The sequence below is a fragment of the Rhipicephalus microplus genome, chromosome X (assembly GCF_043290135.1).
Source record: "Rhipicephalus microplus isolate Deutch F79 chromosome X, USDA_Rmic, whole genome shotgun sequence".
Lineage (NCBI taxonomy): Eukaryota > Metazoa > Arthropoda > Arachnida > Ixodida > Ixodidae > Rhipicephalus > Rhipicephalus microplus.
The window spans coordinates 222,213,078-222,357,256 of NC_134710.1; the positions used below are offsets into that span (position 1 = coordinate 222,213,078).

At 45.8% G+C, this 144,179-nt stretch overlaps 1 protein-coding gene and 1 long non-coding RNA gene across 4 annotated transcripts; one reads left to right on the top strand and one right to left on the bottom strand.

Moving 5' to 3' along the window:
* Positions 1 to 7,619: 7,619 nt before the first annotated feature.
* On the bottom strand, positions 7,620 to 28,808 carry LOC119187541 (uncharacterized). Its single transcript, XR_005111870.2, has 2 exons — positions 28,315 to 28,808; positions 7,620 to 7,944 (listed from the first exon to the last, which is right to left on the bottom strand). It is a non-coding gene; the product is annotated as an uncharacterized LOC119187541 (long non-coding RNA).
* Positions 22,317 to 113,629, top strand: LOC119187540 (paired mesoderm homeobox protein 2). Of its 3 annotated transcripts, XR_012887221.1 has the most exons (4): positions 60,442 to 61,084; positions 63,644 to 63,837; positions 106,494 to 106,883; positions 113,532 to 113,629. XR_012887221.1 is itself a non-coding variant. In XM_037435681.2 (3 exons), exons 1-3 carry the CDS (start codon positions 22,644 to 22,646, stop codon positions 106,716 to 106,718), a joined length of 627 nt encoding a protein of 208 aa, XP_037291578.2. In that variant the 5' UTR covers positions 22,317 to 22,643; the 3' UTR covers positions 106,719 to 107,162. The 3 variants fall into 3 exon arrangements, 2 of the variants coding, with proteins under 2 accessions (XP_037291578.2, XP_075734804.1); XM_037435681.2 differs by lacking the exons at positions 60,442 to 61,084; positions 113,532 to 113,629 and adding an exon at positions 22,317 to 22,851 and having other exon boundaries at positions 106,494 to 107,162; XM_075878689.1 differs by lacking the exon at positions 113,532 to 113,629 and having other exon boundaries at positions 106,494 to 107,162.
* Positions 113,630 to 144,179: the final 30,550 nt, after the last annotated feature.

A 144,179-nucleotide genomic window follows, 5' to 3' on the forward strand; every position in this document is an offset into this window, starting at 1 on the left:
CCCTCCCCGCCAAGCACTCGCTTCACGGCTTTCGCTCACCTAAAGTATTTTTGCACCGTGGTCCGAGCTTGTCTGTGAATGACATCGATACAAGAAGGAGAGAAATATTTCTGGCTCCTAAGAGTACACGACATGAAATTAGGGGAATGTATCATTTCGTCAAACTGATAGACTGCCACTATACCTCAAGAGAAAGGTACATAACAGCTGCATCTTGCTGGTACTTATACCTACAGAGCAGGAACATAGAGGCTTACAAAGAGGGTTCACTGAGGACGACGCAGCGAGTGATGGAAAGGAAAATGGCAGGTGTAATCTTAAAAGACAAGAAGAGAGCGGAGTGAATCAGGGAACTAACCGGGCTAAGGATAATTGATCTGATTCATTGATATGTGATGTGTAACGTCCCAAAATCATCATATGACTATGAGAGACGCCGTAGTGGAGAGCGGAAACTGACCACCTGGTGTTTTTTAGCGTGCACTGAAATCTGAGCACATGGTGGTGGGGGGGGGGGGGGTTAGGATTCCGTAGTTAAAATCATGAAGATGAAATGAACATGGGCCGGGCACGTAGCGTGCAGGCAGGATAACCGTTGGTCATTAAGGATAACTGACTGGATTGCCAGAGAAGGCAAGCAGGTAAGGGGGGCATAGTTAGGTGGTCAGATGAGATTAGGAAGTTTGCGGGTATAAAGTGACAGAAGCAAGCACAGAACCTAGTTGACTGGCAGAACATGGGAGAAGCATTTGTCCTGCAAGGAGCGTAGTCAGGCTGATGAGAATGATAATCATCATCATTATCATCATTTTTGTTTCAGCTGGGAACTTGAAGCTTACTTCGTAGCGCCGTCTTTTGTGAGGGCTATCATGTAGAGAAGGAATAAATGAAGTGAACTTTATTTCGACCAGGCTCTTTGTACTTCAGCCCTAATGTGTGTGCCCTCCTACTTCCAGGTAGCCATGGCTCGCTGCCACCGCTCGAGCCCGATTCACCAATCGCAACTGGTTGTCAGGGTATTGCTTCACAAGCAAAGCCTGCCACTGAACTTCGAATGCTTCCTCTTTATCCGTTTCTTTCTCTTCGTTTGCGTTTGCACTTGGTGGTGACGACGGGGGTATAACCGGATTGTTGCGACACTCCAGCATCATGTGGCGCAGAGTGTTGCGCGTGTCTGGAGGGCAAGACTTGCAGTCCTGCCTGAATGTTCCTGGATATATAGCGTGCAGTCCCGGCTTGTAGGCTTCTCTGTGTCGCCACTTGTTCTCTACTCAGACTCTTGTGTGCTGACGGGTACCACTTCCTCTGCTTCCTGTAGTGTGCCAAAATATCTTCGTACTTCTTCGGTATGCGTTCATGCTCGTCGTGAAAGCCGTCGGTACGGGATGCCAGCGTGATGGAGATGGCTCCGCGAGCATGATCTCGAGCCATGGCGTGCACCGCCTGGTTCCACGCGAGCGACTCATGTCCCGGTGTGCAAAGGATGGTTATTTCGTCCACCTTGGTGATTTTTTAAGACATGTAGTGCGGCCTCTCCAATCTTTCCGTTCCGTTCAGCATTTGCCATAAAATAGTCTTACTTTCGGTGGCGGTGCTAACCGCCCACCACCGAGCCCACAGAAAGGACGTTTGTAGGCTGCGGAGAACTGCAGATGTCAGCTGTACACCACCACTACACTACACCATACCACTAGAACCTACGACTGGTTATGATACACGAGGTTAACCGTTGCCACGAGGAAATATGTAAAGTAAACGGGAGAGAATACAAGAAACATAACAACTGAAACAGAAAGACGAAGATGTATAGGAGATAGATATGGAAGAAAATGCCACTGATGGGAGGGTTAACCCAAGGGTGCCGTAAAACTGAAGGCGGGGCCAAAAAAATGTGTTACCTCTGACTTAAAGATGTAATCACCCGGCATCAGCTCATTCCCAGGTTACTATTGTCCCGGACATGGCTCAACCACGTAGAGTGAAGCGTGGGAGGGAGCTAAACCCCGTTTGGCCCTGGTCCGAGGCGACGCCACTCACCAAACGCTTGCTTGCGCAGACGCCTCTGCGGGGTAGCATCATCTTTTGTATGTATGTATGTATGTATGTATGTATGTATGTATGTATGTATGTATGTATGTATGTATGTATGTATGTATGTATGTATGTATGTATGTATGTATGTATGTAATTACGTATGTATGCATGCATGCATGCACGCACGCATGTATGTATCGTTAAATTATGTATCTATCATTAATGTACGTCTTGTTAGAGAACCTGAAGTCTATTATATTTCGGTCCCCTGCGTGAGATAGGGAACTTCTGGGGAGGAGTATTACCGGGAAAGGCACTCTGATACAACTGCCTTTGCCGCGCAATCGTTAAACCACTCGTGCTCGACAGAACCTTTAGAGCATTACCGATAGGCCGGTATGAAATCCTAGCCCTCTCTCCGATTTCTCACTCCCCAAAAAAAGAAGAAAGAGAGAAAGCAGTACACCACGTTACTAGCTGATTTCTCTACTGAGTAGCGAACGCTTAACCGTCGACGAGTTTAAAGGTTTAGGCAAGAAGAGGAGAAAGTGAGTTACGCTAAACGAACACAGCCGAGACCGATGAAGCGGCGAGCCTGGAGGTGGTCGGTGACAGCAGCCACAGCTGAGGCACGACACCAGTTGCTCAGCATGTCAGCCAAACTGTCAACTATGCTACGCTGACGAAAACGGTCGAGGCACAAGCCGTAACGTGGAGACGCGAAACTGTCACACCCGTTGTCAGTGATCTCAGAGTGAGTTCCATGCGTGCCAGTTTTTGTTTATTTAGCGAGACAGTGCACACAGCAGCTGGCAGCTTTTTGACAACAGGAAGAGCGGCAAGCTAGAGCGAGAGCAAAAAAAGAAAAAGAACGAAACAGGGGCTCGGCAGCAAAGCGAGGTGGCGCACTGCCAAAATCAGAGGGCGTCCACCCAGCATTCCACTTTCTTTTCACGCAATGGAAAAATGAAACATGCCTGATGCGGTCGCGGTCGTCAGCTGCTGGCTCGTCTTGAAAGTGACCTGGCTGGATCCACGGTATGACTGAGACAGTGCATTCTCGGCTAGCACGCTAGCACATCCAGACGGCTTGTGAATCGAGATATTGCTGACATTAAGAGAGAGCAAATTGTAGACAATTAACGGCGCCGCTTGCGTAGGGACGGCTTATCAGGAAAACGCAAGAGAGAAAAATGTTCATCGAATCTCTATTACCGCACAAAGAGCCCTTCTCCCGGTCTTCCGAACACAAGTCGCAACATGGTGGACAACTGCAGCGGTGGCGCTGGAGGCCCACTGGCCCTCTCAGAAAATCGGACCTTGCAGTTAACCCTGTAGCCATGCTAGATACCCTGTAGCCGGATTAGTTGTCACACGGCTGTCATTCCACACAGCTGATCATTGATACATAGTTTATTGACCCATCATGTTAGCGTAGCGGGTTAGGTGTCGTGTGTCATACTGCTAAGCTAGAAGGCACGGATGACATCCCCGGCCACTACGGCCGCGTCTCGATGAGAACGATATGCAAGAAAACTCGTGTGCTTAGATTTAGCTGCATGTTAAAGAACTGCAGGAAGACAAGATTAATCCGTAGTCTTGCACTACGGCCTGCTACAGACTCGCATACTGGTCGGGACAGGTAAAATTCGTAAATAAGTGAATGCTATAAGCATTTCTTAGCGAACTTCGGTGACTTTGGCCGTAACCATCCATATATACATCCATCCATCCGTCGGTTCATCCATCCGTCTGTCCGTCTGCTCATCCATCCATCCATTCATTCATCCATCCGTCCATCCGTCCGTCCATCAGTTTCAATGATGGGATCTATACCAAAATATTTATGACAAAACATGACTCCATGGCGAGCATTAGTGACTAGTCACAAGACTGATAACATGAAAATCATGACTTGTGTCATGAATGTCATAATTCACATGTCATGGCCATGCTGCTCCTGCGGTGGTTTCCTTCACATGATATATTGCAAAACTGGTATGGTATGACATGACGGCATGACGAACATAAGTGACAGGCCTTCACGGGGAAAACATGACATGCGTGTCATGTAAGAACGTGACTACACGCCACGCTCATAATGCTCTCGTGGTCATTTCACGAGTTTAGCATTAGCAAATTTGATGTGCGGGATGTGAATTGATGATGAAGGTATATGACTGGTGCAAACATGATTATCGTGACATGCGTGTCATGTAAGAATATGATTACAAGCCATGCTCATGATGCGCTCACGGTCATTTTTCTAGCTTCACATTACCAAATTTAGCATGCGTGACGGGAATAGATAACGAAGGTATATGGCGGGTGCAAACATGATAAACATGACACGCCATGCTCATGATGCGCTCGCGGTAATTTCACTAGCTTCACATTACTAAATTTGGTATGCGTGACAATAATGGATGATGAAGATATGTGACTGGCGCAAACATGATAATCATAACATGCGTGTCATGTAAGAACATGATTACAAGCCACGCTCAATATGCCCTCGCGGTCATTTCACTAGCTTCACATCCCCAAATTTGGCCTTACGTGGCGGGAATGAATGGCGATGGTGTATGACCGGTATAAACATGATAATCGTGACATGCGTTTGTGGTAAGAGCATGACTACAGACCACACTCATGATGCGCTTGCAGCCGTTTTGCTGGCTTCACATATACCAAATATAGTTATACGTGACGTTAATAGACGACGAAAGTAAATAACAGGTACAAACATGATAATCATACTATGCGTGTCCTGCAAAACAGGACTACATGCTATACGCTTATAGCGTGCTCGCGGCCGTGCGTTAGCTTCCCATATACCAAATTTAGAATCACGTGAGGTAAATTGACGACGAATACAAATTTCAGGCGCGAACATAATAATCATGACATGGAAGTCATGTTTATCATGATTTCTTTCCGCCTTGTGTTGTTGTGCTGATTTTAATGTGACAAATCAACATTATCCATTCGTGCTTCAAATATCATCTATGCCCACTGTACATGGGATCTGCCTTTTTTCGACGATGTTAACCGCCTTCCCAAGTAGCATTTTCTCCCCTTCGAGTTTTGCTAAACAGAGGGAGAGAAAGAGGAACGCACATTATTTAGGGTGCGACGCGCCCTTAGAATTTAGCTTGCCGGTAATTCGAAGGGTTATGGCCAATAGCTTGTCATGATCATTTCGGCCTAGTTGATAGCTTCTGCTTGAATACAAGAATCAGTTGATGACAGGAGGGACTGCCGTGCCACATTGAAGGGAGCTGGTAGCATTGCTTTTGGTCGATGAGAGTTACAAAGTGGGCTTGTTGGTGATGCACGACATAATCACGCATTTATCTGAATGATCCCACGTGCTTATCCGTCCGCCTGACGATGGCTTAAAAGGGGCCTGAGTTCGAAAATAAACTTGTAATTGCTAGAGCACTCTATTTTCTCCGTCCATCCCTTCGTATGTTTCTGTCTTTCGCCTCGCGCTGCAGAAAATTCGTATGCATCACCAACAAGACCAGATCGCAACTCTCGTCGACTACATTTCTCGTACAACGGGCCACTTTCTGTTTATTCTTAAAGACCCAGGCTGTATTGCAGCCTTTAACGCCAACGCGACATGCAGGGCACGTTCTGTCAATTTCTGCATCCGCAATGGTATTATTCCGGATGAAGTCCTCGCGCTTTGCGCGAGCTTTGTGTCCTCCTTCGGTCATGCCAGTAGGATACTGAAGATTTTACGCGCTGAATTGCATCGCCAAGTTCACCTGCACAGAATTCGTCTTTGCGCACAGCTTCAGACTTCCTTCGAGTTGTCTGTCACTGGATTTCAGCTGAAGATATACCTCCAACTGGCTGGGCAAGTTACCAAAGCGCTTTAGATGGCCCAGCTGCACTATCTTCATGAGCGAGTGACCAGTATTTGATGGAAAGCCTAGGGCAAAGTTCACGTTCCTGAAGGCCTCCAGCTACCCGATAACGTCATTCATGTGCTAAAGCTAGAGCGAAAGTTCACTCTTGAAAGACAGAGGACAAGTCCAGAACTCCTGAATGTCCTTCGTCAGGTGTCACGACGGGCTACTGAAGGGGAGAAAGAAGGAAATACATCTGAAGGAGTAGACACCCTATCACGTTGTACCTGTTTGTTCTCGCATTTCTGTAAAGCGTGTTTTGTCTTACCTGGATAATAATTCGTTGTGTTTTGTACGGAAATCGGGAAAGGGGCTTCGTGGTTTTCTCGCATTCATGTTCCTTAGAAAAAGGTGTTGACGCTATTTCTGGGGTGTTTTAATGTAAAAGATGGCGTATCATTGAACAAAGTAAAACCATAGGCTTTTCGGTTGTGCAAAAAAAAAAGGGAGCATTGCTGGAACTCTTGAAAGTATCAAAAGAGTAGGAAGAATAGCCTGGATGTGCTTTTTAATGCAAAAGCTCACAAAGTTAACTCTCCTTTCAAAGTCACAGTCTCGGAAATAGGTACCTGGCAAACGGAACTCACTGCTTTTTTGTTATGCTGAGACCCGTTTTTAGCCAAGAGCTCCGATAGTATTTCAGACTTCATGGAAGCTCTTGAAAATGAAGGGCTAAAAGCTTCCCAATTGATGTGACTGACCTTCACTAATCCCTCCCCAACCACAATTGCTAAAAGGTGTTGGAAGTAGCATTGACGAATTTGGTGCAATCAAGTTTTCTTCCGAGTCGGGTGCGTCCCTTGATAATTTTATTACCTTGTTGGAATTTTATCTCCAGTTCTCGTTCATCAAATTGATTTGTGGGGTTGAACGTGTTCATCAAATTGAACAATTATGTTCTCTTGCAAAACAAGGTAGCTGCATCGGTTCTTGTACCGTGCCTGTCTTGCGCAATCTTTTTCTGGCAGAACTGCATAGAACTATGGCATAGTGTGTAGAAGGAACGACGGTTAAGAAAGTGTCTCGGTATGTGGATGATTTTATTATTTTTATTGACAGCTCGCGGGAGAACTTCGAAAGTAAGAGTACCAATGTGCTGATTGTGTTTCGCGATGGTTTTAAGCCCCTTGAAGTGACAGTGGAACGGCCTAGTGAAAGACAATTAGGTATTTAGATTTAAGTCTTCCTTATTCTGACAACAGGCTCTGCTGGTGCTATGATCCACGTACTCAGAAAACTGTACTCTCATTTCATTCAGGTCATTCCAAACTAACCAAGAGAGCCATCGTGACGACATGCTTCAAAAACACATTAGCAAGTCATGTGTGCACCTAATTAATGAAGCAGAACTTCCATAATCAGATCTCACGATTGCAATGATCTGGCTATCTGGACCATGTTTTAGTTCCCGTTGCCAAAAAAGAGTTGAAAAGAATTCGTGGAAGTTTAAGCCAATCTAACTTTCATGACGATATATCGGAAGAAACGAGCCACACGGCCTTAAGTCCATATATGTTCACCAGCTGTCACATAACCTAAATAAGGTGGAATTTCAAGAATATATTAAGGTTGTATTTTCTGGGGCGCAAACTTGAAAAATTGTGCGTCATGGCAAATTCATCTCGAGGGGAAAGTGTGATGTGTACAAAAAGGTATGCACACAAATTTGTTTACTGTAAATCATTTGTTATTTATTGTATTTCGTTCTCGCGTGCGAAACAATTTGCGTGCCAAACCATGTATGTGTGAGTGAGTGACTGAGATAGCATTGGTTACAATTCGAATAAACCATCACCAGAAGGTTTTCTCGCTCCTCACGTTCATGCATGTGGTTCCCGAATTTGGTCCAGAATGCAATCAATATTGGTCGGCAACTCGGCATAAAGATGAGTTGACTCGTTCCATCGTGGAAGACAAAGTTATTGACGCTCTTGGCGATGTATGTTTGATCAAGCCTTCGATTGCATCGTCACCCAAAGAACTTGGCTTCCTGCGTATACACGGTGATACTTGGTTTTATCTGTGAAGTTTTCTTTAAATCACATGACACAGTCACCCATTTATCTGAGTAATCCCACGTGTTCACCGGACGATTATGGCTTAAAGGCGGTCAGAGTTCGAAAATGAACATGTTGCAATAGTAGCCCTCTATCATCTCTGCCTTCCTCTTGCTGTTTTCGTATTTCGCATCGCACTACAAAAAATTATTTTATTGCTTTTGGTGGCTGCGCGGCCTTGCATTCCCAAAGAGTGTCATTTTGGAGCTTTCATTGATGATTGATATGTGTGGTTTAACGTCCCAAAACCACCGTATGATTACGAGACCCGCTGTAGTGGAGGGCTCCGGAAATTTCGACCACCTGGGGTTCTTTATCGTGCACCCAAATCTGAGCACACGGGCCTACTTTTCCGCCTACATCGGAAATGCCGCCGCCGCAGCCGGGATTCGATACCGCGACCTGCAGGTCAGCAGCCGAGTAGCTTGGCCACTATACCACCATGGCGGGGCATTTTAAAGCTTTCAGGCAACGACAATGTCAGCTGCTGGTCTATTTGCTTCCGGGTAAATATTAGATGACCGATAAAGTCTGGGAAAAGAATATGTTTGGATTTGCCTGTTCCCTTGGACCCTTGTTGAGCGTTCACGCGGGATCGTGCATGTTTCGCGGTTCTGCCTATAATATGCTGTCATTTGATTTTATATGCTTACTCCTTCCTCGTGAAGTTAAGGGCTGAGAGGTCCGCCTCCCGGGCTACTCGGTGGGTCGCTTCATTCCCCGTATTCCACGCGTGAGTGGGCATCCATACAAATGTCATCATCGTTTTTCAATGGTGAGGTTTTTGGACGCGGTTGGCCTAACAAAACAAGTATGAAGTTCGTTAGCGTCCTTTTAGAATCACTGAAGATTCTATAAGTTGCCTGTACTGAAGATAAGACTGTTTTTAAGGTGGCTACAGTAATAGGTGTACTCCGTGGCCGGTCACCACGCGAATGGTGTAGAAGGTTCCGCTTTCGAAATGTATCAGCGGGATAACCGCAATTTACACACCCGGTGTTGTAGCTCACTCGTATCATGATATCACTAAACAAAACTATGAGCTCTAGGGAAGTGATAACTTTTTTGTGAATAATTTTAATTAACGAGCAATATAATATTGCATCATTCAATAACATATTAACTTGAACTTGTTAGGTAACTTGAATATTCAACTTGAGACGTGTGCTACCGCGTCCATTTCCAATTTGGCGGGTTTGCCCAGCATTTGGCACAGAATTTAAAGAGGCAGGATGACTGGGGAGCTCCGAAGATGATTCGGGTATTCATGCCTGGTGATGTTATGAACCTTCTTCACTGCAGCCAAAATTGCACTTCGTACAAGTTACTGCAACAAATATTCTACAGAAACCTTTGTAGTTATGGTTTCGTGAATAAGATCGTTTCTCTCTGTCCTTTTTTTTTTCATGTTAGCTGCACGGGTCCACACGTACACCAGCATGACCATACAAGACAGACTTTCCTCTTGCGGCGCCATTTGGGCAGTGGCGTAAATCTAGAAAAATCCCAATAAGGGACACAAGCAGACCATGACAGTCACTTTGTTTTTTATATAGATTGTATTTTTATTTATATGTGAATTGAATCATGCTTTGAAGTAAACTTTAAAAATAAACGAGCATGGGGTTCAAGATCGAGTAATTGCATTGTTCATTCTATTAGGTCTTCTCTGGACAGGTCTAGCAGCTTTTTCGATTTCTATAGTTTCACACATTTGAGTGGTATAGAACACAAATACACTAAAAAACAATCAGTCTTTAAGACAAGCTAAATGTGCTACACTTGGCTGTGGAGTAATTCAAGTACACTATGTTATAAAGCTAAAACTCAAAGGGGGACACTCCCAGCCTAAACACAAGAGAAATTGGGCCCCTTCCCCTGCTGATTTACGCCAATAATTGTGAGCTATTTGCAAACACTTTTGGGGACGTTAAAAATTACTTGGGGAAGTGAAGTGCATTTGCTGGAGACCTAAACTGTTTGTTTGGAGTACTGTAGCGTTCAAGCTCGCCACACAGCACTCCAGTGCATGGCGATATATGATTGTTTCGCGTGAACTCTGGGTATTATTCAGAAAGTGGTGGTCTCAACTGCTCTTGAAGTTTTTAATTGATACAGACCTTGCCTGTGGTTGGTAATGTGTGAAGCTCATTTTATGCTGTTGGACCGTGGGGAAAGGGGGCCTGGCGTATACCGCAGTGCTTGGGATGCCTCACGGGCCGGCATGTGGACAGTTGATCGCGCTCAGCGCGCCTATACTTATTCGCCGCCACGCGTTGCACTCATCAAGAATGACAATGTTTTCCTTCTATTTTGAAACTGGTCATTGCACGTCCAGAACCGTCTGCGATAAGAATATCCTACTCCAACAGTTATAACCACAGAGTGGACACCAATGTATGGTATGCTCAGCCGAAGACGGCATAAAGTGAGGTGACGAAAATAGAATAATTGTAGACATATTACATGGAAACAGCTGGTCCAACATTAGATGAAGTAGAGATCATGTAAAAGTATTTTTCGTCATGCAGGGCACATAAAGAGACGACGACTACAATAATTTGCTAACACAATATTGATAATCTGGCCAAAAATACCACCAGATTTATTATTTTCGAAATACTCTCGCTGTCAGCGCTTCTTGCGGGAGGCAAGAACTCGGCCTGCCGTCCCTACTTACTAGAGTTTGCTTGCTTAGCCTTTGCCTGTTTCATGAAATGCATTGCGCTAATGAGAAATTTGCGATGTCCTTTTCTTCACCTTCAAGCCACTTATTTCGCACTGCTCATCAGATGAAGGTTGGAGTACCATAGTGCTAGAAAAATATACATTTCGAAGGCACCCTTTTTGAAACAAGCCAAGGCTTGAACCGCCTTACCGTGTCCGTTGTCACCATCACTAACCGCTATACGTATTGGCATTCGGCCTGTGCCAATATGCGATTTTAACCGCCTTGCTAGAACCTGTTATTGGGCTAGTTGGTTCATTCTGAAGGACGGTGAAGAACGAAACCCACGTAGACAAAAAAAAAAAAAAAGGAAGAGGACAGGATAGGGTGTCAACTTGAACTTTAACAGGTACCAGTCTCTTGTTCAAGTATTACGTAACGTACCACACACAGGATGTCGTATCGGAGCTTACTTTACTGATAGCAACAATTGCTTTGACACGCTACGCGCGGTACTCGATGTATTTCTTGAACAAGAGAGACTGTAGAAGTTCAAGTTGACGCTATATCTTGTCCCTTTTTTTTTTCGTCAACATGAGTTGCGTCTTTCATCTGTCTTTAAAAGCCTTAATTTGTTGACTTTTTTTATTTCTCTTTGTATTGCCTGTATGGCCCTGAGCATAAATAAAAATTGAAATTAAAATTAAAATTGAAATTCGTCTGTTTAGCAGCGAAACGCCGCATCTAAACCACCGTGGCGAGTCTATAGACGGCACACAACACGATATATAAAAAGAACAGGCACATTAGCGTCTTTTCTTTATGTCATGTAATGTTTGGAGAAGCATTGATTTGTTTCTCCTTTCGAAGTTTTTCCCTTTCTCTTCATTCAGTGATGGGCAGCCAACCGGGCTCAGCCTTGGTAACCTCCCCGCCTTTCTTATTCTCTTTTTAGTGCTGCAACATATCACAGAAGTTAAACAGCCAACTCGCACTTTCTGCCTCTACTAAACCATCATGTTGCTTTGATGAGGCGGGTGAGAATCATTGTAGATTTCTATTTGAAGTGATTATTTTACGTAAAACTAAGAGGGCAGCTCTAAGCGACGAGCATGCCAATAATTCAGTTTCTTCCGAGGTATCAACATGGAGAGTAGTAACCAACGTAAGCTGCGTATTGCAGCGGGTACATAAGAAAGCACTTAGCTATGTTCTCTTCGCGAAGAACGCAGTGCAAATGAAGGAGTTAATTGATATGTCGGGTTTAACGTCCGAAAACCACCATATGATTATGAGAGGCGCTGTAGTGGAGGGCTCCGGAAGTTTAGACTCCTGGGGTTCTTTAACGTGCACCTAAATCTGAGAACGCGGGCCTACAGCATTTCCGCCTCCACCAGAAATGCAGCCGCCGCAGCCGAAATTCGATCCCGCGACCTGCACGTCAGCAGCCAAGCCAATAGACCTAACGAGGCATTTTTTTTTTAAATAGCCAAATGCACTTTAAATGAAACTTAGAAAAACGGACTTTTTTTCTACTGACAATATGGTTGGGTCTGCTCAATCAACTTTTTGCCAGTATGTTCATCTTTCTCAAATACCACAAATATATATTGTGGCTAAAATCTACATAACCAATCAACATCAGTATTATTGAGTAAAGTTTGTATTTGGCTCATATAGACTGAAACGTTTCATTTGGACATGAATTAGCTAGTAGAATAAGTGTAAAACAGTTTGAATGTACGGCGTAGCAATATTTTGCAATAGAATTGACGTCATACTTGTGCGTCCGTCAGTGCCATGCTTTGACGTGTGGGCGTAATAGCGATTACTAGACTTGAACAGTGAGTGGTCTTTTCTGGCAAAATGCGCACCATTATTTACTGTCATCAGTGTTTTCTTGTTCCTGGCATCTATTGAAGGCCTCGAAAAGTGTCCCAGTTACTTTTATGCCATGCCATTTCTCACCACTTCTTCAGTGAATTGATAGACGCCCAACATCTTTAACTCATGCCTATTTTATTTAAAATACACGGCGTTGGAGTGAACGGATGACAAGATAGTGTTGCGCTGAAGTCGAAACAAATCACTAATATACAAAAAGAAGTAGGCAAGTCAGCCTCTTACTCTTTAGAATCGAGTTTTGTCAATGAACATTATGTCCTTCAGTAAGAGCCAACTCGGGCTACAAAACCTAATTGTGGAACGTAAACACGATAACAAAACACTAAGACACAATTGAAACATTTTGGGTGGGACCATGTTGGTTGTTTCGAATATGCTTTTTAGCCGAGAGCTCATTTTATGAATGTGGCTCATTTTGGTTAGAAATGTTGGAGCCCTTGGCTCATATTTTATTAGAAACTGCCTTTCTGACCTCATGTTACAAAAAAACGTTGCATCATTTTGATTATAACTGTTCATCATCATCATTTGTTTTCCCTTAAGGGCCCCTGATGGGGTATTACATAAGGGGGGGGGGGGTTGAACAAGGATACAGAAAGGCAATTCCAGACCGAGAACATAAAGTAGCTTAAAATTCAAGAATTGGAATTACAAGGCAATAATAAAAACAGAACTCGTTATACAACTAATAGCATGATTAAAAATGAGAGAAAGGCAACTGTCTACACAGAAACTACGGTGATACGGTTGTAAAATGAGTTTCTAGTAAGGTTTTTAACTTCACAGTATTTCGTTAGTTGGCTATTGCGTTCTAGAAATTGTAGATACTTAGGCATGCTGTACGTTCCAGGGAAATTTAGCCTAGTTTCGTTTTCTGCATTTGGCTCTCTTAGGGAAAAAAAAGCCTCAATTCAAGGAGTTATGAAGCTTTTTTTTTTTCTTGATCTGCACCGGCTCAAAAGCGGGGCGCAGGAAGAGGCGAGGAACTGAGAAAACCTGACCACGCCAGCACTGCATGCCACTCCTTAAATAATGTCGGTACAGATAACAGCGCTATGCGTTTGTCGTCCTTGGAGGTTCAGTCGAACTATATTGCGAAAACTTGTGCGTCACTTGATAATACGTGTGCCGGAAGTATTAATGACCCACAACCGTTCCTATAACAACGCTTATTGGGAGATTGTGAGCAGCCGAGGCTCATTTCAGCCGAGAGTACTCTTGACCAACCTAAGCCGAGCTGCTCACTTCACTGATGTGCATTGTTAAAGACCTGTCTAACATGACCCTTTTTTTTAAGCGTGGAACTCCAAGCATTTTTTCGAGCCGAGTAGGGCTAACAAAAATTATCATCATCATGAACTGGTAATTAAGGAATCGATTCGTCCGCTTCATGTTACGCTTCGCTTCTACAACATATGCGCTGGTTTGTCCGGCGTGGAATACAAAAACTGTGACAAGAAAACTCGTTACGTGACTAAAAATCGCGTAACATGCCATAGCTATATACTAGTCATGGGACTGAAAAACCGTAAAATCACGTGACTAGCCACGTGACTAAGTACTCAACATTGCACATTTATTCACGTGCCTAAACATTTCTCAACGTGTAGTCACGCGACGAAAATCCCTCAAAATCACGTCACTGCTAGTCGCGAAGACATGTTCCCACAATAAGGCACGTAACAGCTGGTTACGTTACCGAAAAAATCACATCACGTAACAGGTTGTCGCGTGGCTTGTCTAACCAAATACATTTGTAGGTACCTATTACTGCTCGCAAAAGCTTCGCATCTCTAGTAGAAGCTTGTCTTTATCAGTGAAAACTCAGCTAGGCTGATCGCTGGTGGTTTCAGCCTTGAGCCACAAGTGCAAACTGCACACTTTTTTTTTTCAGTGGATAATGTGACTGGCAGAACGGTTGCTGGTTAACACTATGAAGTTGATAGACATATTTATTTGTCGTAGTAGGCACAAGGGCTTCTTAAAGTCGAGCAATACGATAGTATTATATACTCAAGCCTTGTGTAAAATGCATTTTTTTCCCTTTCGAGCCATGTTTGCGGTGACGTTCACAAACCGGGCTCAACTCAATGCCCTTCATCGGGGAAGTGCGAATAGCGAACTTTTCAAATTTAGTTGGAGGAGCCTGTAAAATAGTGAACAGATGCTTCAAAATTTGTGGCACATCATGTCGACTGCAAAACTGAAACAAGAGAGTAGCGATACTCAATGCACGTTGAATATTCAGTTCGCCTAAAAGAAAGAAATACGGCGCGAAAGCACAGTACATTGTTTTAAAAACAGTGTATTATGAACGCGCATAAATGGTGGCAACGTCCAAATAATAAATGAGAAGCGAGCCACTTGGTTGAATACTTGGAAAATATTGAACGGATGTTAGCTGCCTCGCGTGTTTGCCAAAACACGCCCAGTGCAAAGAGTGCAGCTGGCCAGTGACAACACCATTCGGATTTATCCTCAACAACATTGCTTTGTAATGTAACAATAATATAACGATTAGGATTTAACGTCTCGAAACTACCATATATTTATAAGGGCTGCCATAGTGGAGGGCTGCGGTAATTTTGACCCCCTGGGTTTTTTTTAATGTGCAACTAAATGTGAGTACACAGGCCTCAAGCAATTTCGCCTCCTCAACCACCGCGGCCGATACACTGCTTTGGCTCTACTTCGAATTTCCAATAAATGTCTCTGTTGCTAGATATTTCAAAGAAATATTTGAAAAGTAACTTGTAGAATATATAATAAGAATGAAACAGCACACAATGTTAGATTGGTGTTTGAAATAATAATCGAGCAGCACTACTCCCGATGGTCTTTCTTTCCATTCATCTGCGAATGTAAACGCAGGAACACTACCAGCGGATGTGTATAGGCACCGCCACCCTTCGAATGAAGGGTTCCTCAACAGGATGCTTCTCCGTGACCCTCACGATGAAGTGTTGTTGGCCAAACGAGCCTTTACTGCGGTGCATTCTAGCAGCATTCGCAGCGAGTGTCTTGATAAGACGTTGTCGCTCCAGCGCCGGTGTTTACTTCCACTTAAATGCCCGTATACTCTGGTCGAGAGACGCCGCCGCCATCCAGTTTCTTGAGTCGATGCAGAACCTTTCTTCGCAGTGGAGACGGCTGTTCTTTTTAACGTCTACTCGACTTCAAGGACAACAATATAAGACAACAAGGAATGCAAGCCACACGTTTAGGAAAGTAAGCATGAACTACACGTAAGACTGGACGTAGTTCGAGAGGGGTAAGCGTATTTACCTTCCGAGATACAAAGCAAGTACAATGCCTCTCTCTTGATCATCTGGAGATGACAGCCCGGAATGGAAAAATATAACAGCCTTCATAAGAGGCCCTCGCTTCTTTATTATTGTCTTGACGACTATAAGGTGGAATACTATGAACTTGTTCGCGAGTGGGGGTAAGCCTAGGCCTCCCTCATATATATATATATATATATATATATATATATATATATATATATATATATATATATATATATATATATATATATATATATATATATATATATATATATATATATATATATATATATATATATGTTACGAAAAATGTTATATATATATGTTACATAATGTTACGAAAAAGTGCTAAGATTATATATATATATATATATATATATATATATATATATATATATATATATATATATATATATATATATATATATATATAATCTTAGCACTTTTTCGTAACATTATGGTATTAAAAGCACCGTCAGTTTTACGCAACATACACTGGGTCATTATGAACGTCATAGTATTACAAGAGCAATATTTCTTATACGTTAGCCCATACCTTTATGCATAATTTCAATTTGATAGATACGACTCTTGACGATTGCTTGTTCTCAGGAGGATGTGCTCCTAGGCGTGACCAGGCTCAGAGAGCCCTTTTAACTTCTTAAGAAAAACGGACTTGGCGCCGCCGGTTTATAGACATTTTTCATGTGACACTTTATTTGTGTTTGCACGTGTGATTTTTCTGTTTTTTTTTTACTTTTCTCTTCCTTCACCTTTTTCTTCCCTCCTGTCTTCCCTTCCCGAATGAGTAGGTAGGTGTTGCGCTCCCATAGGTGGCAGTTGTCAGTCGGTTCCATCCCTGTTTCCTCTGTGTCTTCGTGCTTTTTGTGTACACAAAGCAAATGAATACAACAATAAATACTAGATCATGGCCGTCCCAGTAGTAAATATTTGTAACATGGAATAAAATTTCGTTAATTTCTGAAAGGTGGTCATTAATATTGGGTGTTTTTCAAAGCAGGTAGCAATGACTACACCTTTCTTCCCGTAATCAGTACTACACTTTCATGGACATATTCTGGTTTGCTCCTGGAGGAAACAGTGTTGCTGGGGTGTTTTATAATCATTATTATTATTATTAGTATCATTATAATTCATTATAATTCATTATTATTATTATTATTATTATTATTATTATTATTATTATTATTATTATTATTATTATATTATTATTATATTATTATTATATTATTATTATTATTATTATTATTATTATTATTATTATTATTATTATTATTATTATTATTATTATTATTATTATTATTATTATTATTATTATTATTATTATTATTATTATTATTATTATTATTGTGCCTACCAAACTTTAAAAAGTAAGAATCAAGAAGAATAAAAAGCAAGAATGTGATGCCAGGGACGCAGTACATACTTTATTCTTGTTGTATTTGCAATATTTCTTGAAGGCCCTCCGCACTTCCAAATTCACACCGCTATACAAACAGTCTAAGCGCAACCTTTGCTTGGATAAATGTGGGTGATTGTAGCGTTAAACTACTCGACATTTCTGGATGCGAAGCATCTTATGCCGAGGGCTGTCCCCATCAGCCCTGCGGTGTCTCCTGCGCAACGCCGCGATGAGCACACGCGTCAACGCCGCCATCAGTGTCAGCACAAGCTCTCAATAAAGTACACCGTCTCCCGCTGAAGCGAACCATCTCGCCGCTGCTTCGCATCCACACATGGTTCCTTTTTTAGTGGGAGATGGTGTAATTTTTTTTCCGTATTGTCTATTAGCTTTTTACAATTGATCGAGACTTTTCTAAGTCATGCACACAGCATCTGTTCGAACCGTGATTCAACAAATAAAGTAAAAAATATTATTCGCCTAACGACCATTTACGCACAACTACACACAAAGTACGATAATACTCTATTTTCAATGCGCCGTATTTTTTTTGGCCATTGGTTATTCGCCATTTGATAAAATTTTTTGGTGTGTCATAAAATCGCATGCTTCTTAGGTGCCATCACAAATCAGTAAGAACTTGTTGCGTTACAAGTACCAAAGCACACAGAGTAGCGCATTTATATATGCTGAACAATAGCAAAACTTTTGAGGGGATAGCCGGACAGTGTCACATTCTGAACGTAATTCAAGGTGGTTGCCCAGTGATCACATTGACAGCGGTTCTTTTAGCAGCTGTTGAAATAGATCAGAGTATAGTAAATATTTTCAGTTGTAGTATAACGATTTTGAGCTGGTCATGCGTGTATACACCACTTTGAATTAATCCCTGCTGAGAGAAAGGAACAGTGCTGCGCGTGTGCTTCTTTGCCGTGTGAGATGTATTTTGGGCTGTACAAGTCACTTCAAGATTAGTAGCTTAACCAACGATTCCGGATTAACAACCTATCTCAGCTATCAAAGCAGTCTCTTTTGTCCAGAAAGCCGTGGACCTTGACCACTTCCCGGGTTCGGCAATATAGTATCGGGGCCAACTTGAAAGCTGGGCTGCTTGATTCGCTCGAGTATACCGCCTTATTCGTCGTCATGTCGCAAACCACTGTGATAACTGCAAGCTACAATATTATAAACAAGGCGAAGCACGTTAATCAGAGATTCATGTGGAACGTTTTGCAGTTCTCGCAGTTTGGCCGAACTAAATTACTCGAAACTTCACACTCGTTGACTCGAAGCACCTTGGATATACTATGATATGGAGCAACGCTAGGGTTATATTCTTTTTCCTTTAAATAAAACGCATTCCTCAGAACAGGAAGATTTGATAAGTTCATAAAACGTTCACTGGCTACCTCTAGTATTTGCGTCATCGATTATGCACATTTCAACCCAGACATAGCAGAACAAAAGCGCGACAGAGGACTCGAAACTTAGAGCCCCTGCATAGCGGCAGCCTCCTCTGCAATGCTGCAGGGCAAGGTGTGAAAGCATCGCTTTAGGGGCCTGCACCGCGAGAGCTTACAGTTGCGCGCGGTCGTGAGACACGGAGGACAATGTTCCCATCAGAAGCGTAGGACGAATTTCATTATATAATTACGTGATCGCTGTATTGACGGAAAATCTCGCCTTCATTCTTGATTTTCCAGCGCGTAGCTGATCATGACCAGTTTTGAAAGTAGTAGGATGAGGGGGTGGTCGGACTTATGAACTCTTCTCAGTGGGTAAGCTAGCGCTTCCCTTGTAACCCCACTCACTCGCACTAGATAAGCATATGCCTATGACTGCTCTTCCCGACCACGTAATTGACGTTTTGCTGATTGTGTGCTACAGTTTTCGGAATCGCTGCACGCTTTGTGGTGGACATATCTCTCTTCAGCGTTTTATTGTACGTGGCACGTCATCGTCATGATGTTTTGTTGTTTTAATTGGAGTCGTATTCGTTGATGCACGAAAAAATTATTTGATGCGTATCACGGCTGTCAAGTCATTCCACACAACGTTGAACGTGGAGTATAAAGATATTTTGAAATATTTCACATTGAACTAAATTGACTAGCGCACAGTGTCCAACACGACGCTATTTATGCTGAATTGCGTTCATTTTACAACGAAGCGGTCACACCCTGTTTGATTGGAATTTTGGGGGGGCTTTCAGATGACATCGAGATTATCATCGTTAAGAAAGATCTGGGACTTAAAATGAAGAAAAATAGTGACAGATGGTCACCCGGATAGAGCTCGAACGGAATCTGGTGAAGTGGGCATATCGGTTGACGACGACGATGACGACGACTACAACAACAAGTGAAAACTTTCAGGAGCTTCAACAGTTTAAAACGCGATAGCGTAATAGGGCCCGTTCGCATCGCCTTCTCAATCGCTAGCCCAGGTTTTGGTTCTCTCCTAAGCCATGCTGTTAAGAATTAGTCTGCGCGTAACATTACCCGCTTCGAGCTATCCTCGAATGCCTAGTGCAAGGACAGTTATGTGCTCACTACGCCATGATTCATCCTTTTGCGAATCAGCAAAAGGCCCACTACGCGTCCGTGTAAGGTAAGAAGCGAACCTATGTAGCAGCTAGTTTGGTTGATGGGTTCGCAGCTGCTGATAATAAAATATATCTGAGTGCTTTGTAATGGGTGGGCCTTTATTACAGCCGCTCGTTGCGCGATTCACATGTTTTGACACCTGGCGCGATTCTACGCATCTACCACGCAATACTACATGTGTTGAGGAGGCGCCGCGTACGACATGGCATTCGTGTAGCCGAAATGGTTGGGGGGATTCATAATGATTTGAAATACGAGCGCGATACGCAGACAGGTCCGTGTTTTTCCTGTCGTTATTTACGTATGACGCTCGTATTTCAAACCAAGTTTAGTACAGTGTTTTTTTTTTTCAAATACGTTTTTACAAATATTGTGGCTCTGTCGATGAAGACCTGCTTGCTACGCAGAGGACATTCAACTCTCACTACCAAGATTTTTCGCTCACAACGACACCCACGCCGACACTGACGCCAGAACTTCTGTGAAACGAGCTCTTTAACGCTGTCGCGTTAATACGTCGAATATAAGCTTTATTCGTGCTGACATTCCAAACTACTGGTGTTGTTTAAGTTGCTCCCCGAAGTTATACTGCAGCAGAAGAACAAAGCTGAGCACCCGCAATGTGTCCCTGACGACAAATTGTACACTCTAAACGTGGTAACCAATAAATCTGGTTTTGTGCACTGATAATAAAGGTTACCACGTTTTAAATGTGTGCATTTTGTTTTCTTTTTATTTTAAGCATGCACTCTAAACGTGTTAACAAAAAATATGATTTTGCACACTGATAGTAAGGGTTACCAAGATTATAATGAATGCTATCGAAGCTAATGTAATCCTTACTGTGTAGGGGCTCAATAATTTTGCCCTGCACAGTAAGCGTGCAATAACAGTAAGGGTTACATTACCTTCGAAAGCATCCATTCTAAACTTAATAAGCCTTGCTATCAGTGGGCAAAATCATAATTATTTGTTACCACGTTTAGAGTGCATGCCCAAATTAAAAAGAAAACAAAATTATAAGTGGTTCGCTTGGGTAAGCTGTAACACACAGTAAGATGCTCAGAGAAAAAGCGTCATAAAGATGAATGTCTGAACATAGGCGAAATCTATAGCAAAGTAAAGAGCTGATATTCAACACGTCTCTCTGAGCAACAAAGAATATTAAAATTCATCTTACAGAGATGCTGTCTGAAGTGTCAAATTGTCAAGTCTGTGCATCACGTTGGGATTGCTGCCGAGCCATCATCGTTGTCGAAGCGCCGCCTTGATTATTGTCGGGGTCGTCATACCTCATAGTAGTCCAAGGGATAAATGTAGGCGCAAGCAAGACAAATAGTTAAGAAAGAAGGAGTATACACAGCAAAAGGTCAGTCTGTCAACTGTCCCCGGCTGGTGCAACTCCTGTTGTCAAGCGGAATGCTATGAAACTTGACCGGCACATTGGCGGCGAAATATGACCAGAATGCTAGACGTAGCTTGAAGCAGACCCGTTGAACAAGAGTTCCAATATACTAGAAATGTATGTAAGTCCACAGAATTTGTTGCTGGGCTACTTGCCGCCCAGCAGCAGTCCTTCTCATATTGTCATTGGTTGATTGATATGTGGGGTTTAACGTCCCAAAACCAGCATATGATGGTGAGAGACGCCGTAGTGGAGGGCTCCAGAAATTTCGACCACGTGGGGTTCTTTAACGTGCACCCGAATCAGAGCACACGGGCCTACAACATTTCCGCCTCCATCGGAAATGCAGCCGCCGCAGCCGGGATTCGATCCCGCGACTTGCGGGTAAGCAGCCGAGCACCTTAGCCACTAGACCACCACGGCGGGTCATTGGTCATGTGCCACAATCTTCGCCCCATCACCGGTGTCGTCGTCAGACTGTTGACTATTTGCACGGCAGATTGCTGTGTCTCCTTTGTCGCAACATTGATTGATGAATAATATGTGGGGTTTAACACCCCAAAACCACCATATGATTATGATAGACGCCGTAAGGAAGGCTCGAAAAATTTTGACCACCTGGAGTTTGTCGCCCCATTACATAAAAAAATTTCGAACAATTTTTTTAGTATCGACAATGCTACTTGACTTCGGCAGTCACCTTCAGACCCAGTTTTAATGCACGAACTACGACACTTCGATATAGTCATCATTTGCTTGAAATACCTGGGCTTGCAAGTTTCCGGAGCATCTACAGCGGCTACGGGCACGAATTTAAACAGCTGAGCAGTTCTTATCAATGTCGCGACTGTATGCAGCGAAATATGTTCAGGAAATAAATGTTCGTGCATCGCCAGCAAACTTGATGGGAGGAGACTGTTGGCATTAGCATGGGCAACTTATAACAACTCCCAGCAGTGCTATAAATGTGACCACACGCCGGTTTATAAGCTCAATGGGTGCTCCTGAGTCACGTTAAGGCGTATATCTCTTCCCAAACGAAGCAGAACCGCATGGCTAGCGATTCTGAGAAGCAAGGAGACCCGCTGAAGTGCGCCGTTAAAACAGCGACAGTTTAGAGCTGCTAAATTTACTGCGCACCCCAAAGCCGAGACACATGAAGCGGCACGGTCAAGGGACGGCCCTAGAGCACCCGCTTCGCGAGGATACCACGGGGTGCGGAGGGGCTTTGGCGCCGCAGAAGCTTTCCTTCAGGGGCTGCGTCACGGGGGCCCATGGAAGGGGGAGGCGCGGTGCCACAGCGCCCCGAGCCCACAGCCTGGCCATGGGGGCGCCGTGATGCCGGTGGCGCCCGAACAGGCCCCTCCTTCGTGGCCGGCCGTGAGGCGGAAGCGGGCGGGGCTGCCTTGGCGCTGGGCCGCCACCGTGGGCCAGAGCGCCTCCATGGGACCCGAGCACCAGGCCGCCTCGGCGCAGGGCTTCTCCGTGCAGCGCCTGCTCGACCAGGCGCCCCCCGCCGCACAGCGCGCCCGGCAGCCGTCCACAGGTGAGCGCTCACACCGGGCGTCAATTGGCGGCTTTGTTGACCGGGCAGCACTCGCTGTGCGGTGTACATTACTCGCTTGCTTGTCCGAGGTCAGTCAACGGTGGTCTCGCTGACGTTGTCAACCCGTTTTTCCTCCACCGGCGCCTTGGCAGCGCTCACTTATGGCGAGGACGATAATACATTCTGTGAAAGGCACGGTCTGCGCATGTTCGCCCGTCCACATCAAACAATAAAACAAGGAGAAATAGCAGGCAGCTCGTTGATGAACGTCCACTGTCCTCGCAGCCCCCCCCCCCCTTTCCTTATTTCCACAGAACACATATATAAGACTTCAGATGGTATAAAGAAGACTGCCAAGCTCTTTGAACCGCTGTAACATGAAGTTGCGCATGAATCTAAATTTCGATTAGATCACGTGGCTTTCTAATGACTATTACCCTTAGTTCTAACGAAGAACAGTTCTAATAAATTTTCCTGTGACGCTACTAATCAAAGCCTTCGCTTCGCACTTGTTACCCAACTTCTTTCGTCAGACTGTCGCCATTCCAATACGATTCTGAAACCTCATTCTACAAGCCCATCTACTTCAACCTAATTAACGTGCCGCGATAATGCATACAGTGTACGGAGTGTGCTGTAGCGTCCCCATCCTTGCTATATTTTTTATGCGTGTATGCATCTCGAGTTATTCCTGACCACTCCATGTCACATGTGCACCTTCCGTGTACAGCCTTTGCAAATCGTGTGTGGACGTTTATGTCTTACCTCTGGCAAAGGTACTTAATGCAATGGCGTATGACGTCATAACTACTAAACTACTAAAGTACGACATTTGAATCACAAATCCTTGTCCGATTTGAATCAGTACATACGATGGGCAAAGACCATTGACGTCGAACGCGCAACCCGACAATTTATATATATATATATATATATATATATATATATATATATATATATATATATATATATATATATATAGAATGTACAGGCTGTGTGTGGGTATGTGTGGGCGTGTTTTATGATAACTTCTGAATACCGTATTCAATTTTCGTAATTCATAAATTTTAAACAAAATACATGTTTATTTCTTACAGCAGCGGTTAGTGGAATTGTCCCCTCAAAAAATCTAGAGAAATCAAATGAACCGGCATAAATGAAAACTCTCTTGGGAGGCTAATGCAATAAATAAATAAATAGTACGAGTGCAGTGCTATATAGCTGCCCCCTAGAATTGCCCACATTCCGTTTCACAGTACGTATAGCGCCTACTGTTTAGGTTCATATCATTACAACAGCGCCCCACACTGACGTGGTGAGAGATATTAATTATGGCCACGTATTGCGCACGCTGACGCATGACCATTTGATGTAGGTGGAGCAGCACCAAAGAATGAACACAGTCAAGGGAGTTCTTGAATGTTTGGAGGATCAAACAAGTTGGTACTACGCCTTGTTGGCAACGTAAGACCATTAAAAAGCTTTCATTGTCAGAGCGTGTACCGAATGTTAAAAAACAGTCTTTAGAAATAGAGGCGACCACATATGTGCGACAAACAGCGGTGGGACAATCGTTTCGACCGCACGTGCTATCGAGCTTCAGTATCGTTATATAATTGGGTGCCGTAAACACAATGTTAAAGCCATGCGTGCTTATAAGTCTGCCTTGTTTTTTTTGTTTGTTTTTTCAACCATGTCACAACTGTAAAAAATTGCTTTTTTTTTTGGCGCTCAAAGCTAACTGGTCTTGCAACGTCATGATTAACGTATTTCTTCATTTAAATAATTGATACGTGGGGTTTAATGTTACATAACCACTATATGATTATGAAAGGCGCCGTAGCGGAGGGCTCCGGAAATTTCGACCACCTGTGGTTCTCTAACGTGCACACATCCGAGCACTCGGGCTTTCGCCTCCACCGAAAATGCCGCTGCTGCAGCCGGGATTCGATCCCATGACCTGCGGGTCAGCAGCTGAGTACCTTGGCTACTAGACCACCGTGGCAGGGAGTATTTATGGTTAGCGCGAAGCTTGCTTCTTAAAGCCGATGATCACTTTTTTCGCACACAATTTGGTGAGATAGAACTTAAGAAAAGATACGGCTGCTCTATGTTTCGTGTATTGGCGTGCTCGGAAGAAAAGTTCAGCGACGGTTTTGGTGATTTCGGAGAGTATTGTAAACACTTTTTCGTTCTATCGAATCACTAAACGTATGCTTAAAAACTGTTGCATTCTGCTCAGATATGATTTAATGAACCTCAATCTCCAATAATTTACTTTAGTTGATGAGATAGATAGGTAATGACGGAGTCTAATTCGCCCGCATAAAAAATGTTCAAGCAATTGAGTTAGTCACCCAAGGAGCCGCAGAACTAATTATCAACCTTAGTTTCGCATAGTTTTTTAAGGAGAAGGTCAACGTGTGAACAAGTTCAAATTCCTGGCAAGGGCACGAACATTTTCTCCATCGTAATAAACGTCTGTTTTACGTAGATGGACAGCACTTTACGAAACGCCAATGCTGAAGCAACGCAATTCTGAATGAACTACGGTTCCTAAACTTGTTAGCTGATACGCTCCTTTACTCATTTCAGCAAACCTTAATGCCGCCGAATAAGTAAAGATTTTCAATACCCATATTGATAGCTGGAACATCTACAAGAATTTGCCGTTCGTTTTTCTGAAACAATTATTTCAGAAATAATGTTAACAATGCGCGTTTTCAGCGAAAAAAAAACAGTTCGGAGGTGAACGATTTCGCCTTCTTGACATTAGGAACAATAACATCTAGCTTAAGTTTTATTAGAAGATGAGCAGTGCATTGCTTAGGTATATCAACATATTAATTTTCAATCTCAGGATTTATCTGAATCGCTGAAAAAGATTCGTAAGAAAACATGCGCTGTTACAAAATGTTAAAACAATCTTCGTTATCAGGCATTGTGTCTGTAAGTTCGCTCTAATAAGGTGAAATTTTCCGAATGTTGGATAGGTTCTGAACCATTCGCTTGAACACGGGATACTTTCCAGATGCTGGCGATATAATGTGCGATACAATGTCATTCTTCGGGAACAAATGTAATGATGTCGCGTGGTAGACAAAATGCATCTCCTCCTTTCATGTCATACAGTAATTAAGGCCTAGCTTCAAGGTTCTGCTATGCTTATATAGGGCGTTTTTTTTTTCTGACAGCCAAGCCCACTTTACGTGAAACTGAAGAAAGAAAAAAAAAAACGTTTTTTTTTTGTACTCAGACAGTTTCTTGCCAATGTGCTGTTGTCGCCAGAATTCTTCGAATTTATATTGCGACTAAAATCTATATTGCACACTATAGATAGCTTGCACGTGACATCATGGTCGCAGCTCGGTAACGCACTGGTTCAGCAACATGGCGGCCTTGATGACGTAAAGCCGCATTATTGATTGATTGATTGATATGTGGGGTTTAACGTCCCAAAACCACTATATGATCATGAGAGACGCCGTAGTGAAGGGCTCCGAAAATTTAGACCACCTGCGGTTCTTTAACGTGCACCCAAATCTGAACACATGGGCCTACAACATTTCCGCCTCCATCGGAAATGCAGCCGCTGCAGCCGGGATTTGAACCCGCGACCTGCGAGTCAGCAGCCGAGTACCTTAGCCACTAGACCACCACGGTGGGGCAGGCCGCATTATCACATCGCATTGGACCTGTTTCAATATGATAGCGAAGTGGCCAGAATTTAGTTGGCTTCTTTGCGTCAATAACAAGAGAACGTACAAGCGATGTAACGATAACATTAACATGACGTCACAAAAATTGCGCGCACGACGTGGTGCAACAATGCAACGGTTTCAGTTGTGCCATTACAAGCCATATATAGTCGTTCTTCGGGAGTAAAATTTGTAATTGGTTCATATAAATGGGAACATGCCATTTAGGCTTGACCTGGCGGCGCACAAGTAGTCAAATGGCAGCGAATGAACGATGGAGGAATATTCTGCGACAAAATTAACGCCATCTTCTGCTTTCGTGGGCGCTCTCCTTTGTTTCAATGGTGGAGCTTCAATAGACTTCAAGAGCGAGTGGTCCTTCCTGGAAACAGGCACACTGTCCTGGAGCGGTTTCTTGTTCTTGGCATCGATCGAATGCCCCTTAAAAATGCATCTGTTCTTATATAGCTTCTTAGTTGGTTTTAGGCCACCCAGTTTAGGATTCTGCTTTCATAGTCAAGGAATAGGCCTGTGCTCAATAATTTCATCTTCGCATCTTCGTTGGCTTCCATTTCAAATATACTGTCTTGGGAGGAAACAAGGATATGATAATGTACCATGAAACTCGAGAAGAAACGCTGACAGACCGGTACGACTATAGGAAGGTCAGCATCTTACAATATATTTGGGTTTGGCGCAAAAATATGCCATTCAGCAAGTACCAAGTCACCCAAAAAAAGCAATTGTGTATCTGAAGCGGGATTACAAAACAACTGTAGGCCTCAAATCATACGCGTAGCCAGAAATTTTTATGGACGGGGGGGGGGGGGGGTGAGTGGACGCACCTGCTGATTTTAGAAGGGGCACCCCTTGAAGTGGTAGTTTTTTGCTCTCTATGCCATGGCGGAAAAAATTTGGGGAGGAGGGGCATGTGCTCGATGTGCCACCCCCTGAATACACCCCTGCCACAAATTAAACAGATTAATGCGTCATTGTTAAACAGATTAATGCGTCATAATATTGTTAGCTCCAATTGAATTCTGAATTATGATGAATACTATTGCACCTCTTCATTCTATAAATCTATTCACAACTTTATTCTGATGGACATATCAACATGAAATGGTGTTTTTAAGTTTTTGTATCTCTATAGCGATATTGCTTGAAATTCCATGACTTCTCTACAGTGATGCTGATGAATTGTGCTATACTGGATGTTTTTCGCTTTCCTAACCACTGTCCTTGTTTTTGTTTGTTTTTGTTTTTGTTTTTTTTGTGTTCACGAAACTGTTTACACGAGTATATGTCTCACTCTTTTTTTTTTTGTTTACGAGCCGGAATGTAGGCCTAGTCAGGAAACAGTTTCGTCTGTTCCCTTTTGCCTCATCTCGGTGGCATGTAACTGTTGTGTACACATGCCAGAATAAAGTATTAAAGTTGGTTGTTTCAGTAGCGATTATTGACGCAACACTGGTTTAATGTGTATGACGAAGCTTGATTTAAACAGGTGCAGGATTAGGCTCATTTTCGAATTAAAACTGCTTTTGCGAGTTCCAGTTATAATCAGGAATGGTGTCGTTTTTAATTGCAGACGATTTAAATATTAAATACACTTAGGCGTGCCTTGCTTTCGCGTGAAATCGAGCCTAGTTTCAGTTTATAGAGCTTGCTCTTTTAGAAAAGAAAACGCCACATATGAAGGCGTTTATGAGGCCCTGTAAGTTATTTTGTGTGGAAATTCATCACAGAAAAATTGTACTCTTACTTGGCGGCCACTCTCGCAACTTCGTCATTCGTAGAAATTCTGCTGGTGGTCCGCTGTCCCGCGCAAATCGGCGCTTAAGTGATTCCGGTGGCGATCGTCTTCCTTAGCTGGATATCAAACGCTTATGCTCTTTTCGTAAATTACAACCTGACGCGGTCGTCCAACCAATAGTTTGGTACAGGCACCATGTTCAGCCGATAGTTGCAGGAAGGACACGCGAACTGAAGTCCTCAAACGCGGAAAGAACTTTGCAAACGAATCCAGGTGAACCAACACAGTCCAGTCTCCTCGCACGCAGCCATGAATTACGGTAGTTGCGGGATTGCGGAGACCATTGGAGGCTGAAGAATAGGTGCTCAGCGTACTCTAAATGAAGGCAGAAACGGGCTACATGGAAAGATTGAGATGCTAGGCATCGCCGAAATAAGTCGGGTGTGTAGAGGCGCACACAAGGGAAAGGAAATGGACGACACCCGAATACTGACTACCAAATGAAACACCGCAGTGCAATGGAAAAGCGGTAGACACAAAAACTCATGTGCGCATGAACTACAAACGCAATTGCGCTACCTTTCGCTCAGTTATACGCGAAGGCCTATGTGAAAGATAACCGTTGAAGCATGGCATTTCGCATTTATTCAAGATAAGAGGATTCCGGCGTGCATGCGCTCATATGTACATTTACTGATATGCCGATTTTCAACCCCAAGACACACTTCTTCGTTCTTATGTGTGGTGATGACTACAGTCACGCTAGTTCAATGATGAGCCCCAAGATGAACCAGCTGCGCCCACTGCGGTGAACACGCGATCCATGGCACCAGACACGGAACTGCAGAATCAACGCGAAAAGATCGTGTGTTTCGCTTTGATTTTGCTTATACTTCGAAAAATTACAGAAGACGAGTGCTGCTTAGATAAACAGCCACGCTCAAACGTGTTTGCTCTACGACGAAGACGACATAATTCATTTTGAAATTCGTCGCCATTACTTAATTGGCTCTGCGCATAGCAGCTTTTGTTTGGCTCTATGGCTGTCCTAAATATCGCGTTTAAAAAGCAATAGTGGTGTCAATTTGCTCGAATTCTTCAGTGGGCCTTTCGGTACAATAATTACGTGGATAGGAAGCTAAAGAAGCTTTGGGGAAGTAATGAAGGTGCAAAATTTACGTGCTCACTGGCGAGATATGCGTTTCATAAAAGAGAACAGCAGCCTCACGCACCCGACTTCACAGGATATCCGGCCAAGCTTTGCAGGCTGTGAACACCCAGTTTTTCGCACAACTCCCGAACTCGGTTTTAGTATGTTTACTCGAAGCACCATCGAATACTAGTGCGTCTCTAATAACGTTTCATCCATATTGTACAAAGTATGCATGCGTGTCACTATTTTGGCGTCCTATGACCGACTGCAGTCAACATAGGATACACAAATTAGCCGGATACACGTGACGTATATCGTTTCAAAAAGAGCTGGGACTCGGCGGTGGTGTTTCCAGATAATTACATGACTCTTGCACCTCTAGTGACTATGAGAACCAGACCTACTCAACTTAGCAAGCATCATTCTAAACTAAAGCTATAGTACCGTGTACATGTAAGGTAGTTCCAGGATAAAAAGAAGGTACCATGACCATTTAATGTGTCTAGTACAAGTTTCAAAGCTTTCGTCACTAACACCAATAAGTCCATTAAATTAGCGCGTAAACAATCTTTCTAACTTGGCTGTACAGGCGGATTATTGGTAACACAAATAGCCATGGATTATAGCAACGCTGTACAAATCTGCCCTATTCCGTTTTGAGTTATTTTCCAGTACAAGAGCCGTGTGCATGACAACCGCAAGGCTAGCTAATTTCAACATGCGAGAGTAACGAGAGGTGTGGCACTTTTCAACTTGAGAGTACAATCGAGATAAAAGGCAAGAATAATATTGTGAGGAAAGTTTGTGGCATTCATTTGTACTATCAAATCACGCGAGCACTATTACTCGCATGAGTTCCGGCGACGACGAAAATCCTGCCTCCAATTCAGATAGTGGATTGCCAATAATAATAATAATAATAATAATAATAATAATAATAATAATAATAATAATAATAATAATAATAATAATAATAATAATAATAATAATAATAATAATAATAATTCATATTATATTGTTGTTGTTGTTGTTGTTGTTGTTGTCTGGGGTTTAACGTTCGGAAACCACTATAGGATTGTGAAGAACGCCGTATATAGTGGAGGACTCCTGAAGTTTCGACCATCTCAGTGGTGTTCTTTAATGTGCATTTGCATCTCACAGCAGGCAAGCTTCTCTTTCGCCACCACCTAAACTCGACCACCTTGAAAAGGACCGAAACCGCGGCTTTCCGCTCAGCAGCCGAGAGCCGTAACAACTGATCCACCATGGCGGTCGATGACCTTGCATAATGCTTCCACGCTAAAACACACCACAAAAAGAAAGGGGAAAAAAGAATATACGCATTTTAAATGAGACGGACATCAAAGAAGCTCGAATAAAGTTATCGTTGTGGTGAGGCGATGATGGCGATAAAAACGTTGCAGGAAGCCATGCAAGAGAGAAAACAAGATCAAATGTCCTCGACTTCGACAACGCCGTACAAACTGGTATAGACGGCTAGCAAGGAAATTCAGCCGCATACCTTTTTACTTTTCGAAATCCTCTTAGCTAAATATTCGCTGAGCGAGCAATGACGTAAGCAGCACTGTCGATTTCGACACCAAGTTGTTAGGCGACTGAGCAGGCGACAAGGCCATGAAGTTAAGTAGCGTGGCGTGATATATAACACGAAGACGGCCATAAAACGATTCCGCGACAATTACACACGAACAAACAACCGTGACGCAGGCGATCGTGTGCGAACTGTATTAATAAATGCGAAGCATTTCGTAGCGATCTATCTATCTATCTATCTATCTATCTATCTATCTATCTATCTATCTATCTATCTATCTATCTATCTATCTATCTATCTATCTATCTATCTATCTATCTATCTAGCCACCTACGACTTTTAGCTCTCCTGGCCGTTTCGATAATGGTATCGATACCAAAGTTGTAATGGCGTAATATGACTACATGGCGAGCATAAGTGACTAGTCATAACATGAAAATCATAACATGCATGTCATGAATGTGATGAGTTACATTTCATGGTCCTGCTGCTCTTGCGGTTGTTTCGTTTGCATGGCATATTTCAAAATTGGTATGGCGTGACATGACTCCATGGCAAGCATAAATGACAAGCCCTCACGTGGAAATCATGACATACGTGTCATGCAAGAACATGACTACATGCCACGCTCATTGTGGACTGCCGGTCGTTTTGCTAGCTTCACATATACCAATGAATGACGAAGGTATATGACTGCCTCAAACATGATAATCGTGAGATGCGTGTCATGTAAGAACATTACATGCCACGCTTATGATGCACTCGCGGCCGTTTCGCTAGCTACCAAATTGGGTATCACGTGACGAGAACGGACGACGAAAGTAAATGACTCGTCCAAACATGATAATCATAACATGCGTGTCATGTAAAACATGACTACATGCTATGCTCATAGTGCGCTCACAGCCGCATTGCTAGACTCACATACACCGAATTCGGTGTTACGTACGTGACGTGAATGGATGACGAAGGTATATGACAAGTGCCAACATGATAATCATGACATACGTTTTATGTAAGAACATGAGTACATACCACGCTCATGATGCGCTCACGCTCGTTTCAGTTGCGTGACATCTACTAAATTTGTTATTACATGACGTGAATGGACTCCGAACACAAGTGCCAGGAAAAAACATGATGATTATGATGGAGAAGTCATGTGCGGCATAATTTACATGCCTACCACTGCTGGTGCTGGTATTGCCGATGTTAGTGGTCCCGTCGTTACATGACTATAAACAACATACGTTCATATTACCGAGATACGTGAGTGCGCATAACATTTCTATACTTGTGTTCAGTGTGTACTACGACCGTCCGCCTCGTAATGTTGTGCTGATTAGAAAGTGGCATATCAACCTTCCTCATTCGTATGAATGAGGAAGGTTGATATGCCACTACCAAATGAACTACCAAATTCGGTATTCTGTCACGCGAACGGACAGCGAAAGTAAATGACGCGTAGAAACATGATAATCATGACATGAGTGTCATGTAAAACATGACTACATGCTATGCCCATAGTGGGCTCGCGGTCGTTTTGCTAGCTTCACATATACAAATTTTGGTATCGCGTGACGTGGATAGAGGATGAAGGTAAATGGCATGTCCAAAAATGATATTCATGACATGGAAGTCGTGTGCGGCATAATTTGAGTGACATATCAACCTTCCTCATTCGTTGTTCGCGTGTCATCGATTCCCACTATACGTAGGATCTGACAATTTTTTTTCTTAAATGTATCCGTTTTAAATAAATGAACTTTTCTTATTGCCGTTCTGAATGATGTCTTCAACCCTATCAGATGTTTCCGCTACGGAAAATGCAACTGTGAAGACAGCGAGAAAATAGCTACTTTTGGTGAATTTTAATTTTAGAGAATATGGACACATTTCTTGAAACACCCTGTATAATATATATATATATATATATATATATATATATATATGAAAAGATGTGTATACCTAAGAGATTGCTTTTCATGTTTTTGACACAATAATATTGAAATCTCAAGGACAGTAATCAAGGAATGTAGGGGAAGTTATTAGACCAATTGTACTGTAAATGTGAAGAAAGAAAAGTGGTGAAAAGCTCTCAGCAAGTTATCTTTTTCCACATTTACATTACAATTAGTCTAATAACTTCCCCTATACATTCCTTGGCATTATTGTCACTTATATATATATATATATATATATATATATATATATATATATATATATATATATATATATATATATATATATATATATATATATATATATATGTGTGTGTGTGTGTGTGTGTGTGTATGTGTGTGTGGTGTGGGTGTGTGTGCGCGGGGTGCCCCCCGCTGTCTTTAGCTAGACGCGATCGAATTGATCGTATCGTCATTGGATGGTGTGTGTTTTGTGGGGGGGGGGGGGGGGGATTCAGCCACGGCTTGGCTGGATCGGGAAGGATTCTCTCCTTCGCCACGACGTAGCCTAATAGGTGTTCTGTGGCCCAATTTCGTCAACTGCCGGGCTGCAGATCGTTACTCCAGATTCAGTGGAAAGCCGGAGTTGCAGACGTTGGAGAGGCTTGAAGTCCGGAGTGAAAGCTACACCATCGTTCAGGTAGTGCAAGCACGTGTGTCATGCACGGTATTCACGACGCGCTCGAAGGTCCTGGGCGCATTGCACAGTTGAAATGACATGACGTTGAACTCGTACAAACTGTCGGGCGTGAGAAAGGCTCTTTTTGGTCAAGCGTCACCACCGATGGGTATAGTTGCCAGTACCTCGAGCGCAAATCGTGAAATCAAAATAATTCTGCTCCTTGCAGCCTGTCAACCGTGCTGTAGATTTGCTGCAGCGGATAAGCATCTTTGCGAGTGATATTGTTCAGCCGTCAGTATAGTATACATAGAACCGCACAGAACCGAGCTTTTTCGCAACGAGAACAACAGGCGACGTCCATGGGCTGTCCGAGAGTTGAATAACATCGCATCGAGTCGTTTAATCGATTTGCTCGTTAATTACCCGACGTTCTGCGGGATATACGTGATATGGGCGTTACTGCAGCAATGGTTAGGCGCTAGTATCGGTGCGATGTGTAATAGTAGTGTACGTGGGGCCGAGAAAAGTTTGCCCGAGATCGAAAGAAGAATGAACTTTTTCCAGCAGGCCCAGCAGTTCAGAATGCTGGACCGACGTGAGGTTATCAGCAACGGAGGAACCAAATATATTAGCAAACGACGAATGGGACGTGGCAACAGCATTGAGTGTATACTGGATCTGAAACAGTGGGTGTAATCATGTGCGTCCACAGATTGTGCGTCCTCGAGGGTTTCCACTTTGTATAACCATTTTTTTTTCTATTAGAGAGAAAGGCTGACTAAAATTTGTTAATTAGGACCAGTTAGATTTACAGACCCTCGTCAGAGTACATGTTTAATGGCACAATATATCATGGGTACACCTACTAATCAATGTACTAAGGACCAGCAGCATTGCAAACTGCTAAGTCGTGCCCCTGTCAAAACAGACGTGTTATCTTGTTTCTCTTTGCAAATTTTCACTGGGGTAATGGCCTCAGCCAGGTGAAAAAAGGCTTCCCGGAAAGATACGAAAGTTGTAATTTAGAATTCACCGGTAGCGAAGTGTCACGTAAGCTCAAATGGCGGCTGTAGCGAATCGACACACGAGTAAGCTTGCGTGAAGTATCATTCCGAAACGCGTGAACAAAACAGCTTCAGGGAGCGATCTCTTCAGTGATGTGTACGCAGAGGATAAAAATCAGAATGTGCTAGCAAGCGGATACTCCATAACTTGCTCAAATTCAAAGACAGCATATGATGACGAAGCCTTTCCCTAATTTCTTCATACTTCTTTCACCATTTACGCATTGCGGGTAACGCATCAATCGCTTTTGTTTTTCGTTAAGGTGCCGTAATTCAAGAGTTCCAATGCTGGTTTTATGCATTACTAAATTTTATGTTAGAAGTGTACGTGTGTTTGAAAAAAGCTTTCAAACAAATCTCGGTGCTCATTCTCTGATTGTTTATAAGCTATATTTGTAGGAGCACGTGTACGGTACACTATTTTCCTGTGAAAGTCTGTGTAAAAGTGAACGATGTTCATGAAACCGTTATATTTCATGGTTCTCACTTAAACTTTTATAATAACTATGCCAGTGTTAACAATCTCAAACTGAATTCTGGGGGGGGGGGGGGAGGGGGTCTGCAGTATCTGAGAAGCTCCGCACGAAAGACCGGAAATCATGCTGTGCACTTTGCACGAGTTCATTCGTTGCAGTACCGTCCAAGCGACTGAAATAGTTAAGTGTTTGACGTCGCTAACGAATTTGGTTTAAGACCATCAGATGTTAAGCAAGGTAAAAAAGGGGGCTAGTTGGTGAAGATTCATCGTGGCTTACCGAACGAAACACCCGCGGACATAGACATAGAGAAAAGGACGTGGTACAGTACTGACCTCCGACTGAATTTTTTTGTTGTAAAAACGAATATATATATATACTATATGAACAGAAGGCCTCGCGACTGAACCGGCTCAATCATTCGATCAAAAATATACACAACGCAACAAGGTTATGACACGTGGACGCAATCCCACCACAAATAATGAAACACACAAAAAACACATGATTCAAACGTCACCATGAAATCGGGCATGAGATGATAAGTGATCCTTAGCCGCTATCTAACACGGAAACTTCGTTATCCAGTAATGCGATGGATGGCTGGCTGGCTGACACATTGAGATTTCTTCTTGACCCAAGTGCTCTTCAAGCACTCAGACAAGCTATCAAGAGAAATTGAGGCTTTTTTTTTCAATAAATAGGAAGGATTCATCCAATGCAAATAACCCTAGATTAGGGGAAACCCTCATATCTTTTAAATAAATCACCCATGAACAACTCAACCTCATGATGTAAATTTGGTGTCTCGTCTTAAAATCACATGAATTTGTACCAATGAGTTTGTTGCATGTGAGCAGAAGCGGGTTCTTGCTTTTCACACCCATCGGAATGTGCCTGCCATGGCCATCAATGGTATCCATCATCAAGATTTGCAGCTCGACACACACCATTTCACTCCTTTCACATTGCCTTCGACCGAGCACGCGAATATGCAGAAGCAAATGTAATCATTTCATTGTTTTACCGGGAACATTACCGATTCTGTTTTCGTCATTTATCTGCATTTTGAGACAACAAAAAGCGAACGCAAATATAGAGGAACAGAACACGAAGGAAGCGCATCATCATGTGGGCGCGCCGTGGCGGGCATCGAATAATCCGCGTGCCATGACGTCATCAGACCTCCCGCCAGCTGGCGCCACCCCAACCTCTTGGGCTGACATAAACAACTACCATCCTATAACAGTGACATCAGTGGTCTACAGGCTGGCGATGCAGATTATAAAGGAAAGACTGCAGGCATGGATAGAGGATGAGGGGGTGCTGGGGGAACTGCAGAATGGATTTCGGAAACACAGGAGGTTGGAAAACAATCTGTTCTCACTGACGCAGTGCATCTAAATAGCAGAAAAGTAACACAGGCCCCTGTGGCCAGCATTTTGGATATCAAGGGAGCGTACGATAGCGTGGTTCAAGAAGAATTGTGGGGAATACTGGACACACTATAGGCGTGGAACATGTAGTCACTAATATTTTAAAGGGTATCTATAAAGGTAACAAGGTAGTTATAAAGTGGGAAAAACAGGTATCCAAGCCTGCAGAGGTAAAACGGGGGCTTAGGCAGGGGTGCCCCCTGTCACCCTTATTATTCATGATGTACCTACAAGGATTAGAGGCAAAATTAGAGGGAAGTGGACTGGGCTCCAACCTCTCTTTAGTGAAACAAGAAAAACTTATTGATCAGGCACTACCAGCAACAATGTACGCAGATGATATAGTGCTAATGACCAACAACAAGGAAAATTTGCAGAGATTGATGGACATTTGCGGTAATGAGGGAGATAGGTTAGATTTTAGATACAGTAAGGAAAAATCAGCAGTCATGATTTTCAATGACAACGAAGGTAGTGAGCTTAGAATACAGGAGGTCACGCTAGAGATAACAGATAAATACAAATATCTGGGCGTATGGATAAGCAATGGGACCGAGTACCTGATGGAACACGAAATATACGTGACGACTAAAGGTAACAGGAATGCAGCAGTCATGAAAAATAGGGCACTGTGGAATTACAATAGGTATGATGTTGTGAGAGGAATATGGAAAGGGGTCATGGTTCCTGGGCTGACGTTCGGCAATGCGGTCTTGTGCATGAGATCAGAAGTTCAAGCAAGATTAGAAATTAAGCAACGTGGAATAGGTAGGCTAGCTTTAGGAGCTCACGGGAATACACCAAATCAGGGAGTACAAGGTGATATGGGATGGACATCATTTGAGGGCAGGGAAGCTAGCAGCAAGATAAAATTTGAGAAGCGATTGAGAGAAATGGGGGAGGAGCGTTGGGCTAGGAAGGTTTTCAGCTACTTGTACATGAAGAATGTCGATACAAAATGGAGGAAGCGAACCAGGAAGTTGACTGGTAAATACTTAGAAAACAGCAGGTGGCCAAACCAAAAAGAACAATCGGTTAAGAAGAAAGTGAAGGAAACGGAGACTGGCATGGGAAGAATGGGCATGATTAAGAAGTCCGCACTAGAGATCTATCAAACTTTTAAGCAGGAAATTGCCAAGGAAAGGATCTATGATAATACTCGGGGTAGTTCTCTACTGTTTCAGGCCAGGACGGGAGTACTGCGAACCAAGACATATCGGGCCAAATACGAAGAGGTAGACACAGTATGCAGTGCGTGTGGAGAGGAAGAAGAAACTGCCGAACACTTGATAATGTTCTGTAAAGGGCTTCACCCTATAGTTCAGGATGATGGCGCAGAGTTTTTCAAAGCACTGGGGTTTAGGGACCGGGAGGGCAAAATGGACTTTAAGTGGGTAGACTTGACTAGAAGGAGGTTATGTGATTGGTGGCTAAAGTCAAGGCACGAGTGAAAATTAAACTCTTCACTGCAAAGTACAAATCCTCAAACTCACTATTTAAGAAAAAAATATAGTTTTTGGTTCATTAAGTATTACGGCTTGGTGGCGCTAGCCACCGCCCGATCTTTAGTAAAGGGTACAGCCATATCCATCCATCCATCCGGGGGTAATGGCGGTAATGGGTCTTGTCCGATTCCTGTGGCACTTACTAGCGCTATACGGACAACCTGCCTATGGACATCCCTTTCCCCTCGAAATAGAAGGCTTCTATTTGATATAAAAATTCAGTCCTCAGCCAAAAAAAAAATGAGGCGAGACTAAGTGCTGGATTTTATTTTTGAACATGACTTAATGTCTTCAACAAGTGTATTTCATCCTTGCGGCGCTTATGGCGAAGCGAGCACCTCTCTTTCGTAATTGTACCCACCGAGGTGTTACTTTGACATCCTAGTGTTGACCGAAAGGTCACGAAATCGAGTCTTGGCTGCGGCAGCGGCCAATTTTATAAAATGGAATCAATTCAAAAAACGTTTTTATGCATACATTTGGGGCATGCTCTAAAAACAAACAGTTTATCATGATTAATCTGGGAGCGATCCACTACAACATTGCTTAAAGCTTGTATATAGCTTGAATCTCAATAATCTTCATCCACTGCTGTCAGCCTATTCAGTCAATAAAACAAAACAAATACTGCTTTCTATAATAATACCTGGATCACCGCAAATTTGTTATGAATCACTCCGAACGTTCTCTATAGCATATACAGTTGTGAATATTTTGACCTACGGGAGTTGAAACTTTATCAGCGACGCTAGGCTAGAGTCAACCGACCACAAATAATTTACGAGTGTTGTTTCGTAAAAGTGGCTGTCATTATTTCTCTTTTTGTGCATGCAATGCTAATCATGGCTTGCTAAGGATTGTTAGCTGCAGTTCTTCTGTCCGTTATTTGATTGATATGTGACACCATGAAGATTACACGAGTGGCTATGTATTAGGTGTTCACTGTGTTAATAAAAAGATATTAACAGCGTGCAATATTCGCGGCTATGCACGATTGCTCTGCGCCTCATTATTTTCTCTTTCACCTATTAATTTTAATTTCACCTTATAATCATTAATTTTCTCTTTCACACCGGCATCTGAAGACCTGTTTTTTAGCGGTCTGACTGAATTCCTTCGTTAAGCACTTTCTGGCAGTAGCCATGCATAAGTACTACCGCCTGGATAAAGTTGTGTAAGACAAGCAAAACGCATTCAGCGTCTTGCCTGGGTCATGCGTAGAATGAAAACGCACCACCTTTCTGCTACTTCTGTATTCCGTACTTGAAGCATATTACGTATGCACGGCGGTCAAATCCCGTAGCCTCTTCGCCACAGTTAACCTTCGATGGGTCGTGGCCACCGCCGCAGTGAGCTATAGCCTTGTACCGGTGCTCTCGGTTTATGTACGTAGCACCTGTGCGCGGCCGATATACGCAAACTCGGCGGCTGTAAGTGCGTCACTTTCTTATGACGCTTGCACGACGGCACCTACACAAGGAAAAGAAGAGAGAAAACGTGATGGGCTGCCGCATCCCTGAGAGCACCTCAGGGCATCACAGTCGCCTGAGGGTGACGCACACGCAGAGCCGCTTCCAGGACGTCGGGACTTTGCCGCCGCCGAGCCATGTCATGTCGCCCAGCTTGGGTGTCTGCTCAATTAGAAAACAATGGAGCCCGTTTACACGGAATATAACAGGCCCCTCCACAGGGAACAAACAGGCCGGAACACTTTATGGAAAGGCGAGCTCGCGAGATTTCCGATGACGCGGCGAAGCTGGCTGAAATGGGTAGGCAGCGTGATGAGAACGCCGTCAGCCTACGCGTGGAAAAGGCCCCAAGGTATAACGCGCATTCGCCGCCTTTCTGATCCCGTGTTTGTCGGAACGCTTCTAACGCATAAGCATTTCTAAGCCGACCCAACGAGGATAACAGTCGTTTCCTCTGCCCCTCTTTCCCGAACAATGCATCGCTATACATAAATAGTGTACAAAAGAAAATAACTTTCGAAGGAAAGAAAGTTTGCCACGGAGAACCTAAAAGCGTACGCTTGGGATCCCGCTGTTCTGTCCACTGAGATAAATACCTACGAGAGCAGAAGGTTTGTATATCCGAAGCATACGCATGTGTGGTACCGAGAACACTCTGCCATGGCCTTGGGGAAAGATTGTGTGCAGAGGGAGGGGGGGGGGGGGATAAAGAGCCTTCCACGGGAGATATGGAGCAGACTTGGAGCATGGCTGGCATAAGGCAAATTTGGACTTCGCGAAAATTGACTTCCAAGCACGCCACTTACTTGCCCGATGCACAACGAGCGCGGGAAAGACAAATACTGGATGCCATCGGTAACGAAAAATGCACTGTGCTCGCTACGTCTTGGAAAATAAAATGATTGATTGATTTGTGGGGTTTAACGTCCCAAAACCACTATTTGATTATGAGAGACGCCGTAGTGGAGGGCTCCGGAAATTTTGACCGCCTGGGGTTCTTTAACGTGCACCCAAATCTGAGTACACGGGCCTACAACATTTCCGCCTCCATCGGAAATGCAGCCGCCACAGCCGGGATTTGATCCCACGACCTGCGGGTCAGCAGCCGAGTACCTTAGCCACTAGACCACCGTGGCGGGGCTTGGAAAATAAAATGAAGACAAGAAGCACTCAGTTGTGTATCGTCTCTTCGTATATATATATATATATATATATATATATATATATATATATATATATATATATATATATATATATATATGAGATATAACAGACAGTAATGCCAAGGAATGTACAGGGGAAGTTATTAGAACCAATGGAATGTAAATAAGAAGAAAGAAGAACGAAAAGTGGATGAAAAAATTACCAACTGTGAGCAGTTGGTAATATATATATATATATATATATATATATATATATATATATATATATATATATATATATATATATATATATATATATATATATATATAATACCTGTTAATACACTCAATGGAATATCCCTGTCGCTGTTACTTTGATAGTTATGACATTTACTTTTAATGATTCACTGCTGAATGCGTACACGTGCAACTGCTCGAAATTACATGTCATGTCATGAAGAATGTGGTTTCTAATGATAGTGTTGGCTCTGATCTACGCGTTATAGTCAAAATTAGGTCATTACGACCCGAACCAAAGACTGGGAACGAAAGTTTGTGCGTTACTTAGCCCTAAGTTTTCCCCTTTTTATCCGCGAGTATACAGTACATGGCACTCAGTAAAGTTTTCCGAGCTATCCTTAGCGGATACGCCGAGGTGTTCATAACGGCCGCGTTTCAATGAGCCGATGAATTAGGAGTATTTGAGCGATCAAGTAATTATATCGGCTAAAAGGTAAGTTGCATATATCCCAAGCGGATATGGCGTAGTAACGGAGACCAAGACATGCTCAGTCATTCTAGAATTATTTAAAGACGCCCCTCTAGCAAACCGAGTGTCATTTGGATTTTGCAGCTATCCTGTAACGGAGTATATTGAATCCGCTACTCACTGCTTCAGATGCCATATACATGGATATATAGCGAAATATTGCTAAGGTCCCATCCGCTGCAGGATATGCACATACGCACAAAGAGGGCACGTCACGTTCTCGGCCTCGTTGTGCTAACTGTGGGGTTCAGCATGCTGCATCGTGTGATGGTTGCCCCAAAAAGAAAGCAGCTACTCTGGCACGGACAGTGGAGCGATTCCAGGGGAAAATGCGAAAGTGAAGGAAACCACCACCCACCCGGATTCACAACTACAAATCAAAAGCAACAAGAAACAGTACAGCGCAGCGACACGGCTTCGAAAGATTCCTTTGCATCAGTTTTTGAAAGGAAACCAGAAAAGATCACCATCTACAAAAAGCCAAGAAACGCATTCAAGCGTTCTAGATGCAAGTCAAGAACGGAGGTCCCCGAGGCCGCAACAGAACAGGAAAAGCCAAGAAAAGATGTTGAACGGCAACACCGTCAATGGCATATCAAGTATGCTAATACCCATGACGTTCGCGGCAATCAAGGCTCTGCTCTGTGCAAACCCTTCGAAGAAAAGCATCCCAGAAGGACAGGCAGTCCTGGCTTTTGAATTACTTGTGACTTCTTTCATGGCGCAACGCCGTGATTCTCCATCGTGACAATCATGGCTTCGCTATACCAATGAGCTCACCGGCAGTGTCTATCAACAAGCACCTCCGTACATGCACGATTTTCCAGTGGAATGCCCGTATAGTTTGTGACCAAAGTTACCAGACGTTTAGTATCTTGTGCAAGTTGTTGGGACTCCGGGTCCTGCTGGTCTCGTTTTCGGTAGCTGGCCCCGTCGCAGGATCCATCGTCCGACAATTCAGCGAGAAGAAGCGCCCGAACGAACAACAGAGATTTATTTACATGTGGAGAAGTGATCAACTGATCCAAAGAGAGAAGAGTGAGAGTGATACAAAACGTCTTCGGCATTTTATAGCGCCGCGTTGTTGACACTGGGCGCCTTGTCCGCATCGTCAGCCAATACGGTGTCCCCGGCACCTCGGCCACGAGGGAGGGGGAAACACCTCTCACAACACAAGGAGTGGCACAACCTAACACGATGTCCATATATGGTCACGGCGCCCTAAAATGTTGCCAAACATGGTCACGAACGCACAGCAGATTCCGGAGTTCTCCCGGCGAGAGGAGGAACCTGAATAGGGAGGTGGGGGTGGACGACACCGTCGGTCAAGAACCGGTTCTCCCCCAAACTCCTCTTGCTTGGTTCCCTAGGGCCGGTCGTAACAGTCTCTCGCGCGGGGGGGTGAAGATCTCGATGGGCTGAGGTTTGCAGCCACTGTCCGGAGAGATCAGCGCCGGCAGTTGGTTTGGTGACGACCGTCTTTGATGAAGTAGAGGGCAACACCTGCTTCATTGTGGGCTCAACAGACATCACATACGCACATGAAAACACAACTACTCAGCCGGTGAGCGCCGGACAATTCCGCCAAACTCCACCAGGCAATTTTCCCCTTTAACTGATATTAAAGGAAATACACAATTTATTCAAAATGTTACTCACACTTTAAGGTGACACAAAACAACAACACTGGAAGCACACCGAACCCGAAACCCTGGATAGCCGTGTCTTCAACGTTTTCAAACAAGTACACTTAAAAGAGTAAAAAAAACAATCACTAGCTCTTGTCTAGGTCAGGAAAAAAAATGCCAGAGTTCTCGAGACATCCTCTCGCGTCAGGGGCATCGACTTAAGCCATCAGCGTTGCCATGGAGTACACCCTTTTTGTAGCGTATTTCAAACGTATATTGTTGCAAAACGAGGCTCCAACGCAGCAGGCGGCCGTTCTTAGAGGACATGGTCTGTAGCCAGGTGAGAGGACAGTGGTCCACTTCCACAATGAACTTGCTTCCGGCAATATAACAAATCAGTTTCTGGACTGCCCAAACCAAGCACGCACATTCCTTTTCGCTAGCGCTGTAAACCTGCTCGCGAAGGTTGAGTTTCCGGCTAACATAGAGGACGGGATTCTCTTGATCCCCCTCATCCCTTTGACTAAGAACTGCCCCCATGCCTCTATCACTAGCGTCGCATTGGACTATGAAAGGCCTCGAGTAGTCCGGTGAACTAAGCAAAGGTTGGCTCGACAAGGCCGCTTTCAAAACGCGGAAAGCCTTTTCTTTCTCCTCATCCCAGTCGACCATTTGGGCCTCGGTCTTGCGCAACGCGTCAGTAAGAGTGCTGGCAATGTCGGAATATCTAGGGATGTACTTACGATAGTAACCAGCTATTCCAAGAAAAGCCCGAATATCGGTTTTCGTTCGGGGCTGGGGAAAGTCTCGGATAGCTGCCACTTTCATTTCAAAGGGACGGCGATGCCCTCGACCGATAACATGCCCGAGATAGAGTACCTCTGCTTGTGCTAGCTGACACTTGGGCGCCTTTACCGTTAAACCTGCTTCGCGCAGGCGTGTCAGTACTGCTCTCAAATGCGCCAAGTGTTCTGGCCAGGACGAGGAAAACACGGCGACGTCGTCCAAGTAAGGCAATGCGAAGTCCTCTTGACCCCGCAAAACCTTATCCATTAAGTTTGAAAAACAGTAAGGCGCGTTCTTTAGGCCGAAACTCAACACTTTAGGGCGGAATGTCCCCAATGGTGAAATAAATGCAGCATACCGGCTCGCCCTCTCGGTGAGCGGCACCTGCCAGTAACCTCTCACTAGGTCTAGCGTTGAGATAAATTGCGCGCTGCTTACCCTCTCGACGCGTTCCTCAATGTGGGGAATTGGGTATGTTTGATCCTTGGTGATGAGGTTTAACTTACGATAGTCTACGCAAGGACGCGGATCTTTGCCGGGTACCTCCACAAGAATTAACGGGGAAGTGTAATCACTTTCACACGGCTCAATCACGCCCAATTCCAGCATCCTGTTAACCTCTGCTTTTATTAGCTCAAGCCGGCGAGGTGACACCCGATACGTCTTAGATCTTACCGGTTCCGACGAGGTAAGCTCTATGTCATGAGTGAGGACGGATGTCCGGCCTGGCTCGCTTACAAATCTGTCCTGAAAATCGGTCAAAAGACCACGCAATTCCTGCTTCTGCTTCGTTGTCAGTTGTGACTTTGATACTAAATCCTCAACTTTTTTCTCGATCGGGACTTCGTCCGATTCGGGAGCTAATTCAGGGATTTTTGCCGGAACCTCTTCCGGAACATTTAAAGTCATGTTCACGATGGCTTCCCTCTCTTTGTAGGGTTTGAGTAAGTTGCTATGATACACCTGGTGTGCCTTACGACTTCCTGGTAATTTTACCACATAGTTGGTGTCAGACAATTTTCGAGTAATTTCGGCCGGGCCGACCCATTGCACTTCAAGCTTATTCTTTTGGGAGGGCCTCAACAACATGACCCTGTTTCCTACAGTAAAGTGTCGTGCTTTAGCTGTCCGATCGTAGTAAAGCTTAGCCTTCTGCTGTGCTTTGGTCATCGCACTCTCGGTCAGTTCTTGGGCTTTTGTTAGACGATCCAATAAGGTGAGGACATATTCCACTACTACAGGATCATCACCCTGACCTTCCCACGACTCTCTCAGCATACGAAGAGGAGACCGCAGTCTGCGGCCGTAAACAAGTTCCGCTGGCATAAACCCTGTTGTCTCATGTGGTGCAGTTCTTAGTGCAAACATCGTTGCAGGTAAGCACATTTCCCAGTCAGTTTTTCGTTCAAAACATAAGGCTCTTAACACTCGCTTCATCACGGAGTGAAGCTTTTCTATCGAGTTCGACTGCGGATGGTAGACTGAACTATGCAATAATTTCACGCCACACCGCTCTAGAAAGGTTGTCGTTAAGGCACTCGTGAAAATGGTGCCCTGGTCTGATTGTATCTCGGCAGGAAAGCCTACCCGGGCAAACACGGACAGAAGTACGTTCACTACTTCCACGGAACTTAGCTCTTTTAGCGGGACTGCCTCTGGAAATTTAGTAGCTGAGCAGATTAAGGTCAGGATGTGACGGTAGCCTGAAGTTGTCTCTGGCAAAGGACCTACTGTTTCAATTACCAACCGACGAAAGGGCTCCGTGATTACGGGTACCAGCTTCATTGGAAATTTCGCCTTATCTCCCGGCTTACCCACTCGCTGACACACATCGCAAGATTTTATAAACCTCTCTACATCTTTAAAGCATCCAGGCCAGTAGTATTCCTGTAAAAGACGATTTTTCGTCTTCTTTACGCCTAAGTGGCCTGACCATGATTCTCCATGCACCAAACTAAGCAAATTCTGACGATACGCCTGAGGTACGACTACCTGGTCAAACTCTACTCCTCGCCTATCTAGATATTTTCGATAGAGTATGCCGCTCCTCTCTTGGAATCTCACATTTCGTTTGGCGATTCCCTCTTTCGAACTCTCCTGGAATTGCTTAAGCGTCGGGTCCCCCTTTTGTTCGGTTATTAATGAAGCGGGGCTCAGCAGCCGACTGAAATTATCCGAAGTTGGCATGACACACAACTCTTTTGTAGTTCCTAGTACCTGGAATGTGTCACCCTCTGTGCTATCCTCTGTACTACCAGGAAGCGGCTGGGGAGCAACGGCATTTTCTTTTCGCTCGGTTAACGAGGCGTAATTGACCCCTTCCAATTCGGAAGGAGGTTCATCGTCGCCTTTAGGAATGGTTGCCTCCGCGACTACGGCTTCTGCAGCCTGTTCTCGCACAAGTCGATTTGTTACCGTGGTGTCCAACTCGCAACCAGGCCCGTTGTCGATTTGAGGCTTGTTTGCCTCAGTGAATGTTGCTCTCGCAGCCAGCGCACGTGCCTTCGATCTAGTCAGTGCCTGCACTATGCCTTCTCCCAACGTTAGACCTTTCTCCTTCAGCATTTGATCTGACTTATTTGAAAATAAGTAAGGATACTGAGGGGGTAGATATGGCGATACCGCGGCTTCCGTTTCCAACGTTTCAAATGCGCCTTTAAGGACAACTTTAGCTACGGGAAGGCACTCACTGTTTGCTTCTACGGCTTGTCTAATCCAGGCACAGTCTCCTGAATACTGTCCGGACTGAACAAAGGACGGATGAACTACGTCCATAGTGGCTGCGGAGTCTCTAAGAACCCGACACTGCTTGCCGTTCACGGTAAGGTCGTACATATAGGGCTCTAACAACTTCATGTTCTCGTCGGCTTCATTTATAGATAAAAAGGCCACCTTTTCTTTCGGGCAATGTTTCGCGAAGTGCCCTGTTTCGTGGCAATTGAAACAAGCCGCCGGTTTTTTTGCCTCAAATTTCCTTTTGCTTGCCTCTGCCGACGCCTCATGGTTAGATGCCTTGTTTTCCTCACCCTTTTGTGCGAGACTTGTCGGTTGTTTTCTAAACGGCGCCTTATTCGGTAGTAAGAATTTTTCCCTTTTAGGCTCGCTGTTTGCCCCGAGGGCGCGGCGCGTAACGAATTCTTCAGCGAGCTCTGCGGCTTTCGTTACGGTGTTCACGTCCGGTCTATCCTGCACCCAGAACCTCACCTTTTCTGGTAACCTTTGATAGAATTGTTCCAGACCGATACACTCGAGCACCTTGTCGTGATTCCCATACGCCTTTGCCTCTTTGAGCCACTCCCCCATGTTGGCCATTAACCTGTAAGCAAACTCCGGGTATGAATCATTGTTCTCTTTTACGGCGTTCCGAAATTTTTGTCTGAAACCTTCCGCTGACAACCTGTATTTCTTGAGAAGGCTCGACTTTACCTCACTGTACTCGTCAGCCTCCTCTTTCGTGAGGCGCGCGATTACTTCTGAGGCCTCCCCCGGAAGTAGGGACAACAAGCGTTGAGGCCATGTATCCTGGCTGAAACCTTGCCTTTCACAAGTTCTCTCAAAGTTGACGAGGAACAGCCCAATGTCCTCCCCAAGCTTGTACAATCTCATTAGGTCCGTCATTTTGAACCTGACCCGCTCTGCTGTACCGGATGCCTCGCTGCCTCCTGCTCTACTATTATGGCTAATCTCTAGCTCGAGGCGCTTCATTTCAAGCTCGTGCTTTCGCATCTTATCTGCCTCGGCTTCTGCGGCCTCGGCCGCGGCCGCCTTTCTTTCGGCCTTTGCCGCTTGCCTCTCCTGAATCTCCTCGACACATTCTGACAGCTCGTCATCCTCCGCCCCCAATGCGAGAATCGTCTCTATCAGCTCTGGCTTTCTTTGAGAGTCCGCCACCTCCAGATTCAACTCCCTTGCAAGTAGCAACAACATGCACTTTCGCAGGGATTTCAGATTCATGGCTGCCTCCAGTACCGCTGTCTCTGTTCCACAAAGATTCCTGTCCTGCAACTAATTAACCTTGACGGCAACGACAGCTCTAGGTTCCTGCCTTGCCTCAAGTTTTCCGTTAACTTAGTCTACAAATAAAGCTTCAAAATAAAGCTCTTATACGGAATCCTGCCCTGCCACTGTTAACCTTGACGCCACTGACAGAAAGAGCTTAACCAAGCTATCACACAATTTCTGCCTGACGCAAGTTACCTGTTAACCCAATGACCAAGACAGCCCCTCTCTACCAGCTTTTACTTAACACATAGAGTAAATGCCTGGTAAAATTTAACAGAGAAAGCCGGCACTCACCCAGTTCGCAGTCATGTCTCCGGCGTCGTGCCTCTCAGAAGTGCCGTTCGATTCCCTTTGGAAGTCGATGAGCTTGTGTCATCCTTCTCCTGTCGTCCCGTTGTTGAACTTCGGGCTCACTACGTCCAGTGGTCGCTTTCGGGGTTATCGGCATCCCACCGCTGCCATCCAGTTGTTGGGACTCCGGGTCCTGCCGGTCTCGTTTTCGGTAGCTGGCCCCGTCGCAGGATCCATCGTCCGACAATTCAGCGAGAAGAAGCGCCCGAACGAACAACAGAGATTTATTTACATGTGGAGAAGTGATCAACTGATCCAAAGAGAGAAGATTGAGAGTGATACAAAACGTCTTCGGCATTTTATAGCGCCGCGTTGTTGACACTGGGCGCCTTGTCCGCATCGTCAGCCAATACGGTGTCCCCGGCACCTCGGCCACGAGGGAGGGGGAAACACCTCTCACAACACAAGGAGTGGCACAACCTAACACGATGTCTATATATGGTCGCGGCGCCCTAAAATGTTGCCAAACATGGTCACGAACGCACAGCAGATTCCGGAGTTCTCCCGGCGAGAGGAGGAGCCTGAATGGGGAGGTGGGGGTGGACGACACCGTCGGTCAAGAACCGGTTCTCCCCCAAACTCCTCTTGCTTGGTTCCCTAGGGCCGGTCGTAACAAAGTGCACCGTTTTCCTTCCATGGTCATTTCTGAACCTAGTGTTGACGAACAGTTTAGGTTAAAAGGCTGTTATTTTTGTCAATTCAGGCGACAAACCTGAATTAGTCGACTCCTCGTGGGATTTAGAAACGACGTACCTACATCTGTGATTCACGTGCGTCTACATGACTATAAGGAATACGTTTGCGCAACCACAGTTAATGAATCCGAAGTGTTTATCCTGATTGGTGTCTACTTGCAACCCGGCGCACCGTTCGATACATCACGTCTCTAAAACCTGTTGATGAGCCCTCAGACTCCACTTATATATGTGGTGATTTTAACGCACATAAAATGTGGGGTCGTTAATATACATGTGTTTGTGGGGTTAAGCTGGCAAAACTTCTTGGAAGAAATCATATAATGCCATTAAATGAGGGCAGCATAACCTACCTGAATAATCCAAAAAGTGCCGCTACATTGGTGTCACATTTGTATCAAGTCCAGTCGTCTTAATGTTTGGCTGGTGTACAGACTTTGAGACCAGAAACAGCAATCACTACCCAATTTTCATTTCCACCCGTCATCTTCGAACGTAGCTCAAGAAAGTGACACTGCAGACCGCATACTGGGAATCTTACTCAACAGCACTAGACAGAGGGATCACAGCCTCGATTACGAATGCAGCATTAATACCGACAATAGCTCAATGCCTCCAAAACAGCACTCCCTTTGTCGTTAAACGTTTCAATGTATCAACTAACGACGAATCATTCGAAAGATTATGTGCCATCAGAAACGTGCGGAAAATAAGGCTCTACGCACCAAAAATATTGAAGACCTCAGAGCTTGCCGACGGACTCAAAGACACATACGGCGTTACTTAACAAAACTGAACCGAAAAGGGGGACAGATTCCTGTGGAACGCTGGATACACTAAAGCCACTGAGCAAGATCTGGCGAGTGACTAGAGGCGTTCGCAAAGAGCCGTAACAGTTGTAACCTTTTATCGCGCTGTTACTAGACGAGCGTGCATTGCTAAAAGAGGTGGCAGAACAGTACTGTAGGCTACTTTCCAGTGGGGCAAATCCCACTCTGAACATTGCGAATCACCAGGCGCGTACACTCCCAGCAGCATTTCCTGTGTTAGAACTGCCTTTTACGTGGAACTCACAGCAGCAGTCGGTGACAAGAACACGAGATCAACGCCTGGCCATGATGAAGTGAGTTATGCAGCGCTTGCAAATTGAAGCCACACAACCCGACTACGCCTTCTGGAATACGACAACGCATCATGGATAAATGGGGAGGTTTCAACAGAATGGAAACTTGCGAAAGTTATCCGTATACTGCAGCCAGGAAAGCAGCCAACAAGTTACGCCTGCTTCATACCTATATCTCTATTGAGTTGCGTTGGGAAGCTATCCGAAAAACTGATCCAAAAACAACTTAGTTGCTGGAAACGAAGGAAATGTACCTGGAGGAAATGAATGGCTTCGGTCAAAACAGGTCTGCAATTGACAATGTCATCGCCGTAATCTCATCGATTGAGCGACAGGTGGCCTGTGGAAACATACCTACTGCATTATTTTTGGATATTAAAGCAGCGTATGACTCCGTTTATCATAAAGCAATACTCAACACTTTAGAAACTTTTGGCCTTGGAGGGCGGCTGTACGCATGTATTGCAGACTATCTTCAATGACGCCAACTTTTCATGTACACTCCACAGAGCCGTACATCGTTTTATTTCGTTGAAGAGGGAGTCCCTCAAGGAGTTGTGTTAAGCCCGATATTATTTGATCTAGTACTAATCCATCTGAAAAGAAACCTGCCCCATGGTGTCAGCATCACACTGTATGCAGATGATGTCTGCATTTGGCGGCGCGTTTCCGCAGGGACACCCAAAAACGTCTCCAGAGCGCGCTGGTAAATATATCTACCTACCTGAATTCGAAGTACCTCGACCTGTGTTCCGACAAAAGCATTGCCACATGGTATCCTCAGGTGAAGAAGCTGAGCGAGAAGATTTCGTCAGCATCGCACGTATTCAGATTTTTAGCCGGATTCCAGTGGGGCAGCAATTGATGATCAATGGTGCTCTTCCGTAAAGCCTACGTCGACGGGACGTTGCAGTATTACCTGCCCATCTTTCATAATACATCTTATACAAACAGGATAAATGTTGATGTAGCACGCAACATCAACCTTCGAGAATGTTCTGGCCTTCCAAAGGGGTTGTCTGGGGCAGGCACTGTAGCAGAGGCCAGATGCCTGCCTTTTGAAGTGATGTCTTTGCAGGAAACCCTTCGGATTCATCTCCACCACGTTATTCACATCAAGGCCAACGTTTTAAGGAGCGTTTCTAAAGCCAGTCTTGCCTCTAGCTTTGGGCAGGGTGTTGGAAACATATGCACACTCAGTTCAATGCCTGCTCAGGTGTTACATAATATGCCACGGAACGATTCACCCTGGACTCTGTCACCACTAAAACTTGTGGCGTATACTCCCGGAATCAGTGCAAAAAGGAAAATTTCCCAAGCAGCAACCCATCAGATAACGTTGGAGTATATGCAACAAGAATAGGCTGATGAAACGCACGTACTCACAGATGGCTCTTCAACCACATGTTGATTGTCGTATGAAGTTTATGTGCCCTTTACAGGAAAATCCTTCGCCTTTGGGCTAAAGAGAATGACATCATCTACGTTAGCTGAACTATATATACGGCATTCGGGAGGCTCTGTATACGACAATATGCACCAAAACATGGGCAATATATACAGATCATAATGCAGCCCTACAAAGTATATGGTAGAGGCACAATTAAGCGTGGTAATTACCAACATGTACCGTCTGAAATAACAAATATTCTCCAGAAGGCTAAGAATAATGGAGATAACATTACGTTTGAATCAGTTCCCGGCCATGCTGGTATTTCAGGAAATGAAAGAGCGTATGAAGCTGCTCAAAATTAACTTCGATACCGCAATTTCAGGAGAATATTTTTTACCGAAGCCGATGCTTCGAACATCGCAAAAATATATGCTCCTTATGAAAAAGACCACCTTCGGAATTCGCTGCTTCACAACGATAACTTTGTGTATTGTGTCGACCCAGACATGAGAGTGAAAATTCCCCATTCACTCCCTCGTCACCTGAAAACGCTATATCATCGCCTTCGACTGAACGTTGCATACACAAACAGTTATTTGTACTGCACCGGGCGGACCACAAGTCACTGTTGTGATAACTGTGGCGGCATAGAACAGTGGTGCCCATATTGCTTGAATGTCCCGCGTACCACGACGAGAGACAAGTGTTTGAAGGACAAATTGACATGATTTGTCACGACGAGTTAACGTTGCGCAACATGTTAGTACCAGTATTCGGACCTTAAAAACAGCGTCGCGTTGTACAGTCAATAGGCAATTACCTGTCCAAATTTCGCCTAGTCGAAATTCTTGAATGGTGGAACAATCCACATAAGAAAATCGTAACTTACCTGACACCATAGCTGTAAATACCTTTATCAGGTTCATTGCTCAATTCATATTTGTTCATGTTCTTTTTTTATTATTCTTTTCTTCCCTGTCTCTTCTGAAGTCTCTCATCCCGTTCCCCATTTCTACACAGAGTAGCATGCCAATGGTATATAGATGCCGACAAAAATATTGATTTTTATAATAAAAAGTCTCTCTCTCTTTCCCTCTCAATGAGCCGTGTTTTAGAGGCAAAACTTCTTTCCCCCAATTTTGCTGCAAAGTAATAAATTTGAGGTGGCGTAAAATTAATATATAGGGCTCCCGCGCGCCTTAAGAGCATAGTTATGAGCATAAGTAAAAAAAATAATTTCACTTCTTCATATACTGCCTTCGTGTTTCCTGGTGAATGATCCAATCCATATGGTTATACATTCTCGAAACATTCGTTTGTTTAGAGCAAAAGCTGTTATGAGATAATACCAGCAGCCGTATATGGCACCATGGTTGTGCGAATACGTGCTATCGCACAAAATGAGAAACGAAAATAGAAAAATATATCCAAGATTGGATGGTATTTGAACTCGCGCCCTCTGCGCGGCAGTCGAGCATTCACCGCAGAGGCACGTCGGTGGCTAAATCTCCTTTGCAACCATGATCGTTGTCTTGAAAATGATACTTCCGCCTTTCCCTATACAGTGATCGATTGTTACAAGAATAGTTCCGTTGCATAAACTAATACGTAAACAAAGGGCATCTAGTCAAATCACTGAATGAGGTAAACCACCCGAATCAAGCCACCCTTACAAACACTGACGACCGCAATACAGAAGTTACATATGACCGATGACACTGCGCGTGTTTCCATATATTTATTGATTTTAAACCTTTTGTAGCGTAAGCTACACTGGCCAACGTTGAGCAGTTTCACGTAGCTAATCGAGAGCCGCGCTGGCCATGCCCGATGAGCAGTTACGTCACATGGTGCACAGCTGGCACTCCGGAGGAAAGGCCTGGAAGCTGCTGGAGTGACGTGCCACGCGGGCTAGAGGCACTTGACTCTCGTGAGCTCGCTCGCTAGACCGTCAGTCCGGCCCGTCCACTTGTCCATCCGTACGTGCGTCCAACCGTCGGTGTGTGTCTGTCTGTTTGTCAAGGCGTAGCTCACGGTACATATATTCTGGCATTGCCGAGCTAAGCCACTATGGTTTTTTTTGTTGTTTTTTTACCCGATTCCCACGTCAAGCCTTCGGTCGAAAGAGAAGAATGCTTCTGAGGTGCTTAGAAAATTAGGTTAAGGAAGAAAAAACTGAGAGAGAATCTGTTGGAATAATAACATGACGACTGAGATCGCGGCAATTCATTCAAAGCTTAAACATTTGAGTTCCACTTGAAGATTGTAAGATAACGAATTGAAGATAATCAATTCATATATATTGATGGAATTTTCACGCATACCTCCTCTTAAGAAACAGAAGCACCAGTCGCTAACACAACTTTTTTTGGTGTTTGCTTACTAGTCTTCCAATACTCTATTTAGATGTAGATGTGGCAAAAGCCTAACGTTCTAGTTTTTCCGTCGGCGCATCATGCACCTATAAGAAACAGCTTGATGCGGAAGAAATTATTATTATTGTGAGAGCCATGGTACTATTCAAGACAAGAGAGCTCTCCCACCTCAGTATCAGACCGGGTATCTTCTTCTATTTCTTCGTACGCGTTCTCTCACCTTCTTTTTATTTCTCTCCATTTCTCTCCTTTACCGTCTTTCTATCTCTTTCTGTGTACACGTTTCGTCCCCTTCATCAGTTATTGCAACCCCCGCCGGGTGAATCGGCACACGAATTCTGGCAGCGAAGAAGATCAATAACAGGAAGACATTAATAAAGAAGACGAAAACAGGCTGCCAGGTTGAGGGTAAATATAGTTTTCTGGTAACACCACCTGACATAACGAGCATAAGGCTCCCTTGAAAAAAAAATGGCAGATACCACGTACAGTGGGATCGATGACATGCGGAGCAGAAATAAGGAAGGTTCATATGCCACTTTAAAATCAGCACAACGTTACAAGGCGCATGGCAGTAGTACACAGTATAGCCAAGTAGAAATGTTATGTGCACTCAGGTATCTAGATAAGATGCAAGTATGTTGTTCATAGTCACGTAACGACGGCACCACTAACGTTTGCAAAACCAGCCCCAGCAGTGGTGGTCATTTAAATTAGGCCATGCCTGACTTTTATGCCAGGACTATCATGTTTGAACGTGTTATTTACCTTCGTCGTTCATTCACATCACGTAATACCAAATTTGGTATATGTGAAGCAAGCGAAACGGTGGTGAGCGAATCATGACCGTGGCATGTATACAAATATAATCATGTTCTTACATGACACGCATGTCACGATTATCGTGTTTGCACCTGTAATATACCTTCGTCATCCATTCACGTGACGTAATACCAAATTTGGTATATGTTAAGGTAGCGAGACGACTGGGAGCGCACCATCAGCGTATGACTTGTGGTCATAACTTACATGACATGCATCTCATGACTTCCACGTTAGGGCCTTTCAGTCATGTTTGCTATACAGTCATGTCAAACCATACCAGTTTTGCAACATATGTTAACGAAACCGTAACAAGACCAGCAAGACCATGACATGTAATTCATAACATTCATGATATACATGTCATGATCATCATGTTATGATTGGTCGCTTATGCTCGTCATACAGTGATGTAATGCCATGCCAATTTTGGTATAGATCCAATCATATGAACGGCCAAACAAAACGGCATAAGATAAATAACTTCTCGCCGACCAGCACTGAGTCATCCAGCAGGCCCATGATGCGGCCGCCAGGTACTTCCTGTCGGTCCCTACGTAGGAGACGCCCGCTACGCGCTAAGCTCGTCCTGCAGGATCAAAATAAAGTTTTTTTTATTCTATTCCATTCCGTTGAAGAATATGATTCTAAACCAGGCCCCCTGCATGGCAGCCAAGTATTCTATGCCACTGAGCCACGCCAATGTTAAGAAGTTGCAGACAGACCTTACGCAGGATTCATGTGTTTCGTAGAACGTTTTAGAGGAATACAATCACAACCAAGCGCGCCACAATTGCGTAACATGTGGCTTACTGAGTGCTTCCAACCCATTACAAAGGACTGAGCCACATTTCTTCATCGTTATCAGCCTCAGCATCAACAAAGTGCACATTATCCCTTAGTAGTGGGTAGTGGGAAACGGCTTCTCCGAGGATCAAACAATGGCGTAGCGGGTGATTCCCTACTTCTCAAAAATTAGGACCTATGACGAATGTGCTGCGCCATGTGCTAGTGTACCTCTATCAGTGGCCCGAAGCGTGTCTTAAAAAAAAGGCTCTTACAGATATTGCTGCGACTGTGCTGCGCGTCCCGCGCAGACCTGGTGGTAGTTTTTATTATTATTATTTTGTGAAATAGTGGTTGTTGACACCAGCGGCGGTGGCGGTGGCGGACGACTACAGTGCCAAAAACGTACCTTGCTGCGACCTCATAACAGCTTTCACTGTTGTTCTGCTTTACGCGCTCAGCAAAGACACAACCACACGAGACGCTAGCTAGCAAGGGACTGTTTATTGATGGCTGCCGCGCCGCGCGCGCGCCCTCTCTCAAGGTGGCCAGGTGAGGTGGGATCATCCCGATTTATTAAGCGGTGGCCCGCCTGGTACATCCTCCTTTTTCTTTAGGTGATGTAGTCGGCAAAGCGCGTCGGTGCTCTACGTGGCCTAGTTGATCTTCTGAGACTCGAGTCGGCTGCTTCTTGTGCCTGGCAAGTGACCTTATGCTGGGACGGGACCACGTCGGGGTCCCTTGATGGTTGACTTGCAATGGGTGGTGCACGTGCAGCTGACTGGTTCAGTAGAGCATCCGATGCAGGCGCCTGTTGTGACGGATGTCGTTCCTTTCGTGATGCGGATGCTGTTGTCAAATCGGGCGCTGTATCTGATGTTGAATGTTGTCTATGCTGTATAGGCGACGGGATTATCGGTGCGACATCCTTGTCATCCAGTGGGTCTAAGTGTTCGGGCGTCCTTTTTAGATGCTGACGATTCCTTCGATAACGCCGGCCTTCATCTGTACAGACTATGTAAGATCTAGGGCCAGCAAGTTTCTCTACTCGGGCTTTCGGAAACCACCCCTTGTCGTTTCTTATTCTGACGACGTCCCCTTCGGAGAGAGGTGTGAGAGGTATGCCTTTGCCGTGATCCTGTGGATGTTTCCGCACTGACGATGTCGAAGCCGATGAGAAGTCTGGAAGTCGTCCCCGAAGCATCCGTCCCATAAGGAGCTGACTTGGTGTGCGTCCGTCTATCAGGGGCGAGATTCGATAATTGAGCAGTGCAACCCAGAACTCCTCGCCAGCGTACTCACTTTTCTTCAAGAGGCGCTTTACGACCTGTACCCCTTTCTCAGCTAGACCATTGGCCCTGGGGAAGTGTGGACTGGATATGGTATGAGTAAAATCGTATTTTACTGCAAACTGTCTAAACTCTCGCGATGTGAACTGTGGTCCTCCATCGGTACAGACTTCAATGGGTATACCGTGGCGAGCAAACATGGTCCCTAGTGTGTCCACTACGACCTGACTTGTTGACTGAGGCAACTGTTCCACTTCTGGGTAGTTGGAGTAGGCACAGTACGCAACCAGGTAACGCTTGCCCCCATGGTCAAATAGGTCGACACCAATTCGCTGCCACGGCCGCGTTGGGATTTCCCTCGATAACAGTGGCTCTGAAGGTTGCCGGTAGGCAAAGTGCTGACATGTGGCACACTTGCTAATGAGTGACTTGATGTCAGCATTCATCCCAGGCCAGTACATCAGAAGGCGTGCTCTGGCTTTGCACTTGCTCATTCCAAAATGGCCTTCATGAAGACGTTGCAGCATGGATCGCCTCAGACTCTTTGGGATTACCACCCTGCTGCCCCGCAAAAGCACTCCATCAACATATGACAGTTCTGACAAACATGGAGCTAGTTCGCCTGAGACTGGTCGTCCTTCCTGGAGTGCCTCCACCACTTGCTTGAGGTATGGGTCCGCCAGGATTGCAGAGGTCAGTTCAGTCTTCGTGTTCTCACTTACGATGCTGGCTAGCACGCGAGTCGCATGGATGCATACGTCTTGTTCGCTTTCTCCGTCACTCGGTTGGGTTCCTGTAATTCGGGACAGTGTGTCCGCCACTAGCAGATGCTTCCCAGGAACATATTGCAATTTGATATCAAAAGGCATTAGCCTCAAGAAATAGCGCTGCAATCGTGGCGGCATTTCACTCAGGTTCTTTTGTGAAATAGCAAGCAACGGTCGGTGGTCTGTTTCGACTGTCACTGATAACCCCAGTACGAACTCCCGGAAACGCTCACAAGCAAACGTCACGGCCAGCGCTTCCTTTTCAATTTGGGCATATTTTGTTTCAGCCTTTGAGAGCACCCTTGAAGCATAACCCACTGGGCGCCAATCTTGGTCATGGAGTTGAAGAAGAGCAGCACCTACTGCAAAGCTTGATGCCTCAGCTGAGAGTTTCGTTTGCTTCAATGGGTCAAAAACTGCGATCACTGGAGCCGATGTCAAAGCCTTAATAAGATCTTTCCATTCTTTGTCATGGTGAACTTCCCATATGAATTCAACATCATTCTTTATTAATGACCTAAGGGCGTCAGTTCTTTTTGAGAGATTAGGTATGAATTTGCCAAAGTAGTTCATAATACCTAAAAACCTTTGAACTTCCTGTTTACTCGACGGCTTTTGCATGTTGGCAACGCATTCAATGAGACTAGCATCGGGTTTTATTCCTTCTTTGCTGATACAATCTCCCAGGAATTTAACTTCGGCCTTCGCGAACAGACACTTTTCTTTGTTCAGTGTCAGGCCAGCCTTTCTCGCTGCCATCAGTGCTGCACGCAGTCGTTGATCATGCTGCTCTTTTGATGCACCCCAAATTAAAATATCATCGACATATACGCGTGTGCCCGGCAGGTTTTCAAACACTTCCGTCATTGCCTTCTGAAATACTTCGGGGGCGGACGCGATACCAAATGGCAGGCGCAAAAATCGGTATCTTCCGAACGGCGTGCTAAAGGTGCAGATCTTTGAAGTGTCTTCGTCTAAGGGGATCTGGTGAAACCCGCTATTGGCATCAAGCTTGGTGAACATCACCGCTCCTGCCAGCTCTGCTTCTATTTCTTCACGTGAGGGTAGCTGATAATGCTCGCGTTTAAGGCTTCGATTAATGTACCGCGGGTCTAGGCATATTCGCATGCGGCCATTCTTCTTCATAATAAGAACAAGTGGACTCACCCAGTCTGACGGCTCTTCCATTTTGCATATGATGCCCTGCGAGACCATCCGGGCCAACTCCTGCTTAAGTGGCGCTCGCAGTGCGTGTGGCACTTTCCTCGGCGGCATGATCGTGGGGCGCGCATCATCCTTCATTGCCAGCGAATATGGTCTACGGATGCAGCCCAGACCGTGGAATAACTCCGGGAACTCGGTGACCCAGTCGGTGCTAACGTCACTTCTTGAAGATACATCGTGAACGCGGGAAATCAGCCCGAAACGTTCTGCTGCATTCAATCCGAGTAGGACTTGCTTGCCTCTCTTGACCACAAAAAAACTGATATTCTCTTGCTGCTCTCCTAGACGTAGTGGCAGACTGATAACGCCCAAATGATGTATTTTGCTTCCTTCGTAGTTAGTAAGTACTGTGGTCGATGGCCGCACCATGGTCGGCAAACGCATCCTGCGAAAGTACGAGTACGGCAATATGTTCGCTTGCGCTCCTGTATCCACTTTCAGTTCTGTCGGGTGCCCGGCAAGGTCCCCTGCCACCGTCCAATCCTGATTTTTGGACACGTTTCTGATTTGTACCGTGAGAACTTGAATGTCTTCATCGGTAGCGTCCGAGGACTCCTCCAGTGCATCTTCTGTTGCAGCGACGCCTAACTCATGAACGCCGCGTCTACTCCTGCAGCAAGCTGCAAAATGGTTTCTTTTGTTGCACAGCGTGCACGTTTTTCCAAACGCTGGGCAGCGTCTTGGTCCGTGAATCTTGCCACAGTAGCCACAGCGTCGACGTTGTCCGCTCGTACGAGACTGTCCGGCAGCGTTTGCAATTTTTTCGACTCTCTGCACTTTCGCTTCGCTTTCAAGAGCCCGGTTCTGCGTTGCTGCCAGTTCCGCGGCTTTGCAGATTTCTACAGCTGATTCTAGGGTTAAGTCCTTCTCCTGAAGCAGGCGTGCACGTAGCTTCTTGTCGACGATACCGCACACTATCTGGTCCCTCACCATCGAGTCCCTAAGTTCGCCAAAATTACAAGTCTGTGCTTTCAACTGAATATCGCGCAAAAACTGTTCGAAAGGTTCACCATCCTGTTGTTGCCGACTGCGCAGAACGTACCTCTCGAATGTCTCGTTGCACCGAGGCGTGCAGTAGTCTTCGAAGGCTTTGACGATCGAGTCATAGTCCTCTCGTTGTTCTGCTGATAGAGGTAGGGTGTTAAACACTTCAATTGCCTCTGGGCCCGCGACGTGTAGAAAGATGGCAGCCTTCTGTGCTGGCGTCCGTTTCTTGTTGGTCTCAGTAGCTTTGAAGTAGAGTTCGATTCGTTGGCGGAACTTTTTCCAGTTGTCGGCCGGAGTATTTGTCAGTACAAGTGGCTCGGGTGGTGGTAGGCAGTCCATCTTCAGCGCAGGGTTCGACTGTTACACTTCTGACACCATGTTCTGCTTTACGCGCTCAGCAAAGACACAACCACACGAGACGCTAGCTAGCAAGGGACTGTTTATTGATGGCTGCCGCGCCGCGCGCGCGCCCTCTCTCAAGGTGGCCAGGTGAGGTGGGATCATCCCGATTTATTAAGCGGTGGCCCGCCTGGTACAACTGTAAAAATATTCAGCACTATTTCTGCTTCATATCATTTCATTCATTTTCTGCTTTATATCAAACCCAATGATGTTTCCCTTCTTACTAGATATGCTTATTCTTTTTTGTTCTTCACGAATTATTTGGTAAAAGGGTCGCGACAGGTGTCACGATAACCATAAGCAAGGGTATCACTTCATTCTGCCGAGTGCGGAGCTGCGCCTCGTTGCCATCGCCCACCCCAGCGGCTTCATTACCAGCAGATCGAGGCCATGAATCATGAAGATTACAAGCTCCGGGAGCACCACATGCGTGGCGATCATGCCTATTTTTGCGCTAAGTGCTCCATGCGTCTGTCATCGTCTACTGTGCACCAGGGCTGCAATGTTCGCCGCTTCATCGGGACGTGGCTGGTCAACCAGTACAACCAGTTGCAAGAGTGGGACGATTTCACAGATTTCACGGCGCTATCCATCCCGTTCTCGGTTCATGAGTTGAAAAGCAGGGTCAAAAACAACGTGGCCCTTTTCTTCCCTAACTACGGCGTCATTTTCGTATTCATTCTCGCACGTTTCATCATCGCCAGCCTGTGGAAACTAGCGAGCGTCGTAGCAGTTTCCGCAGTTTTCTGGGCCCTCAAGCTTCATGAGGACGAGGACACTGCGTTCGTTTGGGGCACTGGGCTCCAGGTGAGCGCAGAACACCGACTGCTCGTGGCGGCGTTCGTGGCCTGGCTCCTCTTAGGAGCCGCCGACATGTTCGCCACCGTCATTTGGTCACTCGGTTACGTCGTAGCATTTGCCATGGTTCATGCTACCATGTACGGTGGAATGGTCTCGCCCGTGAGGTGGTTCCCCCTGGAGGAAAGTCCTTTGACAGGTGATGTGAGAAGTTTCCTTGAGTGACATGTCAAGACATCTCACTCATTAGGTTATTTTGCTTCGAACGCACCCGTGAAGAAGCTTTTGTTCGAGAAGTGAAGCTTTACAGGAGTTCTAAGCAGTTTATCAAACGTAAGAGAGCCGCGAGACGCCCTCAATAGACCTTTTGCTGTAACCGCCTTGTTGAGAGACTTGTTTCCCTTTCCACAGGTGGTGTGTAAGCGTGTGCGCTGCAGTTGAGTTTTTAAGGAGTGAATTACTGCTTGAAAGTGGAAGTCCTTAAACAAAGCCGGTCGTTACACTGTTTGATCTCAATATATATTGACAGTTGAGTTGATTTCAGGGAATTCCTGAAGTGTAACGAATGATCGCCTACATCAAGTTAGCCTAATTGGTATATTGCATTGCAAGAGAAAAAAAAGTGGTAAGTATGTGTTGGAACGTGACACAAGAACTTTGGTATACCTAAGATCCACTACATAGCGAGAACGAATAACGTACTGTGAGCTTGCTATAATGTTTACACCGATCCTTGACCAATGCCTCCTCAGTAAATCGACCGTGCTGCTCTGTCCTGCGCTTTGATTTTAAATTTCCTTTTTTTTTGGGGGGGGGTGGGTGAAGGGGGGGTGCTTCGTGCACTTTGTACCGTCCGTGTGTAATCATTTTCCTTTCACATAAGCTTCGACAACCGTGTGCGTATGCTAGTGAGTATCTGTCGCTTGATACAGTATTCTCCACTGTGTTTGAGAGCTGTTTGTTGCATCGGGCATGTTTAACTGGGTATGTGACACTGGTAATATACCTATGAATTTGTGTGCCGCTGTGTGCACGTGAGAAGTTCGTAAACATGGGGTGTGTGCTGGAGCCAGCACACACACCCTGTTGTAGAATTTCTCATCGCAAGCTTCCATCTCCCCCTTCCTGCCACTCAGCTGCATGTATGTGCTACTCTTGATTAACTTCTGTGACGTCAACTTTGGTCACATGAAACCATATAGACGAGCTAGTTCTCGTGGCCCGTTGGGTGAAAGCTCCCTTTCGAGAACGCCTAATTCATTCATCTAGGTGTGTACTGCCCTCCCCTGAACACGCCAACTTGAGGTCGCTGGACATGAGCCATTTGATGTGAGCCATTTCACATCAGTAACGTAAAAAAAGTAATAACACCGCTTTATCTCATCGTTTGGCTCTAATGGCACGTGATGGAATTTAAATTATCTGATTTGTAAATAGTGCTCATAACTCCTTTTACCTTACAAAGGAAAGCCCACACTTTGGAAAACCATTACGATCCACAGTTGAGCACCCTGCCCCTCTTTCTCCCCAAGGATGTAAAGTTTATCAGGACATCTTGAGGTGCTAGTTAGTTCATTATATGCAGGAAAATAATCACGCTAAGCTTAAGAAGGACACCACAAAGAAGACATGCGAACAGGTCGAGCGCAATCTCAATTGATCTGTTCGTGTGTCTTCTTTGTGGTGGCCTTTTCAAGTTTAGCGCAATTAATTTCCTGCATGGTGTGGAATTGTTTGTGCAAAAAGACAAAATGCCTCTAGAGCAGATGCAATGTAAGAACTGTCGTCAGTAAATAAACATAACTACCAATTGCAAGTCCATCATATTATAAACTGCTGCTCACATTACAGTCACCACTCATCACCAACTATTAAATGCTCTGACAGTTTCTTTAAGGGAAACATTCTTTCAGTTGCATCATCATATCAACTATCCTGCTGCAGATAAGTAACTTGTGAGCACTTAATACGAAATCGTGAGAGACTGAACATGAATACTGCATTCTCGTTATTCCCTTCAAGTCCTTTCGCTTTTGAAGCTTAAGTTCTCACAAGAACACTCATTGTTAGCGATGCGGTAGTGGGTTTATAGCACTGACAACTGAGCAGCAGCAGTAGAAAAGTCTTCCGTCACCACAGTGCACAAGCTATGACTTGCATGCTGCCAAACTCGACGTCGAGGGTTCAATTTCTGTGGCGGCGGCACTCGGCAAGAGTGGAACGAGATGACTGCGTTTTTATGACCTTTCGTGACCGCAATATAACTGTAGCCTTCTTCTACATCCCTGTCATTGCCCTCTGCTCCTGCGGGAATAAACATGTAGGTCGGGCTAGTTCGCACAGAACTTCGTAGGAAAGCGTACGTGGGCTTTTTGCTTGTCTTTTTGTTCGTCACTTCACCTATATATGTGTTCTCTGTTCTAAATTACGCAAAGTTGAAGTTAAGCGCTTGTGTCATGCCTTCTTTCTTGCTGTACCTGTGAAGCATAACTTTGTGCTTCTTACGCAGATGGTCCTGTAGGAAAACACGAAATCAATCAATAAATAAATTTATTATTCAATCAACAAATCAATCAATCAATCAGCAAATATATTCAGAGAGAAAGAAAGAGTATAACGGCTGGTAATATTAGCTGGTGTCATGGATTAATGCCCGTCAACGCTACTGCCCGTGGTGATCAATCGTCGCCTGCCGCTCCGTTCTATAGCCTTTGGGAGCAGACTGTATAGCGGGTCGCATCCGTTGCCTCTTTCGCAGCTCCCAGCCGAAGTAACGGTGAGCCACCGCCTGCCGAGGGCCGCACGTCTGACGCCGCTCGACGCAGCCGCACCGCGTTCAGCGTCCAGCAGTTGAGTGCCTTGGAAAAGGCATTCGAGCGCAGTCACTACCCGGATGCCTTCGCCCGCGAAGAACTGGCCGCCAAGGTGAACCTCAGCGAAGCGCGCGTACAGGTGAGCTCCTTAAATAACAAACTTGTCTTCTCTGTGGCACTCGTTCGGTGAAGGGGACAAGTAGCGTCGCCAGGAGGTGGCACACTGGACCATGCCCCTCTCCTCCCTTACCACCCTCCCCCTCTGATTATTTTTCACCATTGCGTACGGAGCACAAAATGATGCACTCGACCACATCCGCCTGGTTAGTCCCCACTTCAGATGAACGTGGTGCCCCCCGAAAAAAAATGTCTACCTACATCCCTGACATAGGCGTATCAGCCGGGGGAAAGGGGGGGGGGCAAGCGAGGTGCGAGCCTCCCACTGAGAACATTTTGTGGGGCTGAGCCTCCTCATTTCGACAGTGGTCACTCTTGGCTGCACGCTGGGGAAGCCGACAAGGAAGGCGAAGTTTTTTGTCACAACAGTAAACACTCAATTATATTTTTACGGGAGAATGAAAATGTTACGAGGCTATGTTACAACATAGTCAAATTTTGCCAACATTTCCGCTGTGATAATTTTCCTTGCATGCTCTTTGCGATGTGGGTTGCCTATGCGACGCTTTCGCGTCTCGTGCTGTTTATATTACAAAGCAGGCCAGCGCTGAACAGGGGCCCTATAATATTTCATCACTTGTTCTTGCGTTTATTCTGCTGTGACTTGTTGATACAGTTACAGATGCCAAACTTTTTAAAGACCGGTTAAAGCATTTGCTGCTTCTGTAAAATACCTTTCTTGAAAAGGATATATCATCAACACTGCTCTGTCGAAGCTGTTGTGAGCCGATGAGCGTGACGAATCACTTTTGATGTTTAAGAAATCTCGTACTGAATCGCCAAAAAAATGTTTCCGCTTTAGTGTCTGATAAACCGGATCAGCCTTGCTTATGGTAACTTGGAGCCAGAGCGGCAGCTTTGAAAGTGGTCATGAATAAAGCAGTGGACTCAAGCTCAGTGGGAAGTTACAAGTGTGGTGGTTTGGGCTAAATAGTTGTGTTTGAAGAGTGTTTGAGGCCTCTCGTGTTGACACATGAAATGCCCGAGAATGACACGTTGCGCTTTTTGGATTTAAAACTGTTTTTTAGCACACAGCATATTTGTTGCTGCCACGAACCACGCGCGCAGAAACCATTGCTTTCTTTTTCTTCCACTCACAGCAAGCTAGTAAAGCGAGGCATAGCTCGGACCTGACTTGAGAATGCCTTGAACGAGTCGTTCTTTCACAACATCTCTGCGAGCTTCAAAGCTCAAGTGTCCTGCCTTGTGGCTTCAGGTTTTCCTGAGGCATTTATCGCATCTGTCACTGAGTCTATCCTGCGGACCAGTAGAGCAGATCAGAGGCAGGAACAGGATCCGAACAACACGAATACAGAGCGTGAAATCTGTTCCGTACAAACACCAGATATCACACAGGCTCAATAAATCGGAAAACGTGCGGCCGTTCGTGTGCTGCTCTCTGCACCGTCAAAATTTATCAGTCTCACCAAATCTACAACCCCCCTGAAAAACTAGGCATCAACTCAATGTAAAGCTAAGCATAGGAACAGGTATGTGGCATGTTCTCGGGGAGTTGTCTATAGGACCCCCCTTTCCTGTGGTGCATGTTATGTCGGAACAACCGGAAGGTGTCTCATTGATCGACTGAGGGAACACGCTAACAATGTTAGCAACAGGAAAGATGGTTTTCTCGCTCAGCACTGCACTGAGTGCAACTGTGCGCCCCTTTTCAAGGACACAGTGACGCTTTATAAGCACAGGGATGAGCGCACCCGAGTTATCGCCGAGGCCGCGCAGATGGCGCGCGAACAGGTGCCTTGTATTAGCAAGCCCTCCGTGTCTCTGTCCGAGGTTCCTCGAAGGTATCGGTGCGCGCAACTAGTTTAGTACTTTCACTTTGACTTTTATGTTTCGTTTCCTTATAGATTTTTCTTTGCTTGTGTTTTTCCCCTTACTCTTCTATTGCTCTTCCTGTCACGTGGTTTTTGTCAGATGGTTTAATGTGTCCTCTATATCTTTTCACGATCTGCGCAATCAACTCAGTTGGAAGTTAGTGGTCGTCTCCTTCTTGTCCCTTTGTCGTCGTTCTGTTCTCGCTCTATGACTACCGTCGTACCATCAGTAGGAAGCTCAGCTTTTAAGCTTACCCCACAACTTGACCCATCGAACTAGGAAGGAGATGAAAGACCGTGGTCTTTAGTGCTATGGAAGCTTAGTTAAGAGTCGGGCTACTTGGTTTTCACTCAACTTGAATTGTCTTTTACAACTCAAAATACATCTCGGACAGCAAAGAAGCACACACATGCAGCGCTGCTTATTTTTCTCTATTCCTCTTTCTCTCAGCATGTATGACCTCACATAGATATATACGCGCACAAACTACAAAACACCGTTATGCTACAAGTGGAAATATTTTAATAAACTCATGATCCATCTCTGCCTATATGATAGGCAGCTAGCCCACTTGAATTACATTTGGAAGGAGATACACTCCGACTTCGTGATGTCATGTAACAAGCAGGCAATTTTCTGGCACACAGAAAAGTTTAAATGCCGTATAACCAATGGTAAACAATATGCAGTTTCGAAATTAGTTAATTCCACAACAACACCACTAGTTAACACCACAAGTTATAGTATACATTTTAAAGAAAAGGGTTGAGAAGTTGATAATAAGTTATACCAGTAATATGACAATAACAATATCACTAACGCCACAGAAACAGTGTTCAGATTATTAGGAAACAAGGCAGCTTATAATACACGCAAGCCGGAATATATGCAAGAAAGTGAATACTTATTATGAAAAAATATAGCAGCAATTATTCGTTGAAAAGTCATGATTGATCCCCTGTCATGGGAATCGGCGTACAACACGAAAGTAAAACGCGCCTTTACAGGGGTAATAAATGTTTACTGTACATTGATAGAGGAGGGTTCGACGAAGGTATGTTTTGGTGTTTCGCAGCTATAGCTACGTTCAACGTGGATGTATCCTCGTTGAAGCTTGGTACATCTCCATCCCAATGACTAACATCTACGATAAACTTATTAAACAAGCTATTGCGGTGTCTGTAGATGTTAACCACCAAAGCATAATCAGATAAAGAGGCGTGAGTAAGGTGAGCCCCGCCGTGGTGGTAGAGTGGCTAAGGTATTCGGCTGGTAAACTGCAGGTCACGGGATCGAATCCCGGCTGCGGCGGCTGCATTTCCGATGGAGGTGAAAATGTTGTAGGCCTGTGCGCTCAGATTTGGGTGCACGTTAAAGAACCCCAGGTGGTCGAAACTTCCGGAGCTCTCCATAGACTATGGAGTCTCTCATAATGATATTGTTACGTGGAAAATAACAGTTGTCGGTCCACAGACACAACGCAGCTCACTCACAACGTTCACTTCTTTACCCTCAGTCCGAGGCACCTTACTTGGGTATCCCCCACTATGCCCTCTTTCAGTCAGACGAAATCACGTAACACGACCCCCGGCGGCAAAAGCGCCGACCCGGCGAGTTTACGGGGCCACAGCAGGAGCAGTGTGGTAACGCTTGAGCCTTGATACGTGGACGATGTCCCTTGACAGCAGAGCGGAAGAGGTTGATGGACTATCAGGGACGATTTCATATGTAGTGTCGGTCACTCGTCTAAGCACGCGGTATGGGCCCGTGAAACGAGAGAGAAGTTTTTCTGACAGGCCTGCATGTCGCGTAGGGGACCAAAGAAGAACGAGGGAGCCTGTTGGAAAGTGTTCGTCACGATGCCGCTCGTCGTAACGATGCTTCTGCGAGTCTTGGGATGCCATTAATCTGCTGCGGGCAAGCTGACGAGCGTGGTCAGCTCGGGTAATAGCGTCGCGTGCATATTCGGAAGTATACTGCGCAGCGGCTGGCAGGAAGGTATCCAACGGCAATGTTGGTTCGCGTCCAAACAGAAGGTAAAATGGCGAGTACCCGGCAGTGTCATGCCGGGAGGAATTGTATGCGAACGTCACGTAGGGTAGTGCAAGGTCCCAATCACGATGGTCGGCCGAGACGTATTTCGATAGCATGTCGGTCAAGGTGCGGTTTAAACGTTCTGTAAGCCCGTTTGTCTGGGGGTGGTACGATGTCGTGAGCTTATGTTGGGTAGAGCAGGAACGCAGGATATCGTCAACCACTTTCGAAAGGAACGTACGGCCTCGGTCTGTCAGCAGTTGACGAGGGGCTCCATACACTAAAATGAGATCGCGTAGTAGAAAATCAGCGACGTCTGTAGCGCAGCTTGTTGGCATGGCTCGCGTAACTGCATAACGGGTCGCGTAATCCGTAGCCACCGCGACCCACTTGTTTCCGGAGGCGGATGTTGGGAAGGGACCGAGAAGGTCCAAACCAACACGGAAGAATGGCTCCGATGGGATGTCGATGGGCTCAAGATATCCGGAAGGTAGTCTCGACGGCTTTTTGCGACGCTGGCAAATTTCACAAGCGTTGACATAGCGACGTACAGAACGTGAAAGGCCAGGCCAGTAGAAGCGGCGGCGTACACGGTCATATGTGCGAGAGACACCAAGGTGACCCGCGGTTGGCGCGTCATGGAGCTCGCGTAGGACTGTAGAACGCAGGTGCTTTGGTATGACCAGAAGTAGGTCGTGACCATGGGGCGATAAATTACGCCGATATAAGGTGTGGTCCTTTAAGGTAAACATGCGAACGGAAGCGTCTTGCGGTGAAGATTCAAGCTGTTGTATTAGGCGGCTGATATCCGGATCGCGACGCTGCTCGTCCCCGAGATGAAGCAGCTGGGAGGTGGAAAGGACGCAGCCCACAGAATCAGTGCTCGTAGGATCGCAGTCGGCCACAGGGTAGCGTGACAGACAATCCACATCTTTGTGCAGTTTTCCTGATTTGTACACTACGGTGTAAGAATACTCCTGGAGGCGGAGTGCCCAGCGGGCGAGACGACCTGTGGGATCTTTGAGGGAGGCGAGCCAGCAGAGAGCGTGGTGGTCGGTAAGAACTATAAATGGTCGGCCGTATAAGTAAGGGCGAAATTTCGCGACTGCCCACACCAGCGCTAGGCATTCGCGCTCTGTGATGGAATAATTACGCTCCGAGGTGGACAGCAGCCTGCTGGCATAAGCTATCACGCGATGCTGCCCACGTTGTCGCTGAGCCAACACAGCGCCTATTCCGTAACCGCTGGCATCGGTGCGCACTTCCGTCGGTGCCGTAGGGTCGAAGTGAGCCAGCACAGGAGAAAAAGTCAGCCAAGTGGTCAGGTCGGAAAATGCTGCTGCTTGCGAGGAACCCCAGGTAAACGTCTCATCCGGTTTGAGTAAATCTGTTAGGGGCCGAGCGATTTCCGCGAAGTTCTTGATGAACCGCCGAAAATAGGAGCAGAGCCCCACAAAGCTGCGAACATCTTTGGCGGTTTTCGGCACAGGAAAGTCCTTCACAGCTCGAACTTTTTCTGGGTCAGGCTGTACACCGTAAGCGTCAACAATATGTCCAAGTATTGTAATGCGACGGCGACCAAACCGGCACTTAGATGAATTCAGCTGAAGGCCGGCGAGACGGAATACATCAAGAATTTTTGACAGTCTCTCAAGGTGCGCTTCAAAAGTGGGAGCATATGTTGTAGGCCCGTGTGCTCAGATTTGGGCGCACGTTAAAGAACCCCAGGTGGTCAAAATTTCCGGAGCCCTCCACTACGGCGTCTCTCATAATCATATGGTGGTTTTGAGACGTTAAACCCCACAAATCAATCAATCAATCAAAAGTGGGAGCAAACACAATCACGTCATCCAGATAACAAAGACACGTAGACCACTTGAATCCATGGAGCAGGGAGTCCATCATTCGTTCAAAGGTGGCGGGGGCATTACATAAGCCGAAAGGCATGACTTTGAATTGGTAGAGGCCATCGGGTGTTACAAAAGCCGTCTTCTCTCGGTCCATGGGGTCCACGGCAATCTGCCAATAACCAGAACGAAGATCGATGGAAGAAAAGTAGGCGGCACCATGGAGACAATCAAGAGCGTCATCAATGCGGGGCAGAGGGTATGCGTCTTTCTTAGTGATGTTGTTAAGGTGGCGATAGTCCACACAAAATCGCCACGATCCGTCCTTCTTTTTAACTAATACCACCGGGGATGCCCAGGGACTGGAGGATGGTTCAATAATGTCCTTCGCTAGCATCTTCTTCACCTCCTTCTGAATTATGCTCCGCTCAAAAGCAGACACTCTGTAGGGACGGCGGTGAACAGGGTTGGCATCACCTGTGTGTATGCGATGCTGGACAAAGGACGTCTGCCCAAGAGGTCGGTCACCAAAATCGAAAATATCCTGGTAGGCCTCGAGAAGATGTTGTAGGGCTTCAACTTGCGGAGGCGGAAGATCTGTGGCGATCATGTGTACAATTTGACGGCTGCCCGAATGTGTTGCGAGTGATGTGCGCTGCGGTGAAGCAAGTGTGTCTAAGGCAAGCACTTCAATTTGTGAATCGAGCAACGGACACAGGTGGGCCACAGAAATGCCTTGTGGAAGCACATGATTCATGTAGCAGAAATTGACAAGAGGTAGACAAGTTTTGTTATCTGTGATGCTGATCACCGTATAGGGCACTGCAACATTGTGCGCAAGGAGTACGTCGGTGAGAGGCGTAGCGTAATAGTCACCGTCGGGCACAGCTGGTGAGCACAGAAAATCGACGTACGTCACAGTTTTCGAGGGCAGGCGAACAAAATCGCTGCATTGTAATCGGCATGTAGGTTGGTACGGGGCGGCACTGATTTGTGGCAGTTCAAGGCGGAGCACACCAGCGGAGCAATCAATCAGAGCAGAATTGGCGGCAAGAAAATCGAGGCCTAGTATGAGGTCGTGGGGACATGTTTCAAGCACGGTAAAAAGGACGACCACTTGATGACCGGCTACGGTAAGTTGAGCTGTGCACATACCGACGACAGGGACTGTTGCGCCATCTGCAACTTGGACGACACTGGTCAAGGGGGGCGTGAGGACCTTCTTCATGCGACGACGAAAACGCGAACTCATAATACAGACGTGAGCGCCCGTATCTATCAAAGCTTCAACAGGTGTACCGTCAACATATACTTCTAGGGTGTTCCGGTTCAAACGTAAGGGCAACAGAGGATTTTCGGGTAAGGTCGACAGGGCAGCTTCACCTCCAGAAGCTGCGCAGCCTAGTTTTCCGGGGACGCTCGGCGGTTGAACGATGGCGAGGGAGAGTGGCGACGCGTGTTTGAACGAGAAGGGCGGCTTTGAGGCGGTGGCGACGACGGGGCACGGTGGCCGTAGTCCTCAGGGGCAGTAAATGCTGTAGACTCGGTGCAGGTCGGATAACGGTGGTTTGGTGGACGGAATGAGTTACTGTAAGCGGAGTACGAGCCAGAAGACATAGATGGCCATTGGCTGCGGCAGTAACGAGCGATGTGTCCTGCGCGACCACAGCGGAAGCAAATTGGCTTATCATCAGCTGTTCGCCATTCAGACGGGTTCCTGGTTCGGATAGAGTACGGACGGCGACGTCTCATGTCCACAGAAGCTATCGAGGGGCCAGTATTATCCAGTGTGGATGCAGTGGACAGGATACCAAGGTTAGCAAATTCCTGGCGGACAACAGCCTGGATCAAGGCGACAGCTGGCGTTGAGGCGTCGGGCAACGTCGGTTTGTTGGCAGCCGGGTAAGCGGCCTCGAGTTCACGTCGGACGATGCGCGTCACGTCGTCGGTTGTAGACGGATGACAAGGAGTGGCTTCGCAAGACGACGTTGCCGCGGTGTTGGGTAGGCGCTGAAACTGCTGCAAAATGCGTCGACTCTTCGCCTGCTCGAGACGGCGGCACTCTTTGATCACGGCGTCCATGGTCGTTACGTTGGTGAATACAAGTAGACTGAACGCATCGTCGGTGATTCCTTTTAACACGTGCGAAATCTTGTCGGCCTCAGTCATGTTGGGATCGGCCCTTTGACACAACGCTAAGACGTCTTGAATATAAGTCAAGTAGGGCTCAGTGGACGTCTGTGTACGGACAGCCAATTGCTTTCGGGCATCAAGTTGTTGACCAAACGGGTTGCCAAAAAGGTCGCGGAGCTGTTGTTTAAACATTTCCCAGCTTGTGATTTCGTGCTCGTGGGTCTCAAACCAGGTGCGAGGGGTCTTGTCAAGATAGAAAATGACATTCGCAAGCATAACGGTTGGGTCCCAGCCATATTGCTTGCTGATGCGCTCGTACATGCTAAGCCACTTGTCCACATTCACGTTGTCCTCTCCAGTAAAGGTACCGGGATCACGGGGTTGCGTTAGGGCGACGTACCGGGTTGCTGTCGTTGCTGAGGTAGGTGGCGAAGCCGTATCCTCACCCGGAGCCATGGTAGCAGACTTAAGGAGGCGTCCACTGCGTAGCTCCGTTGTCAGAAGAGTACCCAGCACCTCCACCAAAATGTTACGTGGAAAATAACAGTTGTCGGTCCACAGACACAACGCAGCTCACTCACAACGTTCACTTCTTTACCCTCAGTCCGAGGCACCTTACTTGGGTATCCCCCACTATGCCCTCTTTCAGTCAGACGAAATCACGTAACAATATTGTGGTTTTGGGACGTTAAACCCCACACATCAATCAATGAATCATCAAGATGAGTGTCGCATACTAGACGCGGAAGTTGGGCTAAGGGCGCCATTGAACTTCGTGGCGTCTAAGAATATATATATATATATATATATATATATATATATATATATATATATATATATATATATATATATATATGCAAGAAAGAGACGACGAAACTTTCACAGAAGCGTCTTTACTACTAAACGTTTTCAGCTGGTGTACTAGCCTTCGTCAGAGTTGTCACCAGCTGAAAACGTTTAGTAAAGACGCTTCCGTGAAAGTTTTGTCGTCTCTTTCTTGCATACAATACGTCGGGTCCAGCGTGAATGACGTTCAAAGAATCTGATATATATATATATATTGTAATAATACACAGTACTAGGCTGGGGTGTCAGCCATCTTCTTTATTTCTAACCTCTTCTTCCTCCTCGTCTCCCTCTAGCCCTGCCGAACGTCCACGTACACTCCCCCTCTTTGAAGACTCATCCCTCCTGGGTTGATACATGAAAACGTTTCCAATGGTCGCAAATTCCAGCACACCATCATCATTGGTGTAACCGACCCTTTTGAGAACGCCATGTTGCCCTGCGATCTGCACCACGCGATAAGGTCCCATGTACACCTGCTTTGTGCCGGGAAGGCCTTTTCTGACAAGCACCAGATCGTTCAGTTGTATCTGAGGTATCCACGTGTTGTGGCGACGGTCAAAGTTCCTCTTCATGCTTTCCCGGTATCGCTGGTAGGCTTCCAAAGTTTTTCGTTTTTCGCACAATTGCAGGCGGTCTGAAATGCAAATCAGTAGGAAGCACTGGTACCTTTCCGAAAGCTGCAAAATATGGGCTACAGCCGATGCTCGTAGTGTGCGACCGATTGTGATGAACGACAGCAGCCTCCAAGCAGAATTTCCATCCACCTTGAAAACCTGGATAAATTGAAATGAACTGCTTCAAATCCCGAATGATTCTTTCAGCCATGCCATTTCCTGCTGGATGGTACGGAGCGCAGCGTCGCAATACAACTCCTCGTTCCTTCGCCCAATCTTGCAAACGCTGACTGAGAAACGCTGACCCATTGTCTGCTATTAGTATTTTCGTATTCTTGAACATCTCTCGATTCAAAAGAGCGATCACATTATTTGCGTCTTCCCTTCCCGGCCGTGCAGCCACTATTCTTGTGCACTGGTCTATTGCCACTAGGAAAGACTGCGTTCTTCTTACTCCTGCAGCCTTCTTCTTCAGCTCTGCGAAATCTAAATGAATGACTTCGAATGGTAGGTCGGAATGTTGAGGCAAAACCATCTCGCCTGTTCTCTGAAGGTGCTTGGCTTTGTGAACTTGACATTGATGACAAGACCGAGCATACCGTTGAACGTCCTCTTTCATGTGTTTCCACTGGAAACGCTGACGAATCTTGTGATATGTCCTCCAAAAGCCGTCATGTCCACCTTAGTGCGGGGAGTCGTGATAGAGCTCCAAAATTCGAGGCACCATTGTTTCTGGGACTGTGAACTTTCCGTTATGGAACTTAAGTTCTTCAGTTCCCTCCCACAACAATGTTGCGTTGACAAAGGATACGGGTGTTGCAGTAGGTCTCCAGCTTGCAAGCGGGCGTCGTTCCTCAGCTCGTGTGGCCCCGGTATTCCTTGCAGCAGGTGTCATGGGTGGACGTTGGGTTCCTAGGTCCTGGAGGTAGAGGTTTCGCATTCCCTGCAGAAGTTCTTCGACCGTCTTGGGTCCTCGCATTTGTATTTGCTTCTGGAGGTCCGGACTTAAACCATGAATGATAAGCGGAACCACAGACGTCTCAGGCAAAGATGAGTCCGCCAGCTGTAGCAAGCGCCTTTTCTCATAAAAATAGCTGAGTGCAGATCCAGATTTGTATTTGAACGTGATTGCTTTGTCCCATAGCAACACGTTGTTCTCGCTGAAGGAGCTCAGAAAGCTTGCTTTCCACTCTGTCCATGGTTTGTTGCTGTGAGTGTTGAGACGCCATTCGTACCAACTCTTTGCTATGCCTGATAGGAATAGTCGCATGTTTTTCAGTTTATCTTCGTCGCTGTGCCAGTAGTTTTCATTGCATGCATACTCGTAAAACGTGAGCCAAGACTCGGGACTACTAGACTCTCCGTCAAACATGTCTGGCTTCACTTGTTTGCGACTCGGTCTGCTTAATCTTTCCATCGCGTTTACAAGCAAGCGCATTAAATCATTTTGCTGCCTATTCTGTTCTTGGTGCAGTTCAAGAAACTTGTTGATCAGCTCGATGGAACTGTCAGGCAAAGCAGCGGTAGCAGGCTTCGCGTCGTTTCTTACTGGAGTCAGCACGAAATTCTCATAATCCTGAAGTTTCATGTTGATCCTCACCGTTCTTTTAGCAAGTAAATGGTCTGGAGTGAGCTTCATTTTAGTGCTTCTATAGGAAACAAATGCGTCAGTGCTCGCTGCTTCTGGAAGAGCTAGTTCCTCTTCATCTTGAGGCGTTGCGGTCAAGATCCGGATGCCACCGCGTTGATTTGCTCCAATGCTGAAGTCCACCCACGTTTTGAATGTCCGCACAGAAAGTATACGCGGCTGCGCCAATTTGTAATAATACACAGTACTAGGCTGGGGTATCAGCCAATCTTCTTTATTTCTAACCTCTTCTTCCTCCTCGTCTCCCTCTAGCCCTGCCTAACGTCCACGTACATATATATATATATATAAATATATATATATATATATATATATATATATATATATATATATATATATATATATATATATATATATATATATATATATATATATATATATTTATATATATATATATATATATATATATATATATATATATATATATATATATTTATATATATATATATATATATATATATATATATATATATATATATATATATATATATATATATATATATATATATATATATATATATATATATATATATATATATATATATATTTCCCAGCGGACGACGCAGGTAGGTATGCCCCCTCACTCACGAAAGAGTTGGTCACTCACTGATCTTTGATCTCTGATACACTTTTGGCTCAGTTTGCAAAACAACCCAGTGTCATGAGGAGCTGGAATGTTATGCAAGACTATGCCGTTAAATCTATATCATTCGATGTGCAGTAAAATTTGCACTTACATGAGTCATATTTAAGTGCAGAAACAGGAAGTACCAATATACGAGACGGATATACTATCCCAACTTCTTTACTTCAGTGCCCAAAACCAATCTCCCATTTTTTTTTTACCTTTTACATTCGCATAGAGCATAGATCAAACAACGTAATTAACGCTACTTTCTAGTAATTTCTCGCGCTTAAAATGATGGTTCTTTTCCTGCGCAGTATCAAATGGGCGCGCCATTTGCTTCTCTTCTGCGCGAACACGGTTCACTGAGCTTCTGAGCGCGTTCCGCCAGGGAAAACGGAAACGAGCTGTGGCACAGGAGTTAAACGTCGGTGACACACGTATTTCCCGGAGTAAGCCACGCTTATCGGCGCGTATAGCGTAAAGTGTGCAGCAACGAGGTTTCGTTTTTGCTCCGCCGTCCACGCCTTGTAAGACGATCCGCGCGAAGCGGGCGAGCTGCAAACAGTGGTTCGCTCGCACGAGGCAGCCGGGGCCCCGAACGGCGGCTGACGACGCCTCGTTGCCGCCGAGTGTCGGCCGTGGGTCTTCTCGGCGGGGAGATAAGCATCGCCGACGCCCCGGCGCACTCTCTTCCGCAGCACGTCTTGCCCGGTCCGCGCCATCAGCTGGCGGGAAATTTTGGCTGCAGTCGTGGGGCTGACAGGGAATGTCGCAGAGGCCCGCGCGCTTGTGTTGTGCGTGCGGCCGCCGGAAGTCGCGCGACCCGGCAGGGGACAGGCGCGTCTCTGCGAAAGTTACGCCAGTCGGTTTTTGGAGCAACGTCTGGTGGGATCATTAAAGCATGTGAAATGGCTGTCTGCAAAGCGACTCTCATTCTGCCCGAACACATGCACGGCGCTACAAAAAAAATGTAATCTACTGGGAAAACATGCATATGGCTGGTGATCCGCGACTATACATTGCGGAACTAAAAACAAGTGTACCATTAAAATATGACTGTTTTGTGTCATAGGTGTAATCGAACGTTCTGTGCTGGGACGCGTTCAATATAAGTTCAGATTAGTTGAGGAGCACTGAATATATTGAAATCAAATGTAAAGATGCATGAGAGAGCCGACAGATGAAGACAATGACCTATATAGACTCTACCATGGTCACTGTGGTTGTACGAACAGGAATAGGTGCCTCAAAGGAGCTACTACCATTCCGACGAGCCATGCTGTCTTTCAAAAAATTTAAAGCACAAACACACGGCACATTCACACACGCATACCCACACACCCAGGCAATAAACACGTACAGAGTTAACGTGTTTGATGGATGCCTGATAGTGTGCGTGTGTGAATGGGGTGCGTGTTTGCGCTCTAATAATTTTCGAAGTGGTTACCAACCAACCCAGCAGCAAGTTCTTTGAAGAACCTGCATTTGTCATAGGCTCTTTGTCATCCCTGCCACGTCTTAGTTTTAAAACGACGACAGCATGTGACATGATGTGAGTCCTTGGCAGTGATTTCCACCTGTAAACAAAAAAAAACTGAAAAGGAGATGGTGAGCTTGGCTATTTCTTTCCTGTGAAAATAGTGATGAGGAAACAAGGCTTTCAATGCTTAAAGAGTCCGACACCTGGCCAGAGTGTGTGAGTAGGTTGTGGTGGAAGCAAAAATACCGTGAAATATATAGTGGCAGATTTAAGCAATCTTTTCCCAATTTGAGTAGGATTTTGCATTCTGAAGCAACGTTCAAAAGTCACGAAAAACCGGCAGGTCGCATTACGTAACGGAAGAGCCTTGATGTTGGAATATGGTGTCGTTCTCTTCACTGAGAGACTGCACAGTCTGATTATCCTCAATCGAACCATAATGGGGGGAGGGGGTGAAAATTACAGTTTGTATATTATTATCCACCACAGCTCTATATCGTGCAGATTAAAAGATAAGAGGAGTTGACACTGCCTTCTAACATGCAGCAAACCCAGCGCACAAACTGCTGCTGTGCTAACAGCCCACTGTTTGTAGCATGAGTCGCGTGTGCGACTTCACAGCTGCCGCAGATAGAAAAATTGATTACAAATCTTTCACGGAATTTGATGATTGATATGTGGGGTTTAACGTCCTAAAACCACCATATGATTATGGGAGCCACCGTAGTAGTTCCGGAAATTTCGACCACCTGGGGTTCTTTAACGTGCACCCAAATCTGAGCATACGGATCTACAGCATTTTCGTCTTCATCGAAAATGCAGCCGCCGCGGCCGGGTTGTGAACCCACAACCTTCAGGTTCACGGCATTTCCGTGTAGCCATTTAGGGACTGCCGTATATACTCGTGTAATTAACACACATTTTTTTATCATTATTAGATATAAAAATCGCGGATGCAGCTGCTACACTTAGGAAAAGACTTTTTTTTTCGTAAAAACTTCCAGAAATGCTTGCCCTTATTAAACGGCAGTTCTTTTTTGTACCAAGATAAGGTTAGCAAAAAATAAGAACTTCTTTCCTTTTTTTCACTTGGATGCAGACATTGTCACATTCTCATTATGGAGAGTAAGGTCATTTTGCTTCATGAAGCGCCGTATCCCCCCATTTCTGCATTTAGACTCTCTAATCAGAGCTTTTTATCTCCATAGTCAGCCAGTAAGGAGGCACAGGATGGTAGTAGCGCCATTGTGTGTGAGAGTGCAGGAGAAGGCGTTCTTGGGGGGGGGGGGGGGAGAGAATTTTCGTACACTACTCGCTGCAGTGACCTCAAGGCACGGAAAACCGGTTGAAGCACCGAGTCAACGCCATACTTGCATTATACTCGTGGGTATGAAACCACACTTACAAATGCGTAATCAGAATTTCAATTGAAGGAGGGGTCTTGCACTGTTATCCCCGACTCCAGCTGATATTCAGATTAGTGAACGTCCGTAAAGAAAACAAAATGACAAAAATAAAACAAGCACGAATAGGTTTATCTCTGTGTAATTTAATAGCTGTGAGGCATCCGACACCTACGCTAACCTTGTATACGGGCATAGATATTACGTAGTGCTTGGAGTACGCACTTTCCCAACTCTGTTTGCATATGAGCTCTGCAGAAATTAACGACGTGTATCCATAAGAGAGTAAGTAAACATGGCGTTTGCTTTGCCATGTCTTCCAGTATGCGAGCGGGAACGTAAAGAAGTGTTCTCGCAAAGTTAGCGTATAACCCGCCTTGGTGGTCTAGTGGCTAAGGCCCTCAGCTGCCGACCTGCAGGTCACGAAATCGAATCCCGGCCGCAGCGGCCGCATTTCAGATGGAGGCCAAAATGTTCGAAGGCCGTGTGCAGATTTAGGTGCACGTTAAACAACCCCAGGTGGTGGAAATTTCCGGAGCCCTCGACTACGGCGTCTGTTATGCCGTAAAGTATGCCGTACGTCACTACCGTGTCATGTGGCCTACACTTGTGGCCGTCGTTCATTCACGTCACGTAATACCAAATTTAGTATATGTGAATCCATGGCCTGCGAGATCGTGAGCGAGCGGCGTGATGCTCTCCGGCCGCCCCAATCGCTGCGCTCCCCAGCAAAACCAGTGAATCTCGTCTCACGCGCACGGCTACCGCAAGAGGGCGCGTTTAATGTGGGTTCCTCAGGCGGCGGAAACCACGACAGAAAGCAGAGCGCGTGGTACTTCAGCGTTTGTATGTTTTTTTTTTCTCTCGCGAGCGAGCAGAAATCACCGACAAATAGTTTGCCTGCACTGAAGGCAAGTATTTTTCTGTTACTGCTTTTATTTCGGTCGAATCGGCGAATAAAAGCATGGCAACTGCTGAATTTTCCATATACACATCATTGCAAAGAGGCATTATTTCGTCTGTGACAAAATAATTCTAGCATTCCTCCTTTCTGGAGACGCGTATATGAGTGAAAATTGGGCTAATTATTGTCGTTTAATTACATTGCCCTCCTATTGTTAGAGATCGTATTACTATGGTATCACGTACGGATATTTGTCAGGTGGTCAACCGAATTCCGCTTACGCTCTAGATAGTTATGTGCCGTGATCGGGCCACTTATCGTTGTGATAAGTAATTTTGCAGGAATATTGTGGAAAGCTACGGTTAGCCGACCTACATTTACTCCCCACGTCCTTCACAGTGAACGTGCTTGAGTTATCGTCATCCCTTTCTTTCGTAATCAGCTTTTTATTACGTTTTGGTTGCACAATGGTAATATCAGTATCGTGTTCCTTTACAGTAATCTCGACTGCATCCAAATGAAAGGGCCACACACGCGGCCGAACGGCGTCTTTAAGAAAATCGAGTAATCGCCGAGGTAGACTACTGAAGAATAAAAAGTTTCAATTATCACTGCTATGTAACGTGCAGTGTTTCATACCAGATACACAAAATTCTGAACGCGTGCGGCGTTCTTCTTCAACAAGCAAAACATCTCGATGTTCGTTCTTACATTCCCCAACTTGTCCACTGAACACCATAGAACTCACAGTGCGAATGGGCAACAATAGGTGACCAAAGCGCGCCTGTAACCAGCCCGTGGTTGTCGCGGAACCGGTGACGTTCAGTCTAGATGTAGTCTAGACCAACGTTATTAGATCCAGGTCAGTTTCGAAGCTCCCCGTAGGCGCGCACTCTCTGAAGTGGCCGCGGTGGCCGACGCAAGGACTGGTGGCACTACTGTGCCATTTCGCTTAGACTTACTACATATGCTACCTTTAGGTAGCAGAGTTGTGCCAAGATACGCCATCTAAGGTTCAAATGTCTTGCGGGAAAGCCACTCACCATCGGCGTAGGAGCAACGCTCACGCTTCAGAGTGCTACATAGTCTCTCAATATTGAGTGATTATGATACTAGCGTTGCTTTATTTTTTTGCTTTCTTTGAATTTTTTTGAAAGTATGAGTGGAACTCGGTTGCTCCGGTCACACCTAGAAGCCTTGATTGGATGCTTACGTTCTTGGTATGTAATAATAAAACAAAGTGCGTAGCTCGTTCAACCAGTGAGATACATATTTATGGTTGATTACACTAGCTTCGCCTTTTCCGCTGTTTTTCCCATTTACAAATATAAAATATTTTTGCACTTTTGAACGCAATCCAACCAGTTAGCAATGAAATTTTTTCATCATGTTGGACTCATTCGTTAACTGTGTGAGGGAGCCAGGTGTAGTTGTATCGCCTTCAACTTAATTGAGCTGAACAGCGATTGAGAGTACCCATGCGACGCCCATATTACGCACGGCTCTCTATTGCGCTCGTATTACTATCACGGCTCACGACAGCTGATGTGAAACAACAGCCGATGTCAACCACACTTGATCCGCCCGAAATCATCGTAGCGTTGGCTTCTCCGCAGCGCACTTGAACCACTTATGACCACGTGATGGCACTCGGCGAATAGGGGCGCTGAAGTCCTGTAGGTGGAGCGAGCGGCGCCCGGAAAACAGTGGCGCAACTCTGCTACCTAAAGGTAGCATATACAGTAACTCTAATTTCGCTTCAAGCCGCGCGCGTCGTCTGCTGCAGCGCGAGTGATCCGCGTCGTCGCAGCTCTCGCCAGCCGTGATAACCGAGATTCGCCATTGACACTTGCGCGGTAAACTCAACTACTTCAAAAACCAACATTAGTAAAACATTTGCTCCATAATCAACACTGAAATTCAGGAGCCTTTCCAATCGGGAAAATAATAAATATATATTTCTTAACTCATTTTTTTAGCGACAGTCCCCGGAACGCTGTTTTCGGGTGGAATCGGCTGGGCCCGAGAAGCTTGTGTTGGGCGCTCGATCGTAATACATTAGAAAAATAAACTGCGCGAAACACGAGACGTCAGAATAGAAGTACACAGGACGAGTTGTTAGCGTGCGATCGTCCTTCTATTTTCGAGACTCATCTTAAGCATAGTTTATTTTTGTAATTGGCTGGGCATCTTTCACGTTCTTTCCAATGTTCGTTGGCCTGTAAAATTTCCAAGCCAAATGGCCACTGCGCTCTAATGGAAACACTTTTTTTGAAAATCCTGTTTGTACATTTTGATCAAGGTGGAATTTTTTTTAGAATGCGTAGTTATTAGCCATTTTTATCGCGAGAGAATTTTTTGTGAGAGCATTATAAATTGCAGTTATCATGCCAAAACTCGTGCGAACGATGGCTAAAGTATTAGCCATCTTTCTCGAATAACTTCGCTGAGTTACTGCCGAACACTCGTTATTTCAGGGATGTCATAAATCAAAGCATTAGCAAATAAGGAAGCTCAACAAGGGTATTTTCCATTCTCTCTTTAAAATCTGTGGAAAGCTTTCGCTGAAGAGCCAGGACCTGCTCATGTTCCTTACTTTTTGCGGCAGCCGCATGGGCAAACCTGTTTGAGGGGTTGCGAATCTTTTTTTTTATATGTCTTTCACCACCTTTGCAGGCTTTCTGGCTTGCAGTGGCCTCCGTAGGCACCGGCAGAGAAAGCTAGTAGGCCGCTTTGTAAACACTGTACAGTGTGTATGATGAACACGAATGGTTGTGGGCACAACGTCAAACTGCCATCTCGTTCAACAATAACATTTTTTTTTTTGTAGCAGCAGCTCCTGGTACAAGATCTCTGCAGTAGAAAACAACGCACGTCATCCCAGACACGGAATTATCGCATCATTCTTGGCTCCTGGACGCGGAAGGCAAAAAGAAGTTCATCATTTCATTGAGCGCGAACGTTGTAGCTGACGAGACGTGTGATCTGCCCGTAGATGCGTCGTCGCTAGAATCACTCGACCGACTCTATGACCATGAGAGCCCTATTTCAATATGTGGCATGAGCTCATCCCTAGCCCGTTTTTTTTTTTTTTTTTTTTTTTTTTGTGACCTCCTTGTTCTTGTCGTCACATGTGTAATTGGGATTCGCTCTGGTAGCCCGGAAAAATGGAGAGGTAATGTCCCTGGCACTAGCACCCATTTTCATCGAGCTGGAAGCATTTTATTTCCAGTTATAGTGTGCTTATGAAACATTATCGTCCACCTCAACATTACGCTCACATATCTTGGACTTGTGAGTCAGCCGCCTATCCTTGCGGCACAGCATTTGTGCCCATTTTAAACGCGACCGCATTAGAGTTCGTTTCGAAGAAATGCTGGCATCGGTGTTAGTTTCGTTGGTTATGAGCGAAAGATAATCATCTTGGGCATGTCCGAAAAATTTAGAAATATGCAAATAAAATAAAAATTGAAAAAATTCTGGGTCTGAGTAGGGGGTTGAACCCGGGGAGTTTGCGGGGCAAGTGGCTGTAGTACTACACAGCCACGTGTCTGCTTTTTTAGAATCTCTTTATTCAGAAGTAAAGAAATAGATACTAATAAAAACCACATTGACCTACTCACACCGCTTTGATGGTTTAAGAACGCTTCATTTTAACCAATTCATTAAACACCTCCGTACAATTTGGAGGTTATTTTAACGTTCAATATATCTTGCGCGCATATTACACATTCAACGAAGTTTCCCGTGCCGATTTTGCTTTAGGATCCATGTCCCTCACGGCCATGCGTTCTATCCAGGGAGTGTAAAGGCCCAGTAATAGTATTATATTATATGGAACACGACCTTCATTCTGTATTGAAATATAACGTATTCCATGAGGTGTTATCGGCAGATATTTCTTCAGGGTCGTTTGTACCACTTTCCACAAGAATATTGGATTTCAGTACTCACTCACAGCATGTTCAACCGTTTCCGGTTCGTTACGACGAGTGCACTTTGCGTATATGGGGACATAGCCAGAGGGTGGAACACCGGGCTCATGCACCCCCCGCTCCAAATTTTTTCCGCAATGAGCATAGAGAGCAACAAATGACCATATCAAGGGGGTGCTTTGCTCCAAAGGAATCCGGGGCTCTTCCTTCCCTCCCTCGAAAGAAATTTCTGGCTACGCTTTGCTTGACTCTAGTAGATGCACTGGAAGAAACAGTACCTTCAACCATGTAGTGGGGCACAGCCCAACATCAGCGTCCCAACACTCGCTCAAGGACGTGCTTCTTCATCATTGAGTAAGTAAGAATAATAAAGACGAAATAACAATACCCAATTACGCAACATTCACGTGATACCCCCCCCCCCCTCACTCTGTGACGCATTTACTCGACTTCCTTTCTTGGGATTACCCGGGGGCCTTTTTTAAAGTCCTCGGGATCACGGGGTGGTTCAAAAAATGATGATCGGTGTCATTTCCGTAGCCGCTTTTGCGGCCCGGGGCACAACAGTAAGGCATTGTTTATTGGTGTCCCTTGTCACATGATAGAACTCTTTCATAAGAGACGACAGTACAGTAAATAATGACCCAAAGAAGCACCGAGCGCCTGAAAACGTGTTGTGCCTGAGCAGCAACACGCGCGTCGCGACGCACGGCGTGGTATGTGAGGCTTGACGAAACAGCAGCGCCATTAGTTCACGTGTCTGCCGGTCGTGCCAGCGCACGCGCGGAGCTGCGAAACTGACTTGGTTCTAGTTGCGTTGGTCTAGACCTCCTCCTTTTTATATAGTATACTCTATCCCTGTCTCCTGTTTCTGCGGCGCCACGGGAGGAAGTTGAAAAGAAAAAGTGGGGAAGCCTCGCGGGCGAGTGCGAAGCGTTGTACGAGCGCGGCTTTTGCGCCAGACTTTACGGCGTCGACACATTGCGAGGAGAGAACAAGATAGTTGCTTATGCTGAGCTCCGAGTTTGGTCAGCTCAGCGACCGTTCCTCTCCAGCGGTTGTTATTTTTTTGTAACGCACTCATGCTGCGGCGTTCGCGTGGTTACGTTGCGTGCATGCGTCGCTGGCAGTCTGTATGAAGGAGAGAAATTCGGAGTGGAAGTCAAAATTAATATTTGATTCAACAGTAGCGATTTATCATTTGAGTTGCCGACTGGTAACGGTTTATACAATTGATGCTCTGCCAATGCTGCAGTTTTTTCCTGTTAGAGAAAGTGACGTCAAGTACTGTTTCTTTCATTTTTTTTTTCGGGAATATGTCAGACTGATGCGTGCCCTTCTGCTCATTATATAAAAAACAAAAAAAGAGACTTGGGCACGAGACGCCAGCTTGTGCAGTGGTGGCGTCAACGACGCCGCCAACGCCTGATTTGCGAGTACGTGCGATCATCAAACGCTCCACATTTATTAAAAACAGACAGCCCAGTCCACAAGCTCAATCAGAATGCCGCATTCTGCACTCACAGGTTACACGCAAATAAACGGGTCACTTTTTTGTTCCTTTCGTGGAACCACCCCTGATTTAAATTGGACGCTGTTAAGGTAATTATTGCAGGCACGCTGACCTAATCAAAGCTGCGACGCGTAGAGCGACGTGGTTTTATTACTTTTAGAAACGGAGCTTTCTATAGCATAAGTTGGTCGGTCGTCCTTCTATCCAGCGTAGACAGCACATCCACGGAGTCATTATGATGAGTGGGGCGAAGCGCCCGTCCATCCGGTGCGTGCTGTAGTGTGTTAGGAGTCGAAAGACGCATGGACGAACGAATGCATGGACGGATGGATAAATGGACGGATGCTTCACCCCACTAATCATTCACTACGTGCATAACTGTAATTTTGTTTCGTTATCCCTCACCCGCCGAACAGCGTTTTGCTTGCCGTTGACAAGTCCCACTGAACGTGCTACTGAAGACCAGTTCTGATGAGCACAGCTGGACGGCCAGTTGCCAGCCTAAGAGGCGAAGAACACGTCTAAGAAGCAATAAAACCACGTCATGGCACAGCTGTGATCACATTCGGGCGTCTACGAGAATTCTCGAAACAGCGTTACAATGAAAAGCAGCGCTAGTTATACGAGAGAAACAATAATCCGTTCAATCGAGTGTAAAAAGTAATTCATGGACGTAGAACGCTGCAGTCGTCTGACCTCGCTTGCGGATCGAGCTGTCATTTTTCTTTCTTCTTCACCGGTGCCCCCCTTCTATACAGCCCGTGAACTTCGAAGTATAGTTTCAAGCACATGTGGGTCTCTTGCAGACGCATCACAATTTTAACTGCTCTATTGTGGGCGGCGCCAACCTACAGCAAAATAAAAACCACATTTGAAAATAAAACGCCCCAGCATTAACTTTGCCTGTCGTGCTCCTTGTCGCGACATTTTCAAACGAACAGAAAATAAATAGAAGCACAAAACCATTTCTTTCTCGCCCCATAGAAGCTTCACCAACAGCACGGAAGCCTTCGGATGGATGGATGCTATGAGCGTCCCCTTTATAACGGGGTGGTGACAAGTATGCCACCAGGCTCGACAAAAAAAAAAAAAAAACTTTTTTTCTTTTTATGTTGGCCTAATGCCTCTACTTCGATAAATTCTATCTTAATGGAAAAAAAGGTAAATTTTCAGCTTAAGTTCTCTGCCATTTACGGCACACTGTCCATATTTTATTTTTCCAATATTTATTTTTGTCCTTTCTCTCTAATTTTCTGCCACCAATACTCTAACCGTCTCTTACTTATTTCAATCGCGGGTGTGTTCAGCTTTCCATTGTTGTCCCTAAAACCCAAGGCTTCCTGTAGGCTCGTGCCCAAACGTACACCTGGGTGGATATCTCCACATTCAATCAGAACATGCTCCGCCGTTTCCTTATCTTTCCCGCAGCATGTGCATTGTTCTTCTTCTTTACTGAATCTTGCTTTATAACTACGCGTTCTAAGGCAACCCGATCTCGCTTCAAACAGTAAAGCGCTTCCCCTTGAATTCCCCTTCAACCGAAAGAAACAGCGCCGCGGTGCGGAGAAAAGAGCGGGCCACGCCCACCTCTGGAAACACGCTCTCCGTGCGATTGGGACGGCCGCACAGAAACCCCGCCGCTCGCCCGCAATCTCGGAGGCCATGGTAAAGGTATCGAAATGGCCGCGAGCACACTAAGAGCGTAGCATGTAGTCATGTTTTACATGACAGGCATATCATTATTAGCATATTTGGACGTGTTATTTACCTTCTTCTTCTATTCACGTCACATGATATCGAATTTGGTATATGCTAAGCGAGCGAAGCGGCCGCAAGCGCGCTATGAGCAGTAGTTATGTTTTGCACAATACGCATGTCATGATTGTCATGTTTGTACGTGTAATTTACCTTCGTAGTCCGTTCACGTCACGTAATACCAAATTTGTCATATGCGATGCTAGCGAAATGGTTGCGAGCGCATCATAAGCCTGCCATGTAGTCATATTCTGACTTGACACGCTTGTAGTAATTACCATGTTTGCACCAGTCATATACTTTTGTCATACATTCACGAAACGTCATACCAATATTGGTGTGAAGCTAGTGAAACGTGCATGAGCGCATCATGAGCGTTGCACGTAGTCATGTTCTTACATGACAGAAGTCATGATTATCATGTTCGGACGTCTCATTTACCTTCGTCGTCCATTCACGTCACGTAATACCAACTTTGGTATATGTGAAGTTATCGGAACGGCCGAGAGCACGCTAGGAGCCTGGCATGTAGTCATGTTTTACAATGCACGCACTTTATGATTATCATGTTTGGACGCGCCATTTACCTACGTTGTCTATTCACTTCACATGATACCAAGTAAAAGCTAGCAAAACGACCACGAGCGCACCATGAACGTGGCGTGTAGTCATGGCTTACGTTAAACGGATGTCATGACTTCCATGTTCGCGTCTGTCACTTATGTTCGCCAAGCAGTCATGTCATATTGCCACAGAGACTGTTTACAATATCGGACATTATGAAAAATCAGCATCCACAGTCTTGTGCGCACTTTTGCTTGGGACCACACGACTCATGCCTCTCATTCACAGGCACGAGCCAGTGTGGGTCGGAGCTGCGAAGAAGAAGAAGGTGCCTGCGCAGAGGAACAGTTTTTGTTTTTGGAACGCTCTAGCGGACTCTTCCATCTTTTCGCACATAATTTTCAGGGCACAAGTTCGCCCATAATAAACCAGTTTTTGACTTTTCCTCTCTTGCACCTGTTACATTCTGGTGGAGGTGCTGGGTATGATTGGAAGTCCCCTTGGCGCAAGAGAGCGAAGCCCCGATTCTCAACGATTGGAACCTGGCGAATTGACTCCGGTACCCCGCGTTCAAGCCGCCGCCTCCGAGGAGAACCGCCTGAATTCGCACCCCTCCCCAGTGCTCCAGGAACGCAAGCAGCGTCCACAGACAACGGAACGATGGCTTACCAGGTGACATCTTCAGAACTTATTCTGTCCCCACCGTGCTTGCCTGAGCCCTTCCACGGTGACACGTTCGAGGGTGTGGAGGATTGGTTAGAACACTTTCAGCGGGTTGCGAAAACCAACGGCTGGGATGAAGCAAGGAAACTGCGTCGCGTGTACTTCGCATTGGAGGATGCAGCGAGGACGTGGTATGAAAACCACGAAGCGTTCATACCGACATGGGAAGAATTCCGACGACAAATAGTAGCTACATATGCCAGCACCGATCGTAGGGAGAAGGCGGAGAACGCTCTACAGTCCAGAAACCAGCGCACGAACGAAAGCGTTGGCATGTATATTGAGGACATGTCCCACCTTTTCAAGCGTGCTGACCCGAACATGAACGAAGAGAAAAAGCTGCGTCACTTGATGCAAGGTGTCAAACAGGAGTTATTAGCCGGTTTGGTACGCAACCCACCTCGTACATGTCTGAATTCCGCAACGAAGCCACCTCCATTGAGCGGGCATTGCAGCAGCGCTCCCGTCACTACAATCATGACAAGAGTAGTGTTCCTGCGGATGTCCTCTCAGCAAACCTGGGAAGCAGCAGCGAAGCATTGAGGGAAATGGTGCGATCCATTGTGAAGGAAGAGCTCCAGAAGCTGCTGCCCCGACAAGTCGCAACGCCAGTTTCGTCTCTGACTACCATGATCAGAGATGAAGTTCGCCACGCCATTCTTCAAGCCGAAACCGAGGCGCAACCTGTTCAACTTGAACCGCAATTGCAGGAACGCCCCGCACCTACTTACGCCGATGCCGTACGCCAGCCCGCCGTGCATACTGCTTCGTTTGCAGCTTCCAGTGGCTACCGACCGGCTTCGCGTGGCTCAAACTATCCAGCTAACTCGAGGCCCCGAAAAAGCGGCGTGTGGCGCACACCCGACAGGACGCCTCTTTGTTTTCACTGCGGCGAAGCTGGACACCTGTACAGAAGGTGCCCATATCGACGAGTTGCTCTCCGTGGGTTTTCTCCAAACGCGCCATGGCCCCGAAATGGCGAAAGACCCGTTGAAATTGAAGATTACTTGTCCGGCCATCTGTTTCCAACTGCCGGTTTCCAGCATCAGCCTAGATCACCAGTGCCTGCTCGCTATCGATCGCCAAGTCCTCGACGATTTAGTTCACCTTCTCCCCTTCAACCTCAACACACCGTCGTTCAAGTAGTCCCCATCCGGAAAACTGAAGCCAGCGACCTATGGAGGCAAGGCCGCTGATGTCCGACCAACTGAAGATCCTCCGTCAAGGTCCCAGTGCAGCAACGACGAGCGGAACACTACAACTAGGTTAGGTAAAGACAAAATTTCTTCTGACCTACGCGTTACCGTAGATGGGTGTGAATTTACCGTTTTAGTTGACACAGGTGCTGATTATTCGGTTGTCAGTTACGCTGCCGCAAAGGATTTAAAGAAAGTCCTGACGCCTTGGAGTGGACCCCAGATACGCACGGCTGGGGGTCATCTCATCACACCTGTGGGAAGATGTACCGCACGAATCGGAATTCAAGGCGCTACTTACGTTGCTGATTTTGTCGTACTTCCGGAATGCTCTAGATATTTCATACTCGGAATGGATTTTCTGCTAGCAAAAAGAAGCTGTAATCGACCTGCAGAATTCTAGTGTCTCTTTTTCGACCAAACTGGCCATAGACACAAATGAGCCAGAATACACTGCATTACGTGTTATAGATTGTGATGTTACCGTGCCGCCACGATGCAGCGTAATAGTCGGTGTAAGAAATGAAGCATTCGTTGATTCTGAAGGTATAGCGGATGCAAACATCGAACTACTGCTCAAGAAAGGCATTTGTGTAGCTCGAGGCATTATCCAATTACGTGGTGGATGTGCCGATGTATTGCTCACGAATTTCGGAAACGAAATTCAGCACGTTGCAAAGGACACTGCTATCGCCTTCCTGCACGGTTTTCAAACAGTGGCGGACCTATGTGGTCTGGTGTCAGGGCCACCTACTTCGGAACCTGCGCCCGATGTCGTGGCAAGAGTTGCGATCAGCCAAAATCTATCCCCAGCCGAGAAGAAAATCATTCAAGACCTCCTTAGAGACTTCACCGGATGTTTCTCTACCTCGTCAAAAGTACGGCGGACTCAGGTTGTTAAACACCGAATAATAACAGATGAAGCTACAAGGCCGGTACACCAAAATCCGTACACAGTATCACCGAAGGAACGTAAGATCATAAAGAGCCAAGTGAAAGAGATGCTAGAGGATGATGTCATACAGCCATGCAATAGTCCGTGGGCGTTGCCTGTAGTCCTTGTGAGAAAAAAGGACAACACGCTGAGATTCTGCGTTCATTACAGAAAGCTGAACAGCGTGACCAAGCGGGATGTCTACCCTTTGCCACGTATTGATGATACGTTGGATCGGCTACGGCACGCAAGGTATTTCTCTTCATTGGATTTAAAAAGCGGTTATTGGCAAATTGAAGTGGACGAAAGAGACCGTGAAAAGACTGCTTTCGTAACCCCAGATAGTCTATATGAGTTTAAAGCACTGCCATTCGGCCTGTGTTGTGCGCCTGCAACATTCCAGCGCATGATGGACAGCGTCCTTTCAGGCCTCAAATGGCAGTCGTGCTTAGTCTACCTGGACGACGTTGTGGTGTTTTCAGCAACGTTTGAACAGCATGTAGAGCGGCTACGTTCCGTACTTCAGGCTATCCAGTCAGCCGGCTTGACGATTAAACCGGAAAAATGCCAGTTTGGATTCGAGAAGCTTCGTTTCTTCGGTCATGTAATCAGCGCTCAAGGTGTTGGCCCGGACCCGGAGTAGACTGTGGCCGTGGGGCTGTTTCCCAAGCCAAAATACAAGAAGGAGGTACGCCGATTTTTGGGTTTATGTGCTTATTATAGGTGGTTTGTGAAAAATTTCGTGAAAATTGCCGAACCCTTAACAAGACTCACAAGAGAGGACGTGCCATTTATTTGGTGCACCGAACAAGACAGTGCCTTCAACGAACTAAAGAAACTTTGCAAGCTCCACCTATCCTGGCCCACTTTGACGAAGCCGCAGATACGGAAGTTCATACAGATGCCAGCAATCTTGGCCTAGGTGCGGTCCTGGTGCAATGGCAGAATAGAGAAGAAAAAGTAATAGCATATGCTAGGCGCACCCTCTCAAAAGCGGAAAGAAACTACTCTGCAACCGAAAAAGAATGCTTGGCAGTCATATGGGCGATCAGCAAGTTCAGGCCATACCTCTACGGCAGGCCTCTCCGTGCCGTCAGCGACCACCACTCACTTTGTTGGCTGGCGAGCTTAAAAGACCCATCGGGACGGCTTGCGAGATGGAGTCTCAGGCTCCAAGAGTATGACATTACGGTCGTATATAGGTCTGGCAGAAAGCATGATGATGCTGACTGCTTATCACGTTCACCAGTCCACTCGACTCTTTCAGAAGAAGAGGACTTCCCACTCCTTTGTGTGATAAAAACCTCAGAAATAGCCGAACATCAACGGGCTGACATGGAACTGCTCCCATTATTAAAGTATCTCGAAGGGCACGACGAACAAGTTCCTCGCGTATTTAGGAGAGGGTTATCCTCATTTTGCCTGCGAGATAATGCACTTTACAAGAGAAATTTTGAACACAACAAGGAGAAGTTCTTACTCGTTGTACCATCAGCCATGAGGCTTGAAGTCTTAGAAGCCTGCCATGGTGAACCGTCTGCGGGTCACATGGGCGCGAGTCGAACTTTCGCCAAACTTCATCAGAAATACTACTGGCCCAAGTTGCTAGCGTCCGTGAAGCATTACGTCAAGACATGTCGCGAGTGTCAAAGGTGAAAAACACCACACCTCAAGACGGCCGGCCTTCCCAAGCCTATAGAGCCACCTGCGACTCCATTTCAACAGGTTGGAATGGACCTCCTTGGACCGTTTCCAATGCCGGCATCAGGAAAAAGGTGGATAATAGTTGCGACTGGCTATTTGACACGATACGCTGAAACCGGCTGCCTTGAGCGAGGAATGGCAACGGAAGTCGCGAAGTTTTTCGTTCAGAATATTGTTCTTCGCCATGGAGTCCCACTCGTCGTGATTACCGATCGAGGAGCAGCGTTCACGGCTGATTTGATGCAGTCCTTAATGACAATGACTAACACCAGCTATAGGAGGACCACTGCATACCATCCCCAAACCAAAGGGTTGACAGAACGCCTGAACCGCACCATCGCTGACATGCTGTCGATGTACGTTGACATTGAGCATAAATTGTGGGACGAAATCTTGCCATACGCAACTTTCGCCTACAATACGGCAGTGCAGAAGACCATCCGCGTCACACCATTTCAGCTGGTCTACGGTCGCACTGTCACTACGACACTAGATGCCATGTTGCCAGTAGACAACGACCATGACGAACCATCTGAACTTGACGACTTTCTGCAAAGGGCTGAAGAAGCCCGCCAGTTGGCACGACATCGAATACATCAACAGCAAAACAAGGACGCAAGGCACTACAACTTGCGCCGCAGAAAAGTTCAGTACAACCCAGGCGAGCGAGTGTGGATATGGACACCACTCCGACGCCGCGGCCTATCAGAAAAGCTTCTTTGTCGATACTTTGGCCCTATAAGGTTCTCCGACGAATTAGTGACCTAACCTACGAAGTCATCGCCGATGGACACATCTGTTCAAAGCGGCAAAACAGCGCAGAAGTCGTACACGTCGTTCGTATGAAGCCCTATTATGAGAGGGAATGAAAGCGCTCCCTTTTTCTGTTTGCCTCCCTCCATCGCGCATCGGGACGATGCGTATTTCGAAGGAAGACTAATGCCACAGAGACTGTTTACAATATTGGACATTATGAAAAATCAGCGTCCACAGTCTTGTGCGCACTTTTGCTTGGGGCCGCACGAATCATGCCTCTTGTTCACAAGCACGAGCCAGTGTGGGTTGGAGCTGCAAAGAAGAAGAAGGTGCCTGGGCAGAGGAACAGTTTTTGTTTTTGGAACGCTCTAGCGGACTCTTCCATCTTTTCGCACATAATTTTCAGGGCACAAGTTTGCCCATAATGAACCAGTTTTTGACTTTTCCTCTCTTGCACCTGTTACAATATCATGCCAGTTTTGCAGTATGTCATGTGAACGAAACCACCACAAGAGCAGCAAGATCATGAAAGGTATATCATGACATTCATGACTTACATATAATAATTTTCATGTTAGGACTAATAAGCTATGCTCTTCACACAGTCATGTTAAGGCATACCAATTTTGGTAAAGATACCATTGCGCACAATACCAACACGACCACGAGTATTAGCAACACTTGAAGCGATAACCTGTTAAGAAGCGCTTGTGCTCGCAAGAATGGTAGTCCTGTACACTGCTACATAAATCAACTTCAGCGCATGACACCTACCCACAACTGACGTTAGACCGACGTGACGGCTGCGTCAAGGAGCATATATGCAATGTTTATGAAACTAAATAGCCAGCACTGCTACTTAAATTGACGTTTCACGAACAGTAGGGTATATATAAAAGTAGTTCCAAGACCTGGCCTGCCTCTGTGGTAGAATGCTTGATTGCCACGCAGAATACTTAGGTTCTATTCCTGCTGGGACTCTGATATTTTAAAGACGATAGTCTTTCTTAGGGACCTTCGACGCAAAACTTCTTGTCTGTCTGTCTTTCTGTGCATTTTTCTGTTTTTCGGCCCTTAACGGCCCTAAACGATTCTACAAATGGCCGACCCCATCCGCAGCGCCCACCAATAATGCTCAAGATTTAGCGTTTATAGTTGTGCTATTGTTAGTTACAAAGCAATTAGTGCGCATATTTGAGACATCATAACAACAAGTCAATATTATGTGCGTCTTTTTGCTGTAAAAGACATACATAAGTCATGCTAAGGACCGTAGCGCTTATCACGCTGCGCTGACGATGCAACACTTGCACGAAAAGGCAAGTGTTCCCAACGCTTTGCTAAAACGACATGGTGGTGGCACCTACCCGTCGCCTTGTGTTCTACACCTTATCGCCTCCGTGACGGGCGCGCACGCCACGCGCTTCGTTTTCCAAGATAACTGCCAGATAGCACTCATGTCTCACGTGTGACGTGACTTGATGAGCTCATTGGCCTCCACTGCACGCTCGACGCACTCTAAGGCAGCGCCTCCAGAATACCATTAACCGTTTTTCTCGCGCAGAACATCAAATAAACGTTTTGTTCACTCTCTCAAACGCAAGACTATTGTCTTTCGCCGACATTTGCAGTGTAATATACAGATACGAGGCCAATTTTTTTTCCGCATTTCTCGGGTGAACCCTGCTGATTTTAGCGTTTTCTTAATGGTCACGGGTTAAAATTACGCATGTGTATTCTTTTCGTTCCTAAGTAGATATGACGTGTCGGTCACCTGTGGCACATACCGCCATACCAGTGACACACTACCCGCCCCCGCTATGTGGCATTGTCTGGCGGAAAGTCTTTGATGACGTCGTATGTGACGGAATTGTGACACTGATCATGTCACGATCAGCCGGTCGTATTCGAGAAACCCTCTTTCCCTGCCATACTAACTTTCCATCATCCGAAGTTAACTCTTTGATGCCCAAAGCTTTGTTTCAAGGCACAGAATGAAGAAAACTCTGGCATGCATAATGGAAGGTCACAATAGGACAATTACGTTGTCAGAAAAAAAAAGTATGTTCATTCATAGATTAGAAATGAGGTGTTGTTCCTGAAAAACATTGGGCACTTGAGGCACTACTTCACATGGAATGATTTAAAGCAATTGTGGCTTGGAAGGAGGCACAAGTGCATGTGGCATTTAGCACACACTCTAAAAATTTTTACAATTATGAGGGTGTATTTGTTTTGTCCTATATATGGGCAACAGCCTTTTAGGGTGTCTAGGAACACCCTAAACAATAAGGTGTTTAGAAACACCCTAAAACCGTAGGGTGTAAAGAAACGTTACACCCTACCTCAATAGGTGTTTATGAACACCCCTAAACTCTGGGTGTTGGATGAAGCTACACCCATGCGAGTGGGGTGTACACTGAAACCCCCTTGAAACGATGGCAGTTATATGGATGAGCATACTTGATCAAATGAAGCGCAATTAATGGGGCAACAAAAGCAGACACACAGAAGGTGACGCTTAGTCTTGTGTGTTGAGGAGAGCCATTCATAGCACTTCATTCCATCAAATATGCATCACCAACTGGCCCAAGCCTCAATTGTTCTCAGGGAGAAGCATATATGAACCTTCTCTGCGGCTGACAAGAAAGAAGGAAGGTACTGGTGTCACCTGCATGCATGCAACTCGTAAAATAAGGTGCCGTGGTCATGAATGAGCTACATAAGACCAGTGTATACATGTGTAGGTAGACCAGGCCAAAAACGACAAAGTAGGACGCAACAGGCACTATGCACGCACGCACGCACACACACACACACACACACACACACACACACACACACACACACACACACACACACCACCGTAGTGCAAGCAGTAACCTGCAGCGTAACGTTCAATCGAACATAACGCCGAAGCAAAAAACAATTAAGCCCATATGTTCACATCTGCCTTTTTATAGAAAAACTGCGAGTCTGACAAACAGGACTCTGATGGCATTCTGTAAAATTTTGAAATATCTCACGTGACCAAGTTTTTTTTTCTCTCTATACTAGAAATTCATTGTTTTCAATACAATAAGTCCCTACAACTTTCAAAAACATTTGCGCTAGGCGGGCAAACGACTGAGAGGTATGGCGTTGATTGACACCTATACAATAGAAAAAAAACACGTACAAAGAGTAAGCGAGTTTCCGGAGTCACATTTAGAACCTACTGTATCTCGCAGTATAATTTTCGACATTAAAAGTGAGAACATTCGACAAGGTAGTGTAATTTGGGTTGTATTAATGTAATCTCAGTATTGGTATACTTCTAACTGCAAAACCACAGCTCGTCACTGCTGCTTGCACAATCATCTTCAGCTGGTGAGATGACTGGTGCCTTCGACAGAAGTGGGGCGAAGCTGTTCTTTCCGTACAGGAAATTCCATCCCGGAAACCTAAAATAAATACGCAAGAAACAATGACCGAAACTTCACAGAGTGCAACATACAGTATGCACCCTGCATAACTAACTGCTTTCTTATGTGTAAGTATAAATTGAGTGCATAGCAAGCATAATCAGTGGCATCGGACTCCACTGCAGTGAGAAATGCTAGAAAAGGTATGCTGAGCAATAAACGCCATAAAAACGTGCTGTGGCAGAATCATTATACCTTTCGTGCCGTAGATATGAACCTTACTTTACCCTTTCAGCTTGCTCGCGCAGGCAAATAAAAAGGTGCTGCTCCAAGTTGATAATGTTCCATTAGCTTCATGCATCGACCAATCTAAGTGAATGTCAAGTTCCATGCTTAAGTATGCATCAACACAGCTGCATGTGTATTTCTGCAGATCTACCATGGTACTCATTCGATTAGTTTATTAAAAGAAATACAGTACGACGCGCAACAACATATACATATTTTATCTGTATTGCACAAAAGCACAATGCCACTGAGCATACATGACGGTATGCGCATTGAGAAGGTATTCAGTGCAGGTAACTTGAAAAATTAAGTACTGTATAGTTACGTGTTAAATACGAATGATACTAATGTTCTTGAATGGGCTCACATTGACACGATCATATAATGAAAGAATTGGCTAATGGGTCATTCCACGTCAGACGTCCCTGCCATTTTGGCGACCATCTCAAATGTATTCGAAAAGAATCACGCTGATTTTACTGGATTAAAAAAGGTAACTGCTAGAATATTTCGCAGACAAATAATTTTTGGTCACGTGGCTGCCTGCTAAACTTCCCCGAATTTCGTCTGGATGTTTGTGAAAAAAAAATATTTCATAAGTACCTCGTCTTCTTCCGTGCCAAATTTGGTCTACAAGTTAAATGAAGGGCTTGCGTAAAGTGTTTGAAGCTCAGTAATATTATTAGCAGCTTTCGACCACGTACGCCTGAAATAATTTTGCCGAAATGTTATATCTGCATTTTTCTATATCAATACTGCACTTTGAATGAATATCTGAGGAGTGAATACTTAATCCACATAAGGTATATTTGGAGGAAAAAATATTTTAGACATCTCAAGCTGTCAAACTTTACGAGAAAAAATCGCAAATTTCACAAAAGAGTTGTTTTGTTTATAATGAGACGCAACTTGCACCATGTGGTGCTTGAATTAAAATAGACGTTGTACCTAAATCGAAAGAAAATAAACAGTTATTTTCATGTGCCAAATTTTGTCATAGCAATTTATGTATTGAGAAAAAGATCACAGCATATCCACGGAGTGAATGATGAAGAATGTGGCGTAGCGTTCGTCCGTCCAGACGCACAAACGGATCGACAGGCAGTCTGACGCAAGTATGGATGGAAAGAAAGACGGGCGGATTCACGGACAGACCGACACAGGGAAGCCCGGACGGATGGATGCACAGACGAACGGACCAAAGCACAAATGTACGGACGAACAGTTCCCCCCACGACTCATCATTTTGTCCGTGTATATGCTGTGAAAACCACTACCGCTATCTATTGTGCAACTCATAAAGTGGCTACATAATACTTGTACGGCTACAGAGGAGGGAACGACCCACGGCCTCAAGAGCTTTGCCCCTTTGCCCCTAAATGATTTTTGAAGTTCCAAGTTCCCCAATTGCCATTTGGTCATACGGCAGCCGACGCCTCGAAGTTCCCCATTGCCGTTGATAGGAAAATTCAAAATTATTTTATTCCATGAAATAGAAATTGTAGTGATCAAACTTGTCACATACAAAGAACTGTTTATTTGCTTTCAATTTAGGTAAAAGCTGATTTTTAATTGGACCACCACATGGTGCAAATTGCGTCTCAATGCGGACAAAATGACAATTCTGTGAAATGAGTGATTTTTTCTCGTAGAGGTTAACAACTTAAGATGTCTAAAAATAACTTTTTATCAAGATATCTTTTCTGTGAAGTAAGTAGTCACAGCTCAGATATTCATACAAAGTGCAGGATCGCAATGAGAAAATGCAAACAACACATTTTGGCTAAATTCTTGCAGACGTATGTGGCCAAAAAATTGTATTAATATTACTGAGTTTCAAACACCTTACATAAGCCCCTTTACTTAACGTGTGCCAAACTTGGTATATATAAAAAAAGGAGCGGTACTGGTAAAATATTTTTTTCACAAACAACACTCAAACAACATTCTGGAATGTTTAAAAGGCAACCACGTGACCAAAAACTTTTTTTCTCTCCGAAATATTCAAGCAGTTCACTGTTTTCAGTCCATTAAATCAGCACGATTTTTTAACACATTTGCCATAGCCGTAAAATTGGCTGCGAAATTTGGAATAAACTGACCCTGTTACTTTCACTCAATGACTATTGCATACTACTAAATTGGGGTCATTTGTTTCAATCATGCTGGCAGGTTGAGAAAGCATAACTCCTTCCCGATGCAGCGTATAGGCTGTTCAGTGGCTGTGCGTGTTGTATTCCCAGATAAATATGCTGCCCAGTCTTACATTTTGGCTACAACACATGCTTAGATACCGTGCAGTAGGTATAACATTAAAGTGTTTTTTGGGTAACAAAAAAAAACTAATAATACGCTTCACATAGCAAAAATACCTTTAACATCTGATGTACTTAGCGAAGTTAAACGCCAAAGCGAAGCGATGGCAATAAAACCCTGAATAACAAAAATATTTTGAAAGTTACACGTGATGGAAACAATCTGAATAAAATGTGCTCGAACGTTAGCAATTATGTTCAAACAAGCGTTTGCACTGTTCAAGTATGCGATTCGACCACGCGCACAGACGAAAGGTCTGTTCAAACAAACGTGCAGCTTCAGTGCTCGATCCGCTACACAGGAACGGCTGTCGGCAGTGTCACGCTACGTTGCGGGTGAACGAAAATACCGGTGAAGACGAATTTAACGAAATTGAATGTATTATCAAGTAGGCAAACTTCGCGAGGCGCACCTAACGCGAAGCAATATGCTGTGTTGTCACCCGATGCATCAATCCGAGTGATCACGGTAGTGTTACCGCACAAAACGAAAAAGAACCGAAAAAAACGACATGGACACCACGCCCTTGTTTTCCATTCTCGGTCTTTTTGTGCAATAAGAAAAAAAGAGTAAATGAACTACCAACATGCCCAAGCATGTGCGTCTTAGATACGGTGGATGCTTAGAGCTAACAGGCGCCGTCCCCACACATGTATTTTTAGTAAACTAAAATTGATCTGCATTACGAGCGGGCCCCGTTAAAAACGGCTGCCAACTAAGGGCACCGCAAAAATCTGTTCCATTTCTTTGCTGAACCTCAGCGGCGCACGCTCACTCTGCTTTGTACTACAAACAATGTAAACAAAAAGAAACAAAAAAACTTACCCACAATCACACTTCGCCATCATCCCATTGATTGATTGATACGTGGGGTTTAACGTCCCAAAACCACCTTATGATTATGAGAGACGCGGTAGTGGAGGGCTCCGGAAATTTCGACCACCTGGGGTTCTTTAACGTGCACCGAAATCTAAGCACATGGGCCTACAACATTTCCGCCTCCATCGGAAATGCAGCCGCCGCAGCCGGGATTCGAACCCGCGACCTGCGGGTCAGCAGCCGAGTACCTTAGCCACTAGACCACCACGGCGGGGCTTGCCATCATCCCAGTGAAACAGTTCGGAAAAATATTCTCGCTAAGTAAACAAATGCTGATTAAATATTTGAAAACAAAATTATTTGAAGGCGTTATTCTCGTGCTCACGCAGTTAACAAAGCGCGGAACAGAACAAAGTGAGAGCGGTACTATTTCACTTAGAGTGCTCCACAATATGAATCCGCAGGTCCAGTCTTCAGGATGGTGCACCTTCGCAATAATCAGCACTGATAGAACACACAGGTCGAGCACAGAGCGCAGGTACATTTCCAACTAAACACCGACTAATAAACTACCGATCGAGAAGCCACGCGCACCACACGCACACACACGGGAAGGTTTTTCGCCAGCGCACGCAGTGACATGTAGCACGACGCTGGTCCCTTTCCCGCGCTCTGCGCCCGGGCGCCCAGCAATCCGGGGCAGCCAAGGCTGTCTATATAGGCGACGAGACCTCATGGCGTGTGTGCGCTCGGCTAGATGCGGTTTAACGCTAGCTCCAGCCCTCTACTGATAGCGCGGGCGCTGCTTTTTCTTTTTTTTTCTTTTTTTTTTGCGGCAGCGATTTGTTGCCTTATACTCGTCCTTTCACAGAGCATCTGAATCGCAGTGAACATTGTGACGGTGCAGTGCGGCCAGCACGAGCTACTAGTCAGAACGTGCATTTGTAATATTCAAGAGCAATGTTTAGCGCACCTTCACCGACCTAATGTAGGGAATTTTGTAAAAAAAGCTAAGCTGATGCTTTTTGCTTAGCTCTAAGGGTCAGTAGGGACTGCACATTCAGGGTCACGCAGGCAATATTTTATCAGCACTTTCATTTCGGTAAAGATATCGCAACATTGCATGCATCAACCATCGCACTATACGAAGAGAACATGTTGCCACGTGCGTATTGCTAGGAAGACGAAGACGACACTGCATACGCGCATCTGCACGCTTTTATGCAGCAAGCGATAACAAGAAATAAGAGGAACGCTCTGGCGCGCAGTAAATAAGAATACTGACCTGCTGCTACTTTCTCAACCTGTTAATTACTACTTCTGTCTTCACGTTAGGGCAATACATTTGTTCTTAGCTTGCAGTCCTTGCAACAAGACCGCTGCTGAAAATATTTCATCAATGTTGTTTTCTCGCTACCTACAAAGTCAAGGCTTTGACCGAAGCACGTCTGCTGGGGAAGTTACACAAATTAAAAGAAGGGGATGCACAAAAAACGAAGAGAGAGAGAGAGAGAAAGAGAACTAGAGAATGCGTTTCGGCTCCCCTGAGGATAGCTTTGTTCGCAATTTAGTCAACAAGGCTCCCGTCATTGTGAGCAAGGCTGCGTCAAGGTCACCGAAATGTCCTTATTCTGCATTTTTCTTTATGGTCTGCCCCGCCGCGGTGGTCTAGTGGCTAAGGTACTCGGCTGCTGACCCGCAGGTCGCGGGTTCGATTCCCGGCAGCGGCGGCTGCATTTCCGATGGAGGCGGAAATGTTGTAGGCCCGTGTACTCAGATTTGGGTGCACGTTAAAGAACCCCAGGCGGTCAAAATTTCCGGAGCCCTCCACTACGGCGTCTCTCATAATCATATGGTGGTTTTGGGACGTTAAACCCCAAAAATCAATCAATCAATTCTTTATGGTCGGTAATTTCCATGACGCACTTTTAACATGAAGAGGAACATTCTCTACAGTAATTGAATAAAACGTACCTGCTAAGAATACATGACGTCAATGTTCGTTTTTAAGGCACCTGGTGGCATGCTGACGTGTTGGTCATGGCTAAACAACTGCACTGTTGTTTTTTTTGCAGGTGGCGAACGTTTTCTCTCCAGCTTTAAAAGCTTTGATCTTATGGGGGACGGGGGGGGGGAGGGGGGAGTGTTCTATGCATGGCTACACCAATGTGCGCAACATTACCTTGTTCAGGCAAATCAGTGCACTTTGTGAGTGTTGACTATTCACGCAAATGACACCGATGAAAGACACAGATACAGGAGAATTGGCCCTTACTCTATTGAACAAGCGGCGCTCCCAGTGTATCTTCCGCCTTATAGTAGTTTGCGTGCTTTATTGATGAAAACTGCGTTTAGGTCACATTACTTCCTGCTTCGCTTCATTACTAGACCCGCAAGCAGCTAGTAGTAGGAACCTTGCTGGTATCAAGATGGTTAATGTATATAACAGTATAAGCAAAAGTGCCAGAATATGTCGTGAATTTGTAGCCTTGTAGGCACGTGTGCTCAGATTTTGGTGCACGTTAAAGAACCCCAGGTGGTCGAAATTTCCGGAGCCCTCCACTACAGCGTCTCTCATAATCATATGGTGGTTTGGGGACGTTAAACCCCTCATATCAATCAATCATTTGTAGCCTTGTTCATAACACCCAAAAAAGGGTGTAAATGGCGTGTTTTGAGGGTGTTTTATTTACGAACACCTTAAATTTAAAAAATGAGGTGTAAAAAGGGTGTTCGTGTGGCTGTTTTTAATGCTTACACCCATTTTACACATTTCAGGGTGTAAACTTTTTTAGAGTGCAGTACAAAAACGTGTAGCCAACTCGCAGAACTTGTATGGGTTCTTTTTTTTTTTCGCCATATTGCGGCCAGTGGTTGTGCCATCATACCTTACGTCCACTATGGGCCACGGTGCCGCCGGAGAAGGGATAAACATTTTGGCGGGCACGATTCCAACTTCATCCACCGTGCCTGACCTCCTTTTGATGATAGGACTCGACTTCAATTGTGCAAGGGTTTGGGTAATCTGCGATCGAAAAGTTAGCAGAGGTAACTTTTTTTTGATAGATAGCTGGGCACAGTGGCGTTTTGTACTGCAACCATCCATTGACAATACTGACTTTGATCATTCAGTAAAAAATGCGCATGTATCATCTTTTCGATTTGTGGTCCATGTGGTACAGCTCAATAAGCATGTCCACGAGATCGACGCCTCCCACGAAGGCATTGTACTCCTTTGCGGTGAAAGGGCGTGGGACATCGACGCTGCGCTTTTCTTTGCTGTTGCCCCACTTGCAAATGTCCGTTGGTTGGACACCAGCATAGCTTGACACAAGGTGGACAGAGTTTCTATCACACCATTTGGTGACTTGTACGTTAGATCCCTCGTTCACGCGAAAATCGACTGAGCCTCTGCCTTGCGCCTTGAGAGTATTGTAGGGTGCCAGCGGACACATTTCCATCCTGTCGACCAAATGGTGCCAGAACTAAGAAATCCTTTGCGCTTCAGCTCATCCACCAAGCACAGACTGCTGAATCAATTATCAAAAAATAGCTTGTGGTTCCTGTTCTCCGGAAGATCTTTCAGATTCCGGAGATGGAGACACCTGCCCTTGTACACACCTTATAGCCTCACTTGTGGCGCTTCGATTTAATGTACTGCTTTAAGGTTGAGCGCCCCTTGGAGGGAATTATTTCCTCGTCAATATTCTGCCGTTCTTCTGGAGCAACTTAAATCATGTCGTTCTTGAGCTGGTTTACAAGCGGTAGCACCTTTAAAAGGCAGTCATGGGTGTCAGTGTCTCGTGGTTTTGCCTAGCGATCGTCCTTCATGTGTAGGGATTGATGTATGGCTTCGAATCGATTTCTTAACATAAGGTCTGCTTCAGGCGCAAATCTTGTTCCATACTGTCAGAACATCTAAAAATTAGGCACTCTGACTGTCCCTGAAATCACTAACATGGAAAGATATTTCCTCATCCGCTCTTTCTTGATGTTTACGCAGGTTTTGTTTTTCTGGGTAGAATACAAATTTGACTGATAGCACAGTATTTCTACCATCTGTACATCAAAAAAGCTACAAAAATATTAGCATGGACTTAAGACATCTTCGGGTGATAAGGGAAGTTCCCCCCTTCCATTGGCTGTATCATCAATCATAAGGTCTTTTTTTTGCCCATTTTCTCTGAACGCTTTCTTTTTTTTCCTTCTGCGCTGCACCACCGAGTGGCGAGATGATCCCGAAACAACTCCAACAAGGTCGCTTGGCATTCCTTTGTCTTCTTGCGGCTGTTCTCATCATGAAGATTTATCACAAGTTTGAGCGGACAGGAATCGATCACTTCCTCATCAACTCTAGGTTCATATTCGGGGTCATCCAGGTGGCTGTCAAAATCTAAATTGGACAATTCTCCATCCGGAAGGAAGATTAGCTCGTGTTTTTTTTTTTTTCATCTGTCAGCCGTTCGTTTTCTTTTGACATCGCCACCTATACATGAAAGACAAAATATGATCCTATAACTATCACTTATCATATTTCGCGGGAATAAGGTTGTTATTGCATGGTATTACATTCAGTCAAGCAGAAAAACGCAAGCACATAAGGGGGAGATTCCGAGAGCACCCAGACGTAGATAGATAGATAGATAGATAGATAGATAGATAGATAGATAGATAGATAGATAGATAGATAGATAGATAGATAGATAGATAGATAGATAGATAGATAGATAGATAGATAGATAGATAGATAGATAGATAGATAGATAGATAGATAGATAGATAGATAGATAGATAGATAGATAGATAGATAGATAGATAGATAGATAGATAGATAGATAGATAGATAGATAGATAGATAGATAGACTGATAGATAGATAGATAGATAGATAGATAGATAGATAGATAGATAGATAGATAGATAGATAGATAGATAGATAGATAGATAGATAGATAGATAGATAGATAGATAGATAGATAGATAGATAGATAGATAGATAGATAGATAGATAGATAGATAGATAGATAGATAGATAGATAGATAGATAGATAGATAGATAGATAGATAGATAGATAGATAGATAGATAGATAGATAGATAGATAGATAGATAGATAGATAGATAGATAGATAGATAGATAGATGCCAAAAGTGCTTTCATTACGCAAAGAAATGCATCTAAAGTATATCTGAGTGTTTTGTAATGAGCGATGCGCAATTCACATATTTTGGCGACTGGCTCATATCAACGCTTTTGCCATGCAATAATACATGCATTGGGGAGACTCTTCGCACGAGATGGCATTCGTATAAGGCTTTATCCCACGAACCATTAAAGCATAGGTGTGGTTCTGCGGCAGAAAACCGACTTGCCAGTGGCCACGCAAAAGTGCTGGGTTCGATTCTCACTGGTACCAAAGATTTGTTAATTTGCATTTATATCTAATTTTCGCTCCCAGACCACGCTGATGTTTGGTCCACAACCAATGAACCTGACACCAGAATTTCTACGAAACGAACTCTTTAATGCTATCACGGTAAAGTATCTTATCTCATAAGGTAACTTAAGCCCACGACAAAGACTATGAACAAATCGAAGCCGCTGTGAAGGACATACCGCTTCATACATCATGACACGATGTACCGCGATTTATTTTTGAAATTTTGTTTTAAAGTTACGTGAACACCCTGTCAACATCATCATCATCAGCCTGTCTACGTCCACTGCACGACAAAGGCCTCTCCCATGTTCCGCCAGTTAGCTCGGTCCTGTGCTTGCTGCTGCCAATTTATACCCGCAAACTTCTTAATCTCATCTGTCCACCTAACCTTCTGTCTTCCCCTAACCCGCTTGCCTTCTCTGGGAATCCAGTCAGTTACCCTTATTAACCAGTGGTTATCCTGTCTACACGCTACATGCCCGGCCCATATCCATTTCCTCTTCTTGATTTAAACTTTGATATCCTTAACCCCCGTTTGTTCCCTAATCCAATCTGCTCTCTTCTTGTCCTTTGAGGTTACACCTACCATTTTTCTTTCCATTGCTCGCTGCGTGGTCCTTAATTTAAGCTGAACCCTCTTTGTAAGTCTCCAGGTTTCTGCTTCATAGCAAAGTACCGGCAAGATGCAGCTCTTATATAACTTCCTCTTGAGGGTAGTGGCAATCTACCTGTCATAACCAAAAGTTAGCGACTCGCTAACTTTCGGGCGAGTCGCTAACTTTGGGTAAAACCTTGTAAGTAATCATGAATAGTGCGCAGTGGTACTAATTTTTTTTTTGGGGGGGGGGGGGTTGCATTTGGTGAAGGTTTTTTTTCAAAACCACCTATATTTATACTTTGCCTTCGGTAAAACACTTCCCTCCACCCAAATTTCGGGAGGGGGGGTAGCACCCGAAGGCTTGCATAAACTTCAGGATATCCGTTATTCATTAAACAGAATAATGCATATTTACTGATATCCGCTGCTAATTGTGTATGTTCATAAAGTAAGACAAACTTCTTCAATGCACTGTCTAAAGAAATATTCTCTCTTCAGATTCAAGAGGTATACAGTATGCAGTGTGTTTCAGTATTTCAGTAACGTTCATTTATCAAAGATCGGGTACTCGAGAGCATTTTCGCTCGACAACAGCGGCAAGATATGTAGATATGTGTCATAATCAGCGAGAAGCTATTTTTTGCAGGATCATTTAAAACAGAAGTTATATTAATTTTCCCGCGCACTTGGTGAGTGTGCAATCGAATTTAGTCAGAGCCAATGGTTTGTGCACTTCATAAAATCCAGTGAACGCACCCGGTTATGACGTGTACCAATCTCAAAATTTGTGACAAAATTTAGGATTGTACTACGTATCGTGTGTGCAGGAAAGCTCCATAGAACACTGGTGCTATTTGTCATAGATATATGTAGGAGCCACTAAGCTTTGTCAGCGCTGAAAATCGGCTGCGTATTTTCAATTGTGACAACGCAAGCATAAGTACAAGTGACTAAGGGCTTAAGGCAGCGGCCATACGGACATTTCCTGCAACTGATAAGTCCAAAGTTCCCACTTACATCTCTCCTTCAACTTATTTACCCTAGGCATTAATTAGCTAGACGGAATATCTAGATCTCTGAGGAGTCAATTGTTAACCAGCCTTTATTGCATTTTTTGTTACGTTGGTCGCATATTTTTTTTTTGAAAGAATATATTCACAAGGAAAGATGAAGTTCGAGAAAATATTCCCAAGAACGTGTTTCATTCTGTTTTGAAAGCATATACGAGACTTGCGGTGCTTTAGGATGGCTTTCGTGCTCTGCCCTTGAACGATACTGTTTGATGACGCCGCCATGTCGCAGGTCTGGTTCCAGAACCGGCGAGCCAAGTTCCGGCGCAACGAGCGCAGCGCGCAGCGCGTGGCCCGCGGGGAGGCCAGCGAGCAGCCTGTGCTGGCCGCGCCGCCGCCTCCTCCTCCGCACCAGGTCGCTCAGCTGGCGAGGCTTCCGGCTCAGGCCCCTTGGCATTGCGCTGCCTCACTGCTGCCTCAGCCGTCGGCCCTGCACGGGTCGGCACGATGGTGTTAGTAGCTGAAAACGAGTGCGACACATCGACAACGACGACATTGGCGGCCACAATCAAACACGCAAAGGCCCGGTGCACGCTTTACACAGAACTGCCAAAGAGTGCTCACTGACTCGGGACATGACAGCCGCAAGAGGGCGGCAGTGGCGCGATCAGTTGAGAAACAGGTGAAAGTGGAAAAGTTCGTGTTTAGTAGCGCAGCTGTGTTTCCAATAAACGATGCTCTAGCCTGGGGCAGCATATTATGAAGGCTAAAGAAACAACGTCACCACACACAGGGTATGACCCACGAAATGGGCCTTACGCGCAAAGGGCTTTCAGTCAGGGCCCCCCCTCTGAAATAGAACGCCTTCTTCATTCTTCTTCTGCCTATTCCCGAAGGCTAAAATGTTACAGGGTCTTACAGTAAAAGTGCAATAAACTTATACTTGAAGTATTCTCCAACACCATGGAAACAGACACATAAGTTATTTACCATCGACGGGAGCAAGACGGAATTGATGATTCTGATAGTGCGCATTTACAAACCTTAACAGCCTACGTGAAACTTGTAAAAGGAGTCACAGTGACATTAGCGCGAGCTTCCTGCATGACATTATATGCGTATTTCAAGTTTACAGAAACATCACAGTGACTGGGATGATGAGGCATTTTTCATTTATATATACCTGACTGAGAATGCTGGAGCTATGAGCTATAGGAGTGTGGCGTGCTGTATATAGGGTTCCAGCACGCAGACGGGGGTATTCAGCAGATATCTCGAATATCTGCGAGATATATGTATCGTGGGTGTTGTGCCAGGAAACTTATTATAGCTTCGGTAGGAAACGCCAACACGTGCCCCTCGCGGGGAGCGCGGAACGGGTGATGAGTGGTCGGCTGATCGATGTCTCGAAAAAGAGGTGGTACGGGCGCGCGTGCATCTGGTGCGGAGCCAAAAAGGCGGCCGCGCGAGGGAAATTGCGCGTGACACAAGCGATGAGCGCGAGCCGCGCCGTTGACAGCGGCTGCTTCCGCTGCTGCTGACTCGGCTGGCACTGCCACCCAGCCGTGGATGCTGCCGCGCCACGCGAACTTCGTCGCGGTCCTCCCGCCAAAGCGGAACCATCCAGCGTGCGTGATGGATACACGTCGCTGGCAGAAGTCTACCGCCACACTCTCGCGAGCACTTGCGGCTGCTTTTTGAGGGAAACCGGTGCATTCTGTATGTGCTATTGTCGCTTCTGCATGCATACGGTTGAGGTGAACGCTTGAAGAAACGAGACTATTCAGGGGCAAACATTACCTGTTCCGTCACGCTTGCCGCGTTAACCTTCCATCTCTTGCACTCGAAAATATACTTGTTTGCTTAACTTGGGAAGTGGAGACATTATTTGAATGAATCAAAAATTGGAGGTGCAGAGCTCAAGCAATCACGCTTAGAACGCTTCAGACGAGGTCATATCCTTCGATATGTTTCCTAAGCCGGATAACCGAGACATCGATCCACAGTGCCCGGATTGCGGGGAGGCGTTTAGCACATATGCTCTGGATGTGCCCAGCGTTACGGGACACATTACGCACCAGTGAACCGAACTTGGAAGACATCATCGCAACTACTATCTGTCTGTCTGTCTGTCTGTCTGTCTGTCTGTCTGTCTGTCTGTCTGTCTGTCTGTCTGTCTGTCTGTCTGTCTGTCTGTAGGTATGTATGTATGTATGTATGTATGTTTGTATGTATGTATGTATGTATGTATGTGTGTATGTATGTATGTATGCATGTATGTATGTATGTCTGTCTGTCTGTCTGTCTGTCTGTCTGTGTCTGCTTCCTCCTCTGAATTGCATGGGGTAAATAAGCCAAGTATACGGAGCAAAATGGAATGATGGATGCATGAAAGAACTTATTAAGGTCCAATAGGTCGTGCTAGTGTCCTAGCCCAAAGCGGGCCGCTCCCAGGTTGGCATCGAAAGACCTAGCCTTTCAGCCACTTCGCCGGCCCATTGGGCCACCCATAATTGTCACTTTATTGTAAGAAAGCGCAAAGCTGTGTCCCATTGTTCTGTGGTATTTTCTTTGTTGCTGCGTAACGCAGAGAAATGCCAGAGAGAAAACATCATGGTGAAAACGTCGGGGCAGCAAAATATTCGGTAGATGTATACCCGCTTGTATCGCAAGAAGCGAAAACCTGGCTAGTGTAAGAAGAATATGAGCCACAACGAGCAAGTGCTTTTTTTTCATTACATTGACCTTTTAAAGGCTTCATGCGAGCACTTCTATCTTCGTATGTATTTTATAAAGTGCGCTGCTTTCCTAGACTCCACATCCTTGACTCAGTAACGTCTCGCCTTCGGAATTGTCATCGTTGACATGCAGCAGCACGAGCCCTTTGTGCAGTGGCATACTTGCAGTGGACGCCCCATCTATACCGCTTCTCCGCCACCGACAACCGCCGCCGCCGTAGCTGCTCCGACTATGTGTGACGTCAATGCGCTTGACGCTTATGCCCAATGCTCTGCACACTTGTTTGTGCCTGTTACTGTGGGAAGAAGTTGGTCATTGTAAAGAGAGAGAGAGAGAATAAAACGTTTATTAGATATTCCGCTTGAGTAGATCGGCGAGTGCAGTGGCGTACCAACTCTTTCGCTAGTGGGAAGAGGGAGGCTCCGATATATATATATATATATATATATATATATATATATATATATATATTGCCACGCTGTGTTGGTGGCAGAAGACGAGAGCGAAGAAGTGAATGGCAGCTGTGGCTGAGTAAACAGTCCTCCACTTCGAGTTCCTGCCTATCGTTTCTTCTCGCGACAGACTGGTGGAGGTGCTGGGTACTGTACTGCAACGTCTTATACCTGCTGACCCTGAACCAGAAGCAACCACCGCCAGTGCACCAGAGTCTGCTGATATCTATCGAAGCAGCCGCCGCCTTCAAGGACTACCACCACAGTACGGCCCCTTGGCAAGTTCCGTGAGGACAATGTTTGCCACATCCGCAACCCAAACCGAGCATGACCCACTCGCACAGGGTACTGTGTCATCAACGCCTCGCACACCCAACCCATTCCATGGTGATGCCGGTGAGGATGTTGAAGACTAGCTTGACCACTTCGACCGGGTCGCTACCATCAACGACTGGCAAGAGTGTGGTATGTGAACCACGAAACTTCATTCACAAGTTGGCAGGAATTCTATCAGCAGCTTCGCGAGGCGTTCAGTAACCCCGAACGGAGAGAGAGAGCGGAGCAGGCACTTTCTTCGCGGTTTCAAATGCCGAACGAGAGCGACGCCATGTTTGTCGAAGAAATGTCGCGATTGTTTCGACGGGCTGACCCCCACATGCCAGAAGACAAGAAAGTGCGCCTGCTGATGCGAGGCGTAAAGGAGCAACTTTTCGCGGGCCTTGTGCGCAACCTTCTTACGACTGTGTCCGAGTTCATACGTGAGGCCACAATTATGGAGCGCATGCTTCGTCAGCGGTTGTCGCAGTATGAGCGTCAGATGGCCATGTCCACTGCGTGCTCACTTGTACCTGGAGGGGATAACAGGGAGGTCCTCACAGAACTCATACGGCAAGTTGTACGCGAAGAACTTCGGAAATTTTATGCAGCGTCCCCTCCCAGTAGCGCTGCTCTTACGGACGTCGTTCGTAACGAAATCAGGCAGTTCGTTCACTCCTCACCACCATCGCAAGTCGAACCTCCCACGCTTTCCTACGCGGATTCCCTACGCGTCTCTACGCCGTCGACGGCACATTTTGCTCATCCACCTGCTGGGACACCAAGACGCTTTCCAAGTCCAGCCCGTCGCCTGCCTTCTCAGGCCGATTTTCATCTTGGCCCGTGGAAGCCCACCGTCTGGCGTGCACCCGACAATCGTCCTTTGTGCTACCATTGTGGCGAAGTTGGACACATGTACCGCGACTGTTACTACCAACGAATAGGCCTACGCGGATTCCACCCAGATGCACGTTGTCCAAGCTATGGTGAGCGCCCACAAGAAATTGCGGATTACTTGGAAGGTAGTCATCACGCTCCGGTCCCGCCGCGACGACAGTCACGGTCACCATCACCCCATCCGTCCACATCAACGCACCGCGCCCGACCCGTCTTTGGGTCCCCTGGTTTCAGTGGCGCAAGCCCACGCCGGGGAAACTGAAAGCGGTGACCTCCGGAGGTGAGGCCGCTGTCACGTGAACCGACAAATACCCTCCGCCGCTGCCTTAAGACGTGCCGTTAAAGCCTGTTTGTGAAACCACCAACAGAACGTCCGCTGCCATTAGCGTTTCCGTTGACTGTTATCCGGTGACTGCGCTAGTCGACACGGAAGCTGATTACTCGGTGATGAGTGCTTCATTGGCCACCCGTCTACCCAAGGTGCTGACAACGTGGGACAGCCCTCAACTAATCACCGCTGGAGGACACCTCATATCCCCTATAGGAAGGTGCACCGCCAGGCTTGAGATTTGTGCGTCGGCTTTTGTGCAACATTCCTTGTACTGCCGAATTGTTCTGAACCGGTCATTTTGGGCATAAATTTTCTGCAAGAGTATGGAGCGATAATTAATCTGCGTGATTTGTTCGTCAGTTTTGTTAACTGTGTTTCTCGAGACTCCGACATCTCGAACATTGTGGCGTGGCCTTACGCGTAGTCGATGATTGCGTCACGCTGCCACCTCGCAGTAGTATCTTCGTGCTTGTTGAGTGTCCACGGGAGCAGTCGATTACGGGCATCGCCAAAAGTAACCTGGCGTTATTGCTTGATCGGGAAGTGGCCATTGCTCGAAGTCTTGTTCAACTTCAAAATGGCCAGACTACGGTTTTAGTTACGAACTTCGGTGGCGAACAAAGGCATTTTGCGAAACGCACAACCATAGCTTACTTGGAGGCATTGGATGATTTGGACGCCTTCCATTTGATTACGACGATCTCGACTGAGAACAGCTCCGATACTGACGTGATTAGTCACCTCAACGTCAATCGCCAGTTAGAAGAACCTAAGAGGGCAAGGCTCCTCAGTCTCCTCTCATCCTTTAGTGACTGTTTTGCCACTACTTCGAAAGTCCGGCAGACTCCTCTAATGAAGCACAGAATTATCACTGAGCCCAACGTGCAACCCGTGCGCCAACATGCTTACCGCGTGTCGCAGAAGGAGCAAGATGTTATCCGTCATCAACTGAAACAAATGCTCGACGACGACGTAATTCAACCATCGACTAGTCCTTGGGCGTCATTAGTTGTTCTGGTTAAAAAGAAAGATGGTTCATTACGATTCTGCGTTGACTACCGCAAACTGAACAAGATAACGAAAAAAGACGTATATCCTCTTCCTCGTATTGATGACTCCTTGGATCGCCTGCGACACGCCCGTTACTTTTCTTCCATGGATCGCCGTAGCGGTTATTGGCAGAATGAAGTAGATGAACGGGACCGAGAAAAAACGGCCTTTATTACACCAGACGGTCTCTATGAATTTAAAGTTCTCCCTTTTGGCCTGTGCTCCGCTCCAGCCGCGTTCCAACGAATTATGGACACAGTTTTATGTGGCTTGAAGTGGTACTCTTCTTTAGTGTATTTAGCCGACGTAGTCGTTTTTTCTACGACTTTTGAACAGCACATTGAGCGGCTTGAGGCGGTTCTTCCGGCTATTCGCACTGGCGGCCTCTCTCTGAAACCGGAAAAGTGTTATTTTGGATATGATGAACTGAAATTATTTGGCCACATTGTCAGCAGAAGTGGTGTTCGCCCAGATCCTGACAAGGCTATGGCAGTTGCTCTGTTCCAGATACCGAAATGGATTTACTCTGCCCATTTCCAAAGTCTACGGCTGGTAACAGCTAGGTTGGTAACGGCTAGACCGACTACTTGACCAGATACTGCGAAACACAAGCCGTCCAGCGAGCAACTGCTTCCGAGGTGGCTGACTTTTTCATCAAGAACATCGTTCTCCGCCACGGTGCTCCCGCTGTCGTCATCACAGATCGTGGTACTGCTTTTACGGCACAGTTGCTCCAACAGATCCTGTTGCTGAGCGGCGCGACGCACCGAACAGCAACTGCGTACCACCCGCTGACTAACGGGTTATTCGAACGCCTTAACAAAATGATTGCAGATATGCTTTCGATGTATGTCGCCAAGGATCAGAAGAATTGGGATGACATCCTCCCGTATATAACATTTGCTTATAATACGGCTTTGCAGGAAACCACCGGCTTTGCTCCTTTTCGTCTGGTTTACGGCCGCGACGTCACCACACTGCTTGACACCATGCTGCAACCAACTCTGCCGGACACGATTACCCCGGACACAGATGTATTTGTTCAGCGTGCCGAAGACGCCAGGCAGCTGGCGCGCTTTCGCATTTTATCGCGGCAAAATCAAGATGCTCGCCGGTACAACACCCACCACAGAGCAGCAATATACGAACCCGGTGACCTAGTCTGGGTTTGGACTTCTATACGTCAACGTGGACGCTCAGAAAAATTTTTATGTCGGTACTTCGAACCCTACCGAGTTTTTCATCGCCTCGGCGAAGTGAACTACGAAGTTGTCCCAGCAGACACGTCACACCGTTCTCGCAGACCACGCTCCTCGGATGTGGTTCACGTCTCCAGGATGAAGCCGTACTATTTGCATTGATTTCAAGTCAAGAAATTCGTGATGTGGCAATAACCTTCAAGACAATAGTAGATTACTTTCTTGCTTCTTTATTTTTCATCTCGTCTTTTTCTTTTCCATGGACACAGATATTTTTGACTGCCTTTCGTTGTTTTTCGGAGCCGTGGCATTCATGCGATGCTTCTTCTTCTTTTTTCTTTCTTTAGGGAGAGGGTAATGCCACGCTGCGTTGGTGACAGAAGACGAGAGCGAAGAAGTGAATGGCAGCTGTGGCTGAGTAAACAGTCCTCCACTTCGAGTTCCTGCCTATCGTTTCCTCGCGACAATATATATATATATATATATATATATATATATATATATATATATATATATATATATATATATATATATATATATATATATATATATATATATATATATATATATATATATATATATATATATATATATATATATATGAGATTTGACGCGCTCGCACTTTCATGAGATGTTTAATACACACAGCCCTAGTTCAATAGCGTAAAAAAGGACAGCCAGTTTTAAGCAGCATGAAATGGGACATCACGTACGTATATGTTTGGCATGCATGATGTATGTAATACTATCACACGCCACGCTTTTTATGCATTATCTCACATCTTTCCGAATTAAAACAATTATGTTGATGGCAGCCACCTCAACAGTAAGTATTTTATCAGTGAATGAAATTATTAATGACTAAAAACAACTCACAAAGAATTTAGTTTTTAAATGTGAAGCCCTCCTTGAGGAACCAAAGGTATTTTTGAGCATTTTTGTCTACTTTTTTTTGCTTCCCACTGAGCTCGAGCCTACTGCTTTATTCGTCACCGCTTTGCAAGCTGCCTCCATCGCTCCAAGTTGCCATAGGCAAGGCTGATCAGATATATCGGATAATAAATCGGAAAGCTTTCTTGGCCCTTCCAGTGCAGCAAAACTATAATATTTAGAAATATTAGTCGCGATTATGTGCTCCCTGCAGCTCCGACTAATCAGCGGTGATGCTAATCATTTTTGATAAAAGAAATTCATTTTCCTAAAGCAGAAAATGCTTTTACCGGCCCATAAAAAGTTTGTTCGCTCCCATAAGTAACTGCATCAGCCAGTCGCAGTGTAATGAAAACGTGAACAAGTGGTGTAATGTATATAAGGTCCCTATTCAGCGCTAGCTTGCTCTGCAGTGCTACTGCACAGGGCAGAAAGCGTCGAAAAAGCCTTCAAGGAAAATTGTCACTGCTGAGATGTTAGAAAATTATCACTACATTGTACCTGTGCCTCATACTATTTTCTTTTTCTCGTAACAATATAATTGAGTAATTACAGTCGTAAAAAAAATTTTTGCCTTAGTTGATTTCTCCAGCGTGCAACCGACAGTGACCAATGTCGAAAGAGGGGGGGGGGGGGGGGGTCTCAGCCCTCCTAACTTTTCTCAGTGAAAAGGCTTGCGCCCCCCCTTGCCCTCCCGGCTGATACGCCTATGGGTGAGTGGGATCCTTAGTCCGGGATCCCATTGACGCGGGCCGCTGTCCTAGCACGCTTCACGAGGGTCTCTTGTGTCTTCGGATTCGAGCTGGACACAGCTGCCTTCCACCCTTCCATGTTGTGTCATGTCCTGGGTTGCAAACTCTCCTAGGGCACTCACAGTATTTACAGTTGCGAAGTATCCACCACGCGTCTGTCAGGCAATGCGCGCCCCTCTACGTAGGTACACACTTTGCTGATGCTGCGGCTGATGATAATATTGAATTATAGGGCATCCTTTTATAATATGTTGACAGTTTTAAACACGGTCCCAATCATTAAGTAATTCTGGTGGCGTGACGCCTGGTGCAGCTCACCGCTTCTTCCACGCAATATAAAATCTTTTAACGTAGTTCCGTGTCATGATGAATGCAAGACACAGGTTTTCGAAGCAGTTTTAGGCATTGGTATGGTTTTGAAGTAAAATACTTGAGAGCCACGCAGAACGCGTACTTCCGATTCAAGCACAAAAAAATGAATTTTAATTGCGAAGCATTTCTTTGCTAACCAAAAGAGCTTCGACCGTTTCTATCTCGCCGCCAATGTATAGGCGCTCTCGTGGCCGCCTCCTAAACATGACATGAAACAAAATTAGCACAGAAAGACATGAGGGCACAAGGACATGATTAGTAGTTGATGCTGTGAACAAAATGATATGAATGTCGCGTACGTAATGAAATCCTTTCCCTCAGTCATGTGTGACAGATATCCGCCTACCACGGCTCGTGGAATGCGGGTATGAGTCACACGTATTTACAGTCTGTCAACGCAGCAACAGTGATAATGGGCTTTTCTAATATTCACAAGATAGCTTTATGAGGCCCATGTCACGTAAAATTCTGATAGAAGCAAAAAATAAAGACGCAATTCCAACCGGAATCGAAGCTAGGCATATCGCTTAGCAGTCTATATTATAGCAGCTTAGCAGTCTAGTATAGTAGAGTATTCAATGCGAAGCATTTCTTTGCGCACTGCAGGCAAATTGAGCATCTATATATATATATCTATCTATCTATCTATCTATCTATCTATCTATATATATATATATATATATATATATATATATATATATATATATATATATATATATATATATATATATATATATTGTGGGCATTTAGTATACGCATCCTCTTCACCGGTACATTATCATCATTATCATGTGTGGCTCATGCATCCTCATCGTTGTCGCGTAGCATCATCATCTTGGCTCATTCATCGTAGCTGTCGGCTGCCGGTTCCTCGGGCCTATTAAAAGGTAATCCAAACCAAGACTTCATACGTGGTGGAGGTGCTGGGTACGGAATTTGCCCAGACCCTGATAAAACTGCTGCAGTGCTTCGCTTCCCTCGCCCTGACAAACCAAAAGATTGGCGAAGTTTCCTTGGTCTCGCCTCTTACTTTCGGCGATTCATACAAAACTTTGCCTCCATAGCCGCACCATTTCATAAGCTACTTGCTTCCGCTATGCCCTTTCAGTGGTCTCAGGAATGTGAATCGGCTTTCGACAGGTTGAAGAGTGCCCTCACGACCAACCCTGTACTTGCTCATTTTCACGATGATGCACCGACCTTCCTGCACACAGACGCTAGCGGCCGCGGTTTAGGAGCCGTGCTCCTGCAACGCGACAACTCTTCGCAAGAGCGAGTCGTTGCATACGCCAGCCGCGTCCTCTCCGCAGCCGAGAGGAACTACATGATCACCGAGCAGGAGTGCCTCGCCATCGTTTGGTCAGTACAGAAATTTCGTCCATATCTGCATGGCCGCCATTTCACCATTGTGACCGACCACCATGCTTTATGTTGGCTTTCGACACTCAAGAACTTGTCGGGACGCCTCGGACGCTGGATTCTGCGCCTCCAAGAATATGATTTTGAGATCGTGTACAAGTGTGGCAGGAAGCATAGTGACGTCGATGCTCTTTCTCGCTGCCCACTACCAGCGGCTCCCCTCAGCGTTTCCGCAATCACTTTGCACAACACGCCCTCGGAGACCACGTCTACGGCGGTTTCCTCTCTCGCCTCTATGGACCAGCTGCCTTCGGACGACCCGCACGATTTTTCTTCTCGACAGCTGGCTGACCCATACTGTCGACGTATTATAGGCTCTCTCACTGGCAGTTCCCGTCCACCTAATGCGAGGCTCCGTCGCCAACTCTCGCAATTTAAGCTGGACAACTCGGTGCTGTACCGCAAAATTTACCATCCTGACGGTCAGCGCTGGGTTCCCGTTCTACCCCGATCGCTTCGGTCCGAAGTCCTCAGGGCACTTCATGACCATCCGACTGCTGGTCACCTTGGTTGCCATAAAACCTACGATCGCCTTGGAAGTCGGTTTTATTGGCCAGGCATTACCACTAGTGTAGCTCGGTACGTCGGGTCCTGCACTACCTGCCAATGTAGAAAACTACCAACATCTGCTCCCGCCGGTAAACTACAACCTCTTCCGTGCCCAGCCACACCATTCGAAGTTGTAGGCGTCGATCTTTATGGCCCCCTCCCAGTCAGTGCTGCTGGAAACCGGTGGATAGTAACAGCCATTGACCATTTGACGCGCTACGCCGAGACGGCATCCATTACTACAGGTTCAGCTTCTGAGATTGCCGATTTCATCCTCCGAGCCATTAAACTGCGTCATGGTGCTCCACGTGTGTTGCTCAGTGACCGTGGAAGGGCCTTTCTTTCACAACTAGTGAACGAACTTCTTCAGGCCTCCGGCACAACTCACAAGACTGCCTCTAGTTATCATCCCCAGACTAACGGCCTCACTGAGCGATTCCACCGCGCTCTTGCTGACATGATCGCCACCTATATTTAACCAGACCACAAAAACTGGGACGTTGTTCTACCATTCGTCACTTTCGCCTACAATACGTCCATTCAGCGAACAACCGGCTACTCGCCATTTTACCTAGTTTATGGACGCTCCCCTACTTCTTTCCTGGACGTCTCCTTCTTTACCCACCAAGCGAATTCATCTCCATCCTCTTCAGAGGAATACGTTTCACGACTCGCACAGTGCCGCCAACGAGCTCGTATAAACACTGAAGCCCGCCAGCAAGACAGAAAGCTAGTTTATGATGAATCGCATCGTGATGTATCCTTCCAACCTGCAGACGAAGTGCTCCTTTTGACGCCTGTTCGCACACCTGGTTTGTGCGACAAATTTCAGCCTCGGTTTATTGGGCCGTACACAGTTCTTGAAGAGACTTCACCAGTGAATTATCGCGTGACGCCACTTGTAGCCCCAGCAGATCGCCGTTATCGAACTACAGAGGTCGTCCATGTCTCCCGTATGAAGCCCTTCATGCGACGTTCTTTGTCCCCTTGACTTGCCGCGGCCAGGCTGGCCGCTCTCACGTGGGGGGAATCAGTGTGGGCATTTAGTATACGCATCCTCTTCACCGGTACATTATCATCATTATCATGTGTGGCTCATGCATCCTCATCGTTGTCGCGTAGCATCATCATCTTGGCTCATTCATCGTAGCTGTCGGCTGCCGGTTCCTCGGGCCTAATAAAAGGTAATCCAAACCAAGACTTCACAATATATATATATATATATATATATATATATATATATATATATATATATATATATATATATATATATATATATATATATATATATATATATATATATATATATATATATAGTTTCTGTGCTCTCGCTCCTAACTGGGGCAAACCGAAATTGGTACGGGAGGGTAAGATGGTCTAACCAATATAACTTTCCGGTCGTGGCATGGGTAATGTCATGATCCCGTCACGTCGTACGTCAAACCCTTTCGGCCAGACGTGTGGCACATGCCTGCGGGTGGGTGCTTGCCACAGATATGCGTGTATGTGCCACAGGTGCTTGACAGTTTACATCTACCCAAGAACCACTACGACGGATATACGGGTGAGTGTTAAGAAAAAAATGCCAGATCCCACGTACAGTGGGAATCGATGTAATGAGAAGCATGAAGGAAGAAGGTTGACATGTCACTTTAAAATCAGCGCAACGTTACCGGGTGCATGAATGTAGTACACAGTAAACACAAGTAGAATGTTATGCGCACTCATGTATTTAGATAAAATGCAAGTATATTGTTTAGAGTCGCGCAACTACGGCACCATAGCTGCTGCGAGCGTGCTGTGAGCACAACATGTTGTCATTCTTAATGTTGGCGTAAAAAGCAAACATGTCCAGTTATTGATATCGTCACCGGTTAGTCATGTTAGTCATACAATGGTGCCGATTGATTGATTAATTTGTGGGGATTAACGTTCCAAATCCACCATATGATTATGAGAGACGCCGTATTGGAAGGCTCCGGAAATTTCGACCACCTGGGGTTTTTCAACGTGCACCCAAATCTGAGCACACGGGCCTACAACAGCTCCGCCTCCATCGGAAATGCAGCCGCCGCAGCCGGAATTCCATCACGCGACCTGGGGGTCAGTAGCCAAGTACCTTACCCACTTGACCACCGCGGCGGGGCTATAAGGATGATAATTCTAGTTCGCACTGCCTCGCGCAGCAAAAAAACTTCAAAGAGCTTCACCCTTAGTGGGAAGGAAAGGAAATAATAGCCGCGTCTTGTTGTGGAGTGGAGTAGAGTAGAGTAGAGTACACCCTATAAACTGTAGCTCATACCACCACTAGGGGATTGGAAATGTGTTTAGAAAACGAAGGTGGAATCGAAGATGGCGAATCTAAAATTTCTACTACTAAAATAACAAACAAAAATAGTTGGGGTAGGGGGAAGGGAAAGGATAGTCTTGGAGTTATATTAAGCCGTAGAACGGGGAATGCAGCAGCAGTCAAGGTTATGACAGACTTGCATTTATCAGGGCACGTCCCAACGAAGACGAGTCATATTATTGAAACGCTAACCAGCCACAGTAACATTATTATGTGCTTTAGGTGCGGAAAAAAAACCACAATAAAGGACATGAGACAGAGCAACAATACGTGTTCAATCATTTTTCTTCACTAATAATGTAATGGCGCCTTTTTTTTGTTTGCGCGACATGTCCGAGCACTGCCCGTTTCTTTCCATGTATTCTTCGTACCTTGCGATTTCTTGTGTTCTGCGTCAAGACGTCAACGTTCTTTATCGTACATACACAACAAAGCACACGTGCAGTCACGCGTGCCCATAGGCGTGCGCAGAGTTCCTCATTAGAGCGAGAGAAGTGTTCCCGCAGAATCCCCAGCCTCCTTTTTGTCGAGTTCGATAGAAAGCAAGCTTCGCTATAAATGCAAACATGAAATCAAAGTGATGAAAGCTTCTCACAATGACCGGCCTTCGTTACTCGGCTTTGCGAGGCTAAAGGTGGCAAGCAAATAGTTCTTCGCATGCGACGTCAGAGCTACGTGGTCATCATAATCATCAAAAACTGCATGTTCACAATGCCTGAGTTGACCTGAGTTGTCTGAAAGATCTCAATCTGAGGTGTCATGACTGAGACCAGCCATTACACAGCACCTATTCCAGGCCGACGTGGTTCACGGCGGAAACACTGTTTGCAATCGTCCACACCCCCCGTCCGACGGTGATCGAAGTAAATAAGTGAATAGCCTGCTTATCATAAAATCACAGTGTATATTCGTATAACGAAGTGTATATGGGCAGCAGTGGTACATAACCTGCTGTTCGCGCCTGCGGGGAGCCTCGGATTGACTATATTAGCAGCTGCAACTGATTTCCGCGTATACATTTGGGTGCATGGTAAAGAACCCCAGGTGGTCAAAATTTCCGGAGCCCTCGACTACAGCGTCTTTCATAATCATATGGTGGTTTTGGGGCGCTAAACCCCACAAAGCAATCAATGATGTCCGCGTACCTTGCCCGTTCAGAGGAGCTAGAGTCGTTTGCGCATATAACTGGCCGCGTGGACACAAGCGCGCGTTTGGAAGCGTGCGTGTCGTTTGGGCTGCAGCTTCCTTTCTAACGTAACAGCAATTCCGAAAGCTGGCGGCTAGTTGAATTGGGCGACTTCCCAAGGTTAGCATTGAACGGGGACAGTTTTCCGCCTCATCTGCAGCAGAAAAGCGGACTAGCGATATTTCTGCCGATAGGGACAAAATGCGGTTACGCACGGCCTTGGAAAGCACACTGAGATGTGTAGTTGCCAGACAGTGTTGCTTGTACCCAAAGACACATGAAGTAGATAGGATCTGCATAGATATAAATCTTCTATGATGTTGCTTGTACCCAAAGACACATGAAGTAGATAGGATCTGCATAGATATAAATCTTCTATGATGTTGGTCTAACTGAAATGAGAGGCTATATATAGGATATGAAGCTACAAAAGAGATATTTTTCTGCGGTAAGTTTCACAAATTGTATCTCCTAGTCCCAGTCAATTTAACGCCGCGTATAACTGAGAATATAACAGGTGCTCGAACGACGCAAAAAGAAAGCGGGGCGCAAAAGAAGCCCACACTTTCTTTATACACTACTGAAGAGGCTGCAGCCTGTATGAAAATGCTCAAGAACTCATCAGGTATATAGAAGCCGCATAGTTTATGCACGCCTTGGCGACTCCCACCGAACGCGAAGTGCCGAAGGTGTATCAGTTCTCTGGTTTTCAAGAGCGGTATTTCGCCGTTGATTACGGCTACTACGATCACCCAAACAATCACTCCAGCCTCTACTTTTATGGAACAGTGGCTGTAGGGTGCTCGGCTGCTCACCCGAAGGTCGTGGGTTCAATCCCGGCCGTGGCGGTCGCATTCCGATAGAGACAAAGTGGTAGAAGCTTGTGCTGTGCGATGCCAAGGGACATGTCAAAGAACACTAGGTTGTATTCGTCGTGTCTTCCCTCCATCGATGAACACCTGTGTGCGTCATGCCACATACATGAATTAAGCACACATGTGCCACGTACTCGCTTGATTTTAGCCCCGCTGCGGTGGTCTTGTGGCTAAGGTACTCGGCTGCTGACCCGCAGGTCGCGGAATCAAATCCCGGCAGCGGCGGCTGCATTTCCGATGGAGGCGGAAATGTTGTAGGCCCGTGTCCTCAGATTTGGGCGCACGTTAAAGAACCCCAGGTGGTCGAAATTTCCGGAGCCCTCCACTACGGCGTCTCTCATAATCATATGGTGGTTTTGGGACGTTAAACCCCACATATCAATCAAATCATCGCTTGATTTTATTGTCACGTGGTCGTGAAGTTGACGAAGGCTGCAGTAGGTATGTTCAACATGAACTTATTTATTTGGCCGTACTTGTCACCGATAAATCGAATGTCAGATTATACCAATACACACTGGCACTGATAGCGGTGAACAGAGCGTCGGCTGTCGATGAACTGATCCGCGGCAAGGCACGTCGGCATTTATACATGCGGCGTCGAACATTCGAGAATTATCACTGGTGACCACGTTTGTTTTCATTGATTTATTCATACGTGGGGTTTAACGTCCCAAAACCACCTACATGGTTTTGCGCAAGGATTCAGCACCGGTAGTAATGCCAGCGCGGCGTGTACCATTGGCACTGCGAGGACCACTACGAGATGAGCTCGACCGGATGGAAAAAGGCGGCATCATAAAAAAGGTCAACGCGCCAACAGACTAGGTGAGCCCTCTAGTAATCGTAAAAAGGAAAAACGGAAAGCTGCGTTTGTGCATGGATCCTAGGAACATCAATGATTGTCTAAAGCTAGAACATTATCAAATGCCAAAGCGAGAAGATATTGAGGCTGAGTTAGCAGAGGCCAAATATTTCTCGCGCCTTGATGCAAACTCCGGCTTTCACCAAATCCCTTTAGACAATGCAACGTCCAATATGTGCACGTTCAGCACACCGTTCGGGCGATACCGTTTTCTCAGGCTCCCATTCGGTATAGCTTCCGCTCCAGAAGTTTTCCAGAAGGCGATGAGCGAAATCTTCGACCGCGCAGCAGGAGTGCACGTGTATGTTGACGATGTCCTCATATATGGAACTACTAAAGACGAACACGATGCGTGCCTCCGTCATGCTTTACAATTAGCCAGACAGGCTGGTTTGGCGTTCAATGCTGATAAATGCTAGTTCAGGCTGACTGAAATTCATTTCTTGGGTGACGCCATATCTAAAGAGGGAATAAACTCAAACCCTTTGTTGAGCGCATCACTGGGCGATTTGCCTCACCCGGCCGACAAGGCCGGGTGAGGCAAAAAGGCAGGGCCTTTTTGCAGAGGCATATGGACCACTTGAAACCCCTCAGTAGAGAGTCCATCACACGCTCAAAATGTTCCTGGCGCATTACACAACCCAAAGAACATGACTTAACTCCCAATCATTTTCATCGACAGCTATTTGCCAATAGCCCAAACGAAGGTCGATGGAAGAAAAGTACCGTGCACCAGAAGGGAATCAATGGCGTCGTCTATTTGCAGCAATGGGTAGAAGTATTTTTTTATTTTGTTGATGTGCCGGTGAAATGCTGGTAATCGACGCAGAACTGCCAGGTGTTGTCTTTGTTTTTTACAAATACCACGGGCGACGCTCAAGGGCTCGAAAATGCCTCAATTGTGTCCTTAGCGAGTATTTCGTCAACTTCCGTTTCAATGACGCTGCGCTCGGTCGCCGAGACATGCTAAGGGTGCCGATGAATGGATGTTGCCTCCGCGTTGTCAATTCGATGCCTCACTAGATATGTTTGTCCAAGTTTGGGTGAAGTGAAATCAAAAGCCCCGGTATGACTCCAAGTGAAGGCATAGGTCCTGGCTTTTAGAAGGGTCAGGGTCCGGGGCAATCATGTTTTCGAATGTGTCATCAGGTGTCGGGCCAGCAGCAGGGCTGCCTTGAGGCGACTGTGGGGCATCAATGGCAAGAGCACCAGGGTTGTTTGCGTCTAAAGGTGATATTGTGCCCAGCGTGATACCTTCAGGAAGCAGTTGTGTGCAGCGTACAAAGTTCAGGACAGGTCAGCAAAAGTTGTTCGCAGAAACAGTCACAAGAGAGTGAGGCAAAACTAATCTTCGTGTCAGTAGACCGTCCAAGAAGCAACGTCCAGAACAGCAAAGAGAACTGAGGTGTTGCGGTCATCGAAGCTCACATGCGCAAAGCACATTCAAAGGACGGTAGGTGTACGGCTATTGGCTACGCGAACAACAGGTGATGAGGCAGGTGTAACAACTTCACCGAGACGACGAGAAAGGTGAGCACTCAGGAATGATGATTGGGCCCTTGTGTGGATGAGCGCTGAAACAGGCATGCCCTCTACATCTACATCCATGAGCTTTTGTCTAGATGCCAGTGTTAACAGATGATTTTCGAATCAATTAGTCAAGGCAGCATCACCTTCCGGGAGCTGCACTGGTCTGTTTTCCCGAGGAGGGACGGCGAGGGGGAGCGACGAGACATAAGCAACCGAGAAAGTCGTTGGGTTTGGGGAGACGGCGACAGGTCATAATGTGGGGTCGATGTTCGGGCATTAGTGTTCAGTGGATTGCCGTGCAAAGGGGAGGATGAAGTGTCGTCTGGACGGTATGGTGCACGAGGAGACGATGGCCGACAATAGCGACTATAAAGGGAAATGTGACCGGTGCCATTGCAGTTGAAGCATATCAACCCATCATCTCGCGTGCGCCACTGGTTCGAATCATGGTACCTGGAATAAGTCAGTTGTGGCTGGTAGTATGGAGCAGGGCTGACGTAGAACGACTTTGGGCACATACAGGCTGGATGCCTGCATTCGCCAGTTCTTCGCGCACGGCGGCCTAGATTAATGACACTGTCGGGCGGGCCTCCTCGTGAGAATTAGCCTAGGGAGCAGATGGAGTTGCTGCCTCGATCTTACGCCGCACGAGACGCAGGAAGTTTTTGGTACTGGACGGCGGCTGGATCTAGACGTCTTTGCACGACGACGTGGCAGCAGTGTTAGGGAGCTGAACAAATTGCTGCGTGACATGTCGGCTTTTTGCTTCTTTGAACCTTGAGCACTCCCTGATAATGTCATAAATGGTGGAGCAGTCTTTGTACACGAGCAAGTGAAGGGAGTCGTGAGCGATGCCTTCATTAATGTGGGTGAGTTTGTTGGCTTCGGCCATTTGGCTATCACCTTGCCGGCACAAGGCTAAGACATCTTGTATGTAAACCATGTGCAGCTCCTTTGAGGTTTGGGCACGGCACGAGAGTTCTTTCTCTTGGCGTGCAATGGGCTTTCCAAAAAGGTGTTTCTTTTTTTTGTTTTCATACGTCTTTTTTGTTACGTACGTTTAAATTCTCCTCGTGTGTGTCGAACCACACACTGGCCCTACCCCTGAGGTAATACCTGACGTTTGCAAGCATCGAAATCAAATCCCAGCGATTGGTCTTGCTGCTGCAATCTTGGTTGGCCAGCCACTTTTCCACATGACCGTTATCAGTCCCGCAGAATGGTCCTGGGTCTCGGAGGTGGGTCACGACAACGTGACTGGGTGCATTCGGCATAGCGGGGGCTGGATCAGCAGAATTTTTTGCCGGCATGATGGACTGTCCTAGAATACACCCGCTGCGAAGTTCCTTTGTGTGCTCCTGATGTGCCCAGCACCTCCACTAAAGATGTTACGGAGAGATGACAGAAAACGAGTGTATTTACAATACTCACAGTAACAGTACTGCGGGTAAAAACAACCAGGATGGCCAGGACAGGCACCACCTAGTCTTCTCACTTCTTCGTTTTCTAGGTAAGCAGAACATAACAATACTTTCAGTGTCGTGGTTTTGGGACATTACCCCCCCCCCCACCCCTCAAAAAACGCAATTGAAGACCTCATAACTCCTGACGGTAAGGCGAAACAAAAGTCACTCATGGTGGAATAGCACAATGTTACTGCACAACATTGATGAGTATCTGATTGTGACTTGTAAGGGCCACACCTGGTGGATCCAAGGGACTAGTGAGGTTAGTGGGCACCATTCTGTAACATCAGCTTTGACAAGGCTGTATGCATGATACTGAGGTAGTAGTGCAAAGCCAAATGCTTCTGCCTGTGGCTAAGGTGACCAATTGTAAGGTTATAATATTACAGCTAATGCGAGGAGTCGTTCTCGCTTTGGTTCAATGAAAGATGAAGCATCAAGTGCAGCGGTGGCGATGAGCTGCTCCTTCACTTAGATTTAGGTGCACTTTAAAGAATCCCACATGGCCTAATTTGATCCGAAGTCACCCACTGTGGGCCCCGTCGCGGTGGTCTAGTGGCTAAAATACTTGGCTGCTGACCCGAAGGCCGTGGGATTGAATTCCGGCTGGTGTGACTACATTTCCGATGGCGGCGTAAATGGTGTAGGCCAGTGCCAGTGTGCCCAGATTTGGGAGCCCGTTAAAGAATACCAGGTGGTCGAAATTTCCGGAGCCCTCCACTACGGCGTCTCTCATAATCATATGGTGGTTTTTGGGACGTTAAACCCCACATATCATCAGTCGCCCACTGCAGTGTGCTTCACAATCATATTGTCGTTTCGCCACATAAAACCCTAAAAATTATGTTTGAAACTAAGTTGGCTCTTTGCCTAGAACTGTCGTGCGCCCAGTTGGTGGGAGGCAGCTGCCATTCAGTGCAGCCTTGCACCAGGCACATTTTTCTCTATGTTGTGGCTCAAAAAATGGGGCCTCTTCTTTGCTCTCTTGGCAGCTGGCTCAACTGCTGGGCGCCCTGTAGGGACACTCTTGGACCCCCTTGTAAGCCCTGGCCTACGCCTAGCAGTGCTGGTCGGTTGCACCCTTATGTGACGGGCCCGGCAACGTCTTGCTGCAGCGGTAGCCTTGAGTGCCAGCATCAGTCCTGTCCCATCGCTGCTGTTCTGAACACGAGCAAGCTTCTCTCCAAGGCCCTTCACGATATCAAGGTAAGCTGGATTGTGTGCGTTCATCGAATGCACACGCTGCAACTGGACCTCCAGGAACTCATATGCATGTTCTTGGGCCTGCACCAAAAGTGGTGAAAGAAATATACTTCACATGTACAGCACACCAACAAGAACTGCACATTTATTTTGCTACTAACTGCAGACAACTGCTCGGGAATAAAGCTCAAGTTGAGGAGTCAGTTTAAGTCAAGTTTTTCCTGTCACCTGTTTTGACTATTCTGCTAGTGCATGTGCTGCTAATACCAACAATTGGTGACCTGTAGTCCCAAACATGGAACAATACGACACCGGTATTGTTGAAATCTTGAAATCGCCCTCAGAATGATGACATCCACCAATATGAAATTGTAAATTCGTTAGTGCGGTGGAGCACAGTAATAAGCTTACAGGAATACAGAAGCCTTGACTACTGTTCAGTAGCATTCCCTATGTTTAATTGAAAGGTATTTCAGGGCCCTTTCGAAGGGCTTGTCCTACCTGGGCAAGTTGGGCTGCATCAGGCACCGATGGTACAGGTGCAATGTGTGTGGCCTCTTGCGTGCTGGTGCCTCGCATTGGTTGCAGTTCGTCTGGCTCCTCCTGCTGGGCACTGGTACCTTCCGTGGTTCTGGCACTATTGCTGGGCTCCTCCTCTTGGAAGGGTTCGAAAAATATCCTGGGGGGGGGGGGGACACTTCTCGCCCAGGGCCAGCTGTCCTAGTTGGTAGCAGTCGTCAGTACTCAGTGCCGGAGCATTTGCAAACAGTCCTCTGAACTTTTTCTGTACCAAAGCCTGGTGCTTACAAAATGCCCCTTGTTTACCAAAAAGACACGTGCATAATCCTATGTCGGCATAGACTTCATAACTGGAGCTGGGGTGGGTGGCAATAGGCACAATGTACTGTCCCTGGCCTACCACTTGTATGGCCTCGGCTGGGTCTTTTGGCATTCTCGACAGCAGCCGCTTGTACAGCAGTTGATGGGCTGCAACACGGTTGTAGGCGTGGCGGAGGATACGGCTTTCAAAGTATTTCTCCCACACCAGAGCCACCGAGTCTACGAGTGCGGCTGCGTTAAATGCTTCGACTCTGTTCAGTATAATGCCTTTGAGCACGCGTATGGTTGCCTCCGCAAAATTGTTGGTGTTGTGGCCCCTTGTCAATACGTCCAAACGGTCGAGCTGCACCCACTTTTCTTGTCAGCGCAAGAATGTCAGAACTCTAGACACGAAGGCCTCGTGTTGTAGGGCCTTCAGTTCGGCAGTGGCAGCTTCTAGTTTTTCTGCTGTGTCTGCATACATGACCTGCAGATAGCAAGAAATTTTTCAATGAGGTGCTCTTATTTGCATATTTTCACTTTTTTTTTCAACTGCACATGCTTTCCGCAGTTTGAAGGGCCCGTAAACAACCCCTAAGGACCAAAAATCAAAAATATGTGCACCTTTGCTCCGTGAACATGCTGCCTCAAGGATTTTGCGAATGCTTTATTAAGGAATTCACAGGGGTTAGAACATTGGTTTCAGCTAGTTTCAAATTTTCACGCGGTCTCGCCACCCTTCTCTTTCAAAGGGAGGAAAAAGCGTAGCCTGCCGTCGTGACTGGTTTAACCCAATCGATAAGCTGCGTGCTTCGTAAAGTCGCCGGTCGGCGAATTTGTGTCACTGCGCATGAAAGGAGGATTGGTCAGGTGTAGGAAAGGAGCGCGGGAATTGTTTTTTGAAATGGAGGCTGTGCACGGTGCGCAGCGCTGTAATCTGGAAATTGATTGCCGCGGTCTGCTCTACGAATTGCCAAGCGGTGGTCTGTAAAAGTTGATGCTGCTGACATTTTCTGTACGCTTGTGCGAATAGGGAATTTTAGGTTTGAAGTGAATTCGAAGCGAACAGTGATTTTGGTCGAATAATTTCTAACTGAATTGTAATAGTATATATATTGCATATTATAAACAAAAAGGGGCATATTTGTCATGGCCAAACAAACTTGCACAGATCTTTAAAAATTGAAACAGGGCCTATGCAAAGGCTATTTTTTTTTTTATCAAAGGAAGTGGCAACAACTTTGAATTGTAGCAGCATTCGACTTTTGGTACAGTCCAAGTAGTAGCCAGTAAAATATGCTGCGTTTTCATTTTTTTTTACTTAGAGCATATAAGTCTGTGTAACGAGCTTTTCAACTGAAAACAAAAAAAAAGCAGAATTGATGTCAGGGTAATTCTTTATAAAAACCTTGAAGTGGGGCTTTGCTGCAGTGCGAATTTCTCTTGAATACGTGTTTTGACTGTTTAGCACCAATTCACTGCAGTGAAACCACTTTTACATGTGGTCTAATATGCTTAAGTAAGTGCTTTCATGGTTTAGCATTCCTCCACTGCCGTGAAACCACCTTTACAGAGTGTTACATGTGGATTAGTATGCACCTATTTGTTCGTTTCGAATAATTCAAAATTTTCAACAAGATAACTTCGATTCAAAGCAAATTTGATTACTGCATTATTCGTTTGAATATTCGAAGCATTTAAATATTTGTACAAGCCTAATTTTATGGCATTTGAAATCATTTGAACCCACCAGACGTTTACTGGTGTACTTTTTAAAAGTGATTAAAATGAACACAAATGCTGTCAGCGTTGTCATCTGCAGATTAGGGCATCTTGAGCGGCATACACTCCAAATTATATCACGAGGAAGTGAAGGTAATTGAACTAGCCTTGCATGACAGCTGTGCTTTTTATACACCTATGCTGCAATGCCAGCGCCATCATGTTGGAAACACGAAACGAATGCCAGAATCACAGACCATTGTGAATTTGTTGACTAAGTGCAGATGCAACAAATTCACTTCGTATCTTAGAGCTAGAGTTACAACTAAATTGCAAAAAAAACTTGCCAGCTGGAAGGCAGACATGAATCGTGTCCTCTGGTCTTTGTCGACAGAGTTGTGAGATGTCGTCAGCCAGCGCCACTCCGCTTGTGCCACATGAAAATGGCACAAAAGCTGCCTTGCTGACGGCCATGTCTGCTGCAGGGCGGCCTTCTCAGCACTTTAATTGTCACTCATGAGTACCTGTATGGCCTGGCAGACAATGCAATTAAGTTGAAAGCTGTCCATAGTTATAAAGGCATAGAAAAGTCATGGCTGTTGTGAGAACATTTTTCGTGGGTGAATCTAAAAATATTATTAGCCTTGGCTAATAATTTTCTATTGAATTTCGGTTCGCTAGTTGCTCTTTATTAAATTATAGAGAGCAGTAACATTTATGGTAAGTTTCAAGGTTAAAGACAAGTGTAAGTTTGCATCTGTTACCAGTATTTTTAAAAAAGGAGAGAGTGTGGGCAATAGGTTGACGAACTCACTCATTGACCAACTCACATGGACTCACTCAGGCTCACATTATGAGTCCCAGTCTGGATAAGCAATATTTTTGTGAGTCGAAGTTCGAGAGAGTTTGTTTGAAAAAAATTTTAGTGAGTGTGAGTCCGAGCGGGTTTGGCTAAGCAAAATTTTGGAGAGTCTGAGTCCGAGTGAGTCTAAAGCACAAAATATATTTCTTGAGTGATTTCCACTTTCTTTTGCCGACTTGAGGTTCCACCTAGGCATTTTCAGCATTACTCAGCCTTACCTAGATTCACATTTATACTCACATCTATTCACAGGTATTCCAAAGCAGTGTTGTTCATACACCGTTTCAATATTCATTAATTAGATGTGTGAATTATACAAGGAGGCGCCTTGACAGTCCTGAACTAAGTCTTCCATGGAATTTCTTGACTATTATATCTTATCATCTCCTCCAAGAAAAATGACTTTACTGGTTTGGAAGCACTCGGAACTCGTTTTTAAAGATGCTGTGTGAAGCGGCATCAAGAAGAGCACCGATTACGTCAGATATGGGTGTTAAAGAGCATTAACACCAAAATCAAAGAAGCTAATTCTAGGCTGATGAACTCATGAGTTGACTCAGTAGTACTCACTCAGACTCAAGTCCAGCCGTGAGTCTGAAGCTGAGTGTGTGCGGTTGAGTAATGTTTTGGTGAGTTTGAGTCTGAGTGAGCCCGGCTTAAGAACCTGTATGGGCCTGTACAAAGGCTTACAGCATTGTTAAATAAATAAATATGAGTGAACGAGAGTTTGAGTGAGTTCAGGTCAGAAAAATTTTTGTGAGTCTGAGTACAATGAGTCCAAAGTTCAAAATACAAGGTCCATTTGATTTACCTGCACCAATTGAAACCGGTTCACGGCTGTGCATGCAAAGTTCAGAAATTGTGAAGCGCAAGTTCAGTGGTGCAGGCACAGTGCAACACCCAAAACGAATGATGATGTGCTGATGCAGGCCTTATTTCTGTTCGCTTAGTTAGCACCGTTAAGCTAACACTGACCGATGGCGAAATGATTATGCATACAGTTTATGAGGCACAAACTTCTTTGCAAAAAAACACATCGTGTTAGTGGAGGCAGGTACGGTGCCTACACCAAAGTGTTGCGTCGTCTGCTCAGCTGCACGCGCGGCTGCACCAAGCCGGCGCTGTCAGTGTGGGAGGGGCGGGAAAATCGTGAACCAGCGCTGTACCTCTTCTGTACCTTTAGAAATGAATGGCAGGGTACAGAGGTCGTCAATGCTGCACCGCTGAAACGAATGGCAAGGCGCAGAACATCGTGAACTGGTTCACGTGGTGCAGGCAAATTGAACAGACATATATTTCATGAATGAGCCTGAGTGAGTTCCAAAAGTTATGCCGACCTATGGTGTGGGCACATGTTTTAGCTGGAGAAATGCTTATCTAGCCTGAGTGCAATGCACAGAACAGGCACACTTCACCCACAATGATGGTGTCACATGGGAAAGATTAGAATTCATAGCCAAATGTAAGATGATGATGATAAGAGCATGTAGGTGATTTCTATAAATGGCCACAAGAGCCACAAAGGCCCTCTCCTGTGGCTTAGTCTGTGCAGTAATATTTACTTTTGTTTTTGTCACAAATAATTTCTGTCCTGGTACAACTTTTTTTTGGTCCAGCTTAATAAGCCTATTTGCTATTGTGCCATTACTAACACTATGCGAATTCAGAAATGTCTTCAAAAGTAGTTACAGAAGTTCTATGGGAAACTACAGGTTTTCCCGCTCACTTTGATCCAAGTGGCAGGTTGGATAATCTGCATGCCATTGAAATAATCTGAGCGCCAACCTCTTTAATTCATGTGCCAAACATTTAATCCAAGCCCCAACATATTTAATCCAAGCGCCAATTCAATCAGGCCGCGTGCCAGTGATTTTAATCCAAGTGCCATCGTGTTTTTTTCAATCACCAATGGCTTCAATTCAGGTGCCAGTCAGTTTAATCCATGCACAAAAAGCACAATACCGGGCGTAAAAACAGCAGTGCATTTGAAATGCAGTTTCTACAATATAAAATACTATAGTCTGAAAGTAGAATAAATCATTATTAGTATTCACCGCTAGTATTCGTGGAAACAAAAATTCCGTGGTTCGCGTGAGCCATGTTTGGACTGCTTATACTGTGCTATGCACAAGTTTGTAGATGAGTCCTTGGCCCAGGTGGAGTCATTTTAATAGCAACGAAAGAAAAAAGCAAGAATATTTTGTGTTCGTCAACAAAGCTCATAATTAGATTTGTATAGCATTAGATGTCTGGGCCAGGTCATGTAATGCGGCAGACATAATATTGTTATTGGAGTGCCGGGATGCATAACAAGATATGAAGAACTTGATTTTGGGCAGTGATGAGTCAGAAACAGGTACATTCTCAATAAATTAGGGGGCCATCACAAGGCAGAGCAAATTAGAAATCATTTAAGAGGCTTTCGTCCTGCAGGGCACATAAGACGAAAACTCGTGACCCTGATGTGAAAAACGGAAGTCATATTTTATATTCATATTAGTTGTTATCTTTTTATTCAAACAAAATTATGTGTATTCGATGAACGCGCGTTTCAAGCAAACACGCTTCAGTAATACTAGCTCGTCTTTTTGCATGAAAACAGGAGTATCTCCTTTGATGCTTTTATAAAAAACTTAATTCCACATGAACCGAAAGAAATGCAACTTGAATTTTAAATGGTTGTTTCTGATTTCAAGAACGAATGAATATTAAATTAAATCAAACTTTATTTATTTACCAGACAAAAACTGGAGAATCGCCAAGGCTAAAAGCCGCGAGAAGGGCTTGACAAAGGCCCTGGTGACCATCTGTTTATCACCGTTATTACCGGGCTGAGCAGACGACTGCGAATGCCTCAGCGAATAAGTAGCCGAAAGCTGTCTGCTTAGCAGACGACACGAATCTATGCATATGCGATGGTGTACATGGTTAGCCAGAATAATGAAGTAGCGACGAACCATAGACTAACATGGACTCTATGAGCAAATACTTTTAGTACCCATAAATGCAATTAACACGCACTGTTCTTTTTTTATTTTGAAGCTATGACACCAAAATGTTAGGAGGAAATAGCAATGCGCGCTTCATTTCATAAGCGCAAGCATGTGTAGGCGAAGGAAAAGTTCTTCCTGTGACTTCATGTTTACGTTATTCTCACATTTATACTGTATAAAGCGGCAAACTTGTGTTTCTAGTGCATGGATTAAAATGACTAGCACTTTCATTAGTGGTTGGCAATTGGATTAAACTCACTGGCATGCTGCCTCATTGAGTTGGCGCTTGGATTAAATGTTTGGCACATGGAATAAATAGCTCGGCGCTCAGATTATTTCAATGGCGTGCAGATTATTTAAGCTGGCACTTGGATTAAAGTGGGCGGGAAAACCTGTAGTTTGGACACTGAATTATATTCAAGCCATGCATTGAGCACTCGCCTCTACATTTTCTTCACTAGTTGCTCTTGTAAGTTTGTGTTAACAACGCTATTGTAGAGCATTGGGATGGCATTAATACATAACAATTCACTGTGCACAAAATTTGCAATTTTGTGCCTACTTCCTTACTTACTGGTTGGCCTCCAAAGCAGAGAGGATGGGCTTCCTTGAGGAGCTTGAAAGCAGCCAGGTAGCCATCCGTGCTCTGCTCCTTGTGAATTAGTACTGCGAGTGGGACAGCACCAGTCTTGGTCGCAGTCAGCACCACTGTTACTGTGCATTTGGTGGTGTCGCATGAGGCAGTCGAATCGACAAAGACGATCTCCCTTGCCAGGTCGAGGTTATGAGCTCGTCGCATGATGGGGGTAACCATGACCACTGCCCAGCAGGCACTGCTGCCACCACGGGTCACACTTGTATGAGTGCCTGGAAAGTTATGTGGAATGGCAAGTGGTCTTTTAAGAACAATCTTCAGGCGCATGACTTTGACTGACCATTTTGCTCTCTGTATAGTGCAAAGTGTTTCTGCAAAATAATTTTTAGTTCTAGCTTCATCTTGCCTTTTAAAAACGTCCTGCAGGCTTTTTTCAAGCAATTATAACATTACCTCATTGTCGGAGTTTGTTGCCTCACAAATCAATTGCAGCAAAAATATTTGGACTCCTTGAAGTACGAGTGGAGTACAGGTTTACTGCAAGCTTTTTGTATTTCATTTATTGATTCTCCACGAGCACACTGTCAGCTACACAGCGATTAATGACAAAGGGGAAGAAGCTACATCCGCGAGCATTGTTAAATATTAGTATCAAATAGAGCAGGGAAGATGAGCAAAATAAAGAGAGCATGTACCCATGCAGGTGCCCACATTCCCTTATAAATGCGGAGCATTTCTTTGCGTACTGCATGCACTTTCGGTATCTATCTATCTATCTATCTACCTATATATATATATATATATATATATATATATATATATATATATATATATATATATATATATATATATATATATATATATATATATATATATATATATATATATATATATATATTATCTATCTATCTATTTATCTATCTATCTATCTAAGCCCTGCCACGGTGGTCTAGTGGCTAAGGTACTCGACTGCTGTCTCACAGGATGCGGGATCGAATCCTGGTTGTGGTGGTGGCATCTATCTATCTGTATGTATATCTATTTCTATGTATCTATCTATCTATCTATCTATCTATCCATCTAGCCGCTTACGTCCGGGTGCTCTCGTGATAATATCCTTAACTTGGTGGGAACCTAAATTAGTATGAGAGGGTTTGATTATTATGACACGCTGGTCAAAACACAAATAACATTACATACATTGTTAAAACCTTCTTGTTAAACAGTTAAACAGTGGCACACACATGTGGGTGGGTATGTGCCACAGCTGTTTGACACTTGGTATCTACCCAAAAAAAGATGAGAACACACATGGGCCATTGTAACGCGTGACCGTTAAAGGGACCCTGAAACACCTTTTAGATGCGGAGCATCTAATACTCGAGGCTTGTAGTGCGGCGCCGTCCGCAAGCTTCCTCCTCCTTCTTCCACCATCTGTGCATCCCTTCCTCCTCTACACACCGCGCGCGCTTCACTCCTCCACCATCTGTGCACCCTTCCTCCTCTACACACCGCGTGCGCTTCTCCTCTTCACGAACATTCGCTAGCTGTATAATGTAGCGCGCATGCACCGTCACGCTTCGAGAACATCGGCAGCTGACGCGCGCGCATGCGCCGTCGCGCTTCGACAACATCGGCAGCTGACGCGCGCGCATGCGCCGTTGCGCTTCTCCCCCTTCTCGAACATTCGACAGCTGACAGTGCATGCGCCGTCGCGCTGTATATATACTCAAGGTCGGCGCTCGCTCGCTCAGTTGCCGCTCGTCGGTTGGTTTGTACGGCGCGTCGACGTCCAAGGTCGCGGTGAAATGAATTCCAACGAATCCACAAACACAATGATCGACGTCCCTTCGACCAGCGCCGCCCTTTCGCATACGTGTGTACGTGTTCACTCATTTAACACCCCCTCCTACAACCACGTTAACCAATTTAGCCATCGACCCAAGTAAGTCGCAATTTAACACCCCATTTCACAACCACGTTAACCAATTTAGCCATCGACCGAAGTAAGTCGCACTTTAACACCCCGTCAACCAATTATATGCTCCGCATCCTCCTCAGTGTTCCCCCGAGGGAATCTGCGGGCAATTTTTTTAAGTAACCATGGAATGGATTTACTAAAAGAGCTTATTGCCTCACGAATTCAACGCTGCAAAAATTTTAAGAATACGTCCAGTATGAGCGGACTCGCAAAGATTTGTCATGCTGCAATCGCATTCTCATCCCGGCGAAAGCTCTGGGAGCTAAGCCGGGGGGGTATGGCATGGGCAAAAAAAAATACGTCACACGTGCCTTTTGTCGTTGAAAACTTTTTCTTTTTTCGCTTTGAATACGTGGCCTTTTCTGTGTGATCGCGAGCGCACGCGGGGACAAGGTGCGGCCTCTCGCGGCGATCCCTGTAAGGACCGAGCGCACCATGTTTATATCAGCGAATGGCTGATAGATGGCCTTTGAATGATTTTTCAGCTTCCTCCGTCATTTCTTTAAACGAGAGAAAGCAATTTTTAGCTGACTTTGATCATTTATTTATTGCAAATTCCAAGCCGCGTGCTGCACTATAATATTTGGCTCGCGTGTTCTCGGGAGCCTCTTCTACCAATTGGCAACATTTTCTGGTCATGCTCAAAAAGTGTTGCAGGGCCTCTTTAAGACAAAACTGACAGCGGCAGCGTTGACTCGACAAACGCAAAGAAAAATGTCAGGGTGCCAGCAGGGCCCCGCCGCCGTGGTCTAGGGGCTAAGGTACTCGGCTGCTGACTTTCACGTTGCTGACTTTCACGTCGCGATGCTGGCAAAAGTGTTGTAGGCTCGTGTGCTCAGATTAGGGTGCACGTTAAAGAACTGCAGGTGGTTGGACTTTGCGGAGCCCTCCACTACAGCGTCTCTCATAATCATATTGTTACGGGTAACTTATTTATTAAATTAAATACGATGCACTGTGCTCGGCGAACAAGATGGCGACAGTTCATCAACAACCAGCCACCAACATCGTCTTCCTCTTTCTTCCACACAGGCTGTGCCGGCTTTTGCGTATCATAACCCCCGGCAGTAGAAGCACCGTCTCGGTGCTTGAGCAACTCGGATGTGGTAGAAGGAGGGTGATAGGGCTTGAGTCTAGCTATGTGCACGATGTCACTCGAAGGTGACGATGATGACGTTGAATCGGCTGGAACGATCTCGTATGTAACGTCAGTCACCTGGCGAACGACGCGGTATGGTCCAGTGTAGCTTGACAGCAGTTTTTCAGAAAGCCCTACACGCCGACTGGGGGACCAGAGGAGGACAAGGGAACCCGGTGAAAAGTGCACGTTTCGATGATGGGAATCGTAGAGCTGTCTTTGGTGCTCCTGTGAAGCCTGCAGGCGGCTGCGGGCGAGTTGGCGTGCGTGGTCGGCTCGCGCGATGGCTTCGCCGGCATACTCCGTGACCGAGGGCAGCAAAGTGTCAAATGGTAGGGCGGGTTCTCGGCCGTATAGAAGATAGAATGGTGAATAGCCGGCAGTGTCATGACGTGACGAATTATATGCGAACGTCACAAATGGCAAATGAACGTCCCAGTCCTGGTGGTCGGCCGCTACGTAATTAGAAAGCATGTCGGTTATGGTGCGGTTGAAACGCTCCGTAAGACCGTTCGTTTGCGGATGGTACGAAGTGGCAAACTTGTGCTTTGCAGAGCAAGAGCGCAGGATTTCTTCAACGACAGCTGATAGGAAGGTGCGGCCCCCGTCAGTGAGAAGTTGGCGTGCAGCTCCATGTACTAAAATTATATCATATACCAGAAAGTCCGCCACATCGGTTGCGCAACTCGTCGGAAGTGCTCGTGTGATAGCGTACCGTGTCGCATAGTCAGTGGCGACAGCGATCCATTTGTTGCCTGAGCTGGAGATCGGGAATGGGCCAAGCAGGTCGAGGCCAACTCGAAAAAAAGGTTCAATGGGAATGTCGATCAGCTGAATGAATCCAGCTGGTAGGGAAGATGGCTTTTTGCGGCGCTGGCAGAGTTCACAAGCGGCGTCGTAGCGTCGAACAGAGCGGGCAAGACCCTGCCAAAAGAAACGACGACGTACACGGTCGTATGTGCGAGAGACGCCCAAGTGGCCCGCCCAAAGAGCGTCATGAAGTTGGTTGAGAACAGTCGCACGAAGATGTGCTGGTATGACGGGGAGCAAGTCATAGCCATATGGATCGAGGTTACGGCGATACAGGATGCCGTCTTTTACCCGGAACATTTGTAGAGATGCGTCGCGAGGCCTTGACTCAAGCTTGCCAATGATGTTTCGCAGGGAAGCATCCAGGCGTTGTTCGTGGCCAAGGTTGAGTAGCTGCATCACAGACAGAAGGTCTGGAAAGGTATCAGTATGGGCAGCCTCTTCTACAGGGTAGCGTGATAAGCAATCAGCATCTTGGTGTGACCGCCCTGTTTTGTACGTTACGGTGAACGTGTATTCTTGTAATCGTAGGGACCAACGAGCGAGGCATCCTGTGGGATCCTTGAGTGAGGCCAGCCAGCAGAGCGCGTGATGATCAGTGACTACCCGGAATGGACCGCCGTATAAGTATGGGCGAAACTTGGCGACTGCCCACACGAGAGCGAGACACTCACGTTCCGTGATTGAATAGTTGCGCTCGGCTGTAGATAGCAGGCGGCTTCCATATGCTATAACACGGTCATGTCCGCGTTGATGTTGCATTAGCATTGCCCCGATGCCATGCCCACTAGCGTCAGTGCGAACCTCGGTTGGAGCTGATGGATCAAAATGGGCTAAAATCGGCGGTGTTGTAAGGAGCGTCGTGAGCTGGGAAAAAGATGAGGCTTGATCAGCGCCCCAGAAAAACGGGGTGTCCTTCTTCAGGAGTTTTGTGAGTGGACGTGCAATGATGGCGAAGTCCTTAACAAACTGTCGAAAGTAGGAGCACAAGCCCACAAAACTGCGAACGTCCTTTGTTGACTTCGGAACAGGAAAGTCTGTAACGGCGTGAATTTTCTCGGGATCCGAGCGGACTCCTGCGGCATCGACGATGTGGCCAAGTACGGTTATTTGACGACTAGCAAAGTGGCATTTCGACGAGTTCAGTTGAAGTCCGGCTCGACGAAAAACTTCCAGAATCGCCGATAAACGCTTGAGATGGGAGTCGAATGTGGGCGAGAAAACGATAACGTCGTCTAAATAACATAAGCAGGTTGACCATTTAAACCCTTGGAGCAACGAGTCCATCAATCTTTCGAATGTGGCCGGCGCATTACAGAGACCAAAGGGCATAACTTTGAAGTGATAAAGCCCGTCAGGAGTGACGAATGCGGTCTTCTCACGGTCCATCTCATTCACAGCGATCTGCCAATAGCCAGATCGAAGGTTGATAGTGAAAAAATACGTAGCACCGTAAAGGCAGTCTAAGGAATCATCGATTCTAGGCAACGGATAAACATCTTTCTTCGTAATTTTGTTGAGATGCCTATAATCTACACAAAAGCGCCATGTTTCATCCTTCTTTCTGATCAGGACGACAGGAGAAGCCCAGCGGCTACAAGAGGGTTCGATTATGCCTTTGCAAGCATCTTTTCGACTTCCTGTTGTATGACTGTGCGCTCGGACGTGGAAACACGGTATGGACGTCGGTGAATGGGACTAGCGTCACCAGTATTGATGCGATGAGTAACAACACTCGTTCGGCTTAAAGCCATGCTGGCGAAGTCGAAAATGTCACTATAGGACTCCAGGACGTGACGAAGGGCTTCCGCTTGATCAGAAGCGAGGTCTGATGGTACCATGTGGTCAACGTCGACGCCCGATGAACGTGATAGAGTTGGTTCATTGTCTGAGGTGCAGCAATCATCCACTCTGAAGGGTTCAACCGTATGGTCTTGTAGAGCAGTAATTTCGGCCAGGGAGATACCTTGTGGAAGAATTTGGGCAGTGAGGGCAAAATTGACAATAGGAAGGCATGTGCGGTTTTCAACGATTGTCAAAATGGTGTGCGGAATAGCGACGCCATGCGTAAGCATCATGGCATGAATTGGTGCCACCATGTAATCGCCGTCAGGTACAGGTGGTGTAGAGAAGAGGTCAATATGTGTGACACAGTTAGGCGGAAGGCGTGCGAAATCAATGCAGCAAAAGCGACTTTGGGGTGGGTTGGTCAGATCAGAAAGTAGAGGCATTTCAAGGTCAAGACAGCCGGCTGAACAATCTATAAGGGCCGAGTGAGCGGTGAGAAAATCCATTCCTAGAATTACTTCATGAGGACAGTTTTCTATAACGGTGAAAAGAACAGCAGTGCTTCTATCGGCGATAGTGACACGGGCGGAGCACATGCCGATAATCGCGGCAGTTCCCCCGTCGGCGACTCGAACGGCTCGGTTCAAGGCGGGTGTGACAACTTTCTTTGGGCGGCGACGAAGAGCAGCACTCATAGTGGACACATGCGCGCCAGTATCGATCAACGCGCGCACAGGTACATTGTCTAAAGTAACGTTCAACAGATTCCGGGTGGTCGGTAATGTTACACGAGGATTTCTTGCAGAGGTCGTCGTCAATTCAGCTTCACCTCCAGAAGCTGCACTGCCTAGTTTTCCGGTCGGGGGCGCTGCGAATAGGTCGGAGAGGCAGGACGGCGTTGTGGGGGCGAACGAGATTGACGGCGAGCAGGGGATGGTGACGGGCGTAGCGAGGTCTCGTCAGAGGTGCGGCAGAATCAGAGGACGTGGTCGGCATAGGGGAACCAAAATCAAATGTTGAGGACGACTGGTGGTCAGAAGTGGCTTGGGTAAGAGGCCCATAGCGTGCCGGCGGAGCCCAGTGATTGTGGCAGTGGCGAGCAATATGACCGACACGTCGGCAGTTGAAGCATATGGGCTTGTCGTCCAGTGTACGCCATTCAGACAAATTGCGCTGTCGAAAGTAGTTGGAACCATATCGAGGAGCGGATGGACGACGATAAAAAGGCTCTGCAGAGTAGACTGGTTGAACGGGGTGTAGGCCGACGTTCGATAATTCTTGACGAACGACGGCTTGTATCAGTGAGATAGTGGTCGGTGAAGGATCAGGCGTTGGAAATGGAGTAGCTACTGGTTTGGCTGCCTCGACCTCACGACGAATGATGCGGGTGAGGTTGTCACATCAGAGAACTGGGCGGACGGAGTCATCACAAGAGGAAGTAGCAGCTGTGTTCGGCAGGCGCGTGATGCCGTGGGTGACGCGGCGGTCTTTAGCCTGTTCTAGACGGCGGCATTCTGTCAGGATCGTGTCGATGGTCGTGACATTATTAAAAACCAGCAGGTTGAAGGCATCGTCAGCAATCCCTTTGAGGACATGGTAACTTTTTCTTCTTCTGACATGCGCTGATCAACCTTGCTACAAAGCGCCAAGACGTCAAGAATGTATGAGACGTACGATTCAGTAGACGTCTGGGCGCGAGTGGCGAGAGTCTTCTTGGCAGCGAGCTGGCGACCAGATGAATCGCCGAAAAGATCACGGATCTTCAATTTGAAAAAATCCCAGGTTGTGATTTCGGCTTCGTTGGTTTCGAACAATGTCCGCGGCGTGCCGTCGAGGTAGAACACAACATTGGCGAGCATGAGCGTGGAATCCCAGCGGTGGGTAGCACTGACTCGCTCGTACCGGTGCAGCCAGGAGTCAACGTCGATGGTGCCGTCAGCGGAGAAAGTTCCAGGATCCCGCAGGGGTGGCAGGGTGACGTAGGTTGTCGACTCTGATCGAGAGACCGGTGGGGATGAGGCACTGGCAGTTGAAGTAGCCGAAGAGTCCCCGGTGTCGCGACCGCTGCGCGTCTCCATCGAGGTACGGGAGTCGTCCACCTCCACCAATAATGTTACGGGTAACTTATTTATTAAATTAAATACGATGCACTGTGCTCGGCGAACAAGATGGCGACAGTTCATCAACAACCAGCCACCAACGTCGTCTTCCTCTTTCTTCCAGACAGGCTGTGCCGGCTGTTGCGTATCAATATGGTGGTTTTGGGACGTTAAACTCCACATATTAATCTATCAGGGTGCCAGCAGGAGTCGAACCCAAGCATAATGCGAGGCAATCAAGAATTCTACCACAGAGCCATGCTAGATCTCAGAACTATTTTTCAAGTAGACCGCAATGTTCGTTAAACGTCAATTGTGGTTGCAGTGCTGGCTATGCAATCTCATAAAGATTACATATTTACTCTTATGCTACAACCTTTATGTTGTGTAAACGTCCATTGTAGTTAGATGCCATGCGCAGAAGTGGATTTATGTACCAGTGTCCAGGGCTACCATCCTTGCAAGCACAAACCCTTCATATCAGCTTATCGCTTCTGGTGTTGCTAATACTCATGTTACTGATGGCACCATTGTGCAAGTGCAAACAACTGGTTATAGAAACATCTGCAACTGTTCAATATGCATCTGTTTCTGCAACATTTGTACATATATTTAGCATCATTTCATAACATGTCGCTGAATAAAAAAATTACAACACGGCCACCTTCCCTCCGCATGCTTCACATAATGTTAATTCCCAAAGTACATGGAATCTGCTGAATTTGTTTTTGTTAGTTTCGCATCTGTCAAATAAGCTGTTCTCTGTTTCGGCTCTGCTTCTCAGTCTTCAATGGTATGGCGCCAGGACCAGGATAAGATAGGTTTAAGACACGTGACCATCTTCCTGAACAGTAAGAGCAATCGGTGCCACCAAGCTAGGCGGAATGTGCCGCCATGCGAATGAACAGGAAGGAAGCGGAGCAAGCTGTTCGAAGAAACATATCAAGCCGTTCATCCAGTGATCAACATATGTCATAATTCAGTGTTCGTGCGGCTGTGTGTCTGTGGCACAGACTGGGCGATGCATCAGTTATAGGCCTCACAAACATGTCAATTGATGTAAAGATTGGTGTTTGTACTAATTTAGCCACACATTGTGCTAGGCATGGGTGCAGCATGCCTCCGTCTGTCGGATGTTACAGTCCTAAAATGCTGTTGTCAAAGGCTCGCACGGGAGATATGTGAGGCGTTTGCCATCCACCAAGGGGGCCATAGATGTGTGAGCACTCCGCTACTTTATCTGTTTGAAAAAAAATCAATTTGATGTGACGCACATGACTGAAGATTTGTAATCTAAGCATTTTTTTGTATCCGCGCATCCTTGATTTTCTCGATTAAAATTTCAGTTGGCAGTCAGCGCCTATTTTTGTATCGCCTTCCTTTGTCCCGTTCTCGCGCTTTACGCTTCTTTCCTTTTTTTTTGTTTTCTCCGAAGTTTTAATGGCCTCTCTATATTGACCTGTGTGGCTGACACTCTGTACAGCTCTGGTTGCTGCTGTTTTCATGCTTTCCGAAATTTCAACACTTCCTTTAATGACATTTACAACCAATCCTTTCAGCTAACAGCCAAGAAGGACAAAATGCTTTTGACAAAGATAAATCCTTACGTTGAAACATATGCCGGCCAGTATGAGGCATCTCATCTCTTTTTTTCATGTTTTATATTTCACAATTTGTTTCCATGGGCTGACTCGCGAGCTTCATTAATGCTGGTTCCCTGTGAATTGATGCTCATGCAACGAGTCAGTTGTTTTAGATTGTCAACTTATGCCTTGAAACAAAAACCCTTTAAAAATATGTCAGAGTCACATTCAAAGAAAATAAATAACGTTTTCGTTATTTCTTTGATCTGGTCATGTATATGTTCTTCTTCCCCCCTTTTTTGATCATTTTGGTTTTCCTATCAATCTCATCTGGTTTTTTGGTTTTGCCACTCTAAACTTCGACCACCTGTGCACCTCTTGGGCTTTAAGTTTGCCATACTCAAGGTTACTTTAAGTATTTGATGTTTCTGGTTTCACAGGAACATAAATTCATCAAAAAGTTGTGGGTTTCAAAGTAACAAATACTTAATTTCTTACTTCCCAAGCAAATAATGGTAAATGTATGCTCTGGCTGGCAGGTGCAACGTACAACCAAGCCACTGGCATGAATGGCTAGTAGATGAGGCTTTGTGCTGAATGTGTCTGTAATTTGTCACAGCTACAACTTGACCATTCACACTTTGAAAATGAGTGCTTATGAATAATGTTTTTGTAGAAGACAGATTCTCCCACAAGTTTAGACATACCTTGAGCTGCATACAAAGAAGCCTTTTCCTCCAGTTTCAGCACAGGGTCGATGTGAGTACCACCAAAACAGGCCTCCCTCCAAACGCTGTGCCAGTGGTAGACTGTTCTTTGAGGCGGATTTAAAGCCGCATTGGCCAGCTTTGCAGGGCCATCATCTTCCATAGAGAGCTTGCTCTCATGCAGTCTCCTTGCTTCACTAGGGGTCATGCCTTCGCTTAAGTAACGCAGGAATGTTTGTATTGTTGACCTGGTGCCGCGAAGTAGCCGCAGAGCATCCACTGAGTTGGTGCTGTGGCTGTGCCTATCGTCGATTCATATCACTGCAGAAAGAGGCACCTCTCTCTGCAGATACTTGCCCCTGCGTTTGGTGTTAAACGTGACCAGTTTTATCTTTTCGTCA

Coding starts and splice junctions, on each gene's coding strand:
- LOC119187540 (XM_075878689.1), top strand. CDS start 60,478: ATGAATCATGAAGATTACAAGCTCCGGGAGCACCACATGCGTGGCGAT. Junction 61,085..63,643: donor GGAGGAAAGTCCTTTGACAG/GTGATGTGAGAA, acceptor CCTCTTTCGCAG/CTCCCAGCCGAAGTAACGGT. Junction 63,838..106,493: donor TCAGCGAAGCGCGCGTACAG/GTGAGCTCCTTA, acceptor GCCATGTCGCAG/GTCTGGTTCCAGAACCGGCG.